At 43.1% G+C, this 129,723-nt stretch overlaps 1 protein-coding gene across 3 annotated transcripts; it reads right to left on the bottom strand.

The window, feature by feature from the left end:
* Positions 1-17,749: 17,749 nt before the first annotated feature.
* Positions 17,750-125,373, bottom strand: ZNRF2 (zinc and ring finger 2). Of its 3 annotated transcripts, none has more exons than XM_053259658.1 (5): positions 124,116-125,223; positions 76,881-76,976; positions 29,480-29,585; positions 24,519-24,596; positions 17,750-23,096 (listed from the first exon to the last, which is right to left on the bottom strand). In XM_053259658.1, exons 1-4 carry the CDS (start codon positions 124,591-124,593, stop codon positions 24,539-24,541), a joined length of 738 nt encoding a protein of 245 aa, XP_053115633.1. In that variant the 5' UTR covers positions 124,594-125,223; the 3' UTR covers positions 17,750-23,096; positions 24,519-24,538. The 3 variants fall into 3 exon arrangements, 2 of the variants coding, with proteins under 2 accessions (XP_053115633.1, XP_053115632.1); XM_053259657.1 differs by having other exon boundaries at positions 24,515-24,596; positions 124,116-125,222; XR_008309522.1 differs by lacking the exons at positions 17,750-23,096; positions 24,519-24,596 and adding exons at positions 51,902-52,020; positions 52,805-52,929 and having other exon boundaries at positions 124,116-125,373.
* Between the last annotated feature and the right edge of the window lie 4,350 nt (positions 125,374-129,723).

The raw sequence follows: 129,723 nt of genomic DNA, 5'->3' as shown, positions 1-129,723 counted from the left end.
ATCTGTCCACCAGGGGAGTGGGACCTAGAAAGCTGTTACTGGGAATTCTGGGAACAAGAAAGGAAGTTCTGTGCTGGAGGAGCAAGGGGACATGTGGCAATGAAGTTTGCTGCAATAGGATGACTGCAGCTCTTGGAAGATAGAACTGCAGGGGCTTTATTCTCAACAGGAGTTTGGTGAGTTCAAGGAAAGGAAGCCTGGGCTTTGGCCTCAGGAAGATTAATTTAGGGAAGAGTTTGTTTAGTCAGACTTTGTGTTAGAAACATATTTCTTGGTGTGTCTGCTTTGTATATCCCCAATACTCTTCTCGTATTGTTTACCTGCAACATAATTAATAAGAAACACTAGCCTACGCCCAACCTACCTAGGGCATTGCAAAAGACTCTGTAAACATCTAAGCGTACCTAAATGCAACTTAAAACTAAAGCCTAAGACAACCTATTTTTGTAACCTACTAAGTATTTTTGAATGTATCTAAAGCTAGAAGCCTCAGATGGAAGCAGTCTGTAGTAATTGAATAAAACTGCTTTTGTTCTTTTCTTTTTACAAGCCTCTCAGAGTTGGTTTTTAAGTCAGAAAAAAGCGGGGACAGAAAGGGGGATTTCTCTGGTGCAAATGTGTCTATCACTTTTTTCGTGCTGTGTAGGCATTCACATGGAAGTTTGGGGTCCCCCCCCCCAATGCCCAGTTACAGAGGGACCTTGGATTAAAGCACCCAATCTACTGGTCCAGTTCTCTGCAAACTTTAGGGTGCTTGGTGGCAGCATTTTAAATCTACCAGAAATATAGAAAAGTATTAGGAGAAGCCCACCCAAGCAGCTCAGCAGGGATAACTCAGCATTTTCTTTCCCTCGCGTGAGCTAGTTCTGAGACAAAGGCTTTAATCCGCTACAGGGACAGGGGAGCATCTTTTTTTATTTTCCTTTGTAAACCACTTTGAGAACTTTTGTTGAAAAGCGGCAGACAAATATATGTAGTCTAGACTAGTCAGGAGATTATTTAGAGGCCTCTATTGAATTTATTATTTTAAACAATCCATGGTGGCTGGCAGTACTAGCTGCAAAAAGTAGTAAGGAAAGCGAACCATGTTGTTTTGCTATGGCCAGTGTTGCAGAAGAATTACTTATGTCCTTTTATAAAGGCACACCAAATAAACTAGGAACCCAGTAAACACAGAAGCAAGCTATTTACATAGATGGATGTGTAGAATCCAAGAGAAAAGGTTATGGTATGCAAGGACAAGGCAGTGGAGTAGAATCAGGAATATTAATAGTTTAATGCAATAGATATTATGTACAGAGCAGCAAGTGCAGACTGCTTTTTAGTGCTCTTGCTGCTGGCCTTTTTTTTTTTAGCCCCGCCTCTACTCCAAGACTGGAATACAACTAACTAAAGCCTCATTCAAAAGCTGGCCTTGATCAAGAAATGGATTAACCAAACGCAACACAGGATGCAGAGCCAACAACCCAAGTCTTGGGGGTTGTTTACACATTACTTCATCTTCATGGGGAGACTTACATCCTTTCAGCTGCCACTCAGCCCAAGCGCCCTTCACACCTTGGCAGAGCTGAACTGCCATGCTCCATGCCTTCCTCCCATACTTTGGAAAAGGGGAGGGAGGGAGGGTGGTCCTGGGCTGTTGGTCAGCCAATGCATGTTGTGTATCTCAGCCGCCCTTCTTTCATCCAGAGTAGGGAAGGGAGATGTGGCTGTGTAAATTTGGCTGCTGTTCCATGCTTTCCTTCCCTATGCTGGAGGACAGAACGGGGTGGCGCTCTTGGCCTTTGCTTCTCAGCCAAGATGCACTGGCTGAGTGAGACAAAAGGATGTGTCTTCCAACTTCCTTGCATACAGACACACAAGTTGTCCTCCCTGTCACATCCCTGACATCCGTTGTGATTTTGGACAAGGATGCAATGGTGAGGAATCTGAATCAGCAGTCCCACTTTTTGGCCCCCACTGGGTGCCATGACCCCAGGGTGGGCTCACACCCCAAATTGTAAACAAACACTAGGGATGTGATGGGGAGGTTGACCTGTGTATATATGTGCAAGAAAATTGAAATTGGAAGTCTTATCTGGAGAAACTCTGGCCTAAAACATCCGAAGTCTATTAATTAAAGTCAGCATTCTGCTGTGTGCCAGATTGCCTCGAATGTGCCAGGAATTAATCTGGATGCCCTTTCAGGTTCTCTGTAGAGAAAAGCCATTATTTGAGCACGTTTAAAAGTAATGATGAAGCACCACTTGGAAGACCTCTTAGTAAAGCACCTAATCTACAAACAGTCAGACTAGCTGCTTGCACCAGTGGATTACTGTGCTTTGACCTGACATATCTACACGCCAGTTTCTTTCAGCCTTGAGGCAAACAACCAATGCTTCAGGTTAGGTGACAAGCTCTGGCTCTTGCCGATACCTTGAAAGATTACACTTTGCTGATTTAACACACTGTTTATACTGAACACCATAAACAACCTACAGTGCCCAGCAGACTGAATTGTGGATTAGTGATCAAATATGCAACGAAAATGAAATATGGAGGCCATGCAGATGACTTGTGTGAGATGTGTTAAGGGAGCTTGTCCTTGATTTACATTTCTTCAGCTATTTGTCAGCTTAATCCTCAGTAAAGCAGCTATCAACAAAAGCCTTATCATTGGGTTATAGTGGAGTCAAGAGCTCCCGGAACGGTTTGTTGCCTCTTCCCAGTTCTGGAAACTAGAATCAGCATCCCTATCCCCTGCATATAGGCCAGTGGTTCAAACTGTGGTCCCTCTCTCCTATTTCCCTGTGCCAAAAATCAGGATCTGAATAAATCCACAACTCCTCCTGTATTCTACCAAAGACAACCACAAGGCTCTGTAGTCGCCAGGAGTTGACACCAACTTGACAGCACACTTTACTTCATCTCTGATCAACGTCACCTGAATTGATCCTGTTTCTTTCCATCCAATTCTGTTAAATTGAGAAAGAGACTTTCCCCGCTGAAAACATCTGTTAAATTGGTGCTTTAGGAGGATAAGTCCTGATTAAGTCCTCCTGCCCCTAACACATCAAACCAAGGGAAATTATGTCTTTCCCATTAAGCATCTGGACGACCCACAGTTCAATAGCAGAACCATGTCTGGGCCAGCTCCAGATTCTAGGGGCCCCTTGTTAAACTGGCTTTTTTGGGCCCCTCCCAAGGTTCATGATGGGCCTCACTATGGTCAAGGGGATTGGGAGAGATGAGGTGATGAAATGACTCTCTTGGGTGAGGGAGTCACTTCATGACCATCACACCACGGTTTGGGGCACAGAGATGGTCTTAGGGATTAGCAGTGGGCCTTTCTGGGATTGGGCCCTCAGCAGTAGGGATATGCCCGAATGTTATTTGGTGCTGGCGGGGGTGGGTGTACTCACCCCTCCTGCCGCATTTCCCCTGCCGGCGCTCCATTATTTTTAAGCCCCTCGGGGCAGCAGCATTCCTCCCTGCCACCCCATTTTCCTCATTGTCCAGAAGTGGCCGGAAGTAGCGACCACACGTGCACCCGTCTACCATGCGCACATGCATGCGCAGTCACTACTTCTGGCCACTTCCAGCCAATGAAGGAAACGGGGCAGCAGGGAGGAATGCTGTTGCCCCGAGGGGCTTAAAAATAACGGAGCACCTGTGAGGGAAATGCGGTGGGAGGGATGAGTACACCCTCCCCCGCCCTTAAAGTACCACCCCTGCCGGTGCCAAAATGCCAAAAAAACCCCACAAAAAACCCGCCCCAAGCCAAAATGTTTTGGAGAGGTTCACACCCCAGCAGCTCCTGTTAAAACAATATCAAATTGCAGGCTGAGAAATGCTTTGAAAACTTGGGGCACTACTGCCAGTCATAGCAGACAATTCCCAACTAGATGGATCAAAGGGTCCAACACAGTAAAAAGTCCATGTTGGATATTCATAGACAAAAATTTGATTGCCAGGCTTGGATGGGTTCATAGTTCAACACAGAGTGCCACTTTTCTGGCACTGTCAGTCTTTCAGCCGGTCTAGTCTTCCTTGAATCATATTCCTAAATTGTGCTGTCATGCTTAGTTTTTCAATATGCCATGCCCCAAAGAAGAAACTGTCTCATGGGATGGCCTCGCTTCCTCACAAAAAAACAGACAAAGGCCGAGGCGGCATTGATCCGTTTGGAGCAGAGCAGTGGGCTGCAATCCAAGATGAGCAAGTTACACTTCGCAAGCTGATTTTTGACTTCAGTACAACCAGACAAGAAGAGACAAGTCAAATGCACGTCCTGCTGGAGGGAAAACCCAGCAAATTAACTCTTTTCCGGCCACACTGCAGTGAAGCAGATTGCTCACCTTTTCTAATGTCCTAAGAGCAACCCCTTCCTGTCATAGAGCATTAGCGATGCCAGAGGTTACACTGTAGACAATACAAATTTGTACACCCGACCTTTGTTCCAATTTATCTCCTAACCTGCCTTCCTTCCCAAGGAGCAAAAGTGCACGTTGCAGACACTGGTTGACTTTGATTTCACCTCTGCTTGACATCCTAAGCAGATCCTGCTACAGCATCACTTTTACAAACAAGGTTCTTTAAATGTATAACCCAGTCCTGGATTAACTCACTTTGCTTAGGGTCAGTTCAGACATCACAGTAAGCCACAATTAAACCTTGGCTTCATGCACCAGTTGTTAACCTCAAGATCTTGTGCTCAAGCCTCTAAGTCAGCTGTAGGCAACCTTGGCTCTCCAGCTTCCATCATCTCCAGCCATAATAAATGATGGCTGAGGATGATGGGAGTTGTAGTTCACAGCCGGAGAGCCAACGCTGCCAACCCCTGCTCTAAGTATTCTACCTCCGATTGTGATTAGAAATAAAGCAGGTTTGGTCATGAGATGAGAACCAATAAATCTTGGCTTATTTGAACCAGAGTACCTCAAATAAACTCCAATCTGACCCCGAAGTTTGGGGGGGGGAAACCCCCAGATTGTGGGTTTATTTCATGGTTGCTTAACTTTTGCCCTCCTGCAGATGTTGGCCTATAGCTTTCATAATCCCTGGCTATTGGCCACTGTGGCTGGTGATTATGGGAATTGTAGTCCAAAAACAGCTGGAGGGCCAAAGTTGAGCAGGCCTGATTCATTTGAAGAGCTCTGCTCTTCAAATTCTAAGCCAGAATTAGTTTGGATGTCACAACTCATCCTGGCTTATTTCTAACCATTTCCATAGAATACTTCTAAGGTTCACATGCAAAGGGGAGAAGGCGTGCATGCTCCCAAGACTAAGGGGACTCCGCATGACATCTGAACTGGTCCTTAAGAGTAATCAAGAAGCTCTGCTCCTTGAACTCAACACATTTCCCCTATTCAGACATGATGATGTGCATACATGTATCTGAACACAGGTACATGTTTTTGTGTAAATGACTGTACCTCTGTTCATTAAAAAAGTTAACCTGGGTACAAGTCCTGTAAATGCATGGCACAGAAAGGAAGTGGGTGTACTGTGTTCAACACAACATGCGTATAACTGTACCTGCATACACTGCTCAGGTGTTGATCATAATGTGAATAAGGCTATTGTCTGCCGGGAGGACCAAGACAGAAATGTGATCTCTGAGAGGGATATTGCCTCTTACCAGGCAACTTCAGCATCACACAAGATATGACCAACCTGCCTGTTTCAATATCCAGGGCAAATATATGAAGTTAGACCCAACATTTGATTTCTTTGACTGTAATTGTGTTTTAATTAGCGTTATGCCAATAAAACCTTAACTTTCGGGTTTATTACAACTGGTGTGCTCTGATTTGAGGTCACAGAGTCTAACTTACTTATCTTATTTCCCCCAACATCAGCGACAGAGTCCTCTCCACCAATCTCCTATGATAGCATGGGCTAATGCCTCTAGTGGAGTTGGATGGATAGAGATGGGAAGCTGGCCGAGGGGCAACTTGACTTCACACCCCAGCTAGCTTCACGCCCCCCCGTGGCTTACTGCTCTTTAGCTAAATAAATGGCGGCAGGTTGGGATATTTCGTTGTAGATATTTATGTATTGCATTTATAGACCGCCTTTCTGCAAAGACATCCAGGCTATTCAAAATCATTTTATTGAAATATAACATAAAACATGTTACAAAAGGTAACAGTTATGTCACGGGTTGCTTCTGGCCCCTTCATGATGCAAGTCTCACTGGGCTGAGCTCTCTTCATCTTCCCTCCCTGAAGACACAGAGGCTTAAGCAGCCCCTAGGAAGGTGGAGGGGAAAATGGCTGCCCCCTTTTAGGTGGAGATCTACTGCCAGGGTCAGGCCTGGAGCTAGAGGAGGGAGTTGGAGTGGGCCCAGCCCCTCTAACTTTTTAAAAAAAAAACCCAAATAAGTAGAAATGCTCCAGGCCACAAGCTGTCTGCCCCACTACTTTTGTGTGTGCCTCCAAGCTTTTCGACAGGCTACAGGCCTGCCGAGGTATAGTTGAAGCAAGCAGAACGCCCATCAAATTCAGCTTATCTGGTGACCCTATGGAGCTCAGTTCTCTCTGAAGAACTCAAGAGATTTCACACTTTCTATATAGGGAAGTCTCTGTATGAGGGTCAAACTAGGTGTTCCCTTACCGTGCACTTAAACCTGTAAGCTCTTATTGAAGGCACCCCCAAGGGTGCTGATGCAGGGTGCAACTACATACCTGCCAAAATGTCCCTATTTCCCCATTCAGGTGAATGGGGAAATAGGGACTTCTTGGCAGGTATGCAGCTATAGTCCCCAGGGAGGCAGGGGTTACCTCTTCCCCACAACACCCCTCCCCCCCAAAGTCCCTTCTCAAGCTATTTGCTTGCAAGGTAGCTCTTCACTGCTGCCCCAAGGCTGCTTTTACTTAAACTGGGGGTACTTTTGAGTTTAAGCACAGCTCTGAAGCAGGCAAGGGAGAGGACGACTTCTTTGCTCCTAAACAGAGAAGCCAGCGTGGTGTAGTGGTTAGAGTGCTGGACTAGGACCGGGGAGACCCGAGTTCAAATCCCCATTCAGCCATGAAACTAGCTGGGTGACTCTGGGCCAGTCACTTCTCTCTCAGCCTCACCTACTTCACAGGGTTGTTGTGAAAGAGAAACTCAAGGATGTAGTACACCGCTCTGGGCTCCTTGGAGGAAGAGCGGGATATAAATGTAATAATAATAAATAATAATAATAATAGAAGGCCAGAAGATATTCTCAATATGTTTAAGCAAAATCTACCAGGCTTTGTTGCTAGGCCCAGCAGGACTGAAGCAACACCACTTGAAATGGAGCTACGGTCCGGTTGCATTCTTAAATCCCCGAGGACAGGCAATCTGCATTTAATCAATGAAATTAGTAGCAGCAGGAAAACGGGCTTTGAGATGTGCATTTTGCGGCAGGCATGCTGCTTGCTTCAGACATCAAATCAAAGCATTTGTTTTAATCAGAGATTGATTTTACTACGGTGGAATATTGAAGGACTGCCCTCCTCTTTGTTCTGCTTCTATTAAAAGCCTCTAAGGGTCAAACCGTTACATTTGACTAGACAGCATGGAGTATGAAGGCAGAAAATGTGATTTCTGGACATAGTAACCCAGGGCTTGAAAAATCCCAGGCACCAGGGAGCCATGGTGCCAAGAAACTTAACCATGGCGCCCAATATTCAGAGGCAGAACTATTTAATAGAATCTGTATTTGCCCCAGGCAGCCCTGTTTCCGATCGACGTTACTTGTAAAGAGGATAAAGAGAAGTCCTCTCTTCCTCCACAAGGCAGGCCTGCAGTAACCCATATTTCTCTCTCTTTTATATGACCTGCAGTCGGTCTTTTGCTATCCAGTATGCCACAGGAGCCCACTGAGCAGTTTGACGCATAAAGAACTCACAGGTGAATGCAGCACTCTCCAAATTAGCAGAGACTACATGGCGCAGCGGGAAATGACTTGCCTAGCAAGCTTGAGGTTGCCAGTTTGAATCCCCACTGGTACCTATATCGGGCAGGAGCAATATAGAAAGATGCTGAAAGGCATCATCTCACACTGTGCGGGAGGAGGCAATGGTAAACCCCTCCTGTATTCTATCAAAGACAACCACAGGGCTCTGTGGTCGCCAGGAGTCGACATCAACTCGACGGCACACTTTTCCTTTACCAATATGAAGCTGCTGTATACTGAATTAGGCCATTGGTCGCTCTGTCTCAGCACTGTGCATTCTGACTGGCAGTGGATCTCCTGGCAAAGACTCTTCCCAGCTCGGCTACCAAAGATATTTTAACTGGAGGTGCCAGGGGATGAACCTGTGACCTTCTGCAGGCAAAACCTGGGCTCTACCGCTGACGTACGGCCTCTTCCACTTCAGTTTGCTGGTGAGCAAGGAGTCCTGTGCAAACACCCAACATTCACAGTGTTGCCTGCTACACATTTTCTAAGTGCTGATGAGTTGGCAGGACCCTGGAATTCTGCTTTGGAATTTCAGGCCTCGGAAATTCCGCTTTGGCAGGAAACGGGCTGCTCCTTGGGGAGGAGAGCTGGTCTTGAGGTAGTGAGCATGAGCAGTCTCCTTTGCTAAGCAGGGTCCAGCCTGGTTTGTATTTGGATCGGTTAGGGTGAGCACTGTCTGCCATAAGCGGCAATTCCTCTTAGGGGATGGGTCTGGAGTGTAGTGGGGGAGCATCTGCTTTGCATGCAGAAGACCCCAGGTTCCCTCCCTAGCAGCTCCAGAAAGGACTGGGAAAAACTCCTGCCTGAAACCTTGGAGAGCCGCTGCCAGTCAGTGCAGACAATAGTGAGAGAAATGGACCAGTGCTCTGACTCAGTAGATGGCAGCTTCTGATGAAGTGTCCCAGACTCTCACATATTGATTGCACTCCTAAACAGTTTGGTCTTTTGAGCACCAACAGAGGTTATGTTTGACCTGATGGGGAGAGGCGGGCAGGGGGAGTCATTCTGAAACATCATGCTGAAGGACTCCAGTTAGCAGCGCCAAAGCCTCTGCAGTGTGTTTGTTGCTCCAGGCCTGGCAGGAGACCGAAGACACACAAATCCCATTGGGAACTGCACGTGAGGGTGCCAAAGAGAAGAGACTTCAAAAAAGCACCAATATCCAAACCAGAGGGATACAGGGTTTGACTAGCCTTTCCCTCGGGCACATCTCCAAACAGAAATAAATTGTGCAAGACCTGGAGGAGAAAGGGAGGGCACTGCCCAAGAGGCAGCACCATTCCGGCTGTCACTGGGAGGGAGACATTTTGTATTGCTCTAGAGAGTGAAATGGAACACAAATAGGCACTACATCTATGTCTCTCTCCTAGGAGTGCTTTCAAGCCAGCTGCTGCTGCTGGCCAGAACCCTCTGCCTTCCGAGCAAACCACTGCAGCTAAGATCAGAGTTAAGCAAAGCCTCGGCTTCCACCTGTTACTCCATAGCACGTGGCACAACCTTGTGAAAAAGCAAGGATGAAGCCTCTTCATTCAGAATACACACAACTAGTGATTAATTGTTTTAAGAGGTTTTAATTGTTATATTTAGATTTATAATTGTTATTGGTTTTAATGGTTTCTGTTTTAATTGTAAACCACCCTGAGCCATTTCGGAAGGGTGGTATAAAATCGAACAAACAAACAAACAATGTTGGGTATTTCAGTAATGAGCAGAATTAGGGAAAATATGAATTACGGTACTCCTTAGAATCTGTTAACCATCCAGTCATTGTGACAATCAGGGTGGTTAAGGAGCCACAAAGGGGTGGATTTGCCAAGTCCTTTCTTTTAGTGTATGTTTACAGATTGAATTCCTACTATAATACAGACATAAATCAATCAATCAACCAATCCACCCACTACTGAAGTCTCTAGGCAGTTTACAGCATAACACAAATCAAGAATTTATCAGTTAAAACATAATACCAGATTAAAATATCCATAAAAACACCAACTATCTAAAAAGCTTGGCTGAAGAGATGTGTCTTCAACTGTTGCCTAAAAGCCAACAGAGATGGAGCAGCTCTAATCTCAGCAGGAAGTGCATTCCACAGTTCCAGAGCGCAACCACAGAGAAGGCATGCCTTTGAGTCACCACCAGACGAGCCAGAGGCACCCTCAGATGAACCTCCCCTGAAGATCTTAATAGGCAGTGGGGTTCATAACGAAGAACGCATACTCTTAAATACCATGGGCCCAAGTCGTTAAGGACTTTATAGGTAATAACTAGCACTTTGTATTTTGCCCAGAAACCTATGGGTAGTCAATAGGTTACCAATTAAAAGTGTAGATCTTTTAAAATCAGAGTAATATGGTCTCTACAGGACGTCCCGGAGACCAATCTATTAGCAGCATACTGCACCAATTGCAGCTTCTGGACCACGTACAAAGGCAGCCCCATGTAGAGTGCATTGCAGTAGTCAAGCCTGGAAGTTACCTTACCAGCATGTGCACCACTGTCTTAAGGTCACTCACTTCCAGGAAAGGGTGCAGTTGGCAAACCAGCTGAAGAAGATAGAAAGCACTCCTGGCCACCGCCTGCACCTGAGGTATCAGAGAGAGGGTTGGGTCCAGAAATACTCCCAAACTGCAAAACTGTTCCTTCTGAAGGAGTGTAACCCCATCCAGAACAGGCAGATCTAACCCATTTCCTGAGCTGTGGCTTTCTACAGTGAGCACTTCCATCTTGTTTGGATTCAGACTCAGTTTGTTATCCCTCATCCAGACCATTACTGCCTCAAGGCAGGCATTTAGGGAAGCTATGCCATTGCCTAATGAGGCTGACATTGCATGGGCAAACCCTCATCAGCAAGGGAGACCCCAGTGTACCTTTTCTGCAATACATGAGGGTAATACTTGAAATCTTGACCAAGTGAAAGCATCTTGCTATTTAATTGCATGTTCTAAGGTAAGCAGTTGGCTGAAAAGCATTTTCATATGGGATACCTAGACATGGTAAAATACACCTGATTTATGCAGGCCGTGGGATCCAACTTTTAATGTCTCAGAAATTCATTTACCTTGGTGCAGAATTCTGTGGGCTTTTTGTTTTAACACACATTCTTGATAATATCCAGCTGGATCCTCCTCTTTGTTGCTCTTCAGATTGGACAAATTAACCTTGCTGTTTTTAAAAGGGGAGGGGGAGGGGCATCAACCCTTTCTGGGTCAGAACAGGGTAAAGCGGAGACTAACTTCAAACAGCCTTGCCAGTTGTTGCTTTCGTAAAGGCTCACACCACTATCACTCCTTCTCCTTCTTCTTCCCCAAAGGGCTTGCAGTCAAAAAAGAAGCATAAGGGAGACACCAACAGCAGCCAACTGGAGGGATACTGTGCTGGGGCTGGATAGAGCCAGTTCTCCCCCTGGAAAAGATATTCTTTTATATTTAAGATGATCTCCACTTTAAGAGGTGCCTCTTTGCTCAGTTAGCAGGGGTTTAATTCTATGTCGGGAGAAGCTAGTGGCCCAGTCTGGTCCCAGCTTCTCCCCTGTTGTGGAGCAGGTGAGAGGAAATGGGTGGGGAGGTGGAGTGGCTGTGGTTTATAAGAATAGTATATCCCTTATCAGGATCCCTGTCAGAGCACCTGCCTATAAGTGTGTGTACTTGAGTCCTGGAACCAGGAATAAATTGGAACTTCTGTTGGAGTACCCTGCTGCCCAACAGAATCCCTAACTGAACTGTCAGATTTGGTTGCAGAGTAGGCATTGAAGACGCCCAGGTTGATGGTGGTGAGTGACTTCAATGGTCACTTTGGGACTGAATTGTCAGGAGCAGCTCAGGAGTTCATAGCGGCTATGACAACTGTAGGAATTTCCCAAGTGGTCTCAGGGCCGACACGTGTTGCTGGTCACACGCTTGATTTGGTTTTTTGCTCTGATCAGGGAGATGTTCCGTGGGTGGGGGATGCCGATGATTTCCCCATTGTCGTGGATGGACCACCACCTGGTGAGAGTTCAATTTGCAGGCACTAGTCACCTCTGCAGGGGTGAAGAGTCTATTAGGATGGTCCGCCCAAGGAGGCTATTGGATCCAATAGGATTCCAAGAAACCTTGGAGGGCTTTAATGTTGGTTCTGCTAGTGATCTTGTTGACATCCTGGTGGAAAATTTGAATAATGAGCACATTAGGGTGATATACTCGATCACTCATAAGCATCTGCTCCGACCCACTTCTAAATTAGCTCCACGGTATTGCAATTTCTATATTGGAACCAGCCAACAATTAATCACTCTTACTCTGATTACATTACTTGGTAGATCTACCCAATGTTATGTTCAATAGATAAAATTCCCCAGAGTGATTTTAGCAGCAGTTAAGTTTCTGTCAGCTACAGAATGAGAAAGCAACCTGTGAACTGATGTTGATGGATGAACTGGTTCTGGAGCTATGGTTGAGGTACTTTGGTTTGTTTTTGTACGTATGTAATTCTGTTAATATTGTGCTGATATTTCTTCCCCTGTACTTATGGTTGGGTTGGCTTGTATTCTATTTTGGTCTATTGACCACAACAAATCTACTTGTAATAATTAGGCGTATTTCCACAATTTCTCATTTTGCATAGTTTCTCCTCCAACTCATGCTGTTTTGCATAATTCTGCTTCTGCCAGTCCTGGGAGAGAAACAAAGACTACACAGGGCTCCACCCTGGACCACTAGAAATCTCATTCAGGAATTGCTCTGGTTTAATGTGACTTCAGGCATTGCTTTCGCATATCTTTACCAGTAGCTTTAAAAAAAAAAAGCAAAAAAAAAGCTATGAGTCCTGATCTGCAGCCAATGCCACAGGCTGTTTAATGCTTCTGCAGTCTCAGCACCCACAACCCTGTATATCTGGGTAAATCTGGGAATCCAGATTTTACTTTCTTTGAAATGTATGCTGCAAAATCCTATAGGAGCAGCATTAGTCTTTGTGCATGCCACAATGAACTAGGTGGGTTTGCAGGTGCAATGGGCTCTGTAGCCCTCTTCAGACACTATGTTGTATAAGTGTACAGAAGTCTGTACTCATGTGTGGATGACTGTACTGTACATGCATTCATTTAAAAAGTAAAGCTGTGTACAGCCCAGTGTTCCTGTAAGAGGGATTCCCAGATGTTGTCTAATAATCTTCAGCTTCAATGGCCTTTGGCTGGGGAATATGGGAGTTGTCGTCAATAACATCTGGGAATCCCTCTTGCAGGAAACCCTAAAACAGCCCCTCAAATGCATAGTACATATAGAAAGTGTACTGCTGTACCTGTGTTTAGCATAACGTGTGAATTGCTTTATCTGTGTACGGACATCTGAAGACAGATGCAAGATGAGTTAAGCAGCTCTACCTTCTGTCGCCTGTTACCATTTCACCATCTTATCCAAGCAACAAACCTACTGCTTCTTTGATCTTCCCTCTTTTTTCAGAAATATTTTTTTTAAAAAATAATCCTATGTTTTTGGTATCCCTTGCAAGCCTCAGCTCATTCAGAATTCCCTCCTCCTCCTCTACAAGTTTGAGCTACCCTTTGGAACTCTTCCTTGGTCCTTCCATTTCCTATACATACCCCTTTTCTCTTTAGCTTTTCAGAGCTCTCTGTGCACCCACAGCGGTTTCCTTAGGTCTCCATTTTTCCTTCTCGTCGGAATATCTGCATTTCGAAATTTCAAACTAAGGATGTGCAGAGTGACGTCAAAACACTGACCCATTTCAAATGTTTTGGGGCTCAAAACAAAAGCACCCTCTAAATCAGGGATTCTCAAACTTGGGTCCTCAGGTGTTATTGGACTTCAACTCCCATAATCCCCAGCCTCAGTGGCTTTTGGTTGGGGATTATGGGAGTTGAAGTCCAATAACACCTGAGGACCCAAGTTTGAGAATCACTGCTCTAAATAAAGGGCCTGTTGAGAGCTTGGAACAAAACAGCCCCATTTCGATCAAAACATTTCAGGCACCATTTTGAAGGCCTGTTGCTGATTGGTTTTCTGGCACTGGCTTACAATTGGCTTGTGACCTCCTTGCTTCTTGATTGGCTTGCTCTCACAGAAACCAAGTGTTGTCATGGGCAACTGTGCCCCCATTGGCGGGGGGGGGGGAGGAGGGAGGAAGAACACAAAAGGAAGGAATTTCAAAATGTATTCAAAGGGACAGGGAGGCAGAAAGACCTTATGTCTCTTTTGAAGAGGATATATCTGTAGAGGAGGAAGGTAGGCTTGATTTTGTGGTTTACTTTTCTCAGCATAATATGCCTTGCTAGTGCTGCTATAACTATCTGATTTTGCTGGATCTCAGACTGACAAAGGCAGAACTTGAGTGCCTGCCTTCCTTGAGTTGTGGTTTTTGGTTTGTTTGCGAGATAGTGTTGTGATGAGAAATGGACAGTGGCAGCTCTCTGTGTAATATTTCTTGGCAATTGCTGTGATGAGCTCCATGTCTGGCCTTGAGACTAACTTGTGTTTCACTTACTGCTCTTCAGTCTGCATTGCAAGGTGTACTCAGTCAAAATGTGGCTGAAGTTCTCTAGTTCAGTGTATGGCTATGCTTGCTGCTAAGGGTCCTGCTGTGGCAGCTGCTACAATGCTAGGAAATAACCTAAGGAGTCATAATTGTGTGAGAGAGAGCAACTTGTGCTAATGATATCACTGCAGTGCAGCCATTGGCAGGCAATGGATTCTGGGTCACTGATTTTTTTTTTAAATCATTTTTGGACTGTGTTTGAAATGTGTGTTCAGTGTTGGAAGGCACAGATTCCCTTTTACTGTGTGTTTCTGCAGTGTTTTTCAAGGCAGTGTGCAGAATTGCAAATTGCAATGCAAAGCTTGTTTTCACTCTGAGTGCAGCTTGTTCCAGCTTGAAACACCCCATTGTTCCCCATGGGTAGCCTTTAGAGGACATCAAAGTGGGTTGAGTGGTAGAGCATGATGGGTGCTACCTACTACGCAACCCACAAAAGCAATGGGCAAGCAGGTGATTTTAAACATTTTTTAACTCCCCCCCCAACCCCTATAGGATCCTATGGCTCTTTGGGAGAAAGGGAAAAAAAAAAAAAAGATCGCCTGCTTGTCCATTTCTTTTGTGGGTTGGGTGGTAGGTTGCACCCACCATGCCCTACCACCCAACCCACTTTGGTGACCCATAAGGGCTACCCATGGGGGAGAAAGGGGTGTTTCGAGTTTCCCCACTGTTCCCTATGGCTGGAACACTCAAAACGTTTTGAGCTGTTTCATCTAAACAGCCGATTCGACCTGTTTTGACAAAACATTTCGGCCATTTTGTATTTTGTTTCATGCTTGAAACGAAATGCAAAATCCATTTTGCACACATCCCTATTTCCCACCCCTCTGTGACTCTTTTCTTATTTAGGGTTTCTAGCCATAGGCTACTGCCCAATTCACTCTCCCTGTACCCATCCACCCGTGTTCATTAAAATTAGCTTTCCAGAAATCCACAAATGACCACACTGTTTTCCATGCCTTGGTATAGTTAATCCCAAGATCATGTGGTCACTTCCCCATAGGGTTCCTACCACTTTCACATCACCAACCAGTTCTTTCTTGGTGTTAACCTCCTTGTTGTTTCTTCTGCTTTCTCAAGGATCAGGTTTTCAGGAGAGGCAAACCAATAATTTATTGAATACTGCACTCTTAAGGCATGCCTGCACAAACTACTTTTCAGGGATCAAATATTTATTTTTAACCCATTTATATCCGGGTTGTTTTTTAAATCCCAATAGGGGTTACCAAAAAGGTTTAACAATCACATTGATTAAGAATAGTTAATATAACATAATGATATAACCAAACATCCAAAAACTGCAGCAGGGGGAAAAAATCATGAATATCTCAACTGATACAGCAATAATGAAAGGACATGTTAGTTAATGGTTTGCCTTGTGCCTTCTCCAGTCAAAGTCGATTCCCTGCTAGGCTACACTACAGACAGGAAGCAACTGCAAACCAGTGATATATATGAGCCCCTGGTGGCGCAGTGGTAAAACTGCCGCCCTGTAACCAGAAGGTTACAAGTTCGATCCTGACCAGGGGCTCAAGGTTGACTCAGCCTTCCATCCTTCCGAGGTCGGTAAAATGAGTACCCAGAATGTTGGGGGCAATATGCTAAATCATTGTAAACCGCTTAGAGAGCTCTGGCTATAGAGCGGTATATAAATGTAAGTGCTATTGCTATATATGTCTGTGTGAGGAGGCCACAGCTTGCATAGGGCGAAATATATTGACAAGGTTCCCTTACACAGTTTTCCCGTCATGCTGGAAGGGAAGGGATGGAATGCAGGAAGCCCCGGGCTGATGTGCCCTTAGCATAATGATTATTCTGGTCTGAGTTTGTAGCCCAGACAAGGCAGCCTTACCACTCCATGCAGACTACATCCAGGCAGCAGACCAGGGCTACTCAACTTTGGGCCTCCTGCAGATGTTGGCCTACTATTCCCATCATCCCCTGACTAATGGCCACTGTGGCTGGGGATGCTGGGAGTTGTAGTACAAAAACAGCTCAAGGGCCACAACTGAGTAGCCCTGCAGTAGACTAATCGTGCCATCACTAGGATTCAGAATGCAATATCCGGGCGAACAAGTCTAAGCACGTAGAAGACATTAACTCAAGACCAATGGAGCACAACTCTGGTAATTGAAGGCAGAGTCAATACATAGCAGCAAGATGTAGTCAGGCTCAGAATGAAGCCATCAGGTGCTAATTTAAATTCCACGCATGAACTTTTGCACCTACTGGACTGAAATAATTTCCATCTGACTTCCTACTGCAAATTTAAAACATGGCTATTCTAATTACCAAGGGCACTCACAGAAATCTCTGGTTTCACTAGCAACTCACGACCAACAAGGAACTATGGCAATTTTTCACTGGCAACAGAAAACCACCAACTTTGTTATTGCTGAAACCTTCAAATGACTATTTCAAGGACAATACAACCTAAATTAACAACTTTCCCCCAAAAGATATAAATGTGAACTCAATCCATAGAGTAGATATAATTGTGAAATACTATTAGTCACAATAAATGCTTCTTCAGGATTCTCTAGAAAAATGGTATAGGGGGAGGTGGATTCCAGATGTTTTTTTAATGGGAGAGGTTAACTTCAAAGTAAAATGCAACTTCTCAAACTATGAAAGGGTGTTATTACAATGTATTTTAAAACTGATTTCAAATTCAGTCAAAGTATATTGAGACTGCTCTCATGTTACCTTTATATAAGTGGTGAAGTTGGACATTTGCATACTTGAATATAATGCCACCACTTTAAACCAATGCACAAGGAGTGCACATTACAAGTCAGCCCTGATCACTCTTAAGGGACTACTGAATTTTTGCTATGATATTTGTTTAGTCAGACAATCAGTGAGGAGAAAATCAAGAGGCATTGATAATGTGATTTAACCAGAGATCATAACAAAACTGGTAATCCCCTTCTAGATCCAAAAATCACTTCAAATCTTGGGTTTAGAATAGATCTAGGTTTATTATAGGAAAGTTGGTCCCAATAAACCAAGTTGGTTGGGACATCACAACTGATCTTGGTTTGCTTTTTTAGAATTTGGCTGAGTTTTGCAAGGGCAGGGAAGGGAGGGGAACACATGCTCTCAAGGATCAGGGAACTTGCACAGAACCACAATTCTACATGATGTCTGGACCAGCCCACTTTCTTCACTAGCAGATTTTCTACTACAATGAAAACCTGTAGGAATCTGAGAAAAGACTCCTCACCCGGATGCTGTTGTATTCAAGAACTGTGACCAGTTTCCTGTTTAAGGTTAAAAAGCTCAGACGACACCCAGTCATAATGGAAATTGTGCTTCAAAAGATTTATTAACATGTCTGTACATATTTTACACAAATGGAAAGTTAAAACATACAGCCTAGATTGGTTAAAAAAGGGGGGGAAATCATGATTGTATACTGGCAGACCAAGAACAAGATGTACCTTTAAAAAAAACCTTAAGTCTCTCCCTCCCCCCCCCCCCAAAAAAAACATACCGTCCAATTAAAAAAATTACAAACATGTTCTATATTAGACAACATTAATTACATTCTTGTTTATTAGCAGGGTAATGAAAGGAGACTAGTTGCCTATTGCCACTACCAAATGTTTGAGCATGAAACATTGCATGGGAAAATGCTATGAGTTCCATCTAACATGTTGTGGAAATGAGTGGATGATTTACAGTGGGCACTTTTCTCCATCAGAGGACTTGGAATTAAATCCCACTGTGTTCAATGGGGCTTATTCTAACAATTTTGGGATTGTGGGCCTAGTAACGTTAGTCACGAATTATTAAACAAACCAAAGTAGGGTCAGCAAATTTGTTCTGTTTCATACTCTATTTTTGTATCTTCTCAAGGCCGGGGGGGGGGGGATCCTATGTACTAATCCGAAAGATTTCAGCCTCATTTTGACAAATACATCCATTAATTTAGTGGTTTTTGCACCATGTTCTGAGAAATCCTTGCAAGTCTATCAGGTATTCCTCATTGCAAAGATCAGTAATGGCAGACAAGTATATAAGACAGTATACTGAACACTATCAATCCTGCCTTGCAATACAAAGCTTCAGGGAAATTCTGGGTGTGTTGTAGGGTACTCTCAGTTCATCCAGAGTCATAGTGAGGCCCTCTAGGACTTGTCAGTGCCCCATGTGAGCAGAGTGTGACCTTGAACACTACTCAGAATCCTCTGCAATAAACAGGGTCTCTTTGGAACAAGAGTTAACATGGAGAAGATTCCCTGAATGTAAGAAGCTTGAAGATCATCTTAAATCATACCTTGGTGTCTGCTTTAAAAACACCATTTGTCCAGAAACCACAGCTTGCTCTAAAGGAACTAGATTCAACAAGGATTCACTCTATATAACACTTTCAAATGTTGCAGTGAATAAATTTTGTGCTGTCAGCCAATTTGTTGATCATATGCCTTTTGACCAATTAATCTACTTAATGTAAATACATTTCCACATTTAAAAGTTAACATAGTTGTCTTTGGAGGTAATGAAGGAAATGCAAAGTAATTTACAACAATGAAAGTCAACTTTCATCCGAAGCAAAGGTTATCTTTACTATTTTCCTTTTCCAGTCCCCATCATAACCCTACACTGGAACCAAAAACAAACCGTCTCAAAAATTGAGCAAGTGCACCTTTAATTCTCACAATCAATGAAAATTTGCACCAATAGATTAAAATTGGATCAGCTGAGAAACACTTTAGGCAATTAATCTACCAATGAGTGCTTACAGCCCCCAGATTCAAAGCAAAATCCTCTCCTGAAGTAACATCCAATAGACAGGAACCACCTTACCGGGCCGGGGGGACGGGGACACAACCCATCAGACTGAACCACTGTGCATCATCAACAATACCTCTTTTTAAGAGACAGGGAGCAAGTCTATTAGTTATTGGCTACTGGTAACTCAACAGACACAGAAGAGAGCTAATCTACTCAAGTCAAGGCAAGGCAAGGCAGTCTGGTACGAGATACACTGGAAGCCTCGAGTGCCTAACATTGCTTCACATGTTTATAATTTTAACTACTGCAGTATTAACATACCAGAGTACTCTCCACAGAGAATGCCTCCTAGTAGCCCAAGACATTTCTAAGAGTAACAACATACATTGTTTCTGCTCAGTTTCTGTACTGCAACCACAAATTTGGCTTCATCACCAAGCTAATTTGGAACAATGCACTTCTGTCACACTGCACTTAGAAAGAAAGAAAGAAAGAAAACCTGGCCTGAACTTTTGCACTGAGTTTCACTGTTTAGGGCTGTATCAGATCATCTGAGGCAAGCTACCCAATTGGACAGAAGGAAGTGGCTGCAGCTAAAGTTATGGGAAAAGGCCCTCCCCTGACAAGGTCTGTGCAATGTAGTGCTAATTGAGGTCAGTAAGAGTGTGGCTCAAAGAAGGGTAGAAGAAAGCTCTGGGACTGGAGAGTGTGTTGGCTTAGGAGGAGGAAGTAGGGAGGAAAGAGATTTGAAGCTTAAAGTCTGAGACAAGGAAGTATAAATAGCAAAGTTATGCTATCAAGAAGATCAGCACTGAGATTAACTTGTTGGCAATGGTTAAGTGGGGAATTTCCATACCAGCACGTCTGCATCACAAAGCAAAAAATGTTACAGTTCCCACTCTGGTTTAAAAGCTGCAAAAGGAAACAGAACTATAGGGAGCAGGGAAGAGACAAAACAAGTGGGCATCTGAATTAAACACAATGTAATAGAGCAAACAATATGAACATACCTTATTGGAGGCACCTGCTTTTGCTAGGAGATTGGAATAATTTGAATAAAAGATCTTGAGGCTTCAGATGAATAAAGGAGTGCTTCCAATTTCTTGGAAGAGTTTGGACAAATCAAAACCTGATTGAAAAGTCCTCTGCATGTACACCCTCATACTTCAAGGCTTTTTTTTAAAAAAAGCCCATTATGTGGCATCCAACACAGATTTGCCGCAGACTACACACTCAAGAATCTCAGTTAGCCCTGGCTCCTTGATTTATTATTAGGTGTGTTTATACTCCATTCTTCCTTCAAGGAGCTCCTGTATGATACACATCTTTCACTCATTAAGACTTTACATGTTTAGGTGCACATATAAGAAATAAGATTTTGGAGAAGGCAAATCTGAAACGTCGGTAGAAGTTCCAAGTACATTCACATTTAGACTGCTAGTTTGCTTAGATAGTACCATATGCTGAGGTTGGGATAAAGCACTAGCACTCTTTGAAAAAGCATAACCAGCTGCAGAGGCTGTTTGTTTATGTTCAAGGGAAGGAATATCCCTGAAAAGTATAGTGAAGGGCTATTACATGCTAGAGCTGCAGAAGTCAGAACCACTGTTAGTGCAAGGCTTCACTGTCAGACAAAGAAAAATTAGAACCCGAGGAAAGAAAATGCACCGCTGTTGCTGCTACCTGTAGCTTCAAACACCCTTAACCCAGGCTCTCCCATTTTAATAAGACAAGTCAACAAACAGATCAGGAACCACTGGATGTCTTCCTTCAGATGTCAGAAGTCGATGTTTGGCAGCTTTTCCAGCATGCAAAATGGAAAAAGGCAGACATATATATTTACACTTTCCCCACCCATCACCTTCCCTCTGAAACACATCCCTGGCTGGGCTCCAAGAGGAAATTTTCAAGCCAAAAGGACTGGGTGGTGGTGGTGGTAATGGAAAAACAATTCTTTCTCCTGTCTGCTGCATCTCCCCTACAGCCCCTTTGTGGCACACTAAAGGTTGAAAAGTGTGTGTTTGCCAAACATCTAGTTCTGCCAAGAAGAGCAGCACACAGAACATAATCAGAGTAATGCACAATACTGTCTGCTCCTCCTCCTCCTCAAGTCAACAGAGGTTGTTGGCTACAGACTGAGGACATTTCTACACTGGAGAGTAAAACCGTTTTAACCATCATTTAAGAAGTTATTGGTGATTGTACACTCTGTGATTTTTGAGGGATGTAGATAAGTAACAGGGTACCAAGAATGCCCACACATGAACACCACACATGCATTTTTGCGCAAGGTAAACAGCAGCAGTTTCTATACGTGTATGTTTGCAAATTAAACACAGATAACAGTCAACAGAAATGAAAAAAAATATGATCTTAAGGGAAGCAGAATTCAGAATAAGGAAATATGACATACAGCTTAGATTGCTATTTAAACAGAATATTAATTTCGGTCACTTTTATTAAACATTTTCCTTCTTATTACAAACTTCACAAGATATTTTATTAGCTTTCAAAGAGGTCCCCCTTTCCATGTGGAAATGAATATATTAACTCCCAATTTTACTCTGTGAGCTTCTTCCCTAATTCTTCCCAGATACCTCATTTTACAATTTATGGTAAGCCACAGCAGTAAAGTATTATAGGTTGAAGAAATACAGATGCTCACTTTAACCCTACGCACAGTTATGCATGCTTGTCCATTAATAGTAATGGGCTGAAGCATGTGCAACTGGGCAAAGAATTCTAGCCACTGTCAAAGGCTTGACCAATGGTGTTAGATGCAAATTACTATGATCTGCCATTGGGACAATCATCATCAATTAAAAACAAAAAATACACACAAAAATGTCAATCCAGGTCCCATCCAGTGTTCCCTCTAACAGGGATTCCCAGATGTTGTTGACTACAGCTCCTAGAATCTCCAAGCAAAAGCTATTGCAGCTGGAGATTCTGGGAGTTGTAGTCAACACTGGTCCCATCCCCATGCAAATCCGCATTTTGCCTGACTTTTGTGGCTACTCGGCCAGAGAGGGGCAGCCTGGACAGTAAAGTAGTACCAGAAAATAACTACCTGAAACATTTTAAAAAGTACCCGTTAAAATTACCTTAACTGGCAGCAATTGAGATGGTAATTCTTATTTCCCTATATTAAAAAAAATTGCATAGCTGCTAGATTATGTTCTCTTTTAAAAAAAATTCTGCTGTGTTAATACCCATAAGTAGTAAACGTGGATTTTAGTATTCTTATATAGGAATGAACATAGTATGTGAATTTCAACAAGTCTATAGCCTGATCAACAATGTCAATAGTCTGCCTTGGTTACATTTTGCTCTTTGGGCTGCATTCTGACAAAGCTGTACTTACAAAAATGTCCCAAGTCAAGGAATGTTGCATTCTTTCACAGAAAAAATGTGAACGGCATATTGATAATGGGGTGGGAGATACCATGAGTCAGTTCACACCGTTTGACTGTACTTCACAGTTTGCCATTTATTTATTTTCAGCCCGTGAGGGGCAGGATTCCAACCAAAGAATGGCACCATCACCTTCCTTATATAATGTTCTAGCAAAGCTTCCATTCAAGGAAGGGTGTGATAACATCCTGCTTCTGTAGACTGCTTTAAAAAAATTAAACTGAAAATTAGTAACTTTGGCCTGTAGATACAAAACAGTGTCTGTAAAGTCTGCGGGAAGAGGATTATTCCAGGATGTGCAGCATTTTCAGAATCCCTGTATCTCCTTTCAGTAAGAATTTGACACACTGAGCTCCGGCTTCAGCTCCAACTTCACATCATTTGTCTCATGGCATATTCCATCTCTGCCTTTCCTGGTCCAAAACAAACACATGTCCACTCTCAAATTAGCTTCTGAAGATGGAACTTCAAGTCCTTTACATTTGTTGATCAGTGTAAGAGACTACAAAGAAATTCATGGAGAAAAAGGTTATTTCCTAGAGGCACAGGACATTCCATAAACCACAGCAATCTCATTTCTGGGAAAGGTGTGCCCCTCTGCACTAAACGTTGAGATTTAAAAATACCGGACGTGCATCTAAACAGTTGACAAAAGCCTCTAGTAATGCTGACATTACCCTCTAGTAGTGCCTTGTTGAGGATTTTGAAAAGGAATACCTTTCCACTTTGCACCTCCCATGCATGATTGCAAACCAACTTCAAGCTATCCTGATTTACTGGCCCCAAACAAGTCCCCAGGCATTGGGCTCAGACATAATGCAAAACCATGGTTTTGTTAAACAAAACATGGTTTTATGTTATGCTTGAAGCCAGCATACTGCGATTCCAAGAATGTTAACAGTGAAACCAGAGAGACAGAGTCCTTCTACTATGGCAAAGTGGGGGGAAACACAAAATACTCCTTTGAAACAGGCTAGGCCAAGGGTAGACAATCCTTGGCCCTCCAGCTGTTGAGTTACAACTCCCATCATCCCCAGCCACAACAGTGTCAGATTTTTTCACTACCCCTCTCCCCCGGCCAATTCATTGTGGTGTATAGCAAGCTACTTTTTTAAATCATGCAAGTATAAGCCATCTGTGAGAAGCCCATGAGAGCTGCTGCTCAAAGAAAGAAGTCAAGGAGCCCTAATGCTACATGCAAAGCCTTAAACATACTTTGAAGTGCTATTTGTACTGTGGTCTAACTCAAAGAGCTTCATACCGTTACCATTTATACAATGAGAGCAGGCATTTAAAATCAAGAAGGTTCAACAAAAAGTATCAATGTTATTGCCTTTAGAGTAGGGTTTTGAGTATAAAAATACTTTATATTCCAAATATGACCATTTAGAGTATTTATATACACTTTTCAACAAAAGAGTTTTAAAACTGGTTTACATAACAAGAGCAATGAAAGATGGTTTTGTGTCCCCAAAAGGCTCAAAGTCTAAAAAGAAACACAAAGGAAATGTAGACTCACAGCGGCTACTTTTAGTCCTGGTTGGGCACTACAATGTACAATCTGCCCCTGAATGCAGATAAAGCTTCATTCCAAGAGCAGGAAATCTGATGTGCATGCAATAATCTCAGTAACCTGCATTCATCGTGGAACTGATGGTCTGAAGCTTCCAGCATGTGTGTTCTATGAGGAGCAAAATACACTAGAGAAGTGCATTTGGTTCCGTAAATATTGTATGAATGCAGCCTTCCGAAAAGGGGCTAAATGATTACAAGATCAGAAGCAACAGGATTGGAGATACCCAGAACTTTATTATAGCAACCAGCCCCTAAATTGAGTTGACCTTTTAGATTACAATTTGGTTAGTGAGGCAGTGTTAATCTTGACCTGTTAAATAGTAGTAAGAAAAAAGTAGTAGTTACCTACAAAAATAGGAAACTCCATCATTAATCCGAGGGATGCTCAGGACAAGATCTGTTCACTTCAAACCATTCATCTATGCATCTATCAGGAGAGACAAGAAAAACACTAAAGCGGAAACATAAAACAATTACTCAGCAGCTGGCTCCACTGAAAGCAAAGATTCCCAAGCAGATGTGTTTTACTAGCAGAATGCAAGTGTCATACTATAGTAGAGTTGTCACTGAGCATGTGGTGGTGATTTGACTACAGGCATGTCTGGAGGAGAACAATTATCTGGATCTGTTTCAATCTTGTTTCAGTCTGGTTCAGAAAGCCTTGGTTGCTCTGGTGGATGACCTAAACTGGGCACTTCTAAGGGAAGCGTGTCCTTGCCAATTCCACTGGACCTGTCAGCAGTTCTCAACACTATTGACTATAATATTCTTCTAGGCTGCCTAGAGAGTTTTGCAATGGTTCTATTCCTTCCTGTCAGTTTCCAGAAAGTAGTGGTGGGGGACTTCTGCTTGACACCATAGCCTTTGGGTTTCGGTGTCCCACAATGTTCTATCTACATGAAACCACTGGCAAAGGTTGACCAGGGGCTTGGGTATGTCAATGATACCAAGCTTTAACATTTCACCACCAGCCCTTGCTGGAGAGGCTGTGGCAGCCCTGAATCACTGTGTGGAGGTAGTTTTTAATTAGATTAGGGTTCACAAACTGAAATTAAATCTGGATAAACCAAGGCTCTCCTGGTTAGGAGATCTGCTGACCTAGGAGTGGGTAATCTGTAGATTCTAGACAGGCTTGCACTCCCTCTGAAAGAGCAGGTTCGTAGCTTGGGAGTGTGGCTGGATCTGGCCTTGCTCTTGAATGCCCAGATAGCAGCTGTGGCCAGGGGTTCTTTGGCCCACTTTGGTGGTTGTGCCAGCTGCATCCATTCCTGGATCAGACAGACCTTGCCTATGTTCTTATCTCATCATTCGATTCTGCAAGGCACTCTAGGTGCAGCTGTTCTTGAAATCCCTTCAGATTTCCTGCTGGTGCAGAACGCAGCAGAAAGAGTTCCGGCAGGGGCCTGGTACTCGGCCCATATCACTCTGCTACTGTCCCAATTATACTAGTTGCCACTGAGACCCAGCCGGACTGCTGAATTTTATACCATACTCCTCCTTGCAGATTTTATTTATTTATTCATTCATTCATTTATATCCCGCTCTTCCTCCAAGAAGCCTAGAGCGGTGTACTACATACTTAGGTTTCTCCTCACAACAATCCTGTGAAGTAGGTTAGGCTGAGAGAGAAGTGACTGGCCCAGAGTCACCCAGCAAGTATCGTGGCTGAATGGGGATTTGAACTCGGGTCTCCCCGGTCCTAGTCCAGCACTCTAACCACTACACCATGCTGGCAGATAAGAAACCTTCTACCACCTACAAGGTTGCCAATTTTTGTGCAGCTGCTGTTAAAGATCTGTCAACAGCTAACCTCCAGCCATTCTTTTTAGATGTTACATGAAGCTTCTATGTTGGTGTATTCTGTATGATTTACTTCTTATCTGAATGTAGTATCATCTGTTTGTATATATAACTGATCAATGATCATAATAAAGTATTTCATTCATTCATTCCATTCAGTTTCCACTGTGTATCTGGGAACAATTGAAGTTGCTGGTTTTGAACTTTAAAAGCCTTAACAGCTTCAGGCCAAGTTACCTGAAGGACTGCCCATCCCATACAGTTCTGCCCAGCCCACAAAATCATGTGGAGAGACTTCCCTGTATGTCCCACCAAATTCTGAAGCACAGCTGATGGCGATGCATCAGCAAACCTTCTGAGTGGTGGCCCACTCTTTGGAATTCCCTGCCCCCTGATCTTAGGCTTCTTCCCTCCCTGTTCAACTTTAAAGAATGTGCATAAGTAAAATGAGAATTCCCTTCAAAATACAATGCAACAACAAAAATCTAGATCAAGTAGGAAATTACTGTTATGTAGAGAAAAATCTTTATCATGATAATGACCAAACAAAAGAAATCTGAAGCTGCATAGGACAAAGAATAAAATTTAACCAAATGAAGATCTTCCTCTGCAAGAGTGAAGTAAACTAGATTTGCAGCTCGGAATCAGAATGATGAAATGCTACATCTGGTCTCTTCTCTTGTATGGATGTGAAACCTGGATCATCAAGAAGCACATAAAAAACTGGAAGTCTTTGAAATGTGCTGTCTCAGAAAAATACTCAAGATTAAATGGACCAGCGGAACAAATGAAGAAGTACTTTGGAAAGCAAACACACATAAATAATACAGACAATCAAGAGATGTATACTGGAGTACTGGTGCACATATCCTCAGAGGAGTAAAGTATCAAATACCACAACTAATGCTAGAAGGAAAGCTAGCAGGAAAAATATCAAGAGGAAGGAGGAGGAAGGGATGGATGACCTGAAATAATGGCTAGAAATGGACACAGAAGATATCATCCACGATTCTAGGGACCGCGATCCATGGCTTTGCTGGCCGTCAACCTCCCAATTGGAGAAGGCACATGAAGAGCGAGATTCCCTAACTGTACTTTATGACTGAGAATGTCCTGTTTTAATTATCATCTCTTACCCTGTGCTTACATGATTGTATATGCTGCTGCTTTTATTGAGCGATATTTTACCATTTCATTACAAGATGCCATGAATTCACATATGAATTTATATAAATCAAATAAATAAAAAATAAAATATGAATAATGGCAGAATATCTCTTTTAATTAAAGAAAATTAGTTGCATGTTTGCAGACAGAAGATACTGCATAGCTATTATCACTTATTTTGCCATGTCATCTGATCTGTGGAACTCAGTTAAACTTGATACAGTAATGACATATTTTAAATAGATAAAGAACAAAACAAACCCCATCTTTTTCTGAATTGGCATGTAGTTAAACACAGCAAACAATATCAGAAAGAGGTGTTTTTTAAAAACACAATTATATCCCACTGTTCCTCTAAGAAGCTCAGAGTGGTTTACATGCTTGTGTTTATCTTCACAACAACCCTGTCTGGTAGGTTAGGCTGAGAGATACATTACTGGTTCAGAGTCACCCAATGAGTTTCATGGTTGAATGGGGATTCAAACTTGGGTCTTCCTGGTCCTAGTCCAACACTCTAACCACTATGCTATGCTGGCTCTGAGTTCCAACCAAACAATCTTTTTTCCTTCCTCCATTTAGATTGAGCGCTGAGAAAGCATTTGCATTGTCAGCAGGCTGAAGGTGGGGGGAGGGCAGGGAGAGAGAGAGAATTATTTTGGAGGAATGTGTGAAACTACGTGTCTTGAATTTCTGTGTGGACATTGAATATAGTACATGGCATTTGGAGGAAGTACTGTGCCTTGTAGAGATGGATTAGATAGAAATCCATCAGTGGCATCTGTAGCAAGTGATTGGGGAAGTTGCACCTGCTGAATTTTTACCTGGATGCATTCCTCCCTAACCCAATGTCAAGCTGAAAGGCCAAGGCAAAGCATGGGTGCATCTGTAGAGCCAGCTTAATAAGAGGAAAAAATAGCAATAAGCTATCCCTGTGCAGAACCAAGTCTTTATAGCTTATATGGCATAGAAATTAAGATGTGCACCTTAACACGCAATGTCCAGAACATGAGTGAAAATGTAAAGTACCTTAATACTCAACTAAAACGGAAGACTTTTGGATTACCAGATATACAATATAGACAAAGTAAAGACCTATGGAATAATCTTAGTTCTTTAACTTGAAAACCCTACATAAAACAGAACTATCATAATGGTACACTGCAGTAAGTAGTGCCTGGCTCCAGGTTTGAGAATGCCTTGGGGCCATGGCCCTGCTCCAGGTGGGTAGGCTGTGGCAGGTTTACAGGATGGCAAGCGGCAACAGCCGCTGCTGTTGTGCAGCTGCAGCCGTGCCAATGATGGCCTCTCATCACCAACATAGCTGGAGGTGACATTTTAATTCCCCTACAACGTGCCAGACTCCGATGTCACTCCAATCTAGAGCAGGGCTGCACAACTTCAGACCTCCTGCAGATGTTGGCCTACAACTCCCATCAATCCCTAACTAATGGCCACTGTGGCTGGGGATGATGGGAATTGTAGTCCAAAATCAGCTGGAGAACTGAAGTGCAGTCATGCTCTAGAGTGATGCTGTAGCATTGTGCTGAAGTTAAAGAGGCACCTCTAGCTATACCAGCATTGAGAGAAACACTGCCATCACTACTGATGCTTGGCAAGCCTGCCAGGGCCCACCCACATAGGGGGCTCACCTGGTGGGCTGGCTTACTTGGCATTGGTGGCAAGCATTGGTGGCACTCTTCTCAGTGCCCGTGCAACTGGAGATGGCATTTTCACTGTAACACTCCGGCACCCAGCAGAAGATTTAAGGGGTCCAGTCTCAGTGCAGACCTCAGCACTGGCAGCAGCAAAGGGCCCTCCCAGCATGCTAGGCCCCAGTATTTGCCCAAGGGTGCTGCATGCCAACTTTGGCCCCGAGTAGAGATGGGCCATAAAAAGAGCAACACTGATGTAAAACTATAAGAAAACTCCACAAACTAAAGGAAAGGTTTGATATTATTCTGCATGAAATGTGTCTAAACCGGAAGCACTCTTCAGAATTAGTGTTTAGCATCAGTGTTAAATACTGACAAACCTGGATGGAACTGAGTCCATATTTTTAACAATTCAACTCCCTCACAACTATTTGCCCTCTGGTTGCTTCCTGCAGTTTGTGAGTTTCTTATGCTATCCACAGGGGGTAGTGCAGAGGGAGGAGAATAGGGTGGAAAAAACTTACTGGAATATTAAATGACAATGATAAAACTACCCCAAAATCACAATAAAACTAAATTTTGACATAATGCTCCCCCAACCCCATTTAAAGTGAGCTTAACACTTTTGTTAGCTTTACAAAAGCACTATTTCAAATGTTGGGCTGCTGGACCAAAGGTTGCATGTACTTACCCTTTATGATATATGCACAGGCAAGGCAATCTTGCTATTGTATCCCCTTGCTGCAGCTCTTCCAGGCAAATTGCACACTCCCCAGCATCTTTAGTCAGTACATCCTCTATAGAAACAGACAAAAACAGTATTTTAAAAAAATATTGTTTTTCATACACTTAACAATATTCTAAAAGACAACAGGCAAAAATAATAAGGTTGATCATTTTCAGCACTCAATCAAGACTGTCACCATCAAGTCATACTATGGCTTTGGCTTACTCCAAGGCTGTACAACTTCAACCCTCCAGCTGCTGTTGGACCATAACTACCATCATGCCCAGCCATAGTGGCCAACAGCCAGGATGATCGGAATTGTACTCCTACATCTGCAGGACAGCCAAAGTTGTGCAGCCCTGGCTTACTTTGATGGAAGAGACTGCTCCAAATTCAACTGTTGGGGTATGAGGTTCGTATACCACCATATTCTGCTTGCAGAGAACAAAATAATAGTCTATAAAATCACATAATTAATCTTTCAAGTAAGATCTATATAGGGAAAGCTCTCTCAACCTTCCCCCAATTTTTAAGATTGGTGCTTATATTGTGCATCCTGTAGGGACCTTTATTACCTTCAGATAGAACATGGAAAAGAAACAGCTGACAGACTGGCCATCATCATGCAATGATATCACTAGGGATGTGCAAATGGATTTGGGTACAAATCAATTTGTACCCGAATCTAGCTGATTTGGGTGAGTTGGAGACAAAACAAATCACCCCTGTGATCCATTGGCTAGATTTGGGTACAAATTGAATCGTACCCGATTCAATTCAAATCGATTTGAGATTCAGATCCCTCCTATTAATTTTCCCAGATTCCCAGCTTTCATTTAATAAAAAATAATAATAATTAAAAAAGCTAAGCTCTAGCCCTTGTAGAAGTGGAATTATGGAGCAAAATGTGTGGTCACTATTTTTCAAGTGTTTGGATTCTTTGGTGTATAACTTCCCCTCAATGAATCCCTATGAGGATTCATTACACACCATTTCTTCTGTTCATTTTGACTGTCTTTTCAGCAGTCAACTGCCATGTGCCAACTACAACCCACTCCCACCCGCAAGGCAGTGGGGTACTACTCAGTTTATGTGCTAGGATTCCCCCCCTCCCCTAAGTATTTAGGCTCTTTGGTGTCTAATAACCTTTCCTCATAATGAATCCCTATGAGGATTCATTACACACCGAAGTGTCTAAACACCTCAAAAATAACTAAAATATAAACTGAGTACCCAGAGGCTTGTGGGGTAGTTGGAACATGGGATGCCACTAATTCCCCACCCCCACCTACAAAGCAGTGGGGTCAAAATGAACAGAAGAAATGAAGTACCCATGGAGACCTACCCACCACCCAAATTTGGTGCCCCCAGGACCTTGTTAAGTGGTCTGAATCGGTCCAAATCCGAATCAAATCAAAGCAAATACAAATAGAATCTGGGGTGATTTGGAGGCGGTAGATTTGGATAAAAAACAAATCAGGGGTGATTTGTCTTGGGCACAAATTGAATAAAAAAAATCAATTGTTGCACATCCCTAGATATCACATCCCAAGGGTTCCTACTGCTACCACTGTATACTTCAAACCAAAATCAAATACCCAAACTAAACAACTGCTCTCTTACAGACTGCAAGTTGTCCTTATGGTTTCCAGATTACTTGTGGGTAAGGCTTGTGAGACCTGAGAAAAGGATTCCGCATCATAAATCTGGGCTCAAAACCCCAGGTGTTTGGTTTTTGCAGAATCCAGATTCTGCAGAATCCAGTTCTGGACCCCTGCTCCATTTTGCTTAAACTAGGGAAGAGGCAGTGGCATGCCCCCCCTCCACAAGTCTTACCTTAGAAAGCCATTCCTCCTGTGCTACATCTGGACAGCAGTGCACCTTGGGCACCACTGTCAGGCATGTGGAATGCCTGATAAACACAGCAGAGACAGCACTAATGTGTAAATCTCATCTAGCATTGACAACTTCCAATTAAAGGTTGAGTTGAGTGTTCAGTGTGCACTGGCACTGAAACCCTGCTCAGGCTGTGGTTTACACAGTACAGATTAGGGTGTGCACAAAACCAGGTTGCCCAGTTTGGTTCAAGTCCAGACTGGACGTGAACCGGACTGGGCATGTTTGGTTTTGCTGCCACCCCTAAACCCACCCACGGTTTGGTCTGGTCCAGGGGGGGTTCATGATTCAAAAAATAATTATTTTTTAAGTTTACTCATCCCCTCTAGGGAGCTTCTCCAAGGCTGCGGTGGGGGGTGCTGGTGGTCTCTGGAGGTCCCCCCTCCGCCCGTGCAAGCCTCCATTAATGCCCAAATCACTCAGTTTGGGCAATCTTCAGCCCGTTCCGGGCCTTACTCCCGTGGCGGTGGTCATCTTGGAGGCCACCATGCATGCCCAATGGGCCTCTGAGTGGTCTAGATCATGACCCAAACTGAGCGATTTGGGCATTAATGGAGGCCGGTGGAGAGAGGGGGAACCTTCACAGGACAGACACACCCCACGGCCTTGGAGAAGCCCCCCAGATGGAGTGAGATTTATTTTTAAGAAAATGTAAACATAGAACCACCTGAACAGGCTGGGGTTGGGTGGGTTTGGTCCGATTCCAAACCATCCTGGTTCGATGTCGAACAGGTTCAGAAACAAATCTGTTTGCACATCCTAGTACAAAGCAGAGCTGCCTGCTGCCTCTGTATTACTGTGCAGGGCAGAAGGGAGTATGCCAACCAGACCCTATAGAGACCCATCAAAATCTGCTAATTTCCCCTAGCTTGGGCAGAATTTGTTGGCATATCTGCTTGTACAGTGGAAATGGGTTCAGAAGGGTTAAAAATAGGGAAGGTGTGTGATAACTAAAGGTCACTAATGAATTTCAAATCAGGTCACATTGGATGGAGTGTAGAAATTTAAGAGAAGAACTTTCTGCCCTAAAAGTCTTCTGTTCCTCCACTAAAGAAACAGAATTCCAAATATAAAGGGCTATAAATTTCATTCCAAATTTCCTAACAAATGAAAATGCAGAAAGCTTGCAAGCCTGCCTTGTAAAAAAATTAATCCTTCAAACATGCCAGGTATTTGTCCAGAAGAAGTAGTCAGAGTAAGAAGCTTTTCTGACCTCCTGAATTGAGCACTTGCACTCTCAAGCCTTTACTATTTGTATAGTATATCTTCTAAAACATATTTTTTATAGAGGGTGATTAAGTTAAGTGTGCGACAACTTCTGTGTAATGTAACAACTTCAATGACAAATCCTTTGGATTCATTTCAAGATGTACTGCTATAATAGAGCAGTATTTCAGGGTGAATAAGGACAAGTATACATCACATAACACATCCGCAGAATTTGTAGGTATTATGTTCACTTGATTAAATAAGTTATAGTAATGAAAACTTTCCTAGACAAAATACGAATTTACAAATGCTGGACAAGTTAAAACTTCCTCAGTTTGCAAGAACTGGGCAATTCTTAGCTAGATTTATTCCTTCATATGAATCTTCCATTTCCTTCTAATCATTAACACACACTGGCAAAATCTGTTTCCCAAGCTTTTGTGAATTGGTTAAGAGCCAAGAGAAATTCTATTACTTTGCACAGGGAGAGCTAGATTGGCATTTGCATTAAGGGAAAGAACTCTTAGACCTACAGATTCACTCTGTAGTCTAATAAATCATGGCTAACTCTGGAACAAAATTTGATTTTCCTGTCCAACAATTTTCCTATCATGGAGAAATGGGATAAGGAGTCATGTAGTAATATATAAAGATTTAACAAGACTTAACTTGTGGAATCTACTTTCCACTTATTTTAACGGTGACTCTTAACTAGGCTCCTCTCCCACGTGTTGTCAATTTGGCTTGTAGGTTAACAAAGGAGTTTGTCTATATTTTGAATGGCTATCATCTTGAAACATGGCAGATTGGCAAAACAAACAAATCTCATTGGGATAATCTAAGATCCCTTCCCCTGTACTGTGAATTTGGTTTGTAATTGACATTTGCTCTTAAAATTATTAGAGGAAAACTGATAGACACAGATGTGGTGATCTCCTCAGTCTAGTACGCCAAAAAAACAACACAGGCTCTATCTGAAGGCTTACAAACTAATCAACATGACATAAAATGGAGAAAAGGATGGGGAGGGAAAAGCAAAACAAGCACATTCCAGCACCAAAACTTTCAAGTTACATAACAAGATGAAAGGGCCAATGAAGTTCTAGGAGGGAAGGAGCCAGATGGCAGTTGGTTCCAGTTAAGCCAATGGAGCAGCCTTGCTGCTTGGCTCCCCAACATCACATGTATCACAGTTACTCCTATACTCAGATAGCACCTATTTCCCTCTCTTCAAATGTACCCACCATCTTTCCAAAGTCCAAATACTTTCCTGTTGTAGCTGTTCTTCCCCAGTAACTAACTTTCACACATTTTTCAAACACGTGCATGATGCACTATCTTGCATCTTAGGGGATATCTTCATAGATCAACACACTAATTTTTCTATACGTGTCAAAATTATAAATGCAGCTCTATACGCATGTGTTTGGTTATAACTGTATATACCACCTCATCTGATTGTGGCATATTCTGTATATGACTGGCAATTTGCTCACAGAGGATGTTTACACACATTTATGCAGACTGTTACAGGCTATAATGGAGGAGGAAGTCTGCAAATATTAGTGACCAACAGAACTGATTTAATTTAAATCAAATTGATTTAAATTGCTTCACGGAAGGACTCAATTTTAAAGATTTAAATCACAGTTTAAATTACTAGTCAGGAAGATTCTATTTAATCATCATTTCCCATAAAAGTACATTCCTGTTGTCTAATATAACAATACATATTTAGAGAGATGTAGGTTTCATTTTTAGAAGGTTGGAACACACTATGATAGGTACACACCTATTATGTATGAAACACGTAATGCTGTTTCATTCAGGCAACCAGTTTGCATTTCATGGTTGCACTGTTTGCATTTTTAACCTCTTCCACAGGTACAGGAACTTCATTAAAATATTCCCAAATCAGGTCTCTTTTACAGCCTGCTGCCATGATTGGTGTTTCCCTTCTACAATGGAGAATACACTAGGGAAACATTTCCTTAGGACTGCATGAATATGTTCTGTTCACTTTGGTTTCACTTTCTATTCCCCTCCCCATCCTGTGCATTTATATCTAGACTCCTCCTCGCTCAGATCTACTCCATCCCCTGCAAATCCTCTATTCATTCATTGACTTCTTTGTCTTTGCATTGGGCGGGGAGGGGGGAGATGAGCAAGAGCTTGACTGTATGCGCGCTGCATGTACACCACCTGCAGAATAGGACTGATCAGGTTTGTTATCTCTCATCCCTATGTACTGCTGTTAACATGTTCATAGAATATAATTATGATTAATATTTATGATGATATCTTTGACTATCTTTGATATCTTTTTAAAAAATCAATTTAAATAAAAAGTATTATTTAAAATACAAATCAAAAAATCATTTTTAAATTAAACTTTGATTTTCATCAACCCTGGTGATCCAAAGGCTCACTTCTCAATGGTGAAAGTTAACAAGACAGAAGCCAGATACAGAACTACACACAAGATTTGTTTTTCAAATAAAACCCTTCATTTTTCTGAGATTATCCTTTGATTGCTGAGAGAGTTATCAGATGCAAAGCAAGTGCTAAATATTCTATAAATGCTACATATTAATTACTTGAGCCACAGTACAAAATGTACTGTAAAACTTCAGTCCTGTAAAACTAAAGATAAATGTTTCAGATATTTTCCTATTCACAACAAAATGTGCTGGTAAAAAAACCAGAATGGTTAACGTATTCCTTCTTAGTTCCTTAACTAATGCCAAACCAAACACTCCCCTCGTACCATAACATGTACAAAGGCTACAACATTTGGGAAGAGTGAATACGGACAAAATACATGGCAAACTTGCTAATGACAACTATGCCCTTCGCCAATGTTCCCTCTAACAGGGATTCCCAGATGCTGCTGAGCTGACTACAACTTCCATAATCTCCAGCTGCAACTGGGGATGCTAGGAGTAGTGAACAACATCTGTAAATCCCTGTTAGAGGGAATAGTGCCTTTTGCCACTACTACCTCTCCCCCTCCCCAGTTAAACCCAAGTCTGATCTATGACTAGATAACGCCCACTTTAATGAAGAAGATTTATCTGGTGTGGGGGAGCACTAATGGTGCATTGACAGGATTCAGCCTTCCCCAAGGGCACTTGGGTTCATAGTTTTGGGTATCCCTGGATGCACAGAGCTCTACATTGCAGTCAGAAGCTTCTTTCACTAACTCCAGTGAGAAGTATGGGATCCACTAGGTAGGCCTGTTTTACACGCACGCGCGCACGCACACACACAGAGGCGTAGTGAGTTTTCCTGGGGCTTGGGGACAAAGAGCAGGAAGGGGAACTATGCACATGTGCTGTAACCACTCCCCTACATCAGACGCAAGGGGGTGGGGCAACCTGCTTGTCTCTTCTCCCTCTCTGCCGCGATGTCCAGAGATGGAAAATCCAAGGGCGCTTTACGAAACAGCGCTTCCATTAAGAAGGGAGGAGGGAAATGCAGCCCGTACCAAGCCCTGTGCGGTTGCCAATGGAGACACTGCTTTGTGGCCTCCAAACAGAAAGAGCAGCACCAGCTTCTGGCAGCCCCTCTCCCTCCCCGCCGCTGCAGAAGAGAAAGGGAGCAGGTGCATGTGTACGTTCTCCAGGCTCTAACTGTTCAGCTCTAATGTGAGAAATAGCGGTGGGGCGGCCCACCAGGAGGCCTCTGCTTGTGAGCCCCCTGACCCTTCGGGCCCAGGGGCATTTGCCCTCCCTTGTCCAATGGAACCTATGTGCGCACGCACACACACAGAGCCCTCAAGCTCCCCCTTTAAATTCCAGCAAGGTTTTTCATTGTTTGCAATCTTGGGGTGGGGAACCTCCAGCCATATCAGAGCAAAGCCCAATGCTTCTTGTTTTCACTCTAGAATCTTCTAGTTAGAAACCATAGTTAGGAATTACTTTTTCACACAATGCATAATCAACCTGTGGAATTTTCTGACACAAGATGTGGTGACAGCCAACAACCTGGATGGCTTTAAGAAGGGTTTGGATAACTTCATGGAGGAGAGGTCTATCATCGGCTACTAGTTGGGGGCTATAGGACACCTCCAGCCTCAAAGGCAGGATGCCTCTGAGTACCAGTTACAGGGGAGTAACAGCAGGAGACACATGGGCATGCCCTCAACTCCTGCCTGTGGCTTCCAGCGGCATCTGGTGGTCCACTGTGTGAAACAGGATGCTGGACTAGATAGGCCTTGGGCCTGATCCAGCAAGGCTGTTCTTATGTTCATAGTAGCCATTCCAGCAGCAGCCAAAAACACAATTGCCAGGGCCAAAAAAAATGGCAGAAAATAAAATAAAATTGGGATGTGGTTCCTGAAAGCTTTTGCCCCCTAAGCGAAAGAGTCTAAAAATAACTTTTGGCTTAGCTCTTCAGTATGTGGTAGACACTGAGAGAACAACTGTTATAGAGCGTCCAATAAATAATTTTTATTATTTATTATTACTATCATCATCATCATCATCAATCATCATCATCAGTAGTAACACACACATTCTAGGAGTCCCAGACTGCCACATAATGAATCTAAACACACAAAAAAGTGTAAACAAACCAAGGGAAAATATTTAAGAAGTAGTTATCTGGTTTCACAATTACACAACTTTGTTTCTATTGGTCCATCGTAGTCCTCAAGAACTTTGAACCCTTTTGTCCCCAGACCCCGGCCCAAGAAGACACACAGACTTAGTATGGTTGAAAGGGCCACAACTTTATTAATTATACACAAGGCATGGCGGTCTGGAACACCAGGTGATTAATCACCCTAAAGAACAGTGCGGGCCAATAGAAGCAGGTTAGAACTCTGAAGTCCCACCCAGCACCTACTGGGCGACACACCCTGGCTCGGGAATGGGCAGGCCCGCCCGGCCCAATTCCTTCCGTAAGAGAGGATCTGGATACCTCTAGGCCTTCAGCCACCCCGAACCGCTCAGCACAAAGGTTGTTGAAGTCCTGAAGCAGGTTTCATGGCAATCTATTCTCCCCGTGCAGCACAGGCCACAAAGGAGCGATTGACCAATCACCCTTTAACCTATCCAAGGGTGCTCACCGATGTTCTAACCCTCAAATTACCACCCTGCCCGCACTGTTACTGCCACACAGGGAGGTTAGCCCTGCTTGACCTGCCTGCCCCACACCTCCAAATATTCAGCAAGCCCCCTTCAGATGCTACTCAGATACAAGTCACAGCCAGTTTCCGAAAGGTGAACGCCGTCAGGGCGGAACATCTCTGAGAAACGAGCGGCCAGGCCTGGCTGAAACAAAACCTCACCACCTCTCGCCCTAACTAGCTTTCCAATTGCTGCCGAAGCTTTACGCCGGGCTCTCTCGGCGCCGAGCACTGATTGAACCCCCCGCCAGACCTTGCGCTGTAACCAGTTAACCCACAAAATACGAACCCCGGGTATCCAGCCCTGTAGGACTGAAAAATTGGAAGAGGCTTGCTGAATTATAGAGAGGCCAGACCGCCTGCCTAAATCGTTCTCGTCCAAATGAAGAGCGATAACCTCGGGCTTGGGGAACCTAGCTAAATGTCCCTGAATGGCGGGGAGCAGCTGATTCCACAGAATACCCCGCATCCCCAACCAATAAACAGAGGCCCTCTTCCCAAAGCCCAACTGAGTGCCCCAATGTGAGGTGCTGGTCCGCTTGAAGGCCCAAAAGACCAAGGAATGACCACACACCAGGACCCGAACCGGAGCCGCTGCTCCCCCAGCATCAGGTCAAAAGAAATAGCGCATAAGTGTCATGTACACTATCTGCGACTAGCGCACATAGTGCCTCACCGCCTTGGACTTCCACCGCCCAATCCTCTGGACAATTTCCTCACGCAAGCCCATGCGAGATGCAGTGGTTGCAGCCCCAATCCTGAAGGAGTGCAAAGTAAGCCCCTCCATCGAAATCCCCGCTGCAGTCAGGGCTCTGCGAATGACGACCAAAAATTGATACTGAGTAAGGGGAGCCTGGTCTTCGTGCACGAATAAACAACCCCCAGCTGAGTACTGGGGCTACGTAATGGCTACGTAATGCCGCAAGGCAGTTACCGGGCAGAGCAGAGAGTCACTTGCCACCGCTAGGCGAATAATATGTCCCCTGCCCCTCTGATCAGTTTTGGAACGGCGAAGCAACAAATGCGCTTCCCGTTCCTTGAAGGAGAGATCAGAAAATTGCAGGCAGTTGTGCCTAGTGGACCTCCTGCTTCTAGGCAATAATTCCCCCGGCCGGAAGGCGCCAAAAAAGGCGACCAATACTGCTGCTCGGAAGAGGAGAGCTTCCCAGGGAGTCGCGCAGCCGCCTGGCAGCTGTCCCAGCAGGGCCGCCACCACCTCCAATGTAAATGGGCGTCTAGCATCCTTGATTGCTGAACACTCCCTGGCCGAACCCTCTAACATGCGTCTCACCCGAGGGTCGACGGAATAATCCTGGACCCCCCTCACCTGGGCCTCAAAAGCCAAAGCGGCCAAGTAACCTCCCAGAGTAGACGTTGTGCACCCCTCCCTATGGAGGCACACCAGGAACTGCTGTAGATGACTAACCGGTATGGGCCAAACCTCTGCCAGGCCATCGGCCCTTCGAAAAAGGGGAAAAGCCTCAATTTTGGATGTGTAACTCGCCCTACTGCTGGGAGCCAAAGAGGCCGCAATGGCGAGCTGGGCTTCCCTTAATGTCGCCTTATGGGCCCGCCCCAAAGCCCTGACCCGATCCAGAAGGACCGCAAGCTTTGCTTGAGGCAACCTGGAGCACCCGGCTACCGTATCCAATTCAATCCCCAAAAATGAGAGTCGTGTGACCGGCCCTTCTGTCTTGTCCTTGGCGAGAAGAACTCCCAGTTCCTCGGCCAGCTCCATAGAGGAGTGCAATAAATGCAGGCATTCCCCCGAATTGCCCCTGCCAACAAAAAGAAAATCATCTAAATAATGCGAGGTGGACCCCAGGCCGGCCTTCCGCCACACCGCCCATTCAAGGAAAGTACTGAAGGCCTCGAAGGCCGTGCAGGAAATAGAGCAGCCCATAGGGAGAGCCCGGTCAAAATAGTACTTTCCTGCAAAGGCAAAGCCCAGAAGCTCAAAATCCTCTGGGTGAACGGGCAGCAGACGGAAGGCAGACTCAATGTCACATTTGGTCATGAGGGCCCCTACTCCCCGGTCCCTAACAATCCTAACCGCTACACATTCTAGGAGTCCCACACTGCCACATAATGAATCTAAACACACAAAAAAGTGTAAACAAACCAAGGGAAAATATTTAAAAAGTAGTTATCTAGCATTATCTGCTATAACAACTATTCATCTCATTTAGCACAATATGACCAAGTGCTGCTTACTGAGGGCCCACTTCAAAACTCACTGGTTTCACAATTACACAACTTTGTTTCTATTGGTCCATCGTAGTCCTCAAGAACTTTGAACCCTTTTCTTCCAGTCCCGTGCTAATATATAAACTTGTCAATAGCTGCACTAGTTTAGAAACAAAAAGGTGAGACAGAATACAGACTTGATAGAACATCAGGTGTCACATTTAACTAGATGTTGCAAGAGGGAAAAAGACACCAGAGCAGCAGCAGCCACTGTCTCTCACAATGTCTACTTAGTACCAAGATACTGAATTTCGTGCCCAATCACCCACACTCCCTCATCCAAGCTTATAGAATTACAGAATACACACAGCCCGGTACATTGTGGAATGCAGAGCCGTCTTTCTCAGGGTCAAACTAGGTATTACAGGCCATCATGGGTCTCCAGTGTGCCCGAGTTCCTCTCTGCAGCTGCTAGCAGAGAGGAACTCTGTTAGGGCAGCAGGATCTCGTACAGGGGGAAATCAGCACAGGAAAAAAGGTTAAACCATGCCCCTCCCTATGCTATGGGGCCCCAATCCAAACTGAGCCTTTCCATGGTTTATTTTCAGGTTGGATACTGCATGTCACTCTATAAGAGCCAAAAGAAAAACAAGTTCTTTTGATGAAGAACAAGGTGATAAGATTCCAAAATCTCATTTGTGTCACATGGTGTTACTAAAACTGGCATATAAAGTTTGCTTTCAGAAGCAGACTCCTCTCTCATTTGGAAGCATTAAACTATAAAAAGTTAATTCTTTTTTTGCTGGGTTAATACAGAAAGTACAAGTGAAAAGAGTTTTATCAATCAAGCAGAGCTGGTGTTGACCTCACACATTATAATATATTTCTAGTAATTTTGTTCCAAATCTGCTATACTGGCACATTGAATTAGCTGAAGTATGTTATTTAGTAGTCTGGCCATCAATAAAAGAGCAATTTGCAATCTCAGTAAGTCATTCTCAATAACTCTACATACTATGTGATTCTGTAAATATTATAGCAAGCCTAAAAAGCATCACTTTCATGCATCCAAAATTCAGAACAAAGATGATCAAATAGCTAAACTCTTAATGTCAATCAAGGCAGCATGAGTAATCAGACAGTCAAACAAAAGTCTGTGTCTTCAATAAATATTGGTTTTATGAAAGCATCCAATAAGATTCCATGCTCTGCTTCATAACAGGAGTTGTTTGCCATTCAAACCAAGCATCCAAAACAAAATGAAACATTTCAGCACAAAAGAAAACAGGGCAGATGTGTAGAGAAGGGGAGAAAAAGAAGCACTACAACTTGATGGATTAAACATCAGGCATGTTACCTGAATACTTTTTTTTTTGTTCTTGACCCCTCAATGATAGCAGAGGAAGACAAAAGCAGCACTAAATGTGCACTCACCTAGAAAATCAAGAGTGATATGTTTTATGTCAGAATAGTACCAAAGCAACTGAACATGAAATGCTATGACTTGGCCAATGGCAACAGTCCTCACTTGCACAGATACTTAAGATTTCCACAGATTAGACCCTTTGTTTCAAATGTTGATTGTTTACAATCCCAACCATTTCTTTTGATACTTTACAGGCTAGGACAAGCAACAATGGCTCCTTCAGTCCACAATGTGTATACTATTACATGCAAAAGAAAGGCACAAAAATGTTTGAGTCAACTCATGAGATATCTTGGTTTTGCATTTATACACTATAGCCACTGTATAGATGAAGTAAACATCTTATATCAAGATTTTACACAAACACAGATAAATGACAAACTCACCTTCAAGTCTCAAATATCAGGGTATGTACTTACATTGCTTTACTTTTACAAACATACATTTCTTATATTCAACTCAAAATACAGCAGGAAGCTCTGGCTATCTTGCTGCTGACACCTGTAGCCAGGCAAAAATTTCTGTTCACAAGACAAAATGAACAACCATGCCTGACTGAGTTAGGTCAATGGCATCATGCCTATTGCAACCTCCACATATTTGTATGTGTTAAATCCTACCAATAATCTCTACGTCTCAAAATAGGTCACATATTTGTCATTTAAGGGACTGCAGGTCCACCTTAAGTGGAGCAGTGGGGAAATGCTTGACTAACAAGCAGAATGTTGTTGTTTTGAATCCCCGCTGGTACTATATTGGACAGCAGCAATATAGGAAGACTAGTATTTTTAAGCCCGTTAAAATAACGGGCGCTAGTTGGGTTACGTTTTTCCCCTCTCTGCGGCCGGCCCGGACCCACCACTGTTAGAAAGCACAACAGCAGCAGCAGCAGCAGCAGAGCCCCGCCGGAGGGAGGCAGCGGCGGCCGCCATGAAGAAGCCCCTTGAGGGCTGCCCCCGGAGGAGGAGGAGCGGGGCAGGTGCGCGCAGGGCCACTTCCCCGGGGACGGTGGCGATGGCCAGGACGGTGGCGATGGACAGAGCAGCAGCAGCATTCACGGCTCGCCCTGCTGAGCTGCTGCCTGCGCCTCCCTCCCCAGGCTGGGCGTGAGGAGGAGCTGCAGCAGCTGCTGCTGCCGCCAGCGGCGGGCAGGTAGAGCTCTTCTCCTCCGCGAGCCGCCGGTCCCTGCTTCTGCCTGCCGGCGCTCGGTGGGCTGCCGGCGGCTCTTCCCGTGGTGGTTTCGGGTGGGGGGGTCCTCTTCCCCCCTCCCAGCTTCGGCGGCACGGCCAGGCCTCGGCTGCGGCTCCACCACCGCCTCCGCCGGCTTCCTCCGCCACCTCTCCCCCCCCCGGCTTCGGAGGCGCGGCCAGGCCTCGGCCATGGCTTCACCGCCACCTCGGCCAGCTTCCCCCGCCACCTGCTCCTCTCGCCTGGCTTTGGCGGCGGCCGCTTCTCCTTTTCCAAGTATGGGGAGGGCATCCGTAACACGATGGGTTGTCAATCACTGCATGCTCCGAGACAGGGCCAATGAAAATCAAGTATGCATGTTGCTCCCTCTGTCGAACCCCGGCATACCCAGTTCTGGTCCTGTCTTCGCTCTGGGACAGTTCTGTTTTTTCTGGCTCAGCTTGTTCTTCTTCTCTTTCTCCTGTGTGCAAGGGGGGGAAAGGAGTTGTATGCGTTTTAAGGTCGGTGTAATCCCTCCTGTCTCTCTTTAGGTTGTCTTCCTTCCTTTGGCTTTTTGTTTTTCTGTCAGTTTCATATTCCTGTCAGTTACCATTTCCGCCTCCCCCCTCTCACTCAGACCTTAAAGGAGCGAGTACGGTGTTTTCTATGGAGATCACACACGCTGGCGATATGCTACGGGGTTCCCTCTCAGAGGGACCCCTCTCTGATGCCCCAATTATTAAGTCCCCAATAGTCCCTTCGGGGGCTGGGGAAAGCTCCGTAACAGCCGATACAGGCTTGGTTGTTGTTGAAGGCGCCTCATCTCCGGTTAAGGAGATAAAAAAGAAAAAAGCTTCCACGGAGCACATTAAAGCCCCGAAGAAATCAAAGCATTTGGAGGCGGGTGGCACGAAGACCAAAAAGAAGAAGAAAGAGAAGGAAGTTCTCTTTTCTAAAGCGCCTACTAGTGAAAGGCTCCAACTCAAAGCAGTGAGGGAGCGGCAGCCGGGAAAAGAGCCAACGGCTCCTCCCGCTCGAATTGCGTCCGCCATTTTAGCTGCCTTTGATCCGCCCGCAGCTCTTTCAAGCAATTTCGCGCCTGTTCCTGGAGCGCTGCTGCCCACAATAAAGGCTTCCATGGGGCCGTCTGAGAGTGCTCCCATGCCTTTGGGGCTCTCTTCCGCTTGCTCCGATCCTCAACAATCCTCGTCTTTGGTGGTGAGTGACTTGTCAGGAGACATTTTGGCGGGCTCCGTGGGTCCTAGCGGGGAGTTACTGTCAGCCAAAGAGCTTGCTTGGCTCAGTGCTTTCGTTCAGAAGAACTGTCTGGCGGTGGTTTCCCCTCTATTAAATCAGCAGAGCAGTGTGAGTGCTTCTCTTCCCAAACAGCATGGCAATGCTGAGGGTTCAGTGCAGACAGTTGAAACAGAGGCAGTTGGGGGCAATGCAGTCCACCTGCATTGCCCCCAAACACTGCACAGACTGGGGGGCATGATGTCACGGCGACCGCCACCTCCCGAACGCGCAGGGGCAGGCGGCCTTCCTTTTCCTCCTCGCCGGACTCCAGTCCAGTTAGGCAGTCCATTCCTGTTGGTGAAAGAGTCTGGCTGGCCAGGAATGCCAGGAAAAGGCGTCATAGGAGACTTTCACATGTCTATTCCTCTGAAGGGGATGACTCTCCACCAGACAAACGGACATGTGGGTCACGCGTTTGCGCCCCAGTTTCCACGGCAGAAACCCATAAGGGGGATCAGGGAAACCGGGAGGCTTCTAGTTCCCACGGGAATGTTCCTGGGACTTCGTCACGGGCAATTGTTACTCAGCTCCAAGGTCAGAGTTCGAATTCTGAGGAATCAGAAAAAGAGGAAGGGGAGTTGTCTGATGAACAGACCCCATCTGAAAAGCCCTCCTCAGCAAGGTTATTTTCTGTTGATGGATTCGAGGTCCTCTTGGCCAAGGCAAAAAGGGCAATTAAGGATGTGTCTAGTGATACTGCCCCTCAATCAGTTCCTGGTTTAGACCAGGAGGTTTTTCCCTCGACATCGACATCTCCTGCCACAGTGCCTTTTCCATCCCTATTTAAGGATGTGATGCTAGCAGAGTGGGGGGTACCTGTGGCGTCCAAACCCGCCTTGAGTTTTCCCAAGAAATTGTATGCCTTACCTGCTGAAATTATGTCTCTGATAGCCATTCCAGTGGTCGATGCCCCGGTGGCCCAGTTGGTGACTGGGGCATTGGTTAATAAGGAGGGTGACGAATTCCTCAAGTCATCGGAGGAAAAGAAGACAGATCATCTCCTGAAGAAGGCACACGAGGCCTCGGCGACCATCATCCGTGCAGCCTCCACGAATTCCATATTTGCGAGGGCAACAATTCTCTGGACGAAAGAGTTGGCAAAACTGGTACCGCCAGAACTTACCAAACTACGTCAAGGGCTAAATAAAATAGCAAGGGCTTCTGCTCTTATGGCAGATTCAAGCCTTGACTGCCTTCAGCACGCCTCCAGGGCTATGGCGGCCAACGTGGCAGTCCGCAGGGGGCTTTGGTTAAAACATTGGAATGTCGATACCAAGTCGAAATCGACATTGGCTGCCACCCCTTTCCGGGGAGTGAAGCTGTTTGGGGAGGCACTGGACCCGGTGTTAATTGAGACCCGGGATAAGAAGAAGGCCATGCCTGTGGGACGGGGGGATTCAAGGAGGTCCTTCCGTGGGGGAAACAACTCTCAGTATTCCTTTCGTCCCTTTAGGCCTTTCGCCAGATCTGGAACGTCTGGCTTCCGAGACAACTACAGGGATAGGGATTTCAGAGGAAGCCAGTACCGTCCTCCCTGGCGCCAACCCTGGAATCCCAGATCCAGGGGCTCTGGAAAGAGAGGCTCCTCCTTTGCCGCAGGACAAGACCGTCGCTCTCGAAAACAATGACTATCCCCAGGTAGGAGGCAGGCTACGTGCCTTTGCCAGGGTTTGGGGGGACACAACCACGGACTCCTGGGTTTTTCACACCGTTTCTCAGGGGTACCGTATAGAGTTCGTCTCTACGCCTCCAGATTCCTTCTTCGACACCCCCCTGTCAAAGAGCCCTTCCAAGAGAAGTCTAATGCGAGACGCCATTCAGCACTTGCTGGACATTCGCGCTATAGAATTGGTACCGTCTCCACACGTTCACACAGGCGTTTACTCGCTCATCTTCCTCGTTCCAAAAAAGGACGACTCCTGGAGAGCAATATTGGACCTAAAGCGGCTGAACCGGTACGTGAAGAAGAGGCACTTCAGAATGGAATCCTTCAGATCCATCAAAGCGGCTGTTCTTCCGGGAGACTGGCTGGCCTCCCTCGACTTATCAGAGGCCTATCTTCACGTACCGATTCACCCGGATTTTCGTCGTTTCCTCCGTTTTTCATACGGGGGCCGCTGCTACCAGTACAAGGCCCTTCCCTTCGGCCTTTCCTCTGCCCCAAGAGTTTTTACCAAGCTCATGATAGCGGTCATCGCCCATGTCAGGCTGCGGGGGATCCACGCATACCCGTATTTGGACGATGTTTTAATCCGGGCGCAGTCAGAAGGGGAGGCAGAACAGAGTGTCGACCTTACCATCAGGATATTACAAAACCACGGCTTTCTGATCAATACGGCAAAGAGCCATCTCCGTCCTACTCAGACGCTGGTTCATCTCGGCGTATTGTTCGACACGGAAGCAGCAGTGGTTCGCCTTCCAAAGGAAAGGAGACTAAAGATCGCGGCGACAGTCACCTCTGTCGTGCACAAGAAAAAGGCTCCTCTTATCCGCCTGGCACAGCTCATGGGAATGATGGTGGCCTGTTTCGATTGCGTGCCATGGTCCAGATGGCATTCCAGGCCTTTACAGTGGCTGTTGCTTCCTCACCAGGAGGACATCATGGTCAGGCGAAACGTCTGGGTCAAGATGACCTCCAAGGTTCGATTCTCCCTACGGTGGTGGACCTCACGGGCTCTCCTTCGAGGTGTTCCCTTGGAGCTTGTCCAGAAATGTGTGGTCACAACAGACGCGAGTCTATTCGGATGGGGAGCCCATTTCCTCGACCAGCGGGCACAAGGGAAGTGGAGTTTGGAGGATCTCGACCACAACATCAATTGGCTGGAGCTGAAGGCAGTTCGGCTAGCCCTACTAGAGTTTCAAGTCTACCTGGAAGGCCAGGATGTGCTTGTCCGCACCGACAATGTCACCACAAAGGCCCATGTGAACCATCAGGGAGGCACTCGATCGCGGGCACTGATGTTGGAGTCGGATGCGCTCTTCCGTTGGGCAGAAACCCACCTGCGCTCCCTAACTGCGGAACACCTGGCGGGACAGTCAAATATTCTGGCGGACTGGCTAAGCAGGCAGTCCCTGGATCCGGGAGAATGGTCTCTACACAAGGAGGTGTTCAGCCAGATCTCTCAAATGTGGGGTCGTCCAGCAGTGGACCTCTTTGCCACGCCCTTGAACAACAAACTTTCTCGTTTCTACTCACGACACCTGTGCCCTCAAGCGGAACGAGTAGATGCCCTGACTTCCAGATGGCCTCGCGGAGTCCTTCTCTACGCCTTCCCTCCATTGACTATTCTACGCATGGTTGTCCGGAAACTGGTGGCCGAGAGGGCAGAGGTGGTCCTGATAGCCCCCTTTTGGCCTCGGCGCCCATGGTTTTCGGACCTGCTGGCTCTGTCGGTCCGGAAGCCGTGGGCCCTCCCAATCAGGTCAGACCTACTGAGTCAGGGTCCGTTGATGCATCCGGATCCGGATTGGCTCCGCCTTCACGCGTGGAGATTGAGCGCCGCGCCCTAGAAGACAAGGGTTATTCTGCACCGGTTCAGCAAACCATATTGGCCGCACGACGTCAGTCCACCACCCGCATTTATCAAATGACGTGGTCAGCTTTCTGTTCGTGGTCACGTAAGGAGGGTCTGGACCCAAGGGCAGCAGGCGTTTCCTCAGTTCTAGGGTTTTTGCAGGCCGGGGTCAGCAAGGGACTTCGTCCTAATACCCTGAGGCGACAGATTTCCGCCTTGTCCTCCATTCTCGATCTTAATGCTGTTGGTTCCCTGTCACTCCATCCTGACATAAGGCGTTTCTTAAAAGGGGCGTCTAATCTGAGTCCACCACCGGTTCCTAGGTTTCCTTCGTGGGACTTGGACAAGGTTCTCCAGGCTCTCACAAAGGATCCCTTTGAGCCTCTGAGGAAGGTTCCCCTGCGGCTCTTGTCCTTCAAGGTTCTCTTTTTAGTCGCGATCACGTCTGCCAGGAGGGTTTCCGAGCTCGCCGCTCTGTCAGTCCGTGATGAGCTCTGCATCTTTCAGAAGGACGCTGTCATTATGAAATTGGATCCCACCTTTCTACCCAAGGTGAATTCACTTTTTCATAGGGCACAAGAGATTGTGTTACCCTCTTTCTGCCCGAATCCGCGTCACCCGAAGGAGTGCCTTTGGCATTCCTTGGATCTCCGCAGGGCTCTCCGTATATATCTAAAGCGAACCAGATCCTTTAGGAAGTCGGATTCCTTGTTTGTTTGTTTTTCGTCTACAAAGTTAGGTGCCAAGGCTTCAAAAGATTCCCTGGCACGCTGGATTAGGTCCACTATTTCACTGGCGTATGAGACCTTACATCTCTCTATTCCTCCGGGAATCACAGCACACTCCACTAGAAGTGCATCGGCTTCTACTGCCTTCTCGGCTAGGGTTCCTGTGGAAGACATTTGTAAGGCGGCAACATGGTCTTCATCATCTCCCTTCGTGAGACATTATAAAATTCCGTCCTTTCACCAGTCGCAGGCGGCACTTGGCCGCACGGTCCTTCAAAAAGTGTTGTAGGCACTTATAGGCATCCGTTCCCACCCATAAAACATCAGCTTGGGTACGTCCCATCGTGTTACGGATGCCCTCCCCATACTTGGAAAAAGGAACATTGGTAGACTTACCGTGAAGGGTTCTTTTTCAAGTATGGGGAGGGCATCCGGCCCACCCTCGGATGCAAGGGCTGGTGGCCTGTGGGTGGTGGTGCAACTCCTAGGGTGTTTAGTTCTCTTGTATCACTTATCCTTGTTCCTCTTAACCTGTTTTATAAATTCATATCTGTTATCTAGTTCATGTCCTCCTTTCTGCCACCCTTGTTCTGCTGAGTTTCAGATACTGTCGTTTTTTGCCTCTGATCGCTCCGCAAGACCAGAACTGGGTATGCCGGGGTTCGACAGAGGGAGCAACATGCATACTCGATTTTCATTGGCCCTGTCTCGGAGCATGCAGTGATTGACAACCCATCGTGTTATGGATGCCCTCCCCATACTTGAAAAAGAACCCTTCACGGTAAGTCTACCAATGTTCCTTTCTCCAACATGGCCACTGTGTCTCTGCAGCCGTATCTTTCTCGGACGTTCTGGGCATGCGCTCCGCGCATGCCCAGAACGGCTGAGAAAGACACGGGCGCAGAGACACGGGCGCACACTCAAGCCTTTTATTATAGAGGATGCTGAAAGGCATCATCTCAAACTGCACAGGAGGAGGCAATGGTCAATCCCTCCTGTATTCTACCAAAAGACCACAGGGCTCTGTGGCACCTGGAGTCGAAACTGACTTGATGGCACAGTTTATCTTTATGCATATGAACCATGTAGGCATTTAGAGGAATCATGTGAAGGACAGGGCAGGCAAGCTTTGGGGACAGATTAGTTTTTACTACTGCCCATTTGCTGTATCCCTTTTTCCAAGTGTATGCATAACTCAAGAGTCCCAATGAAAATTGGGCTGCTACAAAAACTTCAGACCTCAACTCAATAAAAGTTCCAAATCACATCACAGAAAAATGGTTCACATGAAGTTCAAGCTTCGGTATCTGCAATTAACCACAACATAGACTTGGAAAATGTCTGCACTCAAGAGTCTGAAAAGCTAGCCAGATTAGATAATACTGTGCTACACTATAGGCCAGGTCTCATTCAGGGTAAAGCAGTGCTTCATGACGTAAGCAGGAAGGGCCAGCAGACCTCTTTTCAGCATTTGCATCATCTATTTTAATCTGCAAGACCTTCCTCACCTAGGCAGACATGGACAATGGCTTTCAAAGCAGACTACTTAGTTCCCTCCTGCCACTGAATCTTAAATCAAGACTGAGCAGATTAAGGCCAAAGTATCATATTTACCTGGCTCAAAGGCAACTCTGAATTTAGATGACCCTCTTAAAAAGTAGAAGTTAAAATACAGGTTATACCTGCATTTACTCAAAAGGAACAGGACTCTGAATTTAAGACAACCTCCTGAATTCTAATATCAAAATACCTGGAAAAACCTTAGTCTTTGATTCAGGTAAATACAGTAAATGAACTTTCAAGTGTGTAACAGGCTATCATTGGATTTGTTTGCGGCTTTATTCTTAAAAGTTCAAAGCTATGGTATGAACAAGTACAATAAAAGGTCAATGAACAAACATTAAATGCAGTAAATAAAATTAAAGTTACAATGCAGGAGTCAGCATCCCATTAGCCAAGAAATGTATGCCAAAACAAACATTTTAACTTGGTGATGGAAAACAGAGTGAGCTGACTCATCTTCAGGAAGGCATTCTACAGTTTAAGGGTCAATGGCGAAAGAGGTCCTGTCTTGGGTCACTACCAACCATGTTTTTGCTTTGCATTCCACCTCCTTCAGTAACCCATGACATTTTCTTAAAGCCTGTGCTGGTTCATATGGGTTAAGGTGGGCCTTGAAGCACCAAGCCATTTAGTGCTTTAAAAGATAACACCACTCTGAATTACTACAATGCTAGACACAAAAACTGGGGTGGAGTTTACATAGATTAAAAGGAACAGGTTTAGAACATTTTATATATTCAAACTGTAGATGGATGCTTACAATCAACGCTTCTTTGTGAACTGATATACTTTCCTGTGCTGATACATTTAAGCTCTCTCATGAATGAAATTTATATTTATTTTATTTTTATGCGACGCTTCCCAAAATGGCTCAATATTAAGGATTAAAAGAGGGCAGTCATCCTTTATTAGAAATGTGTCTTGCCTTTTTTGGTTCAGATCTGAACCACTCAAGCCAGCCAACATCAAAATTAAAAATGTAAGCACAACACAAGCAAAAAATAGAAGAGGAACAAAAACCAGAAGAAATCCAGCAACAATATACATCATCCAGTCCAAACGCCTGCTGAAACAAACAACGTTTTCAGTGATGCTGGAATGCCATCAGAGAGGGGGCCAAGTAAATCTCCCGAGGCCTGGGGTGCTGCAACTGAGAAAGCCCACCATGCATTCCTGTCAACTATGCCACACTGGGACACACAAGAAGGCTCTCCAAATGACCTTAATGAACAGGAAGGATCAAGGAGACTGTCCGTAGGTATTCTGGGTCCTAGGCCGTTTACGGCTCAAAAGGTAATGACCACCACTCAACCACTCTGAAGCAGACTGGCAAGTAGTGCAGTTGATGTGTGAGGCAATTCCTGGAGACAGACAGCAGGCTTTAAAGTGGGTTTACTGTGAGTTTAAATTTGCCTCAAAAAACCGACACAAATAGTGGATTTTTTTAACCCCAGACATTGGGCTAAGTTTAACATGCAATGAAAAACCTGAATCGTGTGTTAAGTGCTCCCCAGTATCTCGCACAGACTTTGGCGCAAATTCAGCCAATATGCACACCCTCCATTCCAGTGGAGAAGTCAGCTAAAAGCCTCATCTGGAAAGATCCTGGTCAGCAGCCCAGCTGCAACATCTGAATAGTTTGCAGACACAGTCACCTGCATAGTGGATTACAGCAGTCCAAGCTCAGTGTCACCAAGGGACATGTGACGGTAACCAACTAGCTAACAGAGAACTGTTACCATTTCAGACTAGCAATTTAAAACTAGAAGAATAGTTTTAAGTTATTAGTCTGAGATAAGAAGCCACAGCAAAGAAACATAGAAAAATGCAGCACTGCTCAATTTTCCTCTTCCTCTCTTTCTCTACTCTGCTTGATTTTGAAAGGCATGCTCTCTCATTTTTAACCTGGACTTCCTGCTAAGGAAAGGGAAATTTAGTTCCATCCCCCAAACTCTCCTTCAGAGTAACTCAGCTTCTGCATCTTTAGACATTGTGCTAGTAATCCAAGCATGTGGGAAGCCAGCTAATAGTTATATGCTCAAAACCCTGGAGAGAAACAACAAACGGTAGGTCTGTGAGTTGTGGGGTGGGTATCCAACTTCTACTGATAGCATAAGAGGATCTTGGTGCTCTGTGCCAGTTCTCCAAAATTAAGGACAAGGTACAACGGTGGGAACAGCTGGCCGCATGTATTATAAGGGAGAAAAAGCAGCTGAACAGCACTACCTCCTCCTAAGATCATGTAAACAGGCAAGTGTGAAAGTTTACCCTTTCTAAGTGTTCCTGAGGCCATCTGTATGAACCTTCTCTTTTGCTACACGTTTGCTGCTAGACTTAGTTCAGCAGGCCTCATACAGCCTTCCATCTTCTGCAGAGGAAGAAGATGTCTGGGAAGGTGCAAAAAGAAGCTGATATTACTGTATCTCCTGAATGGAAAACTCTGAATTTAAGATGAACCCATTAAAAACAGAGGCTAAGTATAAGTTATTATTTATTTATTTATTTATTTATTTAACATTTCTACACCGCCCAAAACTTTTGTCTCTGGGCAGTTTACAATTAAAATAATTTAAACATTAAAATGATTAACATTAAAATCATTTAAAACCCAACATTAAAAATATTAAATGTGATATACAGTCTGCTTCTTACTCATTTGTATAATCCATCTTGTGGAGTAGCACCCGAGACAATCTGAATAAACTGTCTCATTTAACTAGTAAAGAAGCTTTGATTAAAGTACACATGATTCTTTAGCAGAGGTCTTTGGGTTTATCCAGAGAGCAAATTTAGGGGTTGAATGTGCATCCATCACACGCCCATCTTGCAGTGCACACAAGCTGCACAAAAGAGCCTACCTCCAATTTTATTCAAGGTAAAAACACCAAACCAAAAGCTCGAGCAGGATCATCTGAAGGCGGGACGCACCTTTGAATTACTCTCTGAGCATATGCTGTTTTTAGTTGAACTAAACAAAACACTTTTATGGCTAAAGTGATTTCTTGTCCCTTTAACCTGCACATCCATATTACAATATAAACATCACATTTGATTACCACACAATCTTGTCACGTAAATTAAGCAGAGATAAAGGCTTGCCCAGGGCCACTTAGTGAGCTTCAATGGCTCAGTAATTTTGACAGGACCTCTAACTTTCTTAGACATACTAACTTGAATGGCTAGAGAAGATTCTTGCTCACTTCACTGTTGGTGAGATTGGGTCGAAGTAGTTGTAATGTGCTTGGGTTCGTCTAAAGATGGGAAGACAGGGGGCACCTTCGTTGAATGTGTAGCAGCTATTCCGGTGGTGGTGGTGGTGAATAGAAGAAGTAACGTTAGCAGGTCAGCAGACCGTTCCAGGGGAAGGGTAGTCAGAAATTTAATAGCTGTCTCCCCTTCCAGCTGTCCTGCCAGCTCTGTGACCTCGGGGAGCACTGCCAACAACCCATATAGCCTTACCTTGCTCCTCTGCAATGCCAGGTCAGTCCAAAATAAACCTGAGCTCATCCATGATTTGATTATGGATGAAGGGGCTGACCTGGTGTGTATCACCAAGACTTGGTTGGGGGAGGCTGGTGGCCCAGTCTGGTCCCAGCTTCTTCCTCCAGGGTATTCTGTAGAGGAACAGGTGAGGGAATGTGGGTGGGGAGGTGGAGTGGGTGGTCTATAAGGGACCCTTACCAGGGTCCCCGTCGAGGTATCTGACCATATTGAATATGTGTACCTAAGTTTGGGGACCAGGGATAGATTGGGACTTCTGTTGGTGTACCGATCGCCCCACTGCTCGACGGAATCCCTTACTGAGCTCACGGACTTGGTCGCGGAACTCACAATGGAATCTCCCAGACGTTTGGTGCTGGGGGACTTCAATGTTCATTTCGGGACCAATTTGTCCAGGGCAGCTCAGGAGTTCATAGCGGCCATGACAACTATGGGCCTATCCCAAGTGGTCTCTGGACCGATGCACATTGCAAGTCACACGCTTGATTTGGTCTTTTACTCTGATCAGGGTGGTGTTCGGTGGGTGGGGACTCCTGTGATTTCCCCATTGTCATGGATGGACCACCATCTGGTTAAGGTTTGGCTTCAACCGCTGCTGTTCTCCCAGACCATCCATAAGAGCTTTAGAGAACAGCCAGATCACATAGAAGGGGTACTCTGAATACATATGAAGCTACCTTATACTGAGTCAGACTGATCTATCTAGTTCAACACTGCCTATTGACAGGAAGTGGCTCTCCAGAGTTTCTCAATGTGGTTTTTCCCAGGAGACGACAGAAATTGTTCATACGACCTTCTACATTTAAAGCCATTGCTCTGCCCTGAATTACAGCCCTTTCCAGAAAGCAACTTAGAAATGGGCAGTCTTAGCCAAAGACCATTGCTGCTGCTGCTTGCTTTTGTTCCTATTTGGATATGCCTGCAATTAATCACAGTAGTTGAGGCACCTAATGGCGCAGCGGGGAAGCAACCTGCCTAGAGAGCAGGAGTCTGTTGGTTTGAGGCTGGTGTGTTTCCCAGAATATGGGAAACTCCTATATCAGGCAGCAGTGATATAGGAAAGTGCTGAAAGGCATTATCTCATACTGTGCGGGAGATGGCAATGGTAAACCCCTCCTCTAGCTGTCCCGGCTATAGGCCACCTCCAGCCTCAGAGATAGGATGTCTCAGAATACCAGTTGCAGGGGAGTAACAGCAGGAGAGAGGGCATGCACTCTGTGGGCTTCCAGCGGCATCCGGTGGGCCACTGTGTGAAACAGGATGCTGGACTAGATGGGGCTTGGGCTTGATCCTGCAGGGCTGCTCTTATGGTCATTTGTAAATGAGAGAGAAAACCCTGTCTCAGCTGATTCCTAAATAAACAGAATCAAATGCTGATACATTGTAGTTAAGAAATTTCAAAACAGAGTCTCCCTTTGAAGTTGGTTTGTTAAAGAATGGTGACTGACAATATAGATAGAATATTCTGCTGTAATTTGTTTTGGTAAAACCTGCACACTCACCTGCATTAGGGAATTACTCCATTTAATTACCTTTGTACATGAAGTATTTAGACCAGTGTTCTATAAGTATTATGACTATCTAGTGCTATATTTACAAAGGAAGCTGCCTGATACTGAGTCAAACCATTGGCCCATCTAGCTCAGTATTCTCTACCTCACTGGCAGCAGCGCTCCCAAGGTTTCAGGTAGGACCCTTTCCCAGCCCTACCTGGAGATGCCAGGGAGTGAGCCTATAATCTTCTGCATACAAACAGATGCTCTATGACTGAGCTACGGCCCCCCCATCCCCAGGAAGAATATCTTACTGAAGACACTGTTCACTTGTAGTCACCCATTCAAAAGCAAACCAAGATGAACCCCGTTTAGCAAAGGTCCAATTCATGCTCACTACTGCAAGACCAACTCTCTATCCAAAGTGTCACTTTGTGTTTTACACAGTTTCATAACAGAATGCAGTCAACACAATTATGTGAACCTGTCAAAGATTAGATTAGCACCTTCAAGTAAAGCTCTGTAACTATGTCACTGTATAATCAAGTAGTAGACATAACGATAAAGTTATCATGAACATACTGGGTTCCAATTCTGTTTAAAGCTAACACTACATGCAACAGGCTATGCTAAAGTTGTGCTATTTCTAGTCACACAACAGCAGGCAGTTTCTTACATATCTTATCAATAGTTCAGGCACGCCTACTCAAATTTAAACAAATAATGGAAGCAGCAAAACAGGACCAACACAAAAACAACTCCTGCAATTAAGAAATTGGATGTTTAGCTTTGAATTCAAAATGCAAATAATAGTAACTTTTTTATGGGGGGGGGGGGAGAAATACTTCTGGAAGCATTATACTGTCACACAATCTCAACTGTGAGGAAAGCAAGCACTAGTAGTAATTCTGCATGGTACCCGAGAAGCTGGAGAAAATGCAGGCATCAAGAATTTTCTGTCCTACTGACTCATGAGTCATTACTTCCCAACAACATCCACACTGCAAGTATCAATGATTATAGATTTAGGTCTTGATCTTTCAAAAATAATAATTCTTAGCATGTTTTAAATATGTATTTGTAAATTAGTACTCTAAAATCAGGCTTCAGATCAAGAAGACCCTGGAGGAAAAGCCTATTTTATTGGATCACATAGCTAATCTGCAAAATAATTATGTTCTCTTATGAGACACTTATGGGCTATCAAATATAAACCACTGCATAAATACAGTGAATAATAAGGCTCACTGCCCTAAAGTGCAATTCCCAGCAGTCACAAGACTGCAGCAATTGCAGACACAATTTATGACATTCTCTAAATGACCTCTCAAGTGAAAGATTGATTAAGTCTAGGACATTCCAGATAGAACCTCTCCAGCAGAATCACATCAGGCAGAGAGCAACTGTATAATCATTGCTATCATGAATACACACACAGCAGGCTTTTCTTAAATAAAACAGCAATGTTATCTATACACAAAAAACACTCCCCCGCCCTGAATGGTTCCAGTGTTTTTGTGCTTATTACATCTCATCAGTATTTTTAAGATTATAAATTTTTGTACTTCAGTTAACTGTTCAAGTAAAATGTTTGCTCAATGGCAAGTAGTGTGCTTTATCTGATGTGTGGGATACCATACAATGACAGAGAAACAATACCGGGTTATCTATCCTATTACTGTGAATAGGCCTATCATTATGGGTTTAAAAAAAAAACAAAAAACTATTCTTAATCAGGATCCAAGATTTGACCTCCAGGGTTGCCTCCTCCTATATCAACTCACCTGGATATTAAGACCAGCCTCTGACCACCCGCTATGTGGGGCTGCCTTTGTACATAGTTCGGAAACCTGAAGGGACCGAACATATAACATTGATTCTGAAAGAACTGCACTGGCTTCTGCTATGTTTCTGAGCCAAATACAAAGTGCTGGTCACTACCTATTAAGCCCTGAATGGTTTAGGTCCTGAGTATTCAAGAGATTGCCTTCTTTGCTACCTATTAACTCTGCTACCTATTAAGATCATCTGGGAAGTTCTGGTTATGGCTGCCACTCACTCATCTGTGGTGACTCAGGGCCAGGCCTTCTCTGTGGTTGCCCCAGGGCTTTGGAATGCACTCCCTGTCAAAGTAAGAGCTTCTCCATCTCTGATTGCTTTTTAAAAGACTGAAGACGAGAATTAATTAATTAAGCCCAGGAGAAGTGGACACTTTGCACCCCAACTCCCTTGTGGGGATGGTAACTGGCAACTCTGAACTATGGACATGTGGCAGCCCCACAATCGCCTCTAGCCACCGAGGTATCTTACCTCCGCATTGGCTGAGGAGCTGTCAACCTGAGCCTTTGTGGCTACCTCTGACTGGTGGAAGGAATTCACTGTTTTCCAGGTGCTTTACCTAAGAAACCCTTTAAAAGTTGTATGTTGCCTTTGTTAAGATGTCAGCCATTTACCATCGACTTGCTGGACCACCTGTCACCAAGATATGTAAGTGCTTTGCTTAAACTTTAGAATGTGTTGGAGCTCAGAAATTTTTTTGGAAGTTAATGAACAGTACAATGCAGCAAATGCTAAAAAATAGTTTTGCACCTTGCACCAGAGATCTTTTTGTCAAATATTATTAAGCCGTATATACCTGCAGAATATACGGAGTTATCTTTATACCTGATAACTGCTGTGAGAATTTTGTATGCTGCCTATTGGAAAAACCATATTTTACCAAAGCTAGAGGAGTGGTTTCTTAAACTTTGGGATTACGCTTCAATGGCCAGAATTACTTCATACATAAAAAACCAAATTGGAGAATAAATTTCATGTGACTTTATACAATACAATGTGTTATGGGGCGGATACCTCACCCGAGACTTGGATTCTCTTTGCTAATGAAGCCATGAATTTGCATTTTTAAAAATAGTAGCATGGCTTAATCATGATTATTTTACTTAACTGGAGGTTTTACCTAGATACTAACTAAATGTGGTTTAGACATAAGCTCATGTGACAGAGCTGAATCCTGGGTCGGTGTATAAAATATGAGATATTATGTACAACATTGTTTAACTCTTTTCTTTCTCTTGTACTGGTGTTTTTATATTTCTCTCTTTTATACTCATTTAATAAAAAAGAAAAAAGAAAGAAGTGTGTTAGAGCTAGAAATGACTCTTGCTTTATTTTACTAATGCCTACCAACTCCCCTACCTACCTTGGTTCCTGTAATCTTTTAGAGAGAACAATCTCGTGTCTAGGGTGCATGCTCAGATGCTCCCCACGAGCTGACTGCTTGGTTGAGCTACTTAAAAAGGAAACTTACCTGAAAGGCCTGACTCCTGCTTTGGGTGGCTCAGACCCAGACTTTAGTTCTCTCTGGAAGCAGACAGTGGGCCATGCTGGAGCGCTGGGCCTGGTTTGGGGAGGAGCTGCCACACCCTCAGATTACAGATGCCCTCTCCTGAAATCCTATTAGGATTTCTTTTTTCTTGGGGGGGTGTGTGTGTGTAGGCATTCTCCTTGCCTATCTAAAAACTCCCCTTGCTTGTAAAGGGGGAATTCTTCACTGGATTCCTCTTTACAAGCATGCCCCTGAACTGCCAAACTGGTTTGGCTTGAACACGGACCAGCACCCCTATTTTGGGGTCCCATTTGGTTTAAGTTGAACTGGGACAGTTCTATTTGAACCGGGTTCGAATAGAATCGGTTCTGCATATCCCTAGTAAGAGGCAGAGAATGTGCTGTCTGGGAATAGTGCATATGCTGTCTGCCTGCAACTGTATTTTACTGCTCCTGTATAAAATTTTACTTATAGTTATATGAGCTTTATTGTTTTTATTATTGGTTGCGATTTGCCTTGAGCATTTTTAAATAGAAAAGCAGGGTATAAATGAGGGCATCTGCATTGTAGATCCAGGGCTTGGCTTCTCTGTCCTGGATTAAGGAAACAGAACAATGCTTTCTGTTTCCTGAACTACTGATAATATTTCCTTAGACAGATTACACATTACAGGCAACCAAGGTTGATACCATTATGCATATTAATGTGAGTTAATATACATCAGTAGGTCAATTTTATAACAGAGGAAGACTTCACTAAGAAGGCATTAGAAGTTTGAGACCTATATGTAGTAAAATTCCACAGAAATTCCCTATAAATCGTAACTGAACAGACATTAAATTCAGTTTATTTGGTGTCTCAATGATGTAAAGATGGGTTTCTGATATTTTCAGATAGCGAGTCAAGACCAGTATGCGATGTTTGACCATTCTTGCTCCCAAAAGATTTAAAGATGCATTAGAGAGCACACTTCAGTTTCTTTCCTGCCCCTCACTACTCTAGAATTGTCAACTGAGTAAAGCAATAAGGAAATTATCATTTTAGATCAGTCAATACAAGTGTACATAGAGGAATTCTGTCAAGTATCCAAACGGGTTTCAGTGCATGCTGTTCACTTTTTCCCAAAAAAGAAAAAAGCACCCCACACACAACAGATGGCCCTTCACTTTTTAGGAGTTGAAAATTGCTGGCAGCAATAGAAAATGTTCTCTCCCCCTCTCTCTAGCTGCTTTTAAAAAAACACACTAATATTTGGGAACATTTACACAGAACCAGATGTATGGGATTTCTTGGGTCTGTGGAGCTGGCTGCTTTTGCTGGCTGCCGGTGTTATTCTGCTCACCCACCCTGTGTAGCCATTTTTTTTTAATTTGTCAAGGTTATATCACTCCGAAGAATATATTTATTATTATTATTTATTTGCTACATTTTTATACCACCTTTCTGCTTAGACAAAGGCACCCAAAGTGGTTTACAATATTAAAAGATTAACAAAATGTCTCAGGCTGTTGGTCTTTTCAGGAGCCAAGGACAAGAGCTCTCTGGCCTGGATGCCTCCTTTCTTGCCTTCTTCTCAGGGCACACTGGTCTTTCTGTAATCCTGGGAAGGAGGGGGAAGGGCTGCTCCAACAGAATAAAAGAAGACGCTTGCAAGGCCCTTGGACCTCCCCTCCCACTGTGTACCCTCACATGTCTCTGCAACCACCACCACCCTCAAGAGCCACCTTCTATTTCCTTCCCCAAGTGATCTTTTCAACTCAGGGAGTATGACTGAAGCACATAAGTGGAGGTTCAGGTTCCTAGAATAAGCACTGTAGAAAGCAGTGAAGGCCTACCCAATGTAATACTGCAGACAGAAAGATAAACGGAAGAAAGTGCTTTCAGTCTTGTACAAGAGGCAAGAACTCCACCATATCAAGGTTTGCATACAGGACTGCACACAGTTCTGGACAAGAATCTGCAGAAAGTGAAGCTGTTGTATTATTCATTCCTATTTATATACTGAACATAAGAACAGCCCTGCTGGATCAGGCCTAAGGCCAATCTAGTCCAGCATCCTGTTTCATACAGTGGCCCACCAGATGACACTGGAAGCCTACAGGCAGGAATTGAGGGCATGCCCTCTCTCCTGCTGTTACTCCCCTGCAACTGGTACTCAGAGACATCTTGCCTTGGAGGCGGGAGGTGGCCTGTAGCCCTCCGACTAGTAGATGTTGATACATCTCTCCTCCATGAAGTTATCCAAACCCCTCTTAAAGCCATCCAGGTTGTTGGCTGTCACCACATCTTGTGGCAGAGAATTCCACAAGTTGATTATATGTTATGTGAAAAAGTACTTCCGTTTGCTGGTCCTAAATTTCCTGGCAATCAATTTCATGGGATGACCCCTGGTTCTAGGGTTATGTGAGAGGGAGAAGAATCTCTCTCTATCCACTTTCTCCACTCCGTGCATGATTTTATAGACCTCTATCACGTCTCCCTGCAGTCATCTTTTTTCTAAACTAAATAGTCCCAGGTGTTGTAGCCTTGCCGCATAAAAAAGATGCTCTAGGCCCCTGATAATCTTGGTTGCCCTCTTCTGCGCCTTTTCCAGTTCTACAATGTCCTTTTTTAGATGTGATGACCAGAATTGTATGCTGCACTCCAGGTGTGGCTGCACTATCGTTTTGTATAAGAGTATTATAATATTAGCAGTTTTATTTTCAATCCCCTTCTTAATGATCCCTAACGTGAAATAGGCCTTTTTCACAGCTGCCACACACTGAGTCGACTCCTTCAACGAGCTGTCCACCAAGACCCCAAGATCCCTCTCCTGGTCAGTCACCGACAGCTCAGATCCCATCAAGGTACACTTGAAGTTGGGGTTTTTCATTCCAATGTGCATCACTTTACACTTGCCAACACTGAATCACATTTGCCATTTTGTCGCCCACTCACCCAGTCTGGAGAGATCCTTTTGGATCTCCTCACAGTCCGTTTTGGATTTCACTACCCAAAAGAGTAGTGAAATACTACTCTTACCCAGTAACTATGGGTAACAGATGACAGATCAGATGGGTGACAGATTACACCATACCCAGTGACTATGGTCACTGTTCCCTAAAGGGTCGATGACACTGACATCACGCACCAGGTCCTGGGTGCCACTCAGGATTGAGTCCAAGGTCGTCTTCTCTCTGGTTGGTTCCAAGACCAACTGTTCTAGGGCACAGTCATTCAGAGTATCTATAAATTTGACCTCTTTGTCATTACCTGACTGTGAATTTACCTAGTCTATGTGTGGGTAATTGAAGTCACCCATTATTACAGCCCTGCCTCACCTTGACGCCTCCCTGATTTCCTGCTGTAAGTCCCAGTCACTGTTAGCGTTTAGGGCGATAGTACGTCCACAGTAGCACATTTCCTTTCAGGCCTTGTATTGTCACCCATAGGGTTTCTGTGGAGGACTCCAGTCCACCTAGGTTTTCTAGTTTGTTAGATTCTATCCCTTCTTTAACATACAGTGCTACTTCACCTCTAAGGCACGCCTCCCTGTCCTCTTTATAGAGTTTATTATCCAGGGATAACAGTGTCCCACTGGTTCTCACTATTCCACCATGTTTCTGTTATTCCCACTATATCTATTTCTATGTTAGCAAACAAGCACTCCACCTCACCCATCTTGGCTCGGAGGCTTCTGACATTGGCATATAAGCACCTGTATGCTGAATCTCTTCCCTGGTGTCTGCTATCTTTCTTTTGACTCTTTGACCATCTTACACAGCCTTCTGTCTGTTCTTTATGTGGTTCTGCTCTGTCCTCTTCTGTTTTATCTGAATCCTTTGCACCCTCGCACTTTAAAGGATGGCATTTGCCGCAACGGATTCTGTCCAGCTCCTTTCAGCTATTCCCCAGGCATCATTTTAAAAGCTGCTCTGCAACCTTTTTTTATTTTAAGCACCAGCAGTCTGGTTCTATCTTGCTTCACGTGCAGCCCATCCCTTTTGTACAGGCCTTGCTTGCCCCAAAATGTACCCCAGTGCCTTACAAATCTAAACCCTTCCTTCCAGCACCAACGTCTCATCCCCGCACTGAAACCTCTCAGCTCTGCCTGTCTCACTGTTCCTGCGCATGGAACAGGTAGCATTTCTGAGAATGCTACCTTGTGGGTCCTGGACTTCAATATGCTACCTATCAGCCTAAATACTGCTTTTGAAGAAAAGTTCTCAATGTGGTTTACTTGCATATAGCAAAAATAGAATTACAGCAGCCATTCCAACAACTACTGTAGAAGCAAAGCGAGTATTCTCTGCTCTGATGTCCGAAGACATGTTTAACACATTAGCAATGCTGCCTATGCCACAACAGCTGATTAAAGAAATTATGGGCTTCAATAATAAGATAGTTTGACTATTTGCCAGCCAGAAAGAATGTTGGGAATACATCACCAAGAATTGTTTAGCAATTAAGAAATGAGTTCATTTCATCTTATGAGGGCAAAGCCATAGAAGTGTGTAAGTTGGCCTGCCACAGACAACTATTTGATTGGAGAGCAAGCAAAAGCAAAGAAAAGCTAAATGAAGCCCAGTGCTCTGGTATAAGACTCAACTACTACATCAAAAGAAGGGATGGGTCAGAGCTCGGTTACAGACCAACCCATTAAATCAATCACTTTCACTCACTAATTCATACGAAAGATTGAAAGGAGAAGAGAAGTGTTGACATTCAAGCCTTGTTAGATTTGTCCTGTACTTTGATCCATCTCTCTCTTTCTCTAGGCATATTTTAGGAGCATTTGGTATCTACAATTCCAGATATACATTTTAGACCACACTGACCAGACATTAGCCTTTAGCAGAAATGCAGAGCACTATAATGAAGACAGTAATGTGATCATGGCAGCAGCTTCTCCTACTTTGCCCAGTTAGCAAACCCCTGTTAACTGGGCAAAGAGACACCTTTTTAACGCGATTCTCTTTATTTAGCAGGGTAGAGTATCCAGCACTGCTCCCCTCCAGTGGCTGTCGCTGGGGTCAGTCTTATGTTTTATTTTAGACTGTGAGTCCTTTGGGGACAGGAATCCACCCTATTTATTTATCTATGTAAACTGCCTTGGAAACCGTTTTTGTTGAAAAGCGGTATATAAATATTTGTTGTTGTTGTTAAAGAGATACAGAGCAATGCCCACTCCTAAGTGTAGGAACTCTCTCGGTCACATCCACTCTTACTATTCCTACCCTTTAAAGCTCGAATGCAAAAGGTTTCATTCAAACAACAGCAAAACCTGTGCTAGTCATACCTTTCCAAAGACACAAACATTAGCAAGCCAGCAGTCACAACTGTAAACACAAGACTGAAAAAAATACCAGTTGCCTGGCTGCCCAAGCTCCTAGAAATGTTATGCTGGTGCCAGGGAATTAGAAACGTTTTGGCTTGTTAAGGACTGGCATCTAAAGAATATTAGCATCCAAACAATGGATGCTGCTGTCTATTTGAAAAATTTCTCTATCACCGAGGATGTGTGATTACAACTTTACTTTGCTTAATATTTTTCTGTGTCCAGAGGAACTCACAGCAAGCACTGCTGTTTGAACAATTCACCAAGCTATGTAGTCTCCAAGGATGAAAGAAAAAATAGACACGTTGCACTTCCTGTATTACCAACGTCAGTATGAGGGTATTGGATTCCATTTGAAAGGGAGAACAAAAAATAGACACAGATTCAAGGTTATAAAAGCGTGTGTAAATTACGTACAATGTGGAATGAGACACAGAGCTACCCTAGAGCACTTGCCCAAGATGAATTCTGTGCTGCTTTCTGACACATTGAATACAGCACATCACATTAAAAAAACAAAAACCTTTACGACTTCAAAGCAAGAGAGCTCTGCATATGACAGAACTGAGGCTGGCTTGAGAATGATCAAACAAGAAAATGAAAAAGGCTTTCAGTAAAGCACAAAGGAGACGGCCTGCCAATGCCATAATTCTGAAGAGTCAGAAGTCAGCTTCTCCTTTTTCCTCCCAATAATCACGAGAATAAAAAAATCCTAGATATGGAAATCAACTTTTTGGGCCCCAATATTTAGGACAAATATGAATTTGGGTTCTAGATTAGGTGTAAGAGTCAGTCTAAATTGCATTCCATTACTACTCGTGTGGGTCCAACACTTATATTAAGTGAGCCTTATGAATCTTTCAAGGAGCCTGTGCAGGCTTCTGGGAGCTGTTAGCAGCTGAGCTTATTCTGCCCACTTCCAGAAGCCTCCCTGGTTGCAACTGCATCTCCTGGCTTGGAGATTGCACCTTTGTTATGCTCAGGAGCTGCACCACAGTGTGAGCTTCCAGTTTATGTTATACATGGGGACAAGTCACTTAGTTGGCAGTGGACTGGTTGCCCCTAGATTTGGCTATAGGCCCCACAAATTGGAAAGGAAATTAGATCCACACTCCCTCTTTCTGTGAGGGGGCCTGACTAAGCACATTCCAGGACTAGCTACTGCAAGTGTCTGGCATTCAAGATCATTTCAGCCTGGGAATGAAATCTAAACTCCCCTCTTCCTCTTGCAAGAGAGATAACACCTGTTAAGGAAGCACTCAGGCCAGGAAGGCAAGGAAGATAAGACAACAGACTCCATTACAACAGGGATGAGTCGGTGATGTATCTCTGAAGAGGTGCCCATCAAAACTTGATAGAATTATTGGGAAGCCCTTCCCAGCACAGGATACTCTTTAAACACAACTGCACACTCCAACTGTCCTCACAATCAGCCTTGAATGCCATAGGCGATTCATGCACATTCCTACCCAGGAAGGACTAAGACACAATGCATTCAAAAAAGAAAAAAGTTTGTCTGGGCTCCCCTATTCAGCAGAGCAGGACAAAAGAAATGTGCCCTCAAGGCACGTTTTGGGATGAGTATCCCTAACTCCATGACCCCAATGTGTTTCCCTATTACACCTGGGACTCCCACTGCGAAACATCTCAGTGTTCCCTTGTGCCTCTCATTCTGGACCCCAGCAGACAGAAACTCTAGCAGACCACCTTGGTGTCCCCCTCTTCAGGACAGGTGATATAGCCTCTTGCCCAGCTTCTTCTATCCCTTTCTCTTATTTCTGAAATCTTGCCCCTCAGTCTTAAAGTAGTTCTCTAGCCCACCTGAGAATTTACACATAATTTGGAACTATAAGCTAAGTGTGCCTTACAATAGTCTATTTTTAAACATATCTGCATTGCTTTTACATTAGGACCACCTAGTAAATGATATTATATATTATATATTATATATTATATAAACTCCTTTTTGTTAATTAAAACCTTTCTCTCAAGCCTATTTTCTTGAGCTCATACACCTGCACAAATTAAGGCTGATTGGAACTGCCTCCCCTTTTGAGCTAAATTCTCCACATTCGCCCAAAATGAGGGTGCCAAGCAAACACCCTCGAGGCAGTTTCATTAACAGAACTTTGGGTCCTTTTTAGCTTCCCACATATGGGATCATCTATATCCCATATACATTTAGTTAAGCATGTCACTGAAAGTAGAAGGAGCTCCGCTAAGTACTGGCTGCTTGGAAAAATTATGGAAAACTGATTTAAAGTTTACTGCATGTTATACTTTAAAAGAAAATTATTACAAGATGATATATAGGTGGTATCTGACACTGGAAAAATTAGCATTAATGTATAAAAATGTTTCAAACAAATGTTGGAAACGTGGACAATGTGAAGGAACTTTTTTTCATATGTGGTGGTCATGCAGGAAGGCAAAGGCTTTTTGGGATATGATATATAATGAGCTGAAGAAAATTTTAAAAATGACATTCCCTAAGAGGCAAGAATCCTTCCTGCTGGGAATAGCTCAAGGAGAGTTCTCCAGAAGAAATGTAACATTTTTAATGTATGCAACCACGGCGCCTAGAATAGTATATGCGCAGAAACGGAAAGACAATAAAATGCCCTCAAAAGAAGACTAGTTGATAAAAAATTTAGAATATGCTGAGATGGCAAAGCTTACAGCACTTATAAGGTATGAAAATTTGGAATGTTTCAAAGAAGATTAGAAACCATTTTTAATTTACTTAAAGAACTATTTTTCTATTATGGACCTTTCAGCAGAGTTTGAAATACAGTAATAACAGAAGGTTGGGTTGGGTAAAATCGAGTAGTAATGTGGAGTATGTATGTTTTGAATTATTATAGCAATGGTTTATATGTATAGTTAACGTGAACCACACAGACAGGTAAGCGGGAAGTCAATAAAAAATAAAATAAATAAATCAAATGAATGTAATTTGACTGTAAAGTTATTGTAAAAGCCAACAAAAAATTTAAAATGCAAAAAAAAAAAAAAGAAAGAAAGAAAGAAAAGAAGAAGGAGCTCCGCCAAGTGAATTACTACATTTGCATAGCAGCTCCTTCAGAGCTATGTGCACAGAGATCCTGTAGGAGGGCAAAATTCAGCTTCCTGAGAAATTAACCTCTCTCTCAAAAGTAAATTTCAAGCACTTACACTGTGAAGATATTTTGAAAGTATGTGAACAATGCCTGCTGAAAGAGGTGGCAGAGTAAGCTTCAGTATCCTTGCTCCTCCCACAACTGGCGAAGCCAGAAGCAGTTGTGCAAATGAGAAGTTTAATTTATCTTGGCCTCTCCTCATGCAAAAAGACTTGAGGGATAGAAGGAGGGACAAACAGAAGAATAACTAGCAAACCAAGCCAGTGTTTGTGAATTCCTGTTAACAAGAACACGCAAATAGAACACTCTCACAAACACTAACATGCAGCAAAACTGAAGGGGGAAAAAACTCCACCCAAACGGAGGGACTCTTGCAGCTTGACTGATTAAAACCTAAACATTGCTTCACATCTGGACCATCACTACAAGCAGCAGCAAAGTGACCAGCAGCATGCTCATAGAAGACAGCTGTTGGTCTCATTTCCAAGAGAGCAAGCATAAGTTGCTATTCCTGCTGCTGTGTAGACACTGTACCGCCAAAGGCCAAAACACAACTGTGCTACAGCCTTACCTTATTGCTAAATATATATATTTATCCAACAAGCTCACAGGAAGAGAGTGAGAGTGTGCACATGTAACAAGAATATACACATCTACTGCAGCCCTCTAGCACTATACAACCAAGAGTGAGTTGTTTGTTTCAGGCTTTGAGACTTGGAGAATCCGATAACCATGTGAGAACTGATCATGATTTATGTGAGTTGATAAGGCAGTGGTCTCAAATTCTGCAACTTGCCTACTTCCTCAGATTTCTGTTCAGGTACATAAGATTTTTTCATGATTGGTAGGAAAGAACATGCATTGCATAAGACATGGAAGACAGGTGAAGTCTTTTTCCATGTGCGCCCTTGGATAAGACACACAACTCTTGTGCCATTTATCATCTTCACCATATACCAACATAAATTATAGAAAATCCCTGCCTTCCCACAAAACTCTCTGTGCATTCCAGGAGAATTTATGGGAGGGAAACGTAAGCACAAATACAGGCTAGCTAATAAGCCAAGCCAATATTTGTGGAACACTGGATGACAACTTGATTAGCAGATGGCCTGTTTTGTTCTAAGTGATGAAGAAAATCTCAAACTGATGTACCTGAAATTCTCTATCACACAGCAGGATGATAGGGACCACAGGCCTAACCAAGCGGTTGAACATACACACCATGGTCAATTACCATCTGGTAAATGGCTGTGACTACATGGCTGTGGCTTGGCAAAGTATTGTAGTAACACATGTAGGTGTATATAAACCACACACACCAGTGAGATGGTGACACACTAGACTGACAGAGGGAGAAAAAACATTTCCCAATAGGGGTAAAATAGGATTAAAGGTAACGTTCAATTTCACTGAAGAACTTGCAACCTTAAGTAGAAAGCAGAGCCGACAGACTTTTCATAACAACTACTCGTCCCTCAGCCAAGACAAATTATACAGAGACAGGCACCTTCCCAACCTTAAATTGTTGACCAAACCATTAATCATAGTCTTTATATTCCTAGACATATTTGCAAAACAATGAACTGAGGAGTTCAACTCCTTTTGTATCTAATTCAACAAGAGTTTCAGTTCATGACCGCAGTATTTGTTTTTTCAAGACGTCACAGATACAAGCCAGCAAGCCTCTTTAGTCAGTTATTGCAAGAAGGTATACAAAACGTTATCTATTCACATTTTCAAAATGAAGTTTACTATTCTCACTTGACATAATTTCCAAAAATACATATATGGAGATATCCATCAGAACTGTCACACAAAATATTGGCTGGGTTTTTGTTGATAAAATGTGGTATTTGCTGGACAATCGCAAATACACCACATACAAAACTACTTCTTCTTGCTGCAGCAACATTAAGAGTTGGATGAATTTTACCAAGTTAAATGTGAAACCACAAAGGAGATTATCTGGTATCAGTCAGTCTTTATTACTGTCTTTGACCAATAATACATCTAACACAATATAAAATTTTTAAAAATAGCCATATTAATAACATAACTGTACATTGGATCTAGCCATTAGCAAGCAGAGTGCGACAAACTCGTACTGCAGACAAAAGAATTTTGCAACTGTGTGTGTAATAGATGAATTCACATCTACAGTGGTCCCTCGACTTACAAACTACTCCACATAAGTATTTTTCGAGTTACAAACGGCAGTTTTAGATCCGGTTTTAGATGCGGTTTTTTCGACTTACAAATTTTTAGATGGGGTTTCCTCGACTTACAAATTTTTAGACGGGGTTTCCTTGACTTGCCTGCCTGTTTACTGCCTGTTTATTCTTGAAAAGAAATGTTCCTGTGCAGTTTGCAAGCCTTACTGGGGGTCTGGGTCTTTTTTCTAGGCTCCGGAACGCATTAATCCGTTCCCAATGCATTCCTATGGGAAACCGCTTTTCGACTTATGAATTTTTCGACTTACAAATGTGCATTCGGAACGGATTAATTTCGTAAGTAGAGGGACCACTGTATAAGCAAATATTTGATGTAGAATTCGTCTGATCAACCTGGCAGATTATGTAAAAGAGGGTCAATTAACCTTCATCTAAGGTCTATATAAAAGACACACTGCAGGAGCACATGTGCAACTGACTCAAATTCTGAAGAGAGTGTGTTCATACAGGCCCTTGAAAAGGCCCATCTATGTTTGGGGAAAGTAAGGAGAAATAGATAATCCACTGGGCGAGTTCTCTTCCCACTACTGAGCAGGTAGAATGACCAAGATGTCCTTGACAGGTCTTTCTGAAACTCAATATCCCATTATCTGGTATAACAAAGTATGGATCTGATCTGTAATGAAGTATGAATCTAGTCTGTTCACAAGGGACAATATGGCCCAGCAGACCTGGCAGTACTCCACATGGTAGGGCAACCTAGAATTTTCTGCAATGCTCAGTAGTTCCAAGCTGATATGAAAAGGGCTCCCTATTAGACAAGGTTGTCCACTTTCCCCATTACTTTTTATATTAGTTCTGGAAGTGCTTTGTAGAAATATTAGAGAAGATGAACAGATACAAGGCCCGAAAGTAGGGAAACAGGGGTACAAACTTAGAGCCTTTGCGGATGATGTGGTGTTTTTTCTAGAAAATCCATTAGAGAAGATCGGAAGGCTCTTGGGGAAAAATAGAACAATTCGGCCAATTGGCTGGGTTTTATATAAATAAGAGTAAAACGAAGGTGTTGACAAAAAATATGGACCAGAAATCCAATGAAAGACTTTATGAAATAAGCTAATTGAAAGTGGAGAAGAAAATTAAATACTTGGGTGTCTGGCTGACAAACAAAAATTCTTTGTTGTTTTCAAATAATTATATCAAAATATGGAATACAGTAAAAATTGATTTGCAAAGATGGACTAGAATGAACTTATCTTTAAGGGGAAGAATTTCAGTTGTCAAGATGAATGTTCTACCTAAAACGTTGTTTCTTTTCCAGACTATTCCTATAATTAATAAGTTAATCTGTTTCAAGCAATGGCAAAAGGACATAACCAAATTTGTTTGGCAAGGGAAAAGGCCAAGAATTAAATTTAAAAATTTAATTGATGCTAAAGAAAGAGGTGGTCTTACTCTGCCGGATTTAAGGTTGTATTTTGATGCTGCTTGTTTGACGTGGTTAAAAGAATGGATAACATTAAGAAATCCCAGAATACTTGATCTGGAAGGATATGATAGAAGGTTTGGATGGCATTCATATCTGTGGTATGATAAAAGTAAAGTGCATAAAGACTTTCTCAATCACTATGTAAGAAGGAATCTAATGGGAGTGTGGGTAAAATATAAAAAATGGCTGGAATCTAAAACTCCATTATGAGTATCCCCGATGAAGCTTTGGCACGTAAAGAGATAAATATGCAATCTGAATGGGGTCCCTATAGGGAATGGGGTACATATAGGTACCCCATCTGAATGAGGTACCTATAACAAACATACCTTGTTATGTTTTCAAGAGAGGGGCTGTAAATTAAAAAACCTAATCGAAGTACAAAATTTGGTTAGTAACTGGTTTCAGTATCATCAGCTAAACGAAATTTACAAGAAGGATCTGTTGGATTTGAGGATCAAATGTTGAGATTCGAGAAGGAATTGTGTGAAAATGATGAAAAATTAGTCTCTAAAATGTACAAGTTGTTGCTTTTGGAGGAGACAAGAGATGAAGTGGTTAAAACGACTATGATAAAATGGGCTCAAGATGTGGGTCATAATATAGATATGGCAGCTTGGGAAAAATTATGGAAAACTGATTTAAAGTTCACTGCATGTTATACTTTAAAAGAAAATTATTACAAGGTGGTGTACATGTGGTATTTGACACTGAAAAAATTAGCATTAATGTATAAAAATGTTTCAAACAAATGTTGGAAATGTGGACAATGTGAAGGAACCTTTTTTCATATGTGGTGGTCATGTGGGAAAGCAAAGGCCTTTGGGGTTATGATATATAATGAGTTGAAGTTTTTAAATGACATTTCCTAAGAGGCCAGAATCCTTCCTGCTGGGAATAACACAAGGAGAGTTCTCCAGAAGAAATTTAACATTTTTAATGTATGCAACCACGGCAGCTAGAATAATATATGCGCAGAAATGGAAAGATAATAAAATGCCCTCAAAAGAGGATTGGTTAATAAAAAATTTGGAATACGCTGAGATGGCAAAACTTACAGCACTCATAAGGGATGAAAACTTAGAATGTTTCAAAGAAGATTGGGAGCCATTTTTACTTTACTTAAAGAACTATTTTTCCAATATGGACCTTTCAGCAGGGTTTGAAATTTAGTAACAGCAGGTTGGGTAGGGTAAAATCGAGTTTGCAATGTGGAGTATATGTGTTTTGAATTATTATAGCAATCGTAGATTTGTATAGTTAATATGAACCGTGCAGACTGGTAAGCAGGAAGTCAATATTTACTTAATTAAATGTAATTGGACTGTTAAGATATTGTAAAAACCAATAAAATTTTAAAATGCTAAAAGAAGAAAGAAAAGGGATCCCTATAAGTGGAAGGTCTGAAAACTAATAATGTTAATTCCTCACTATATTTAATCACCTTTATAGTCATCATTATATTAAATACAATATTACATTGGTTGTACAGAAGTTATACAAATTGTTATAGGCTTACGTAAGCCAGCATGGTGTAGTGGTTAGAGTGCTGGACTAGGACAGGGGAGACCCGAGTTCAAATCCCCATTCAGCCATGAGACTTGCTGGGTGACTCTGGGCCAGTCACTTCTCTCTCAGCCTAACCTACTCCACAGGGTTGTTGCTGAAACAAGAGCTTCCCATCTCAGACAATTTTTTAAAAGATCTTTAGACACATCTCTTCACCCAGGCTTTTAATTAAATACCATTTTAATAGTTTTAAAATATTGTTTTAAAATTTAAATTGTTGTAATGTTTTAAGTTTGACGTCATATTTTAACCAATGTTTTAATTTCTCTGTTATTTATTTGTTTTAACTAATGTTTTAATTTTTCTGTTTTCTTCTTCATTGTAAACTGCCCAGAGACATAAGTTTGGGGCAGCATGTTAAATAAATAAATGAAATAATATTTTGAAATCTAAATCTGCAGCAATTTACTGGAGCATTTTTTCATACAATGCAACACACTATACAGAATGTCTAATTAAAACCCCCAAAGCTAATTATATTTAGGAAAGCTATTTTTAGCCTATTTTCTGAATGAAAGAATCATCGTGCCTCTGTTCATTTCTTTCTTCCTTCAGGTGCTATCTCCTACCAGAGGTTAGCTATCATTAAGGCTATTCTGACTTTGGATGCCACTGCTCTAAAAAGTTGTAAGGATGTGCATCCAAAGCATTCCTACAAGTTTTTCAGCCAGGATGTTCTTCATCTTCCAAAGCTACTTCCTTTAATCTTTCCCTGCATGATTAACTGCACTAAGGAGTATTTTTCCCCTTTAACAACATGGCCAAGATATTCAAGTTTTCTTCTCTTAAATTAGCTTTTTCTCTTTTGCCATTCTTCTCAAAACTTCCTCATTGGTGTATATCTACCCATGATATTCTTAATATAGGTAGATACATCCAAAGTGCGAAAGATTCTAGTTTGTTCATATTCTGTTTTTTAAGTGTCCAAGCTCGCATTCCGTAAAGCAAGACTGAATAGATGTTAACACCTCACCATACGAATTTTCAGTTCTATATTGAAATCCCCATTACAAAGCTGATGTTTCATTTTATACAAAAGCCGCTCTTGCCATTTCAATCCTTGTGTTTATTTCTTGTGTAAGTACTGTGATTGTGTTCACTTAATTTCCCAAGTATATATCTCTGTTCATATCTCCCCTCAAATAACTTTTGCATATACAGATTTGTACTGATCTGATCAATACAAATCAAATTCACAGCTCACAGGAGGGGGTTTCTAGGAGTATCCCCCCCTTGGGAGATGTCTCCCCACTCCTATCCACCATGTTTCACGGTAACAGCCACTCAGAAGCATAGACGTCCCTTTGTAACTCATTCACTGACATGCTGATACAATTCACAGCACATGGGAAGGAACAGAGGCGTATCCAGGGAAAATAGCGCCTAGAGCAAGCACTGAAATTGCACCCCCTGTCCAAACATCTGACACTCATCTTTCAGATAACTTTACCATAATATCAGCTGAAAAATACAAGGCAAGCTTGTTAATCTTTTAATATTTCAAAAAATATTTAGCAGTGGACGTAGCCAGACCAAAAAAATGCTGGGAAACTACACATTTCAGTATGCTGGGGCTCATGAAATACCCAAATACTATGTGAAGGTGTACTTGGAAAACTAAACGGAAGTGCCTGTCTAATTCTCTACTATGTATTATAGCATCACTATTACATAAGTTTTAAAAATAAATGGAGAATTTGACTTTTCCCAGATACTCTGAAAATAATTAAAGGATATGCAGAGTAAACTGTGTCACTGCTTGGAATATATTCTAGTATTTCAGAAAGACAGGTAAAATGAGAGAAAGAGAGCAAGAAACTCCCAGTGGGCCTTAATACTAAGGATTTCACACTGATTCTAAGAAAACTAATATTATTGACATCATATTTAACTCACTTATCACAAGAGCAAATGAATACAATCCTAGCTCATAAGCTTCAGCTCAGTATTCACAAGCCCTAATTCTCTGTACATAGTGCCAATCTGAATATGTACAGTGACTTATATTATATAATTTTTTCAAAATTACCTGTTGCCCCTTCAGGGAGCTTCCTAAAGACCATGTGGGGGAGTCTGCAAAGGTTCCCCCTCCCCCCACTGGCCTCTAGTGCCTCGCAGGGACCATTTGAGCATGTGCATTGGCCATTTTTAAATATATATATATTTAAAAATATACCCTAGGCCTGGCATGGCCTAGGGCCTCACAGAGGCCATCTGAGCATGCACGGTGGCCATTTTGTTTTCAGCAGCCCTTTAAAAAAAAAATTTTTTTTTAAATGGCACCCCCTTCAAGTGGCGCCCGGGGCATGTGCCCTGCCTGCCCCACCATAGATACGCCCCTGGGAAGGAAGCCTAGTAAGAGTCACTGTTAAAGGCTGAAAGTGTGTTCCGTAAGAACTACATGTTTTAATCACATTTGACAATTGGTCCAACCGAGTTTTCTTCATCATCTAACTTTCCAGTCTTTTCTATACTCCAACAGAGCCCAGATCATGGCATCTGTGTCACAACCCCTGCTTCAATTGTCACTCTGAATCAGGTGGTCCAGGGCAGGGGCCCAGTGCTGGTTCTGCCTTTTCACATTCCATCAGCCCAGTGTAAGGACTGGGTCAGTGCTGGCTCTACCACCTCAGCATCTGATTCAGAGTCACAACTGAATGCATAGGCTTAGGATGAGAGATGTCTGGCTTGGAATTCGTGCATGCAAAAAAGCTATTGAGATTGCAGTCAATCACAAACTGAACCCAAGAGCGGTATGATGCAGCCATAAAAAAGGCTAATGTGATTTTAGGCTGTATTAAGAACCCTAGCTTCCAAGATACAAGTAGCAATAGTTATACTTCATTCTGAACCAATCAGACTTCATCTGAGCACAAGGAGCATACAGATAAACTCAAATGGATCCAAGAGGAGAACAAAGATGATCAGGCGTTTGGAAAACAAATCCTATGTGGAGACGTTGAAGGAACTGCCAATATTTAACCTAGAGAATTTAATTTATTTAAAATATTCATACCCTGCCCCTCCAGTACACTACTGCTCGGGGTAGCTCACAACATTAATAAAAGATCAATAAGGTTAAACCAGCTAAAAGACCAGGCTAAAACCACAATTACATTTTTTTTAAAGTTTCAAATTATAAGTTAATAAAAAGCTAAAAACCGAGAACTATAAAAACTAAAGAACCTACCAGCTATAAGCAGCAGATAAAACATTAAAAAGTCTCTTTAAAAAGATGTGTTTAATTGTTTTTTTTAAAAAAAAATACTGAGGGAGGGAGCATGGCGAAGCCCTTCGGGGAGGGCGTCCCAAAGCTGAGGGCCACAACCCAAAAGGCCCTGTCTATTCCCTGCCAACTGGATCTCTGTTAGTAGAAGACTAATAGGAGGATGCCATAGCACTCTTCAAGCACCTCAAAGGCTGCCACACAGAAGAGGGCAAATATCCTCCAGAGGACAGGATTAGATCTAAGGGGCTTAAGTTACAACAGAATAGATTTTCAGTGAACATTAGGAGAAACTTAACCATAACAGTAATTTGACAACGGAATAAGTTATCTAGGGTGGAAGGGCCATCCCTTGTTCGAAGTCTTCAAGACGCTTGGGAATCATCTGTTGAGGATGCTTTAGCTTTCAGTTTCCTGAACCAAGCAACTAGGTGGTCAACAACTTATTCTACATCTACAGCTACATCTACAACATTTTCAATGTTCTAAGAATGTTGGTTTCTTTTTACACAATTAAGAAAACCTTGTTTTCAACTCATACCCTAAACAACATGGATTTTCTCATGTCCAGAGTGTACCCCTCAGGATAGCTCACTGCTCCTAAGCTTAGCCTTTAAAAGACAAAAGAGTTGTCCAAGGGTTGGAAACACTTCCCAGTATAACTGAAGTGGCTACAGAAAGATATTGAAGCATCAAGAAATAGAAAGCATATGAATACACAAGCAATGAGACACATTAATAAAGGCAACTTTGGATATTACTTTTGTGCTCTAATAAGGGAGGAGAGCTGGTCTTGTGGTAGCAAGCATGACTTGTCCCCTTAGCTAAACAGGGTCTGCCCTGGTTGCATATGAATGGGAGACTTGATGTGTGAGCACTGCAAGATATTCCCCTCAGGGGATGAAGCCGCTCTGGGAAGAGCAGAAGGTTTCAAGTTCCCTCCCTGGCTTCTCCAAGATAGGGCTGAGAGAGATTCCTGCCTGCAACCTTGGATAAGCCGCTGCCAGTCTGTGAAGACAATACTGAGCTAGATAGACCAATGGTCTGACTCAGTATATGGCAGTTTCCTATGTTCCTAAGAAGCTGGATTCAAGTAGGTGGGCACAAGCTAGTCCTAGGCCAAAACAAGAACTTCTGTTCTCAGGCCTAAACCTACTTTCTGCTGCTCTTTATGATTCTAGTTCTCTACTTTTCTCCTGACCACCTTAAGTGGCACAGTGGAGAAATGCTTTACTATCAAGCAGAAGGTTGCCAGTTCAAATCCCCGCTGGTATGTTCCCCAGTCTATGGGAAACACCTATATCGAGCAGCAGCAATATATAGGAAGATGCTGAAAGACATCATCATCTCATACTGCGTGGGAGGAGGCAATGGTAAACTCCTCCTGTCTTCTACCAAAGAAAACCACAGGGCTCTGTGGTGCCAGGAGTCAAAAGTGACTCAATGGCACACTTTACCTTTACTTTTCTCTCATCTGCTCTTCCCACTTTATCTCAAAGCCAGTACAAAGGTTGTAACAATAATGCTTGACCATTTCAGAAACTACTCATTTTCGTTTACAGTTCTCTGTTTTACAAATTCTCTGTTTCAGCTTTAAAGAGCAGGGACTTGCATCTCATTAGAGGACAAAATTAGTTCAAACTTCACAATGGAAGTGACTGTCATTTGCACTCCTGAAATCCTAAATACTCTATGTAGCTTTCTTAACCACAGTTCTTTGGGTTGCTGAAGGATACAAAGAAATAAAGAGCATCTGGAAGAGGTGTGATGGGTGGTGGTGGTGGTATGGAAGGGGAAATCACCATCAGAAAGGGTCAGCAGAAAGAGGTATTTATCTGCAATGAGTAATCATGGCTAATTAGTTCTTTGCAATGACTAGTAAACATTTAACTTTTTATCCAATGTGTAAGAGACTTAGCTAATTTTTTATTTAAACTATTTAAACTCTGCCTTTCAATGGGAACACAATCAACAAGTGATATAAAAGTAACAAGAGATAGTAACAAGTGACTAATTAGCTTGCTCGCTTACCATTATAGGTTATCCTTGGTTTTGTCAAGCACATCACAAGATGTAAATCCATTTCATCCGAAGATACAAACTTTGAACAAACAGGGCACTTAAATCCTAGAGCCAAGAGGGGAAAAAAGAAATATTATAAACTTAGAAAAGCTGACATTTCTGTATAGCTCTACAAATAATTCAAATACATATAAATCATACATACAAAACCTAGTTATTTAGGTTTTGAAAATATCTTTGTGCAAACAGTACTCATGGGCACCACTACATTAGGACTGGTGCTCTGGAGTGGACATAACTGAGTCCATTATGTCACATCAAAAATACATACCTTCTTTGCAAAACATTTTTATGGGCATATAGTCAGTAGAAGCCCTGTTCAGCCTATGGTAGGCCAAACTCGGTAAAATTAAAATAGATTATATGGGGAAACTGTGCACTAGTGTCAACAGACAAAAACCTCAATTTAAAGAAAAACACAGAAATGGAAGTGCATACAACAGTGGAGTTTTAACTCAATAGGGAATGAAGTTGAAAGGCCCCCATGATGTCTGGGAGTAGTTTACAATGGAGGATGGCAGCTGGCATCTCTTTTCCCCTGTGAGAAAAAGTAGAAACTAGGCTCTGAAACTTTAAATACACATTGCTCTAGAAACAAGTTTCATCTGAATGGATGTGGTCTCTAGAAATCCTTGCCATAATCTTTCCCTAAACATGTAGGGCTCTCTATTCCTGCCAAACACTAGAAGCAACCTCATAATTAGGACAGGGACTAAATCAATTTCACTCAAAACTAGGTCAGGAAGGCTAGACAGCTGCAGGTCACAATCACAAGTAGTTGTGAAGTCTGGACCACAGCCAGCATCTGCCGCACATTCCTTGAGAATCTTAGTTTTTATCTGAAAACAAGAAAAGCAAGTACTTAATCCTTCTGACTGCAAAGGAAGTAACAAAGCTAGGCAGTCTTGCTTTCAGATTTATTGGTACAAATCCAAACATGTCATATGTCCAACTCTAAAACTATTTTACAAAGCGTTTGTACATGCACAGCTCTGCCTGCCGGACAGGACTGCTTCTGAAGTGTTACACAGGAATTCAAAAAGTTAGATCATGACAGCCCTTAAACCAGAATGCAACAAATTGATCACCTTTTCTGCCCTAGTTAATCAGAAGGTAATACCTTGTAGTACTATAACTACATTAACCATATCAATATACAAAGTTAAATAAAAGGTCTACCATACTGACATATGCTTTTCCAGCAATGTCCATGTGGAGCCACAATAAACAAAATTATTAATGACCCACAGCAACACTAAAAACATTAGTATGACATCTGTATCTTGTTAGCATTAATATCTATCACCCAAATTTTTGCAGGCTAGAAAGAAGTCATCCTGTTCAAGAGACAAATCCTTTGACAATATGAAAGATTGACCTATCCAACTAGCTATCTTTGCTTGGGTGAATGAAAATAGTTGTTCTAAATTCCAAAGCAACGCACACAGGCCCTTTAATGTTGTTTTTTCTTTTCATGCTGAGTCTTCCAACAGTATTCACATCTGATTTCCTAACAAATTGCTATTGATCAACTGCTAGTGAAAATGTCACCTCAGATTCTACATGTGTTTTAAAAAAACCAATTAAGTTAGTTCACAGTGCAAGTTTGCGATTATCAAGGAGCAGACAGTCCGAACACTAACACAACTGCATTATGCGCAACACTCTCAGTGACACAAGCGTACACCATTAAAAAGAACACAGGTTGGACTAATATTGCAAATCAAGTATGTACGTCAAGCAGCACTAGAACTCAGGTACATCAGTCTTGATAGTAAAACATCCATCTGTTAACCATTTCAAGATGTCAAGTAAGTCACAGATCCTCTCACTGGAAATAAATAATCCACAGATATATCTGCCAGAGTACCTAGAAATTTTATTATCAAACAGGAAAGCTTTCAGTATGCTCCACTATTTGGGGGGGGGGGGCATTTAAGATGCCATCAGCAATGCAAGGAGACAGAGCGTGCACCTTTTAAAATGACACCAGACTATTTTATGGTGGGATGCAGCATGAGCAGCATCATAGGTTAGAGTGTCATGCATTGCTTTTTGGTGTTTTTATATTTTTATCGTTTTAATATTTTAATGTGATCTTATGGAATTTTATTTTATTAACATTTGTAAACCACCTTGGGATAAATTTTATGATAGGTGGTATATAAAATCAAATGAATGAATAAATGAATAAATAAATTACTACAAATACATACACTGTCTGCTGCTCCTGACCCTAAAAGGGACTACCGTATTTATGCAAAGGTAAATCTTGCCTCACAAACATTTTGGAGTTCTTTGAGAGTGTCAGCAAGTGTGTGGATCAAGGTGATCCAGTTGACATAATATACCTGGAATTCCAAAAAGCTTTTGACAAAGCTCCTCATCAAAGGAACTTTGAAACTAAGTTTCCTGAGGAAACTTAGTGGTCATGGGATAAGGGGACAAGTACATGTGTGCATTGCTAACTGGTTGAAAGAAAAGGAAACAGAAGGTAGGTATAAATGGAGAGTTTTCACAATGGAGGGAAGTAAGAAGTGGGGTCCCCCAGGGATCTGTACTGGGACCAGTGCCTTTTAATTTATTCATAAATGATCTAGAAGCAGGGGTAAGCAGCAAGGTGGCCAGATTTGCAGATGATATCAAACTCTTTGGGGTAGTTAAATCCAAAACTGATTGTGAGGAGCTTCAAAAGGATCTCTCCAAACTGGGTGAGTGGGTGACAAAGTGGCAAATGCTGTTCAGTGTTGGCAAGTGTAAAGTGATGCACACTGAGACGAAAAACCCCAACTTCAAGTATACCTTGATGGGATCTGAGCTGTTGGTAACTGACAAGGAGAGGGATCTTGGGGTCGTGGTAGATAGCTCTTTGAAAGTGTTGACTCAACGTGTGGCAGCTGTGAAAAAGGCCAATTACATGCTAGGGATCATTAGGAAGGGGACTGAAAACAGAACTGCTAATATTATAATGCGCTTATACAAAACTACAGTGCGGCCACACCCAGAGTATTGCGTACAATTCTGGTTACCACATCTAAAGAAAGACATTGTAGAACTGAAAAAGGTGCAGAAGAAGGCATCCAAGATGATCAGGGGCCTAGAGCACCTTTCTTATGAGGCAAGGCTACAACACCTGGGGCTTTTCAGTTTAGAAAAAAGACAACTGCGGGGAGACATGATAGAGGTCTATAAAATCATGCATGGTGTGGAGAAAGGGGATAGAGAGAAATTCATCTTCCCCTCACATAACCCTAGAACCAGGGGTCATCCCATGAAATTGATTGACAGGAAATCTAGGACCAACAAACGGAAGTACTTTTTCACACAATGCATAATCAACTTGTGGAATTCTCTGCCACAAGATGTGATGACAGCCAACAACCTAGATGGTTTTAAGAAGAGTTTGGATAACTTGATGGAGGAGAGGTCTATCATCGGCTACTAGTTAGAGGGCTAAAGTCCACCTCCAGCCTCAAAGGCAGGATGCCTCCGAGTACCAGTTGCAGAGGAATAACAGCAGGAGAGAGGGCATGCCCTCCACCCCTGCCTGTGGCTTCCAGCGGCATCTGGTGGGCCACTGTGCAAAACAGGATGCTGGACTAGATGGGCTTTGGGCCTGATCCAGCAGGGCTGTTCTTATCCAAACAGAAGATGAACATGAGCTAACCACCTAAGAGAGAGATTAGATACTGGATATACCTGTATTTAAAAAGGAACAGCACTCTGTTTTTAGGACACCACCACCCCCATTTCTCACATCAAAGAACTTGGGGGGGATATTCTTGGATTCAGGTGAATACAGTAGATCCTGAAGGGAAACACTTTAGTTTTATGGAGCAGGAAATGAAAAAGCTAAATCTTCCTGGCTACACCAACTGTTGAATACAAAACCCAGCTATAATCTTTGGACTCCGACTTAGAATTTCCCTCAAGATTGAGCAGGTTTCAAGGAAATTCTCCTAGTATGACAGCCAACTCTTTACAGCACTCTGGTTCAGCTCAAATTCCAGTCCAGCACAACTCCAGTACTCCTACAGATGATGGACAATCTCTGATTATTGGCTACTGGCTGGGGATGATGGGAGTTGTAGTCCAAAAATATCTGTAGGTCCGAAGTTGTGCAGCCCTGAAGTCAGAGTAAAATCCTGCTCCATTGGCTTAATTTGTTTTCACATACAATAATGGCTTCCAATTCTTGACAATCCACCCATTTCCCTGTCTTGCTTAGGGACAATTACTAATTACTCTTCCATTACTAATATCTATTTTGCTTCCTGACCTCTGAAATTAGAACTGAGCAACAGAATGAACTGCAGATCCAACCTGGAAACCAGGCTTAAACCATACCAGAAAGCACACATTCTTCTGCTTGTTAGGTTCATGCAGAAGTCCATACAAGAGAGTTTGCTTTTAGAAGTCTGAGATTATGACCTTAACAAACAAATGCCAAACCACTAACACTAAAGAGACGGGGGGGGGGGGGGGGGACTAGCAGCATAAAATCATCGTGAAACATGTGGGGCCCATCTCAATTCATACCAAAGGTACAGCAGAACAAACAGGTTTTCAGCAGCCATCTAAAGGACAGGAGAGAGAAGGCAGTACAAATATCCCAAGAAAAGGAATTCCAAAACCTGGGAGGTTGCCAGTGAGAAGCCCCATCCTGCATACTTGCCAGCCAAGCCTCAGCAGACATCGGCATGCAAAACAGAGTCCCTCCCAATGATCTTGTTGGGCAAGTAGAAGTTATGTAGAGAAGTTAATTTAGGACATTGGCTGACAGCCTAATGAAGCTTGCATGCTTTGAGAGAATGTGGCAGTGTGATGGGAGCCCTTGCACAACTCCCTCAGTCTCCCCAAATGTGAGCTGTTGGGCAAGAGCCCTTAGAGTCCAAAGCATTCCCCGCACTCTGGAAAAGCTTTGCGAGATCAGAAACAGACTGCCGAGGGTTAGCCATGTACATGCTTCATTAGTTGGGATATTAGCCCCCATGTGCAAGATCAAGCATTTAAATTAGACACCCAGTAAAATACCACTCTTGAAATTGATTCAGGGGTTTTTTTAGGCAACATGCTATTAAACTGTTTCAAGGATCAACTTCATATTATGTTGGGTTTTTTTAAACAAACAACTTTAGTCACTTTGGTTCCTGCCTCATGTCATCTTGCACCAGAAATGTTTAACCTCTTGTTTGAAAGTAAATGAGCATCCCTTCACCAACTGGACAACTTGTGTTGCAAAAGAACCTCCCCTCCATCTTGAATTTCAGCTTTGAACCTCAACAAGACCATTCCAGACAGGCTGATGCTAGGAGGAAAGTAGGCCTCCATCTGGACCAAAAACAGCAACCTCATGCAACTGATGCTGTGCAAGCATTTAAGCACTCACCCTGGAATTCTTAATTCTTAAGCTGAATCTCCATCTGGAGCAAACAGTGTCTTAAAGAAAAGACAAGCTAAGAAACAGAACCACCATACCATGAAATGTAATCAAGGCAAGCCCTTAAGACAATTAGATTTGACATTAGATTTAGATTTGGCAGAGAGCCAGCATGGTGTAGTGGTTAGAGTGCTGGACTAGGACCGGGCAGACCCGAGTTCAAATCCCCATTTAGCCATGACTCTGGGCCAGTCACTTCTCTCTCAGCCTAGCCTACTTCACAGGGTTAGTAAAAGCAAATCCCAAAACAGCATCTTCCCGTTGACAAGCTTCACTCTAAGGTTTCTTCATGGAGCTGCTTGTTGTTGTACCAAACTCCATTTTTGTTCAGATATGATGGTGCAGTGTGCAGTGCTCATCTCCATGTAAGAAAAAGAGGCCACAAGTGCAAATATCCACTGATCTGCCTCTATTAGCATGATTTTAAATATATTTACGCACCTCATTAAAAAAATATCTCTTTACAAACCCTCAGTTGTTTAACAGGCACGTCCTTACATTAAGGCTTACAAACTGATAGAAGGTAAAAAGTCAAAATCTTAGCTATTTACAAACTACCCCAATAACTTCTAATTGCTGTCTCAAATTTGATTAAAAGGGGCACAACAGGTCTACAGCCATGTACAGTACCATCATTTTCACTTGCTGAAGGTTTTCAACTAGGGCTTGCATAATATAAGGACTGCCCCCCCCCGCTTGCTTTCTCCCCTTGCTTGTCATCAAAGATCTGTGCCTCCCATTAATCTTTAATTAGTTTAAATCTGTATTAAACAACTGACTTGCTTACTCTGGTTTAAAGGAACAAGAGCGCAAGTGTTCAATACAGACGTTGCCTCAGGTACAAAATGCAGCTCTTGTTAAAAGACATGCTCCCAGTGCAAGGGAAACGGAGAGCTACCAGCATTAACATCCAGTTTAAGACTGGGAACATGTACTCCAAGAAGTTACTCAGGAGTCCCCACAAAGGATAAGTGGATAATTTTGGCTCCTTTCTCCCTCCAAAGTATCTGGAGAAGTATGCATGTGTGCACAAGGCATCTGCAAAAAACAGACTGTATTCATTGGTGCAGAGAAGGCATATTTGGCTCAGTATCAAAGAATGGATCTTTGCCTGAAGAAGCTCACAAGAAAAAATATGCAAGTTAAAGAAGCAAAAGTTATGTTTACATGTGATCGTTAGCCAATTGCATAACACTGCATCAAAATCTACCAGAAAACCACCTCTGTATCTCCATTTGACCAACCACCACAGAACTAGTAACTCTTTTCTGTCAGTGAAAAATATGCTTGCACGTGTGATTGACATGGAGGAAAGTTGCCTATATCTAACACACACAAGAGATACAAATTTGAATGCAACTTGAATCCAGTAAAGCATTTTCACAAGGGAAAGAGAAGAGGGGCTCCCACATCTCCACAAACACTGCCCCGCCAAACACCACATCAATGCTGTTCCAGAGAAGCCCCCAACCCTCAGATTCTGGGAAGGCATCAGCAAATGGGACCAAGCAATGTGCTAAGAGAGTTAGTGGGACAAAGGTTGCAAAAAGCTGTATTATCTGGGTGATGGTTAACAAGCGCAATAATGTTTATGACAACAACTAAGAACATAACAGCAAGAGGCAGCTTATATTCAGCTGCCTTAAACATACACAATGTTTTATCAAATCAAAGAGGAACACAGAAGACTCTGAACTTAAGAACAGAGCAGACAAAAGACAAGAGAGCAAACTCCAGACATTAGAGCATTATGGCCATCAAATAAATGGATGTCCTTGGAAAGCATGCAAAGACAGAGTGTCCTGGGGAGCCTCAATTCTATCACTACACAAACAAGGCAATAAATGCAGGTCTGAGAAAGCATTGCGGTAACAGACTGGTCTGTAGTCTACAAAGTTTTCACCAAGGAAAGTGAGGGCATAACTGTGTTCTCACTAAGGTAAAACTTTGTAATATCTGATTGAACTGGAATACTTACCAATACCTATAGGTTCCTGGAGGAACACAGCAGCAATAAAGAGAAAGAGGAAAACCTTATCAATGGCAGAGAAGTCAGAGTTCAGTATTACATACATACCTGCGATGGAAACTTCCCTTAAAAAAATACTAATGGCCGATTCTGACATATTTCCCGTTGGAGGCCTAACGCAGGTGCATTGCTGGCTTCTGCAACTTGTTGTTTTCAAATCAAACACCAGCCTCAGAAACATGCACTCCCTTCACACAAGTTCTCTGAGCGGTTTACAAAACATTAGCATACATGCAGATGTAACCATGGTCAAAGCTACTCAGATTCCTATTATAACTAGGATAGAAACGCTTTACAAATCCTCAACTAAGAACTTGGAATGTTTGTACAAATGTAATGCTTAACCAATGTAAGGCTCACAAGGGGAAGTGGGGTAATTCTCTCCAGGGAGCACAATTTCTAAGGCAGATTCCCAGTTTGCTAACCACAGTTTGCAGAGCCAATGTTACATCTGCACCAAAAGAAAACATGTAAAAAGACCTACTATGAAGATGCAAAATGCACATGGATTTTGAGATTCTGAGAAACTGGTTTCCAACAGTACTTTTCTAAACAAAAAACATTGTCTAGATCAGCCCTAAACTTTATGATGTGATTAAATCTGAAGTTCAAAGTGAAAAACTGCAAGGGTGGTGGAAACCAATAGTAAAATGTAACCTTAGCTTTTTAAAAGGACTAATAGGAACTGAACAAGAGCAGAGGCCTCACAGTTTCATTTTCTGTCAGGCCTTTTCAGCATACCCATTGGTGACATGTCAACATATTAAATAGCAAGACAGGAAAGGAACTGGGAATTCAGTCCCAATGCAGGCTGGGAAGGAGACTGGACTTCCTGTTACCCAAAACCTTTTACTTAAAGCTAATCTGTCTACTAGGAACAAGTGGAGAAAGACAAACCATTCTTACTAATGACCACCTACAATGTGTGAGAAAAATCAGAATCTCAGTGCTATAAAGCATGTAGGGATGTGCACGGAACTGGAAACAGCCAGTTTGAAGGGGACCAGGGAGGGTGCTCTTACACCACCACCCCGCTGGCGCTGTGTTAAAAAACAGTCCTGCAGGGTGGCAACACACCACCTTGCCACCCTGGTGCACGTCGGACCAGAAGTACCACCAGAAGTACCCAGTGCACATGTGTGCGATGTGCACCAGGTACTCCCAGGAGTACTTCTGGTCTAACGTGCACCGGGGTGGCAAGAAGGTAGGGTGCTGCCCCGCGAGACCGATTTTTTCATACAGTGCCAGCAGAGGAAACACTGGGGGGGGGGGAAGGGGGAGCACGCTCCCTGGTCCTTAAAGCTTACCCCCCACACACACACCTTCGAAACAGCCATACCATTGGAATTTTGAACCAGTTCAGAGGTCTATAAGCAAGTAGATGCCAAAGAGTGAATTGGACAGCATTTTCGATACAGTCAGTACTAGATCCCTGTTAGTGGTCTGGGAGCATTGACATTATAGTGTTGCTGCAACCAAGCAGGTGGCTGCAATTTCTTTAGGGTAGTGAAATCCAAAAGAGATTGCGAGCAGCTCCAAAAGGCTCTCTCCAAACTGGGGGAGTAGGCAACAAAATGGCAAATGCAGTTCATTGTAAGTGGAAAGTGATGCATATTGGGGCAAAAAACAAACTAACCCAACTTCACATATATGCTTATGGGGTCTAAGCTGTCAGTGACTGACCAGGAGAGGGATCTTGGGGTTGTGGTGAACAGCTTGTTGAAAGTGTCAACCCAATATGTGGCCACTGTGAAAAAGGCCAATTCCATGCTTGGAATCATTAGGAAGGGGATTGAAAATAAAACTGCTAATATTATAATGCCCTTATACAAAACTATGGTGCAGCCACATTTGGAGTACTGCTTACAGTTCTGGCCACTATACCTCAGAAATGACGTTATAGAACTAGAGAAGGTGCAGAAGATGGCCAACAAGATGACCAAGGACCTAGAGCACCTTCCTTATAAGGCAAGGCTACAACACCTGGGGCTTTTTAGTTTAGAAAAAAAAGACTGAGGGGAGACATGATAGAGGTCTATAAAACCATGGTGAGGAGAAAGTTGATAGAGAGAAATTCCTTTTCCTCTCATATAACACTAGAACCAGGGGTCATCCCATGAAATTGATTGCCAAGAAGTTTGAACTGAAAAAAGGAAGTACTTTTTCACGCTATGCATAATTAACCTATGGAATTCTCTGCTACAAGATGTGGTGACAGCCAACAGCCTGGATAGATTTAAGAGGGATTCAGATAAATTCATAGAGGAGGACAGGTCCCTCAATGGCTACTAGTCTGAGGGCTATAGGCCACCTCCAGCCTAAGAGGCAAGATGCCTCTAAACATCAGTTGCAGGGGAGCAACAGCAGGAGAGGGGGCAAGCTCTAAGCTCTCACCTGTGGGCTTCCCAGAAGCATCTGGTGGGCCACTGTGTGAAACAGGATGCTGGACTAAATAGGCCTTGGCCTATTCTTAAGTGCAGATCTGATAATCTCTTGGATTATCACTGGTCACTGGAACCCCATATAAGAGCAGGACTCACAATATATTTATAAAAGATATAGTTAATACTCAAGAAAGAAGGTGGGCTGACAGCATCTCTTTGAGAGCAGTGATACAAGAAATAATCCCAGAACAACATTGTACAGTATTGCATTTCTCCAGTACTACTCAGCAAATAGAAGAGAAAATTCCTCAAGCAGAAGGGATCCTAAGGAACTAATAAATGAAAAATGTATCATGCAGCCCTTGCTATTATTTCCAGATGCCTTGGGCAAGAAAGCCAATGTTCTTACCTCAAACACAGGTTGCAAAATTTTTGTTTACAATTTGATCTGCAAAAGGAGGGACTATAAGAGACACGGAAAGCTGGCAGAAACAGGAAATACTGTCTGCCTTCTGCAATCTTTAAACATTTGTTAGTATGCTTTGGTGTTAACTTCAGGCAATGTTATTTTTCTATCAAGTGTACGGTTACCCAACCTCTACCCGCCCCCACCCCCACAGCTTTTATTTTCTCACAACTTTCCTTACAAGTTATCAATATGGTTTTATCATTTACACTCAACATGAAGACAAAAATAACCAAAGCCACATCTATAACAGAAATTAAATAATGCAACAGATTTCCCCTGTTAGTATGATGCTAGAATTATAGTCTAACCCTATGCATGTTTATTCAGAAGTCCTATTGTGTTCATTGACAGGTTAATGTGCAAAGGATTGCAGTCTGAGGTGCCGAAGAAAGGCTCGGGTTCTGTTTCAGTAACCCTAAGTTCTACACATATCTACAATAATACTTTACCTCTAAATCACAGCACATCCAGGTCTGTAACTACAACCTCACTGGTAAGAAACTTGCCAAGGTAATTTATACAACCCAGCTTGAAATCTGTGCATTGTGGTTTAAAGGCCCTTATTCATGCTAATTATATACTTTATTTGTATGCACAGCTGTGTTCACTAACTTGTAGCCTGGAAATCCGAACTGCATTTACTATTGTAACTATTGTTTGAGCAGCTCTGTCATAATTATCACAGTACTTCCCTAAATTCCTGTGTATTTTATATCATTTATTTCATATTCAGCAGCAAAACTCCCTGAGTCAAGCCTATGTGTATTCCACAATTGTACCACGGATCCAAGGGAAATGGGACTGGGTACAGAATTTGAGAACCTTTGAAAACCATATCTGTAGTACTTATTGCTGCAAACACATAGTTTAGTGCACAAACTGACCGATGAACTTCTAGGAGCCACAACAGAGACTGAGAAATGTTTCTTGCTCTTGACACTATGTAGTGTCAAGAGGTACTACATAGCTCCTTGTTGCTCCCTACAGCAAACAACAAATTGTGCAAAACAAGAAAATACAAACATCCCTGAACTTTTAAACAGGGTGACCAGCACTGAACATACAGATGCTGCAGTGAAGCAATGACAAGTAGAAATGCAACTGACACACTACAGATGACTCAGGAAAAATCTCAGCGAACTTCTGGAGGCATGGGAGTCTTTGGAAGGCAAACAAGCCTAACTCTAGTGCCAAAATACTGTTCCAGTCCCCTTTTACCGTAGGGCAATATTAAAATGTATGTGCAATACGAGCAAAATGGCTTGAGAACTGCAACAATTTTCAAACTGACTCAATGGATAGAGAGAACCACCCATAATGCATGTACTTTATGTGCATATGATTATATTGGGATCCTTATTTATTTATTTATTCAATTTCAATTTATTATTCATTCATTCATTCAATTTATATACCGCCTTTCCTAAAGTGGCTCAGGGCTGTTTACATTAAAATCAAACACACATAATAAAACAGTTAAAATAAACATACATTTGAACCAGAATAAAATTAAAACTAGATACCATTAAAAAGCCAGGCTAAAAAGATGGGTCTTTAAGGCTCTCTCGAAGGCCTCCAAGGAAGATAATCCTCTCATATCCACGGGGAGCATGTTCCACAACCTAGGGGCGACAACTGAGAAGGCCCAATCCCAGGTTGCTACCAGATAAACTGGTGGCACCAAAGACAGACCCCTCCGATTATCTAAATTAGCGGTGGGGATCTTGTAGAGAAAGGTGCTCTCTCAGTTAACTCAGACCTAAGCCATTCAGGGCTTTTAAAAAGGTAATAACCAGCACTTTGTACTTGCAGCCCTACACAGAGCACATTGCAGTAGTCCAATCTGGAGGTTACCAGCTGGTGTAACACCACTATTTTCAGGTCATTCTCCTCAAGGAACATTTTGAGTTGTCGAATCAATCGTAGCTAGCAAAGAGTGCTCCTTGCCACAGTCTCATAAGAACATAAGAACAGCCCTGATGGATCAGGCCCACGGCCCATCTAGTCCAGCATCCTGTTTCACACAGTGGACCACCAGATGCCACTGGAAGCCACAGGCAGGAGTTGAGGGCATGCCCTCTCTCCTGCCATTACTCCCCTGCAACTGGCACTCAGAGGCACCCTGCCCTTGAGGCTGGAGATGGCCCACAGCCCTCTGACTAGTAGCCATTGATAGACCTCTCCTCCATGAAGTCATCCAGGTTGTTGGCTGTCACCACATCCTGAGGCAGAGAGTTCCACAAGTGGATCACACGTTGTGTGAAAAAGCACTTCCGTGTGTTGCTCCTAGACCTCCTGGCAATCAATTTTATGGAGTGACCCCTGGTTCTAGTGTTGTGTGAGAGGGAAAAGAATCTCTCTCTCTCCACTTTCTCCATGCCATGCATGATTTTATAAACCTCTATCATGTCTCCCCACAGACGTCTTTTTTCTAAACTAAAAAGCCCCAAGTGTTGTAGGCTTGCCTCATAAGAAAGGTGCTCTAGGCCCCTGATCATCTTGGTTGCCCTCTTCTGTACCTTCTCCAGTTCAACAATGTCCTTTTTAAGATGTGGTGACCAGAATTGTACGCAGTACTCCAAGTGTGGTCACACCATAGTTTTGTATAAGGGCATTATAATGTTAGCCGTTTTATTTTCAGTCCCCTTTCTAATGATCCTTAGCATGGAATTTGCCTTTTTCACAGCTGCCGCACATTGAGTCGACACTTTCAACGAGCTGTCTCAACTAGGGATGTGCAAACCAGTTCTACGCCGAACTAGTTCAACGTAGAACTAGTTAAGTTCGACAGTTCTAGGCCGGACCGGACCCCCCCCCCTCCGGTTTGGCCTAGAACTGAAACTCCCCCCACAAAAAAAATGGTTCAGGGGAGGGGGGTTCGTGAAGTTTTCAAAAGTTATAAATTTTTTTTTACCTTAAAATTTCTCTTTGAGGCAGCGACGGGGTGTGTGCAGAGTTTCCCCCTCCGTCCGCCGGCCTTCAAAATGCCCTCTTGGGCCTTTTCGGCCTGTTTGGGCCTTCGTAAAATGGCACAGCGGCCAAAATGGCGGCCACAACACATGCGCAAATGGCCTCTGAGAGGCCTGGATGGCTCAGAGCCGCACAGAGGCCATTTGCGCATGTGCGGCGGCTGCTATTTTGGCCACCGCACCATTTTACGAAGGCCCAAATTGGCCTCAAAAGCCTGAGGGGGCATTTTGAAGGTCAGCCAAGGGAGGGGGAACCTCCATGCACCCCCCCCACACCGCTGCCTCGAAGAACAATTTTAAGGTTAAAAAAATTTATAACTTTGAAACTTTCAGGGACCCCCCAAACCAAACCGGGTGGGGGTTCGGGTGGTGCCGAACTGAACTGGCCCGGTTGGGTTTGAGTCCGATCTGGACCCGAACCGGGTCAGCCAGTTCCGTGCACACCCCTAGTCTCAACCTGAGGCACCATTTCAAGAGAATTTTTATGAAATGTAGGCCTCTAAGTCAGCCAATATTTTCTAAAAGCCAGCAACTATCAATAAAAGCAAGCAAGCCACCACCGCCACCACCACTGGGCCTCCACTAAAGCCAGGAGTGACATCATTGCCTAGACAGTTTTACTTTCCAGTCAACACAGGATACAACAATGCTCTGCATAGGATAAGGCCACTTCAACAATAAAGGGCATTACTTTCTGCTTCAACATACGAACAGGCCAGTAACAGTCCTCATCCAGTGGGTCACTGAATAGTATTCCTGCAATTTTAACATGTGCTTATTTGATGAGAAAAAGAATGAGAATGTAAAAGCAAGCATCCTAGCCAAGTGTTACCTCCAGGAGCTGACACCAGGATATTTTTTCATCTTACAGATGCCTTGGAGCATGGTCTCAAAGAGGTTTGCATCTGCACAGTTGACACAGACATAAGAGTATAGGCAGTGTCCTCCTTCCAAGGCCTATAAAGGAGTACTGAAAAGGAAAGGTCTGCAAATGAATTGGATTTGTTTGGATTCCAAGAAACACTTCAGAATTATAGCAATTCATGCAATTGCTATGAAATTCCACCATTTTTCAGGTTGGGCATCATAAGATCTTAAGACCTGGGCCTAAGTGTGGCCTGCTTTTCTTGGGCCTGCCTTCCACTTTGGTCTGGAGCATAACAAATATACTATCCTTCCAATCTTCAGCTTGGAATTATTCTCTCACTTCATAGAACTACAACACTGTATTTCACCCACTTAAAGGGAAACAAGCAGTCTATGCTAAATAAAAGTAAGTATTTTTCCTGAAGACTAGTTTCAGATAATAAAAGTTACCTTTGATTCACTACAGCAGGGATTGCCAGCAGGGGTACTGTTTCCCCATGCTGCAGCTGTGCTATTTGTTCCCCATCTGAGGACTGCCAGCTTGAAATCCATGTGTCCTCAGCAACATATCAGCTACACAAGAGGGAAGAAAATTAAGTCACCCCCCACCCCCACCGCATTGCTCTCAACTAGCTGCTGAATACCTCTCCCTTCAGCCTGACTGACAACTTCAGAAAATAAGCACTGAGTACGCTTGTCCCATTGATTTCACTGTGAGTACTCATGAGTAAGGTGAGGTCTACATGACATACTAAAATGTCAGGATATGAACTTACATTTAACACTACAGTGGCTGCATTATATCAATGAAGCAGTTATTACAAGTTAAGTATTTTCCAGTACTTTCCCTGTAACTAAAATAATGGACTTCTTAAAGACCTCACATAAAAGATAGTAGTTATGAAGCAAATACACGGCTACTGTTGCAGAAATTAAAGGGCATATTAATCTTTCAGTACTTTCAAACAAACAAAACCACAGGAAGGCCACAATTTCAATAACATGCCCTGAAGGAAGGCCAGGAAGATTTTCTTCTGGAGAACACCACCAAAAGAGGAGGAGGGTGAATGGGTAGGAATTTACCACTATTTGGGGGGCATCAACAACTTTGTTGTGAATAGTTTACCAACATGGTTTACCTGTTGGAGTCTACCTTGTATCCCCCTCCCCTACAAAAGTGAGAGAATACAATGTATACAGTTAAAACATTTTTGTTACATTATTGTAGCTACTGTATATTATTTCTGTGCCTCTCTGTTTCTAGAATATGGGGTCACTTTGAACCAGAGTACCTTTGGTATTTATTTTTGTCACCATCCAGACTAAAGTAGTGCATGGAGAGCACTTTGATCACATATGGAAGGGAGAGGAGATTTCCTGCAATTCCTACTTCCCTCTGCAGCCACTTGTGTCTCCCAAAAAAATTTCCCTTAGAATTGGGGAAACCTCAGGGACATATTTTCAGGACACAGGTATCTGCAGAGGAGAAAGGGAAATTACTGAAAGTTATCCTTCACCTCCTTGGATGAGCAGAAGCATTTCCTGCGTGCAACTCTCATTCTAGATGTCTGCCACTATTTATATGCCAGACTCTCTTGCAGGCTCAAATGTTTACCACCACTGTGGCCATTACTGAACTCCACATTCCTTCTCCAAATAGCTGTAGTGTTGCCCTATATTACAATTAATAACTCTTCAATGTTTTTTTCACATTAAATGTGGGAACTGATCCCAATACCTCAATTTAAAAATGACTTTTCAAGCATAAAGGATACCTTTAAAAAAAAAAAAGGCTATCTATTTTTCCAGAGAAGTACTCGCTATCATTTACTCTGTTTTTCTACATGAAAAATGAAAAAGGGAATAACGTTGTTCAGAACCAATTTCATGGGTTTGAAAGCATTTCAGTATCAGATTTCTAGTTAGTACTAGCAAGATCATTACATCAAAGCATTCCTCAAAGTAACTGTCAAGAGGCTGGGAAATGATAGATAAAAAACATGCAGAGTGTGATCTATATTTTAAGGCCATTTTCAACAATAAATGGTATACTTCAAACAAACTTATTACAGTTGTCATTAAGGCAAAAGTGTATAATGATCAGTGGTAATATTTTATGCTTTGAATAGAGAAGTTTCCAGATTCAATCTTTAGCATGTCCAGATAAAGGCAGCAGCATTTAAGATTTTTGGTGTTTAAACTGAAGAAAGCTAAGGAAAAAAGACTGGTTAGTGCAATAAAAGATAATAAAGGTAGGATTGTCACCAATACTAAAGATATTAGTAAATAATTTATTTCCTTTTTTAAACAATCATATTCATCTGCTAATCCGATATTGGATGAAATAAGTAAATATTTAAGTAGATTGAATTTTCCCAAAGTTTCTTTACTAGATGCTCAGTATTTGGTTTTGCCTTTTTCAGAATCAGTCAGAAATAATAGAAGTCTACAAAAGTATCAGGAATGGAAAAGCCGCAGGCCCGGACGGCCTATCAGGGGGAGTTTTATCGTGAGTTTAAAGACATTCTTATTCCTGAATTTTTATTGACGTGCAATGAGTTAGGAACATAGGAAATTGCCATATACTGAGTCAGATCATTGGTCTATCTAGCTCAGTATTGTCTTCACAGACTGGCAGCTGCTTCTCCAAGGCTGCAGGCAGGAATCTCTCTCAGCCTTATCTTGGAGAAGCCAGGGAGGGAACTTGAAACCTTCTGCTCTTCCCAGAGCGGCTTCATCCCCTGAAGGGAATATCTTGCAGTGCTCACACATCAAGTCTCCCAGATGCAACCAGGGCAGACCCTGCTTAGCTATGGGGACAAGTCATGCTTGCTACCCCAAGACCAGCTCTCCTCTCCTAGTTACATCAGGGCAGCTCTCTCCCAGAAACTTGGAACAAGTCTAAAATAACAATGATTCCCAAGACTGGTAAGAGAAGCAAGAGGTAACTTCATATAGACCCATTTCATTACTTAATGTAGACTATAAACTCTACACTAAATTATTGGCAAATTGTCTCAAGTCAATGATAAATAAAATAATTCATTTAGACCAGTCCGGCTTTATTCCAAGAAGGAATATTTCCAGCTCTATAAGGAAGTTTTTAGACATTATGCATTTTTAAAAAATTAACACACTTTCACTGACAATAATGTTCATTAGATATATTTAAAGCTTTCAATTGTTTGGAGGAATCTTTTTAAAAACAAGTACTGCAGAAATTTAAATTTGGTCCCTGGTTTCTTAATATGATTGATCAGATTAATAGTCTAACAAAAGCTCGGATAAGGATCAATAACTATGATTCAGTTTTGATTTTGATTTTTAGAAGTACTAAACAGGGCTGTCCTTTATCTCCTTTGTTGTTTAATTTAGCTATGGAGGCATTGGCTACTGCATTGCATACTAACAAACCAAATTTGTGGGATAAAAATAGGGGCTAAGGATTATTTATTAAATTTGTCTGCGGATGATATGATCCTAACTCATTCTAACTCTGGATGTTCAGCTAAATATATTAAAGAGGAGTTACAAGGCTTTGCAAAAGTGTCAGGATTAACAGTTAATTTTCAAAAATCTCAATTGATGTTTTTTCATACTCCTCCTTTAGTTCAGAAAGAGGTATCTAATATTTTGGGAATACCAATCGTCTATCATTCTTTTTGATACCTAGGAATTAATGTTACTAAAAATTTCAATAAATTATTTAATAATACTTTTATTCCAGTTTGGAAAAAATTAAATAGAGAGATGAAACATTGAGGGGGGGATGACATATTAATATATTAGGTCAGAATGCAGTGGTAAAAATGATGGTTCTTTCAAGATTTAATTTGTTGTTCCAATCTCTCCCAGTGGAAATCCCGATAGAATATTATCTCTATGGTAGAGGAAAATTGAAAAATTTTGTTTTAGCGCTAAGAAATTGTGGATTAATAGGAAGACTGTATATAGACCACAGAAAAAGGGAGGATGGGGAAATCCAAATTTAAGACTATATTATCAAGCAGCACACCTTGGACATATACCATTCATATTAAAAGACTCAACTAAATAGCGGGTCTACACAGAGAATGCACAAGAGGCAGATGGTTATTTATTATGAGTTCCTTTCTGTTCAAAGTTTTTTTTTCAAAGATAGCCAAGATTAACCATTTATTTACTAGCGCTATGTTCCATATATGGAAGAAAATATATAAGGAGTTGATGGGTACTACTTCCCCATTAACACCTTTAAAGACATATTTTAACCCTGGTAAAAATGTGTTGATTCAGTTGGATTTATTGAGGAAATATGGGTTATATCGATTTCAAGATTTTTTTTAATGAGGAGCAGTTAATCAATAGGGAACAGATTGAGTATAAGATAGGTTATCAATTATGGTTATTTTGATTTCAAATTAAATCTATTTTGAGTAATAAAGAGATAGTCAATTCAGCATCTCAATCACTTATGAAAAATTAATTTTGTCTCATCAGGATCAGCCTAAAGGGATAGTTTATAAAATTTATATTCTATTGTTACAATTAGAAATAGGGGACCCTCCAAGAGCTTTGAAGGATACTTGTGAAGTGGATTTAGGAAGTCCTATAGAAGAGAGTAAATGGCAATCATTATAGAAGTCTGGGGGATTCCTGTCAGCTTCCATACAAGAATTACAATAGAAGATTTTACACTGGTGGCATTTAATTCCAGTAAAATTAGCACATATCTCTCATAACTATTCTGCTCAGCACTGGAGGGGGTGTAAGCAAAAGGGAACATTTTACCACATGTAGCGGTGCTGTGAGAAGGTGGTATGTTTTTGGCAGAAAATATTTGGAGAAATAAAAATTACTAGCCAACCCCGCACAGAGCATCTGTGCAGCGTGTTGGGGCCGGCTGTTTCCCTCTTCCTCCTGCCCCTGTCACTCCTCTCTTCCCCTTCCCTCCGCCCACGCTCTCCAGCCCTCCTCCCCTCCCGTTCCTCCCCACACACAGAGACGCGGTGGGCGGCCAAGAAGGGCCCCGCCGCCTTTCCACACCCCCGTCCGCCCGCCAATGCCTCTCTCCCGCTGCTGCCTTTCTCTCCCCACCGCCCCCTTTCTCTCCCCGCTCCTCCACCGGCTGGCTACTGCCAGCACTTTCTTCCCCCTCTCCTCCTCAGTCCTCACTTTGGAACTCTCGCAGCATGCCGCGAGAGTTCGGCCGCCAAATCCTGGGCACGAATGTCCCAGGAGAATTAAATATATAGATAGCGAAACAAAACATTAAGTGTTCTCCGGAATTGGGGCTATTACATATTTTTGTAGGAAATAATGCTAAGTTAAAAAATAAAGAACTTGTAATTTTTTAAAAAAAATTATGGCTGAGAAAACACAAATTGTTCAACAATGGAAATATTTGGATCAATTAACAATTGAGCAATGGTATAACAAAGTGTGGTCAATTGCGCTTTTAGAAAAGATCACTGATAAGATCAGATTAATGCAGGCTGTGAGAGCAGAATCACAGTTTCACCATATCTGGGCAGATTATATTTATTATATTAACAATACTAGATTTGATTTTGGAGTTTCTTGTGACGTTTGGAAAACATTATTGTTAAATGTACTGTGTTATACTACGGTTCTATGTTATGTGAATAATGCAAATAAAATTATAAATAAATAAGTATATAAATAAATAAATAAAGGTGGCAGCAGTCAGGAACCCATCAGATGTCCATTTCCTGTCAGTATACTAACTCAGATCTGCTGTTTATCTAACTCAGCTGATGGGAACCTGTTATCCAGATCAAGAAGCAACTGAGAAAGCTCTTGAAGAGAAAAAGTTACAAATTATATCCCCACACACCCCTCAAGATGCTATACATATGCATTTTGTTCTCCCACATCATAACCAGAGTACAAAATGTCAGGGCAGATAAAAATAAATGATTTTTAAAAATAAAAAATTCAAAATTCTTAAAATATTTGTTTAAAAAATGAACCTAGGTCAAAGACACCATGGTCATCATAACGTCTAATTACATTCTATTAACATAGTTGTTCACAGCAGTATAACGAAATGAGAGAGAACTGATCAGTCCTATTCTGCAGGTGGTGTACATGTGCACACATACACAGTCAAGCCCTTCTCTTTAACTCTAGAAGTTGCAAGACAAAGAAGGTTAATGAATAAAGGATTTGGGGATGATGGAGTAGATCTGAGCAAAGAAGAGAAGTCTGGATATAAATGCACAGGATGGGGAGAGGAACAGAAAGCGAAAAAGTGAGCAAACATATTCATGCAGTCCTGAAGAAATATATTCCGAGTGTATCCTCCATTGCAGAAAGGAAACACCTATCATGGCAGCAGGCTGTAAACTGAGACCCCATTTGGGAATACTTTGATGAGGTTCCTGTACCTGTGGGTAAGTCAGGCTTACATGTAACATTCAAAGAAATGCAAGGCCTGGCTGCTTGAATCAAACAGCATAGTAAGTTCTCCAGCTCTGAAGATATTGTAGGAAACATGTTTGAACATGCAGGATCTTCCGATTAGTAAATGTTCTTCTTGTTGTTTCTTCTTAAGGACTACCTGTTTTCCATGGTGACAGCTTTTGGATGGACTTCTCAACCATCTGAATTCTCATACTTGAACAAAAATATGGTACTTCCATTTTAATGCAGTTAAAAACAGAACAGGCAGATAGACCTTTTATAGTTTCACTTTTATCAGTGCATGCAATGAGTAATACTAAACAAGCGGTATGATACTAACTGCATGTGATTCTTTTATTGAGGAGGGTCCATCCTCAACATCCAGGATCCTGATGGCTCTCTACCTGCATCACCTTCAATGTCATCATCACTGTCTACCATTTCGGAGTTATCCAGCAGTAGTGTTCCAGCCACATCATGTATGTCAAAGACCTAGCAGCTGCAAAAAGAACATGCACTCCATAATCCAGAAAGAGGCATAGATTAAGTTTGTGATAAAAACCAATGCATTACAGCAAGAGGGAACTGATACACGTTTTCCATCTTGCAAGATCACTTTTTAAAATCTGTGCATTGAGACTATAGTATATTGGTTTGTTAATGGTTTCTCATCATGAGAACTATTTACGATTTATCCAGCACATTTGTTTAATTGTGCAAACTATAACCGAGTGACACACACCCACAATTCTCAGTATTAAAAGGAAAGTGGATTGGGGCAAAGAACAATGTATTGGAGACATGCATGTTCTCCCCAGGAGGTGTTTTATGGCCAGGAATATGGTGAAAAACTTCAGCTCACACATCATTCACAGTGAAGTAATTGGAGTCTGGGAAATGTCTCCTTTTAATTTATGCAATCCCAGTGTGTTAAGCAACACCAATATTTATCTATCAAATTTGTATAGGTATAGTCTGCCTTTGCAGACCTACCCAAACTTACATCTCTGCACGGTTTACAACAAAACAAGTTAAGACAAAAATGAAAACCTTAAAGCAATTTAAAACTGTCAAGTTAAAAAGCTTGGGTAGAAAATGAGCCTTTAAGGATTTTTTTTTAATTTAATGTTTTTGACATTTTGTATTTTACAATGCCTTTCCCAATTCCCCACCCCTCACCCCGTCCCCGAGCCCAGCCCAAGTTGTCAGAGATGGGCAGGCTCATCTCAGTAGGCATTCCAGAGTCTCGGGACAGCAACAGAGAAGGCCCATCCTTGTGTAGCCACCAGAGAAGCTGGTGGCAACTGCAGACAAACCTCTCCAGATGATCTCAATGGGCGATAGGGCTCATGGCGAAGAAGACGTTCTCTTAAATACCCAGGGCCTAAGCTGTTTAGGGATTTATAGGTTATAACCAGCACTTTGTATTTTGCCTTGAAACTTATTGGTAGCCAGTGTAGTTTTTTAATATACGAGTAATATGGTCTCTAGGAGATAACCTAGAGAACAACCTGGCTGCCACATTCTGTACCAACTGTAGTTTCTGGACTATGTACAAAAGCAGCCCCACATAGAGTCCATTGCAGTAGTCAAGTCTGGAGGTTACTAGCAAATGTACTGCTGTTCTGAGGTGGAGCATACTAGCATATGTACTGCTGTTCTCAAGCAACGAACGCAGCTGGCGTATCAGCCAAAGCAACCCTGGCCATCGACTCAACCTGGGATACCATGGAGTGGCTTGGACCCAGACTACGTACCTGTTCCCTTCTGGGGATGAATGACCCCATCCAGAACTGGCTGATCAAAATTGTCTCCTGAGTTGCGACCCTGAACAATAACTCCATCTTATTTGGATTCAGTCCCAGTTTGTTATCCCTTATCCAGCCCATCACTGCCTCCAGGCAGGCATTTAGTGAGGTTATGCCTTCACTTGATGATGATGACGATGATGATGATGATATTATGGAGAAATAGATATGGGTGTCATCAGCATACCAATAACCCCCTGAACCAAATCTCCTGACCATCTCTCCCACAAATTTCATGTAGATGTTAAAAAGCATTGGAGACAGCATGAAGACCTGAAGGATGCCATATAAAGGTCCACATTTTGAAGAGAAAGAGTCTCCAAGGGACAGCATCTGGAGTCTGCCCAAAAGGTAGGAGCAGAGCCACTGCAAAGCAGTGCCTCCCATAGGAACATAGGAAACTGCCATATACTGAGTCAGACCATTGGTCTATCTAGCTCAGTATTGTCAGTATTGTCTGTGAAGACAAGCCCTATCTTGGAGAAGCCAGAGAGGGAACTTGAAACCTTCTGCTCTTCCCAGAGCGGCTTCATCCCCTGAGGGGAATAACTTGCAGTGCTCACACATCAAGTCTCCCATTCATATGCAACCAGGGCAGACCCTGCTCAGCTAAGGCAACAAGTCATGCTTGCTACCACAAGACCAGCTCCAGAAGGATACTATGGTTGATAGTATCGAAAGACACTAAGAGATCCAAAAGGACCAACATTGTCACATTCCCTCTGTCAGTTCCTAATTGGAGATAATCCATGAGGCCGACCAAGGCAGTCTCCACCCCATAACCTGCCCCAAAGCCAGCTTGAAATGGTAATCAGTTTCCTCCAAGACTGACTGGAGCTGGGAGGCCACCATCCACTCAATCACCTTGCCCAGCCATGGAAGGTTGGTGGCAGGCCTATGGTTGCTTAACTCTGAGGGATCCAGTGCAGGCTTCTTCAGAATGATTGCCTCCTTTAGCAGGGAGGCATCCTGCCCTCCCTCAGAGAAGCATTTATAGGCCTTCTACATCAACCCCACCATCTGAAAGTATAAGCTATTTTGGACTGAGGTCAAGAGAACAGGTGGTAGACTGCACCGTTCCAAGCAGCTTGTTCACATCCTCAGGAATCACAAACAGAAACTGATCCAACCTATCCACATAAGAGGAGTTGCTGGACACCTCCGCGTCACACTGCAGTAATTGTGGGATCTGCAGTAATGGCAGGATCTGAGTCTACGTCAGCCCGAATGAGAGATTTTGTCCACAAAAAACTCATTTAAAAAGTCACAGCGGGTAACTGATGGTTCCAAATTCTGATTCAAGCGAGGAGGGGCTTGTACTAGCCGTCTCACAACAACTCCGCTGGACTTGAGCTTGCAAATGCAATGTAGGCAGAAAAGAATAGCTTCTTTGCCACATGTATTGCCTGAGCATAGGTCTTCAAATGCACTCTAGGTTGTAATCTGTCAGATTCAAGTCAAGCCTTTCTCCCCTTGAACTCCAGTAGTCTACCTTGCCGCTTCAGCTCCCGTAGTTCTTCTGTATACCAAGAGGCCAGTTTTGAAGTGGGTTCGATAGGATGGTTGGGAGCAATCATGTCTACTACCCTGGTGAGTTTGCTGTTACAATTCTCCACCAGGATATCAGCAGGATCACTTGCAAAGCAAACACAAAATCCTATTGGATCCAATAACCTTTATGGGCGGATCAACCTAATAGGTCCCTCACTCCTGCAGAGGTGGGGCACAATTGTGAGTCCAACCTTAAACAGAAAATGGAAGTCCTGACCAAATGAAAAGAACAGGAAGGAACACAAGCTCTGGTGAAAGAAATGCAAGGAGACAATAAGGGATGCAAAAAGAGAGTTTGAGGAGCATATATCTAGAAGTGTCAAGGGGGATAACAAAAACTTCTTTAAATATATCAGAAGTAGAAAACCTGCCAGAGAGCCAGTTGGCCCCTTAGATGATGAGAGTGTGAAAGGGATTATTAAAGAAGATAACGAGATTGCAGAAAAGCTGAATGAATTCTTTGAATTTGTCTTCACAGTGGAGGATACTGACCATATAACCTCTCTGGAACTGAGCTTTTCGAGTTTAGCAGCTGACGAACTGGGCCATTTTAAGGTGACAAGGGAAAATGTTCTAAACTGTCTTGAAAAACTAAAAATTAACAGATCGCCAGGGCCAGATGGCATCCACCCAAGAGTTCTGAAGGAACTCCTAGAAAAAATATGTAGCTTGTCCCTAAAATCAGGCACTGTACCAGAGGACTGGAAAGTAAGCAATGTGACTCCAATTTTCAAAAAGGGATCCAGGGGAGATCCAGGAAATTCCAGGCTGGTCAGCTTAACTTTAGTGCCAGATAAATTGATGGAAAGCATATTTAAGGACAACATTGTTAAACATATAGAAGAAAAGGCCTTGCTTAAGGAGAACTAGCATGGCTTCTGCAGGGGCAAGTCTTACCTCACTAACCTTTTGGAGTTCTTTGAGAGTGTCAACAGGCGTGTGAATAAAGGTGATCTGGTTGACATAGTATACTTGGACAAAACGGCAAATGCGGTTCAATGTTGGCAAGTGTAAAGTGATGCATATTGGGGGAAAAACCCAACTTCACATATACATTGATGGGATCTGAGCTGTCAGGGACTGAGCAGGAGAGAGATCTTGGGGTCGGGGTGGACAGCTTGTTTAAAGTGTCGACTCAGTGCATGGCAGCTGTGAAAAAGGCTAATTCCATGCTAGGAATCATTAGGAAGGGGATTGAAAATAAAAATGCTAGTGTCATAATGCCCTTATACAAATCTATGGTGTGGCCACATCTGGAATAATGCATACAACTTTGGTCATCATACCTTAAGAAGGATATTGTAGAATTGAAAAAGGTGCAGAAGAAGACCAAGATGATTAGGGGCCTGAAGCACCTTTCTTATGAGGCTAGGCTACAGCATCTGGGGCTCTTTACCTTGGAAAAGAGGTAACTAAGGGGAGACATGATTGAGGTGTATAAAATTATGCATGGAGTGGAGAGGGTAGACAGAAAGAAATTTTCTCCCTCTCTCACAACACTAGGGGTCACCCCATGAAACTGAAGGTTGGGAAATTCAGGACTGACAAGAGGAAGTACTTTTTCACACAGCGCATAATCAATCTTTGGAATTATTTGCCATGGGATGTGGTGATGGCCACCAGCTTGGATGGCTTTAAAAGGTGCTTAGACAAATTCATGGTGGACAGGTCTATCAATGGCTACTAGTCTGGTGGCTGTGGGTCACCTCCAGCCTCAGAGGCACGATGCCTCTTAATACTAGTTGCAGGGGAGCAACAGCAGGAGAAAGAGCATGCACATACCTCTTGACTGTAGGTTCCCTAGAGGCATCTGGTGGGCCACTGTGTGAAACAGGATGCTGGACTAGATAGGACTTGGGGCTGATCCAGCAGGGCTGTTCTTATGTTCAGATGGTGGTCTGTCCATGATAATGGGGAAATCATAGGAGTCCCCTCCCACGGAACATCACCCTGATCAGAGTGGAAGTCCAGATCAAGCATCTGACCAACAACATCCATTGGTCCCAAGGCCACTGATAGGTCCATAGTTGTCATGGCTGCTATTAACTCCTGAGCCGCCCTGGATAAATTGGTCCCGAAGTGAACATTCAAGTCCCACCACCACCACAAGCCTGGGAGACTCCAACACCAAGCCCGAGACCAAGTCCATCAGCTCAGTTAGGGACTATGCTGGACAGAGTCCAGTCTATACAAATATGAATTTGTATAGACAGTAAGACTTGCTCAAGGTTCCCTTTTTGTGATACATTTCTCACACACACACACACACACACACACACACACACACACACACACCCCCATATCATCTATTTCCAAGTTAACACAAAGCATTATATATAGCATGCTTCTGGGTAAAGCGTGCCGTTGAGACAGTGTCGACTCCTGGCACCCACAGCCCTGTGGTTGTCTTTGGTAGAATACAGGAGGGGTTTACCACTGCCATCTCCCACACAGTATGAGATGATGCCTTTCAGCATCTTCCTATATCGCTACTGCCAGATATAGGTGTTTCCCATAGTCTTGGGGTTTTAGCTTGGAATAGGTTTCGGGGAAAAGGCCCCTGGAGATTTGAATAATGTTTCAGCAGACAGTGACGGCAGCTGCATTTTGCAAGACTCTGTCTAGAGCATTCTGATCATGCAGAGTAAATATGGTTTGTCACTATAACTTCCTTATTTTAGTATACACGTGCAAATGTCCAGCTAAATTATTGAAATGTTTAAGCAACTTGAGACAATTATGTAATTTCCTCTTTTGACAAGATAAGACTGTGTTCTGTACTTCTGCAAATTGTCTTTGGGGTCTGGTCAGGTTTAGCAGCGGGGAAATGACTTGGCTATCATGCTTCTACTATCTTTCAAAACCAACGGTTTGAAAGATTTATTTACTGAGGCTTTGGTAGAGGTAGGTAAATACTTACTAGAAATCAAGATGTCTTGACATGGGGTTTAGCTATAATTGAGCAGATGAGTTCAAAGAACCCAGGGCCCCCAGCTCTTGTGGGCCCCCCAGATCCACCACTCCCTATCTCCCTCACTCCAAGGGGCCACGGGGGAGAATGGGCCCCCTCTCCCCTAGCTATGCCCCTAACTTGACATGTAATCAACACTAAACTTTCATCAGCTCTGAATTGTGATAGCAAGCATGAATTGTCCTCTTGGCTAAGCAGGGCCAGCAGGGTCTGGTTTGCATTTGAATGGGAGACTACATGTGACTACAGTAAAATATTCCCCTTAGGGGATCGGAAGAACATCTGTATGATTGCACACATAAGGTTCCAATTTCCCTCCCTAGAATCTCCAGAAGGAGCTGAGAGAGACTCCTGCCTCTAACTCTGAAGAAGCTGCTGCCAGTCTGGATAAACAATATTGAGCCAGATAGGCCAAATATCTGACTTAGTATAAGGCAGCTTCCTATGTAGAGCTAAGACCTTCTGGGTAATTTCTAAATATTTCATACAACCAAGCGTCCAAGGCAGAAGCATAGACTTATTGCTTTACATAGTCATTGCCTCCAGAAACTATTTATAAATATAGGTGGGATCTGCATGACAACATGCTCTGGAAAAGCACCAATACCCAGAGGCATATCTAGGGAAAATAGCACCAAGGGCAAGCACTGAAATTGCGCCCCCTGTCCAAACATCTGACACCCATCTTTCAGATAACTTTACCATAATATCAGCTGAAAAATACAAGTCAAGCTTGTTAATCTTTTAATATTTCAAAAAATATTTAGCAGTGGACGTAGCCAGACCAAAAAAATGCTAGGAAACTACACATTTCAGTATGCTGGGGCTCATGAAATACACAAATACTATGTGGAGGTGTACTTGGAAAACTAAACAGAAGTGCCTGTCTAATTCTCTACTATGTATTATAGCATCACTATTACATAAGTTTTAAAAATAAGTGGAGAATTTGACTTTTCCCAGATACTCTGAAAATAATTAAAGGATATGCAGAGTAAACTGTGTCACTGCTTGGAATATATTCTAGTATTTCAGAAAGACAGTTAAAATGAGAGAAAGAGAGCAAGAAACTCCCTGTGGGCCTTAATACTAAGGATTTCACACTGATTCTAAGAAAAACTCACCATTAATATTATTAAGACATCATATTTAACTCACTTATCACAAGACGTAAAGTAAGAGCAAATGAATACAATCCTAGCTCATAAGCTTCAGCTCAGTATTCACAAGCCCTGATTCTCTGTACATAGTGCCAATCTGAATATGTGTACAGTGACATATATTATATAATTTTTTTAAAAAAAAATTACCTGTAGCCCCTTCCTAAAGACCATGTGGGGGAGTCTGCAAAGGTTCCCCCGCCCTCACTGGCCTCTTGGGCCTCGCAGGGACCATTTGAGCATGCATGGTGGCCATTTTGTTTTCAGCAGCCTTTTAAAAAAAAATAATTTTAAAAAATGGCGCGCCCCTTCAAGTGGCGCCTGGGGCACATGCCCTGCTGCCCCTCCATAGATACGCCCCTGCCAATACCCATTAAGTCAGATGCTATTAAAAAAACTGCTAGCACTCCACATGACAAAAAGCCCCACAAAACCTAAAAGTATGTGCTCTACTGACCACCTTCCATCTTCTGTTTATGCTCCACAGATCAGTAAACCGCACTTTGGATGCATGAAATTTAGTGGAGAGTGAAGAGGAAGAATAGAGCTTGCCTTGTGCCAGAGTCCAGTCTTTCTCCCAGTATTGAGATTTTTGCAAGACAATGTTCCAAACAAGACTTTTCAGCCAAAAAAAGAGAAAGGAATGTGTCATCTCCCATATCCTCAAGAAAAGACAAATTGGGGTGGTGCAGGCAGGTTAAGAGGGACCTTCCATCTTTGTAGAAAATGGTAATGATAGGGGAGGAGTGAAATACCCGCACCTGAGAGCAGATCAAAGGATTGCACATGTGCATTTCCCTCACACCACTGGGGGATAGCCTTGGCAGCACGTGCTAACCCTGGGCCCACCAGAACAGTGAGTTTTGCCTAAGGGGATAAGACTAATTTTACAAAGTGGTTGTAATGATTTTATGAAGGTAATATACATGGAGCACTCTGCACATTCAAAAAGCACCGTAAGAATGCTAATGATTTTTAGAAAGTATTTAATGTTATCCACCTGAGCAGACAAAAACCCATCATATTCTGTCTTCCAGGATAAACCATTATGTCTACGATTTGTTCAGATACACATTATTTCACCTATTACATTACCAGGTCCTAAAAGCCAGATTTCATTTTCTCATCGAGTAACAATACAGTATTGTAATAAAGTGGAAAAACATCATCAGGATTGAGTAAAACTTCCTCTTTTTTAATACTAGAACTTGTGCAATGCTAGGAAACACCTAGAAATAAAGTAAGTCTTTGAAGTAGACATAGTTTAAACAGTTTTTAAAGGCAGTCACAAAGAACATAAACAGCCTTAGACCTCTGGTCCATCTAGAACAGTGTTGCCTACACTGATTGGCATTTTCATATAACGCAAATTGGATATGCAAGCAATTGAATCTGTGATTTTCTGCATGCAAATCAGGTGCTCTACCACAAAGGCTTGCTATGCTCCCCTCCTCACCATATTCTGCTAACCTGTAAAGCACCAAATCCTTCCTACAAGTTTGTATGTACTGCTTCTGAATAATTGCATTCTGTTATATAAGTTCACAGGTAAGAAGGCTTGGAGTGGAATGGCTCAATCCCAAGGAGTGAAATAATTGACCTCCAAGTTTCCTCCTAGTTCTGAAACCGTCACTGCTGTTTCCCAACTAAATACCATGAGCCAACCTGGCATCATATTGGGAGGAATATTATCAAGAGATTTGGTGCATAATCTCAGTATGCTAATGACACCCCACTTATTTCTCCATGCCAACATCATCAAGAGAAGACATAACCTTGCTAAATGCCTGCCTGGAGGCAGTGATGGGCTAGATGAGGGAGACAATTTTGATCTGCCAGTTCTAGATGGGATCACATTTCCCCAGGTATGCACACATAAGGTCCATCATGCCCCAGGTTGAGTTGGTGGCCAGAGGTGCTTTCTATCAGCTTTGGCTGATACGCCAGCTGTGTTCATTTGAGATAAATGACCTCAGAACAGTAGTACATATGCTGGTAACATCCATACTTTGTATGGGGCAGTATATAAATGTATCCCCTGCTAACTTGGCATAGAGATACCTTTTACCATGGTGATTCTCCTTATTTCGCAGGGGGAGAGTAACTGGCCCTATCCACTCCCAGCACAGTAGCTCCAGTGACTGTTGCTGGTGTCTATCTTGTGTTTCTTTTTAGAATGTGAGCCCTTTGGGGACAGGGTTCCATCTTATTTATTTATTATTTCTCTATGTAAACCGCCCTGAGCCATTTTTGGAAGGGCGGTATAGAAATCGAATAATAATAATAATAATTATTATTATTATTATTATTAAAAAATAAATATATTAAAAGAACTACACTGGCTACCAATAAGATTCCAGGCAAAATACAAAGTGCTGGTTATAACCTATATAGCTCTAAAAAGCTTAGGCCCTAGGTATTTAAGAGAATGTCTTCTTTGCCATGAGCCCCATCACCCACTGAGATAATCCGGAAAGGTTCATCTGCAGTTGCCACCAGCTAGTCTTGTAGCTACACAGGGTTGGGTCTTCTCTGTTGCTGCCCCGAGTCTCTGGAATGCACTCCCTGCTGAAGTAAGAGCCTCCCCATCTCCAACAGCTTTTTAAATGTCTCTAAAGATACATTTATTCAACCAAGCTTTTTAACTAGGCTTGTGGCTTTAAATTGTTTTAATGTTTTAATTTGTTTTATGTTGCTGTAAACTGCCCCGAGATGAAGTTTGGAGCAGTGTACAAATAGAATAAAATAAATATTGCTTCAAGAGGCATGAACATTAATGGGACTACATCCATTGGGATCAATGTATATTAACCTATAATGAATGTGATGTATCCCATTCCTTTACTCCAAGAGAACTCATAAGCAGGCAACACCTAAGCATTATAGCAAATGGCGACATGGAATGCAAATAATACAGGAATTACAGATGTAGTTCTGTCAAAGCAATGTGGATCAGAACTGCAAACCAATCTCCTTTCTTTTATGCAATATGTAAAAAAGGTTAGAGAAAGACAAGCAAGAGCGCATACTAATTAGCTGTCCAAATATTCAAAGCATGTAATTATACCTACTAGGGTTGAACTATTTGACAATATTAGGCTGCAATTAAGATAGTCCATGAACTCAAGGATGCCCTTATGTAGGGGGCAGCCTATCTTTTCGAATGCATCATGGTGACATCCAACAACAAGAAACAGAAATGATGGATGCACTTCCTGCCCTGTTTAACAACCACAATCACAAACACTATTGTCTTTTACTGCTACATGCGTTTTAAATTTTACTTTAGGCAAATCTATTTAGGCTATCCCTGATATTCTAAATAAAAGCAAAGAAAAGCTGTTTGACCTCTTGAGTACTGCCGACATACATTTCTATTTACATAACACTGAAAGCTATAAATAATAAATTGATAGCAGTAGCTTAGAACTTGGCTGTTACAAAACAATGAAACAGGCAGCCCCAGCCTAGTTAACAAGGCCACTGCTATGCCAGAGCTTACATTGGCATAACTAGCTGAGATCCTATGTTTCCCCAGCAGCAGAGCCAAAAGTACTATGATAGCAAGAGAAAAGAGCCAAGACACCTTCCCATAGAATCCCTGGCAATTCTGTCACCACCTACCACTCCCAAGGTCATTAACCATCACTGCCCCCAACATTCACTAGACACAGAGGGTGTCATACATGTATGCCAGCAAAAGCACCAAGATGACACCACAGAATCAATTACGTCCCCTACCAAATACAGACATCAGGGGAATTCCAAGTGAATGTACCGTCACATGGCAGAGTGGAGAGCTTAGCTAAAACATGCAAAACAGAAGGAGCATCTAGGTGGCAGCACCCTCTCTCTGTTACCCAACTGCTAATGAGCACATAATGCATTAGCAGCTGCAACACAGTACATAGGACAGTATATATGCACTGTGTTGCAGCTGCTAGCCCATTATGTATCACTATCCCTACGTCTCTCAGCTTTCCAAAGACTATTAGGCAGTCATCTAACACTCACCAAAAGAGTGGATGTTCCCCACCTCTACACTGACTGCAAGTGAGATGCACAGTTGCAACCAGTGGGAAGTCAACTCTTTCATTAGAGAGTTGCCGTCTTTGTACTCCCAGGGTTTCTGTGCTTTTCTGGAGTGCATGATGCACAGTAGGGTAACAGATGAAGCTCAACCTGAATGAAAGTTGTGACAACAATTGTTATTGCTGAGGAAAGCTGCAACTACCTTCTGCCATACAGTTCCTCAGGCACAGGGGCCTTTCAGGAGCAAAAAGGTTGTCAACTCCAGTCCTCTGCAATGCGTTTGGAACATACAACAACTGATGTTGAGCTTCAGCTTATCTTCAGGCAAAGACCTTTTTGTTCATTCAGGCACTTTAAATTTCAATGTTTCAATTTGATTTTTAACTGATTTTTAAAGAGTATTTAAATTCCTTTGCATTATATTGTATTTTCTTTTTCCATTTTCATCTGCTATGGTTCAATGTGTTGTATGTTTTTATTGGATGTTTTAATGTTGTGTTGTGAACTGCCCAGAGAACAATCTGTTACGGGGCAGCTAACAAATAAAGTGTATTATTATTCTCTTTCTTCTCAGACCCAATATTGAGCTAAAAAACCAAGACAAAGCATGTGTGCCTGGGATCAAGTGTAAGCATAATCGACAAAACTGCACAAATCCTTTACTTTCACACAGTATGAAAGTTAGGATGACCACCATCTTAACTTACAATTTCCACACTTTTTTGAGCACAAATGAAAGAGTTAAGTACCTTAACTCTCTTCTTAAACAAAAGGGTTGATATTAAACTCAAAGCCAGCATGATGTGGGAATTTTGCCAGCATAATGGATTTAGCAGCAATTCTATCCTCGTCCAGCCAGCGTTAACCCAAGGAGAAGACTGCCCTCGCCGTAGCTTTTTAAAAAATGCACATTTTTATTACAGCGAGACTAAATTAATTATTAACTAATCAAATGACCAAATTTGAATTAATGGGTTATGTGCAAAGTAATTGTGCTATAGTTCTTACATTGTCAGCTAAGCTCCAGTGTCTTTGCTTGAGCTGCCACCCCACCCCCACCTCCACACAGAGGCTTTCACCTCTCAACTCAGATACACAAGGGTTCAGAAAGTACACGTTGCTTTCAAGCTGAAAAGGCAGACATCAATAGCCAAATAGGACTCAGTTCAAACACCAGCACTGGCAGAAGAACAGTTGCTGGCAAAGTCATTTTCTTTTATGCCACAAATTATTAAAGGGAGCTATGGACTAGTAATATTTGGGTTTGCAAGACCAATTTAAAAATACTTCTGGAAACTAGTTTCATTATTACAATTAAAGGCAGTGAAATAGCAAGTTTAGAGAATCTGTTGGGCTGAGTCCTTGTGCAATGAAATCTTTTCCGTTCATTACAGTACAGAGAACTTTAGATATATAGATTCTCTTTAGAAAAGTAAAAAACTTACAGCAACATTTTCTGCTGTACATTTTCATGAAGTTACTGGGATAGACCAAGCGCTCACACAAGACAAGTGTTTCTTGGGAAGAACCTACAAGATGTTTTAACGTCTCCCCCACCCCTTCTTTTTGGCTTTGCTTTGATTAGTTGCCCACATTTTAACTTAAGGACATAACTTAGGTCTGCTAGCATTTTCCAATTACACAGTTCTATCACAACCCTAAAAAGCTACACTTGTGCACACTGCACTATGATTACAGTATTTCAAAAGAAAAAGAGCCCCCAAGAACTCACAGAATGCAGTGCCCTTTAGAGCATGACAGTTGCTGACTCAGTAGTCAAAAAAAAGTCTACCTTGCTGAACCAAATCTACCACCGGGGCCTCATATTTAGGCAACATTTCCGACACGAGAACTGACCATATTAAAAATGTTACAATATATTACAAGCTGCACCAAGAAAGAATGCCTACAAGCAAAGGATTGCTAGCAATGCAGAACTCAGTGATGTGCAACAATACAAACTTTTTGATCCTGCTGAGAGCCAACTGCAACAGGAGAGCATGCATGTAACACAGGGTTTGACCATTCCTAGCTCCCAAGGTGTCTGAGTCAGGTAAGGGGCAGAAGTGACAAGGAGAAGTGAGCAAACAAGGCAGGGAGTTCTTGTTCTCGCCTCCTGGTCACTTTGGCCCATTGTTTGCTGAGCCAAACAGATGCAACCAGGAGGTTGAGGGAACAACTCAGCCCTTCTATTGATGGAACTATCTCAAGGGTGATTGGTCGGCACCCCCAGTTCGGGGGGAAATGGGGAATTTAGCTCAAAAGAAGAAACAGTTCCAAGCAGTTTTAATTTGTGCAAGTGCCTGAACTCAAGAAAATCAGCTTGGGAGGTGGGTTTTAATTAACAAAAGGAGTTTATTGTAATAAAAACAAATAAAAGCAATAAAACGAAGTGACTAGACAGTCCTCACATAAAAGTACTACAAATATATTTTAAAATAGACTATTACAAGGCACATAGTTCATAATTCCAAATTATATGTAAATTCCCAGGTGGGCTAGAAAGAGTGACTTCTAAGATAGCGGCGTAAAGTTTCAGAAATAAGGGATAGATTCAATCCTGAAGGAGCCAGGCAAGAGGCTATATCACCTGTCCCCACGAAGACCTAACTTGGGCAGCTGGAGACTAGCGTCCATTCGGAGAGGTAAAGCAGGAGAGTTGAAGGAGTTAGTGGGGTTCCTCATGAGGAGAGTTGCAGCATGAGGCCAGCTGGATAGATCAGCAGGGGGACCAATCTAAAACCAGGCACAATGAGCTGAGCAGCGAATTGGCCAGGCAGGTAGTGATTTCAGCTCAGGTAGCCTCAATGGAGACACCCAAGGTGGTCTGCTGAAGTTCTTGTTGCAGTGGAGTCTCCAGAGGAAGGTCTTTTATCATACTTTGCTTAATAGAAGAGTCCAAAGAGTCCAAATATGCATTATGTCTGATCGTCCTTCCTGAGTAGGAAGGTGTGTGAATCGCCTATCGTATGCAAGGCTGATTGTAATGAAAATCAGTGTGTGCAAATGTGTCAAAGAATATTCTGTGTTGGGACTGACTCTCCCAATAATTCTATCAACAGTTTTGATGGGCACCTTTTCAAAGTTACGTCACTAACTCATCCATATTGTGAGGGAGTCTGCTGCTGCACTTGTCTTACCTGCCTTCCCTTTCTGGCCTAACTGCTTTGTAAGCATCAGGTGTTATCTCTATTGCGAGAGGATGAGGGGAGTTTTAGAGTTCATCCTAAGTCCAAAATGACCTCACAATAGCTAGTTCTGGAGTCTGCTTAGCCAGGCCACCAGTCCAATGCCAACTAAGCAACTCTGGGAAGAGCAGAAGTTCCCTCCTTGGCAACTCCAAGATAGGGCTGAAAGAGACTCCTGCCTGCAACCTTGGAGAAGCCGCTGCCAGTCTGTTAAGACAATACTGAGCCAGATAGACCAATGGCCTGACTCAATATATGGCAGCTTCCTAAGTTCCTAAGACTCTAGCAGGGGAGCAATATTTCTAATTGTTTTTCAAATATACGTATTTACTACAGTGAGAACAAAAGTCCAGTAAACTAGTTTATTATTAAAGTAACTTGCATACTAAGTACTATACAAAGACAATTCATATAAACTTGATACAGAAGATTTTACAAATAGCATGTAATATCCCAATGACCATGCTGTTTTGAGGCCTCTTAAAAAGCCAACAACAAATATGTAGATAAGGCCTTGAGTTAAATCAGCCCTAAAGAAAGACCTACCACAAATATGGAGCACACCTTCTTACTTGGAACTAGGGATGTGCACGAACCAGTCAGGAGGCCATGTTAGAGGCCTCCAAACCGGTTCGGAATTGGGCCGGACCAGCGGTTCAGCAGGGCGGGGGGTGTCTAGCTGTAAGGGCGGAGGGGTAGTATTTACCCCTTCTGCCGCTTTCCCCCCTCCAGCGCTCCACTCCGGAGCAAAGTTTTAGGGGTGGCAGCGTTCCACCCTGCTGCCCCTGGCCCCGTCGTTGCCTGGAAAAAGGGAAAGTTGCTGCCACACATGCGCCCGTTGTGGCATGTACCTGTTGCTGCCGTGCGCGCACACCGCACACTTCACATGTTGCGTGCGCATGCAATGTGTGATGTGTGCAGCGCGCGTTGTGGTGGACGTGCACGCGCCGCAACAGGCGCATGCATGGCGGCAACTTCCCCTTTTTCCGGGCAACGACAGGGCCAGGGCTGCTGCCCCTAAAACTTTGCTCCAAAGTGGAGCGTCGAGGGGGGAAAGCGACGGGAGGGGTAAGTACTACCCCCCGCCCTTAAAGCTAGACACTCCCCCGTGCCAGACCCCGCCTCCGTGGTTCCATGCACATGCCTACTTGGAACTATTCAAGGCTGCATAGATATCTACATTGCAGGTGGGTGCAAAAAGAGAACAAACCACTCCAGGCAGATCTAGTAGTAACAGAGGCAGGAGAGATGAAACACTCACATATGGCGCAATAGCTTATATCTGACAGCAAGAACAAAGATCAAAGTTCCCACACCCTGAGTATTTTCCGGTATATTTCCTTGTCTTCTCCAGAAATACTGGTTTCAGTAGTAATGCTGTCTCAATTTAGGTTATAAATCAGGTTAACTTTAGCTTCAGATCTTTTCTAAATGGCACAAATGTCAGTCAGCTGAATGAGAGCTGAGTGCACAGCACATTTGAGACAGGGTGGAGCCCTATAGGAACTCAAGATAGTTCATAGAAACTTATTCTTTAGGCACTCAATTTTGAAGATCACAGAAAATGCACTTACAGGATAGATTAACAAGACTATTGTTCATTTACATACTCAGTTTCATTTATATGGAAACATTTTTTTGTTAAAATAATCTATCACTTAATGGCTCAAGAATAGAGCTGAGTTCTATCTTTCACAGAAGGAAATAGAACCTGTAGGTTTATCAAAATACTGAATCAAAACCATACAGGATGTTGAAAGCAAAAATGTATGCAAAGCATCACACACTTTAGAACTGCAAGGTTCAATGTTTTCCCATAACCTGCAATTCTACTAAGAGAATCATCCTACTTTTATCTCAGGTAAGATAAAACAGAATGTCAGTACCTTAGGGTTTCAAGAGTGCGTGCACAGGAGAGACCAAAAAAAAATGGTTCGAATGTATTTTTAAAACTCAGTTGTATTTCCAGCTCCATTCCACCTTATGTACATGCCATACCCACAATGGGCTTTCACTTCTTTTTTAAAGGCAGCCCACATGCACACATGGTTCTGGAAGTTTAGAAAGCGGCCTTTTAACTGCCAATTTGACCTGGTATTACCATGACTTTGATAGCCAAAACAAATAGCCATACACCCTGTTAAAGTAGTAAAATACTGTCTCTCTTTGCTCTTCTATCAAGTATAGTCCATTTGTGTGTGTCTATTACCCACATATCTGCTTATCTAATGAGCAAATCAGATTTCACTTCAGGTTAACTCCTTTTCTCCTCCACTTCTGTGGTCCAAGTGCACTACCATCTGAGAATTTGCATGCCATCCTCTGAATTTTAACTAGAATTTTTTTTTAAAAAAAAATTGAGTACTTCTTACTGTTAACCAAAACTTAGTTGTTACAGGCACAATGAACACAGACAAAGACATCTATGATAATGTGATCACTTGCTAGGAGATGAACAAACTTCCTCCTTACAAACATATACATCCATTTACAAATTCAAGTTGTGTGACTGCACTGATTGGGCCTGTGGTGCATTTCATCTCACAGGTAATCTGGGGAAATGTTCTTGCTGGCGAATTTTTGCTTATGTGACATCTCAACCAGAACAGAAGATGCCCATAGACATGTAAACAGTTCCAGCCTATTCTTATTTCAGTGGATCTACCTGAGAGGGGTCACATATGCACTACATGGGGTGGGAAGGCTTCCAGGAGCTACTGATTATTTTTTATTTTTTTAATAGCCTTGGAAGCTACCAGCATAAAATGCTGGCTTGAGGAGGCAGAGCTAGTCACAAAATGGCGGCTCGTAAAAAAGTTTTACATCTAGAGAATAAAGAACTTTAACCGAGTTGGACAAAGACATAATCAGAGGCAACAAATTAACACTGAAGTGGATGTAAGCCCAAGGACAGCCACTGAATCCAATGCAGATAATTCTTTATTTGCTATTTTTAAAAGGGACATATGCAAGCATTTTTAATCATAGCACCATTTTAGAGATAGGAGAACTAAGGCCGAGTGCCCAGTTTATTCACAGCACAGAAAAACCCACTCCTGGTTTTCTGTTCAACCCCCCTCCATTTCTATTCACCCTTCTAACCAGCAAGTTTGGCATTAAAGTGGATGGCATTAAAGTGGAGCTGAGGTAGTTGACTGGAAATATTGGGGATACATGCTGGGTGGGGGTGGGGAGTCTATTGAATTCCAGGAGGGTTTTGCTGCAAACGGAGAGCAAGGGAGGCTGTTTTTGTGATGGGAAGAAAACAGGGAGAACTGAATGGGAGAGAAAGTAATAAGCAACCCTGAAAACCCAAAGAGAAGGATTGAAAATGTTGTGTTCATGACTCCCACTCAGCCAGCCAGCCAAATTTACAGTATTGGCTACAAGGGAAGAAAAATAGAAGCCAAAAAGCCTCGAGAGCTACTTCAGATACCTGCCCCTGAACTATGAGATCCTAGATTCCCATGGAAATTTACTGGTAAACAGTTAGTCAAGAAAGTGTTAGAGAAGGCATGATCTTTGTTGGAGAGGCCCAGTGGTACCAGGGAGAAATGCTGGTGGCTGGCTAGGATCTTTGACTAGAATAGAGGACTAAAGGAATCAGACACCTCAAAAATCCAATCCATGGACATAATTTAAATACTATGTATCTCAGGATAATAGTGCCTACTCTATCTACCATGCAATTAAATCATATTATAGTTTAGCTCAAATGTAAATTAAAATCTCTCAATAATTTTTCGTTTCTGATATGTGCTCAGTAAAAACGAAGAGACCCTGTCTTTAGTAACTATGAAGCCCAGCTAGAAAACCAGAGAGAGTGTCTCAGGGGTTATTGAGATCAGTAATCTGAAAAAGAGGACAGTTAAGAGACTAGGAGGCCCTAACTAAAGTATTCCATGGGACTCCTAGTAGAGGCAATGGAAAATGCAAACACAGTTCCAATTTTTATGAGAAGAAACGCAGGAAATCTCCTAATTGGGGTCTAGAAATAAACTGTTGAGAGATTTGCAAAGCATGCTCACAACTAATTTTACCATAGGGCCATAAGGTAGAGAATGCAGTGCACCACCATTCTAGTCAAGGTTGGAATAGGCATCATCATCATCATCATCATTATTAACATTTATATCCTGCTCTTCCTCCAAGGAGCCCAGAGCAGTGTACTACATACTTAAGTTTCTCTTTCACAACAACCCTGTGAAGTAGGTTAGGCTGAGAGAGAAGTGACTGGCCCAAAGTCACCCAGCTAGTTTCATGGCTGAATGGGGATTTGAACTCAGGTCTCCCCAGTCCTAGTCCAGCACGCTAACCACTACACCATGCTGGCTCTTTGTGGGTGGGATCTCCACAGTTTTATCTCCCAACTTATTTACAGCAAGCAAACAAAATCACCTTTAAAGCAGTAGTCTGGGCTCCAATTCTGATTTGAGCATCAACATCAGGGAATTATCGGCTTTTCAGTAACCCTTCTTCCCCCTCGTGCTTTTTTCTCATTGTAAAACTACCCCCTCAAAAAGCTGCTATTCAAAATAAGATATAGACATAATCATATAGGTACCTGTATTTCCCCCTCAAAGAGGTCAAAAGCAGAGTGAGGGGCAGGGAGAAAACTCTGGAAAGCAGCCAAGAATAATCCAGTTGACAAAGTATTGGACTTCCAAAATGCTTTTGATATACTTCTCCACCAAAGGCTCCTGAGTAAACTTAGCAGTCGTTCATGGACTGGTCATACGTGAATTGGTAACTGGTTGAAAGACAGGAAATGGAGTAGGAATAAATGGACAAATTTCACAATGGAGGTAGGTAGGAAGGGGGGTCCCCCAGGGATCAGTACTGGGACCAGTGCTTTTTAACTTGTTCATAAATTATCTAGAAGTTGGGGTGAACAGCGAAGTGGCCAAATTTGCATATGACACTAAACTATTTAGGGTAGTGGAATACAAAACAGACTGTGAGGAGCTCCAAAATGATCTCTCCAAACTGGAGGAGTGGGTGACAAAATGGCAAATGCGGTTTGATGTAAGGAAGTGTAAAGTGATGCACATTGGGGCAAAAACCCCAGCTTCACATATACACTGATGGGATCTGAGCTGTCAGGGACTGACCAGGAGAGAGATCTTGAGGTAGTGGAGGACAGCTCATTGAAAGTGTCGACTCAGTGCACGGCAGCTGTGAAAAAGGCTAATTCCATGCAGGAATCATTAGGAAGGGGACTGAAAATAAAAATGCTAATATTATAATGCCTTTATACAAATATAGGGTGCGGCCACATTTGGAGTACTGCGTACAACTTTGGTCACCATATCTTAAGGATATTGTAGAACTGGAAAAGGTGCAGAAGAGGGCAACCAAAATGATCGAGGGCCTGGAGGACCTTCCTTATGAGGCTAAGCTACAGCATCTGGGGCTCTTTACCTTGGAAAAGAGGTAACTAAGGGGAGACATGATTGAGGTGTATAAAATTTAGCATGGAGTGGAGAAGGTGGACAGAGAGAAATTTTTCTCCTTCTCTCATAACACTAGAACCAGGGGTCACTCCATGAAACTGAAGGTCAGGAACTTTAGGACTGATAAGAGGAAGTATTTTTCCCACACAGCACATAATTAATCTATGGAATTATTTGCCATGGGATGTGGTGATGGCCACCAGCTTGGATGGCTTTAAAAGGGGCTTAGACAAATTCATGGTGGGCAGATCTATCAATGGCTACTAGTCTGGTGGCTGTAGGTCACCTCCAGCCTCAGAGGCACGATGCCTCTCAATACTAGTTGCAGGGGAGCAACAGCAGGAGAAAGGGCATGCACATACCTCTTGCCTGTGGGCTCCCCAGAGGCATTGAGAGGAGAGCTGTTCTTGTGGTAGCAAGCATGACTTGTCCCCATAGCTAAGCAGGGTCTGCCCTGGTTGCATATGAATAGGATACTTGATGTGTGAGCACTGCAAGATATTCCCCTCAGGGGATGAAGCCGCTCTGGAGCGGAAGGTTTCAAGTTCCCTCCCTGGCTTCTCCAAGATAGGGCTGAGAGAGATTCCTGCCTGCAACCTTGGAGAAGCCGCTGCCAGTCTGTGAAGACAATACTGAGCTAGATAGACCAATGGTCTGACTCAGTATATGGCAGTTTCCTATGTTCCTATCTGGTGGGCCACTGTGTGAAACAGGAAGCTGAACTAGATGGGCCTTGTGCCTGACCCAGCAGGGTTGTTCTTATGATCCAAGGGGAAAAAGTTTTAAAACCCTCTTCTAGCATTGCCATTCCAATAAAAATCAGTGCAGCAGCTTTAAGGGTACACACCAGGAGATCCAACTGTAGATCTCCTACACACCTTTCCCATTTTGGAGCTCTATCCATTTCATGTATACATACACCATCCACTCTCTTCCTTGAATCTGTGCCTAGAATCTATTTGGAATTTTAGTTAGAATTTTAGTTAGAAATTTAAACCATGGTGTCTAAACTTCAGTGTACCAAGTATAACAAAGTTTATGAATTCTTGTCCTAGATTAAAGAGTTACTGATTGGTCATGCAATTCCAAATTTCATAGTGACATTACCAAGCAGTTATAGGTAATAATTCTTTAATGCATGAACTTTATCTACTAAGCTGTGACAAACCTTTATTTTTGCCATTAAAACACACTTCTGATGTGGACAAGATAACATAAAAAATTTACTGTGGGAATAGTTCACTTCTAACATTGGTAACAGAAGTAGATACTTTTCCAGTATGCTCCAGTTCACTGAACTTTCTGCATTTAAAAAATGCATGTGACTGAACAGAAATGCAAAGACACATGTCCCAGATTAAAGGCACTGCAGGTGCAATACTACAAAGCACAACTACCTACAATTAATCTTTTTCCCCCCAAGAGAGGAAATGGCAAGTTTGATAAAAGCACCGCAGCATTACACTCTGCCTCTGCAATTGAGCTCTGTTAGCTGACAACAGTACTTCTTTTTAAACACAAATGGGATGCCAGAGGCATTTAGGATGTCAGCCAGAATGGTCATGACAAGAATCATCTGGAGTTCTTTCCACAGTGGCACATGCTCAATGTATGTAATCAAATCACAACTATTTTAATATAATTTTAAAAATTTCATTCAAGATGCCTATAAAAGAGGGAAGGAGAAGGAACACAATATATTCTCTCCTGAATCAGCTAGTCCAGGGATTCTCAACCTTGGGTCCCCAGATGTTATTGGACTTCAACTCCCATATTCCCCAACCAAAGGCCATTGGGGCTGGGGATTATGGGGATTGAAGTTCAACAACATCTGGAAACACCCCCCCCCCCAAATATGAGAATCCTTGAGCTAGACTGACCCCCATCCACTTCCCCTGAAAGACCAACAACCCTGTGAGAGTCACAACTTAGAGTGGAGGGAGGCAAAGAAGACACCATGGCATACCTGATCTTGAACCAGCAGGACTGATCTCATGTTCACACATCAGAGAACACATGTTCAATTATTATTCTTTAATTCAGCAATTTTAGATTACGGGGGGTGGGAAGAAAGAGACGCACAACAATATTTCTTCCAGGAGCAGATCGTGCCTCAGGGGTAGTTCCACTTCCAAGAGGGTTGCTGAAACGCTTATGTACATTAGCAGGACCACCACCCAATAGTGCTCTATGGATCCTTGTCAAGGTATGAATATTATCTTCCTCCCCCCCAAAAAATTCCCCCATGTCCTCTTGCATCCCATTTGGGGATATGAAATAGTCCAGTTTGTGAGTAATTGTTGTAATCTACCCCAAGACTTTGGAATACCATTTTCTAAAAAAACAAAAAAACAAAACACACATTTAAAAAGAAGACTTTGACAGCTTGATGTGCCCAAAATATGTCCACAACTCACACAGCAACTGCTGAGTGCGACATCTGGAAAAACTTGAGCGAGTTAAAAGCTCACATGTTCACTACACATGGGAGGAAACTTGAAAAAAGGGCTAAGACAGGACACAATTTCTGCCCTCTGCAGATGTTGGACTACAACTTCCATCATCCCTGACTATTGGCCACTGGGGGTGATGAGAGACGTAGTTCAAAAACTTCTGGAGAGTTGAAGTCATAAACCCCTGGGCTAAGAAGTTCCTTACTGGGTCAGATCAAATGCCACCTATCTCAGCAATCTCTGCAAAAATCTCAGCAGCCAGAAGGAACCAGTTGGTCCACCAGACTGTGATCTATCTTCCCAAATAAGGCTCCAACCCAAACAAGTATTCCAGAAGGATCAAAGTGACAAATATATCCAACACCAGCCACTCTTGATGATTGTTAAAGCAAAGTCCCCAAACACTATGAGGCTGCTTGCCAGACACAGCTGTTGGTTAAACAGAAGACAACAGAATTTAAGACTCTTTCCTTTAAAAAACAGAGGCTCAATCTGTATTTACCTGAAAGGAACAGGACTCTGAATTTAAGTTAACTCCCTGATTTCTAACATCAAAGTACATGGAAAAAACCCTTTCTTCGATTGAGGTAAAGACAGTATTAAAGACGTATTGCTCCCCTTGGAAAGAAACTTTCATAGTACCTTTGCACAAAGTTAAATAAGTGCATTGCTTAATTAGAAGAGGGTGGGTCAAATCTTGCAAATTATTTGAGAACTAAAACTGGTTTGTAAAGTTTGCATAGCTAGTGGCATCATCTCATACTGGTAATGGTAGACCCCTCCTGTATTCTACCAAAGAAAACCACAAGGCTCTGTGGGTGCCAACCAAAATCAACTTAATGGCACACTTTACCTTTACCCCATGGCAGTGCAGTATGCAAATAGTGCACACAAGCTCCTTGTAGTTGGACAATACATGAGGAATGGCATTTTAAAACATCTGTATGGAGGACCACCACAGGAGAAGGAGTAATGATATTCAGCATTAATTATGTTTCAATAGGTGACATTTGCACAACTGCATTTCACACAGTGATCACAATAGTGATCACAGTGATCACAATTGAAACATAATTAATGCTGAATATCAATGAATGAATTATCTAAAAAAGCACTACATTCTTCCCAAGGTATAAAACAGTTTTGAGTACCCAGAAAAAAGCACACTCTACACATGTAGTGTGGATAGATACCCTAAATACAAGAAAGAAAGAAAGAAAGAAAGAAAGAAAGAAAGAAAGAAAGAAAGAAAGAAAGAAAGTCAACCCCCAACCCTCAAAAGAACTCAAAATGTACTCCTAAATCATTAAGATCCTTCCACACACATAAAGAAATAGATGAAAAGTGACAGCCTGTATTTTAATGGAAAAATTGATCTGGCATAAAGGCCCCAATACTATTCATGCAGTGTCATTTTCCTTCTCAAGGACAGGTTCCTTAGGAACATAAGCCTGTGTTCTTCTCACAATCACAAACAGCCTAAGGAGTTGGCAGAAGAATTATAAGTTGCCTATTTTCATAAAAAGGAGTAAACAAGAATCCATCTGCTGAATACTCATGCATATAGTAAGCAGATGTTGAGGGCCCTCCACGTGACCTACTTTTTCCTGCTGAACTTTGTCACATTTATCAAAAGATCTACTTTAAAAGCAGATTTCTAGATGTCATTAACATCATTCACCAGAAAATTGCAAGAAATAAGTATAGTTAAGTAACATAAAAGCTCAATTCTGCTGATCAAAAAGTTCTACATTTCAGTCATTTATTTGCTGCCCATAAGTACTGTGCAGTCTATAGTTATTGAAACTATCAATCTTTGGTTTTATTAGAAGGCAAGCCTGTAAATTTACATGTAATAATAGGAAACAATTCATTTCACAGAGTAAGATTACCATTGTACAATGCAAATGCTGCACAATATTGTTGATTCAAGTATTCAATATTTATGTAACATTTTCTTTCAAATATGAACACATACTGAACTGATCACTGGATACAGGATGTTAGTAAGAGGTATTTCCTGAAGTACAGCTGTGGTGCTGATCCAGTTAGGTGCACCTGCCACCATTCATTCTGAGTTCCAAAGTTTTAAAAGGAATGTCTCATTCATCTGACATACATATTCTATCATTGCTCAAGAGGCAAAGCAAATCCCTCACTGTATCTTGTACAATAATGCTATCATACAGGTTTCTCAAGCACCATTAAGAGAAATGGGGACTGCCGAAAGAGATCTACAGTCGAATTAAAGGTAAAGGTAAAGTGTGCTGTCAAGTTGATTTCAACTCCTGGCAACCCCAGAGTCCTGTGGTCGTCTTTGGTAGAATACAGGAGGGGTTTACCATTGCCTCCTCCCATGCAATAGGAGATGATGCCTTTCAGCATTTTCCTATATCACTGCTGCCCATTATAGTACCAGCAGGGGGATTTGAACTGGCAACCTTCTGCTTGTTAGTCAAGCATTTCCCCACTGCGCCACTTAAGGTGACATTACCTTGGCTTTAAAAAAAAAAAAGGACAAAGTGTTACAAACATTCCATCTGATTCTATAAGGATCAGGGCAATACACCAACATCACAGTATTTCATTTAGGCCAGAATTCTATGTACTCTTATTTGGGAGCAAGTCCTATTGAATTCAGCTAGATTTACTCCTAAGCAAGCATACATGGGATGTGGCTACAGGACTAGATGTTTAACAGTAACTATATACAGTTTCACCCTGTCCCTGGCTGAATGCTTTGCCTACAGACAAAAACTCATTTTCCAAGTTTCAAATTTAAGTGTATAGTTGCTCTAACTTTTTAAAAAATAAGTACCTTCAATACAAGTTGTTCATTAACCTAAAAATAGGAACATGCTTTCCCTGTTTTCTAAATCAGCATCTAAAGAGAGACTTGGGTCAGATTTAAATACACTACATGGATACACAAATACATCATCCAATTAAGTCCTAATTATATAAGTAGTAGGCAGAAAAAAATTAGAGAGAGACTGGTAACAGCTATGGAAGTTGCAGGCCCAACAGGACACTTGATAGTAAGTGCAGACCTGATAGTTTAGTTCCATTTTTTTCAGTTCCTGTGCTGTTTCAAGGGTCTTTTTACAAAATCAGGCAACAAAGTAGAGGAACACATCGCCCACAGAAATACACCAGCCAAGTTGAACAAGTGTGAGAAAAACCTACTCTAGGTATCTCTACCCCTCACCCATCCCCAAAATAAGCTAGAAAAAAGAAGAAAAGAAATAGCTGGTGTAAAAGAAAGATATATCTACCAAGAATCCTCCTTCCCCTTGTAATGTTATGTTCAAGGTGAAGTACAGAAAAACAGATCAACTGCTACAGCTGTGAGAAGTTTCCTTATTCAGACAACTAAGCACTACAATAGCACACCAACTGCACACATTTCCAAGAGCACTCAGTGGTGCTCATACACCACGGATAAGAAAAGAATGGTAGCATTACGCTGTCTTTGCATTAGCACCACTAGGATGCAATAGGATGCACACACTTACCTGAAAGTAAGCCCCACTGAACGAAGTGGCATTCATTTCCACTGAGGAATTTATTTATGGATTAGGGCTACAGAGCCTGTGCCTGGACTGCAACCAGCAGTAGCCCTATTCCCCACAGTGGCAACCTTGTCACGCAGAATTATAACTCATGTGGATACGGACATCCAGTCAAAATGGGGAAGGCGGGGGAGACGCGACACTAGTGGTGTTTGTAAATATTGGTGGCTATACTATCAGAGCCAAGAACAAAGTATGGATGTAGCCCTAATTCTGTCCTTCACAACTAGATCAGCCCCTACTACACACACAGAGCGAGAGGACGAGAGCCAAAGCAACGTTTCCACTCTCTTCTCCCGTCCCAACCCTCATGTTGCGGGAGAGAGAGGTGCGGGGGGGGGGGGGGCTTTAACACTGCTCGCTAGCTTTCCTTCCCCGCCAATCCCAGCTTTTTGCTGCGGGGTAAGAGGAGTAAGGATTTATTTCTTTTTACCTCCAAACAGGTGAGGCGAGAGGTGGGAGGGCAGTGAGCCGATGACTAGTCGGGGGCCGCCGCCGCCGCGTCCTCCTCCAGCGCCGCCACCGCCCGCCACGGGCCGCTCCCGCCCCACTTCCTCGGGGGTGCTGTTGACCGAGTCCTGGGAGCCATACAGGCCGCTGCTGTTGGGGATATTGAAGGCAGAATGCGCGGCGCGAGTCCCGGAGGCGGCCTGCCCCCCGAGAGACCTGCTCCTGGGCGCTGCCACAGGGAAAGCCGCCGCCGCCGCCGCCGCTCCGGTCGCCGAGCTGCCGGGGGCCGCGTGGTGCACTCCCGGCGCCAGGTGCGTGTATCTTCCCGCTCCTGCGCCGCCGCCTACCGGCCGCCCGCCAGTCCCGTTAGCGCCGCCGCCGCTGCTTGAAGGCAAATCCCCGCCGGAGTAAGCCCGGGTGCGGCCATTGGTGGCGGCCGGGCCGCTCTGCTTGGCGCCCATAGTCGTCCTCCTCCGCCTCCTCTTCCTCCCTCGCTTCTGCTGCTTTCAGGTTCCGCCGCCGCCGCCGCTACCCACAGTGGGGCCCGCCGCTGGGGCGGGGTGGAGGAGAGAGCGAGCCCGCCCGCCCGCCCGCCCGCCTGATCCTTCTCGCCAGAGTCCCTTCTCAGCGAGTGGCGGTGTGGAGAGGGACGGAGCTTAGCTCCGGTTCCCCTGGCGGCCCCGGGTCTGCGGCGGTTGTTCCTCCACCGTGGCGAGTCCTTCAAAGCGACGGCAGCAACGACGGGGCAGGCTCCGGCAGCAGCTCCCGCCGCCGCTGTGGGGGGGTGGGACTCGTGCTGCAGCTGCGGTGGCCCCAGGGCTCAGCCCCGCCGTTTCCGCCATGCTTCTCGCTTCCTCGTCCTGCCCGAGTACAGAGGGAGGAGGCGGGGCGGCGGCGGCGGCAGCAATGCCGAGGGCGGTGGCGAGCACTCGCCTAGAGGGCTGCTCGCTCGCCCAATCCGGCCGGGTTCCCCCGCGCTCACTCAAGTGTGAGGCGAGGGGGGCGGCACCTCGGTGCAGTCGCTCCTCTCCGGTGTCTACCGCCCTGTCGCCATCATGGAAGCAGGAGCGGGGGAGGGAGAAGGTTGAGGCTGCTGGAGCTGCCTCCTGCTCCGCCTACTTTTCCTGTAATCAGTCCCGTAGGTAACGTTCTCCTCCGGGACAGCTTAGCACATGCATGGTCTGGCCGCTGATCTGAAGCCCTGGGAGGGTGTTGCTGCTTTGCCATCCGACTCGCCCCGTATTCTCTTTCCCGACGGGCTCCCTGTGCCTTTGACAGCTGCCCAGCAGGCAGGAAATCAACAGGCGAAGTTTCCCCCCACCGTGGCAAAATACTGCTTGCTGAATTTCTGCCTGTCGCGCAATTGTTAGGAGGGTTGGGGGGGGGGAGATTACAACCCTAGTAAGACTAATTTCACACGTGCTGATAACGAAAGAGTTGCAGGTATGCTGATGAGGAGGAGAGAGACCGTGGTCTAGTGGTTAAAGTGTCGGACTTGTGTGGGATTCAGATCCTCGCTCACCCGTCAAGTTCATTGAGTGACCTTGGCTGGACCCGCTCTCAGCCAAAACCTCTTTCACAAGGTTGAATTCCTTGGAGGAAGGGCGGCGGGATAAACATGTAATAAATAATTACTGCTAGTCCCTCCCTCCTATAAAACCGAGAGGACAACTGATATGTACAGAGCGCTAAATATCTAACATAAGGCGGTGCCAAGATTCAAGCCAGAGTTTCACTCTGAAAAACCTGATCCCTAATGTCTAGAGGCACTGGTTGGTTTTAAAGACAGTTCCTTAAGCCTAGCTAAAACCAAATACAAGGAATAAGCTCTGGTGAGTTCTGTCTTGCAATAAGCCTTGGTTGCTGACCCTTCTTCAGGTTCAGCTAAGATTTACCAAACCATAACTGCAGTTTTGTCAAATGAAGATAATTCAGATCTGTTATTATTCCTGCTCTCTACACAGAATAGCAGCTTTCCGAGTGCTTCCCAGGCTAGTGCTCTACTTGCTTAGCCAGTCCTGTATGATACCAGCAGTCATGGGAATTAATAATGAAAAAGTTAAATAAATGGCTGTTAATTTTAACTACTTAAAATTTTATTTTACTAAACTTTCTTTTACTAACTCTACTAAACTAAAACTTAACTTTTAACTTTAGTTAAAATAAGGTTAACTTTACTTTTTAAAGTTGAAAGTTAAAAACATTTGAAATCCAGCTTTCCCAGAATTTTTCATGATAGTCATTTTCTAGGACTCTGTATGAAAAGATGTATCTTTATTGGAACTCTATAGCCCTTATCACATGTTAGGGTTAACACTTGAATAATGAGTCTACAATGTACACATGTACAGATCTATACACAGGTACAGTTATTCACATGTATCTGGAACACAAATACAAAAGTACACTTCCTTTTTGTGCCATACATGTGAGCAGCCTGTATCCAAGTTTGCTTTTAAAATGAACACAGGTACAGTCATTCACACAAAAACATGTGTGTATGGTGTTAGAATTGGCCCAGAGGTAAGTGACTGGAAGGATGCTGGAAAGCTGGCCTTGACAGAGGGGACCTCTTCTGCATCCAGACCCCAGGACCACCAGGGCCAGAGCTTGCCAATCCCACAGTCATGGGTGCCTGCCGTTCCCACAGGGATTTCCAACAACATGCCAGATTGGGCATCTCGTACCCTGAACCACCCATGTCATCCCCCAGGAGAGAAGACAGTGTTGTGCCTGAGCAGAGTTCCAAGAAAAGAAGGGGAACACACAGTTGGTTGCTTAGGGCCTGCTGCTCAATGGGTCTCCTCAGGAGAAGGGTGAAATCAACATTGAGGTCTCCTCAGGAGTGGGGCCTTCTAAGGAAAGGATGTGACCTCCTTCAAATTATAAAGGCTCTTAGTTCTATCTTGGCTGTTTCTGGCCCAGCAGTTCCTTTTGGGAGTCTAACTCAGCTGTTTCTCAGCAAACTGTCTTGGTTCCTGCCATCTTGTCTGCTTGGTTGGCCGACTCCTGCCTTGTTGTCTGGGGTTTACCTTGCTGCCTGCATCTCTCCATTAGGCCTGCTGGCAGCCCAGTCACCAGCTCTCCTGTGAATTAACTGCATGAGCAGACAGACGTCGTACACTTGTACAACATAACTGAACGGGGCTCGTGTTTCATGCATTTCTCATGAATCAGCTCTTTTACTAATTAATTTCTTTCTAACTTAATTTCATTTTCAGCTAGTTAAAAGTTATATAACTTTTAACTTAACTCAAGTTAATATTTAAGGCTAATAACTATTAACATTAGTTATAATTTTTCATTAACTTTTCCAGTGATTACCAGCGATAAACATGGGGAAGAACTCTCAATCACAGCCTTGGAGTGTTAAGGAGCCACTCACCAGGGAAGTGTATCACCCCTCCCTCCTTTTTTCAACACAAAAGTGTTAGAAGCAAATTGGCAACCTCTGATAACCACTTCTGTATACATACAACGCATGAGCAATGGGCAATCTATTTGCAGTGGGTTTGCAAGCAATACACCGTTGAAGAGACCGGTAGACAATGTTGATGACATACGTACAGTACTTGTAGCTGAAAGTCACTCATTTGTCATGTGCATGCATTATGAATAACCTAGGGCAGCAGTAATATAGGAAGATGCTGAAAGGCATAATCTCATACTGCATGGGAGATGGCAATGGTAAACCCCTCCTGTATTCTACCAAAACCAACCACAGGGCTCTGTGGTCGCCAGGAGTCGGTACTGACTTGACAGCACACTTTAGAGGGCTTTATGTCAGGGCTTAGAGGTTTGGTGGGACCTGGATTCAAGTCTCACTTCTGCTTAAGACTTTGACAATTTGCATTTAACCTCAGTTTCCCATATATATAAGAACAATCTATTATGATTTGTGATTGCTGCTTTTATATTTTTTTGATATGTTATTTATCACCTTGATCAGCACTGGGGAAAGGCTATATATAGTTTTAAATTATTTATTTTAATTACACTGAGTAGCTCACAGGATGACTATGAGGCAGCAAGCACACTAAAGGAATGTGAAGCACTCTACAAAATGTAACAATATAGAGGTGTTAGACATACTAATGGTTGTAGTAGTACAATGTGATGTTTGCAAATCACACTTTCACTGATAGGAACATAGGAAGCTGCCATAAACTGAGTCAGACCATTGATCCATCTAGCTCAGTATGGCCTACACAGACTGGCAACAGCTTCTCCAAGGTTGCAGGCAGGAGTCTCTCTTAGCCCTACCTGGAGATGCCAGGGAGGGAACTTGGAACCTTCTGTATGTAAGCAGGCAGGTGCTCTTTCCAGAGCAGCCCCATCCCCTAACGGGACTTTCTAACAGTGCTCACATGTAGTCTCCCATTCAAATGCAAACCAAGTAGATCCTGCTTAGCAAAGGGCACAATTCATTAGGCTGTTCTCACACATAGCCTAAACTGGGCTAGGGACACCCAGCCTGGGTTAGACTGTAGGGATGTGCACGAACCAGTCCCTTTTATGGGCCTCCGAACCGGTTTGATAGACCGGCGTTTTTGCTGGTTCGAGGGCGGCGGGGACAGCTTTAGGTTGGGGGAGGGTGCACTTAGCACCACCATCCCACTGCGCTTCCCTCTCCGGCGCTCTGTGTAAAAATAGTCTGGTGGGGCGGCAGCGTACCTCCCCCAGCTGGAAGTGCCCAGAGCACATGCGCACAGTGCCGTAGGAGGAAGCGTAGCAAGGGGGGGGCAAGTACACCTTCCCCCGTCCTTAAAGCTATCCCCCCCTCCCATTGGCTCGATGGCCGCTGGTTCTCTGCACACCACTATTAGGCTGCATGGTGGGTTTTTTTAAAAAAAATTATGTGCAGCATCAGCTGGTTTTAGCTGGCACTGTAGCAGTGATGGCCACCCACCCATCACTGTGGGGGTCCCCACAATGCACTGCACACTCCTGCGGTGCATTCTGGGATCCGGAATTAGCTGGCAATATCCTGACACCATTTGGGTCAGGATATTGCCAGCTAATATCAATTTTGTGCCAGGTCTGTTATCAGGTGTGTGTAAAGACAGGATAGGATGTGCAGGAAAAACACCTCCCCACACTGTTTCTTACACATAGGATAAGAGCTGGTCTTGGGCCAGAGATATATGGAGCCCATTCTCACAATGGAGTGAGAGGGCCACTGGGTGGGTGGCCGGGAAGGCTGCTTAAACTTGCCCTCCCCACAGACCATCGCTTCTCCATTGCTGGGTGCGCTTACTTACCATGCATCCAGATGGTCCACTGCCGTCCCAGGCAGCATGGAGGGCTGGGGGCTGCGATGCTCCTGTGATGACGGCCACCATTGCTGCTCCTGCTCCTCATCCCGCCTCACCTTTTGAGAAAGCAGAGGGCCATGCAGAGCAGCCGGAAGTGATCTAAAGGCAGTTCCTGCTGCGTTGCTTCTTCACTCTCTGCATTTTGAAAAGACAGGCCTGGGGGGAGTGAGCAGGAGGAGGAGGGGAAATGGGGAATCAGCTGGCATGCCACCATTAGAGGAGTTCAGGGCTGACTGCAGGCTAGACAAGGAGGATGTGGGTCAGTGGCAGCCGCCA

Source organism: Hemicordylus capensis, chromosome 6 (assembly GCF_027244095.1).
Source record: "Hemicordylus capensis ecotype Gifberg chromosome 6, rHemCap1.1.pri, whole genome shotgun sequence".
In the NCBI taxonomy this organism is placed as follows: Eukaryota; Metazoa; Chordata; class Lepidosauria; order Squamata; family Cordylidae; genus Hemicordylus; species Hemicordylus capensis.
This window is presented reverse-complemented; position numbering and strand designations above follow the sequence as displayed.

Coding starts and splice junctions, on each gene's coding strand:
- ZNRF2 (XM_053259658.1), bottom strand. CDS start 124,593: ATGGGCGCCAAGCAGAGCGGCCCGGCCGCCACCAATGGCCGCACCCGG. Junction 76,977..124,115: donor CTCGCCTCACCTGTTTGGAG/GTAAAAAGAAAT, acceptor TCTTGGCTCTAG/GATTTAAGTGCCCTGTTTGT. Junction 24,597..29,479: donor CTGTGCATATATCATAAAGG/GTAAGTACATGC, acceptor CTCTCCTGATAG/ATGCATAGATGAATGGTTTG.